This window comes from Eubalaena glacialis (genome assembly GCF_028564815.1).
Source record: "Eubalaena glacialis isolate mEubGla1 chromosome Y unlocalized genomic scaffold, mEubGla1.1.hap2.+ XY SUPER_Y_unloc_1, whole genome shotgun sequence".
NCBI classification, from domain to species: Eukaryota; Metazoa; Chordata; class Mammalia; order Artiodactyla; family Balaenidae; genus Eubalaena; species Eubalaena glacialis.
The window spans coordinates 615,058-757,156 of NW_026871142.1; the positions used below are offsets into that span (position 1 = coordinate 615,058).

Sequence of the window (142,099 nt, forward strand, 5' to 3'; positions counted from 1 at the left end):
CAAACTAGGCACAGAAGCAACCTACTTCAATATAACAAAAGTCAAGTATGACAAACCCACAGCCAACATAATTCTCAGGGCTGAAAATCTGAAAACATTACCTCTAAGATCAGGAACAAGACGAGGTTGCCCACTCTCACCATCATTATTCAAAACAGTTTTGGAACTTTTAGCCACAGTAATCAGAGAAGAAAAAGAAATGAAAGAAGAAGTAAAATCAAAAAAGAAGAAGTAAAACTGTCACTGTTGGCAGATGGCATGATACTATACGTAGAGAAACCAAAAGGGGCTATCAGAAAACTACGGAATCTAATCAATGAATTTTCTGAAGTAGCAGGATACAAAATGAATGAACAGAAATATCATGCATTCCTATACACTAATAATGAAAAACCTGACAGAGTAATTAAGGAAAGATTCCATTTACCATTGCAACAGAAAGAATAAATACTTAAGAAAATATCCTACCTATGGAGACAAAGACCTGTATGCAGAAAATTCTAAGACACTGATGAAAGAAATTAAGGATCAAACAGAGTGAGAGATATACATTGTTCTTGATTGGAAAAGTCAACATTGTGAAAAAGAGTATACAACCCAAAGCTATCTAAAAGTTCAATGCAATCCCTATCAAACTACCAGTGACATTTTTTCAGAGAACTAGAACAAATAGTTTCACAACTTGTATGCAATGGCAAAAGACCCTGAATAGCAAGAGCAAACTTGAGAAAGAAAAACGGGGCTGGAGGACTTAGGCTCCCTGACTCCAGAATATACTCCAAAGTTACAGTAATCAAGACATTATGGTACTGACACAAATACAGAAATATATCAATGGAACACGAGAGAAAGCCCAGAGGTAAGGCAATGCACATATGGTGACCTTACCTTGGATAAAGGAAGCAAGAATATACAATGGAGAAAAGAAAGCCTGTTCAATAGGTGGTGCTGGAACAAATGGACGACTACATGTTAAAGAGTGTAAACAGAACAATTCTTAACATTGTACAGAAAAATAGACTCAAAATGGATTGAACACATAAAAGGAGGACCAGACACTTTAAAACTCTTATAGGAAATCCTTGGCAGAACACTCTATGACATATATCACAGCAAGATCCTTTTGATCAACCTCCTAAAGAAATGGAAATAAAAACAAAAATAAACAAATGGGACTTAATGAAACTAAAAGCATTAGCCCAGCAAAGGAAACCATAAAGAAGACAAAAAGAAAAACCTCAAAATGGGAGTAAATATTTGCAAAAGAAGCCACTGACTAAGGATTACTCTCCAAAATATATAAGCAGCTCATGAAGCTCAGTATCCAAAAAATAAACAACCCAATCCAAACATGGGTAGAAGATCTAAATCGACATTTCGCTGAAGAAGATATACAGATTGCAGAGAAACACAGGAAAGGGTGCTCAGCATCATGGATCATAAGAGAAATGCAAATCAAAACTAAAATGTGGTATCACCTTACACTGCTCAGATTAACCATCCCCAAACAATGAATGAACCATAAAGGCTGGAGAGGGTGTGGAGAAAAGGGAATTCTCTTGAACTGTAGGTGAGAATGCAGATCGATACAGCCACTATGGAGAAAAAAGTATGGAGTTTCCTTAAAAAAAAAAAAAACACTCTAATACTATAGGACACAGCTTTCCCTCTAATGGATATATAACCTGAGAAACCCACAATTCAAAGAGGCAACTACCACAAGGTACTTTGCAGCACTGTTTAAAATAGACAAGACATGGAAGCAACCTAAGTGTCCATCACCAATGGAATAGATAAAGAAGATGTGCGACATATATACACAGGAATATTACTTAGCCATAATAGGAACCGAAATTAAGTTATTTGTACTGAGCTGGAGGGACCTAGATACTGTCGAACACAGTGAGGTAAGTCAGAAAGAGAAAAACAAATACTGAAAGCTAACATAAATATATGGAATCTAAAACTACAACCACCAGAAAAATCGTTGTGATGAAGCTAGGGACAGGAGAGTAATAAAGATGGTGACATAGAGAATGGACTTGAGAACACTAAGTGAAAGATTAACATCGACATATGTACACTCCCCAACGTAAAAAGATAGCTAGTGGGAAGCAGCTGCATAGAAGAGGGAGATCAGCTCAGTGCTTTGTGACCACCCAGAGAGCTGTAATATGGAGGGTGAGAGAGAGATGAAAAGTGGGAAGGGATATAGGTACACATATAGCTGATTCTTTTATTGTACAGCAGAAATTAACACAGAATTGTAAAACAGTTACACACAAATAAAGATGTTAATAAAATAATCATGCCAGAAAAGAATGAAATAGAAACTATAAAAACAATAATAAAGATCAATGAAACTAAAAGCTGGTTCTTTATGAAAATTAACAAAATCTATAAAGCTTTGGTTAAACTAATCAAGTTAAAAAGGAAGAGGACTCAAATCAATAAAATTAGAAGTAAAAAAAAAATGAGAAATTACAACAGACAATGCAGAATTACAAAGGATCATAAGAGCCTACCAGAAAAAGCTATATGCCAATACAATGGAAAATCTGGAAGATGGACAAATTCGTAGCACTATACTACCTTCCAGGACTGAACCAGAGAGAAAAAGAAAAGATAAACCGACCAATCACAAGAAATTAAAATGAAACTGACTAAAATCTTCCAAAAAGCAAAGTCCAGATTGATGGCTTAACAGGAAAGTGCTATCCAACCTTTAAGGAAGAGCTAACACCCATTTTTCTCAAACTCTTCCTGCAGATTGAGAAACACTCCTAAATTCGTTCTAATAGGCGACCATCACCCTGATACAAAAACCAGACAAAGATAATACAAAAAAGAAAATTACAGACCATTATCGCTGATGAACATAGACACAAATATCCTCAATCAGAAACAAGCAGAGAGAATCCAACAAAACTTTAAAATGATCATAAACCAAGATCAAAGGAGATATTGCCAGGGATGAAAGGATTCTTCAAAAAAACACCAGTCCATGTGATGGGTCTTCGTGGTTTTTTGATGTCCTCTTTGATTTCTTCAGTGATCCATTGGTTATTTAGTAGCATATTGTTTAGCTTCCCACTTTTGTGTTTTTACATTTTTTGTTTCCTGGTAATTGATTTCTAATCTCATAGAATTGTGGTCAGAAAAGATACTTAATACAATTTCAATTTTCTTAAATTTACTGAGGCTTGGTTTGTTACCAAAGATATGATCTATATTGGAGAATGTACCATGTACACTTGAAAAGAAAGAGTATTCAGCTACATTCAGATGGAATGCTCTATAAATATCAATTATGTCCATTGTGTCAAATGTTTCATTTAAGGTTTTGTGTTTCCTTATTAATATTCTGTCTGGATGATATGTCCATTAGTGGAAGTGGGATGTTAAAGTCCCCTACAATTATTGTGTTACTGTTGATTTGCCTTTTATGGCTGTTAGCATATGTCTTATGTATTGAGGTGCTCCTATGTTTGCTGCATAAATATTACAATTTTTATATCTTCTTGGATTGAAATATTTATTATTATGTTATGTCCATACTTGTCTCTTATGGAAGTCTTTATCTTAAAATCTATATTTTTCTGATATGAGTATTGCAATTTCAGTTTTCTTTTTAATTCTATTCACATGGAATAACTTTTTCCATCTCCTCACTTTCATTCTGTGTGTGTCTCTAGGTCTGACGTGGGTCTGTTGTAGACAGCATACATACAGGTCTGATTTTGTATCCATCAGCCAGTCTGTGTCTTTTGGTTGGAGCATTTAATCCATTTACATATAATGGAATTATGGATAGATATGGTCCTTTTTACCATTTTGTTAATAGTTTTGGGTTTGTTTTTGTATGTAATTTTCTCTCTTTTCTGGCCTAGAGAAATTGTTTTAGCATTTGTTGCACAGCTGGTTTGCTTGGACTGAATTCTATTTCCTTTGCTTGTCTGTAAACCTTTTCATTTTTCCATCAAATCTGAAAGAGATTCTTGCTGGGTAGAGTAATCTTGGTTGTAGCTTTTCCCCTTTTATCATTTTACGTATTATCATGTCACTCCCTTCTAGCCTGCAGAGTCTCTGTTGAAAACTTAGCTGTTAGCCTTATGGAGATCCCCTTGTTTGATATTTGTTACTTTTTCCTTGCTGCTTTTAATACTTTATCCTTGTATTTAATATTTGTTAGTTTTATTAATATGTGTCTTGTCATGTTTCCTTCGAGTTTATCCTGTATGGGACTCTCTGTGTTTCCTGAACTTGGGTGACTATTTCCTTTCCCATTTTAAGGAAGTTTTCAACCAAAAATCTCTCACATATTTTCTCAGATCCTTTCTCTTTGTCTTCTTCTTCTGGGACCCCTATAAGTTGAATATTGGTGCATTTACTATTGTCTCAGAAGTCTCTAAGACTGTCTTCATTTCTTTTCATTTTCATTTTCTTTATTGTGTTCCACAGCAGTTATTTCTACCATCTGTCTTCCAACTCACTTATCCGTTCTTCTGCCTCAGTTTTTGTTTTTTTGTTTTTCTATTGATTACTTCTAGGGTATTTTTTATTTCAGTTATTGTGTGGTTCACTACTTTTTCTCTTTTATTTCTTCTAAGTTTTTGTTAAACATTTCTTGTATCATCTCGATCTGTGCCTCCATTCATTTTCTGAGGTCTCTGAACATGTTTACTATCAGCATTCTGAATTCTTTTTCAGGTAGATTGCATATATCCTCTTCATTTTTTTTTTGATCTTATGGGTTTGTACCTTGCTCCTTTGTCTGAAACATATTTCATTGTCTTTTCATTTTGTTTAATTTACTGTGTTTGTACTCTCCTTTTCACAGGCTCCAGGATCATAGTTCTACTTGTTTCTGTTTTCTGCCCCCTCTTGGGTGAAAATTGTCCAAGGGCTTGTGTAGACTTCCTGGTGGGAGGGACTGGTGTCTTTGCTATGGGTGGTGGAGCTGAGTCTTGCCTCTCTGTTGGGCAGGATTGTATCAGGGGGTTTGTTTTCGGGTGTCTGTGAGCTTAGTCCAACTTTAGACAGCCTGTCTGCTGATGCATTGGTCTGCATGCCTGTCTTGCTGGTTGTTTGGCCTGAGTCATCCAGCATTGGAACCTGCAGGCAGTTGGCTGGAGCCAGGTATTGATGTTGAGATGGAGGTCTACAGGAGAGCACACAATGTTTAATATTCCATAGGTCCAGGAATTCTCTGGCTGTTCAGCATCCTAAATGCAGTGCTCCCACACTGGGGTCTCAGATCCAAAACCTGTGTAGAGAACCAAGACCCCACAAGCCACACACCACAGCCAAAAAAAAAAGGAAAAGAAAACAAACAAAACCTAAGACAAATAGCGAAAACAAAAGTAAACAACACCAATAAAAAGTAAAAGATAAAAAACTAAGAAAAAATAAAAACAAACAAAAAAGAAAACTGTGAATCAACAAAAGAACCCCAAAATGGAAACAAACAATAAAAAGAAACCAACAAAAACAGCAAGCAAAATAAAAAATACAAAGAAAACATAAAAGAAACACAGAAAAGATAATAAAAGAAAAAAAGGTAAAACATACTAAACAATAACAAAAAACCACACAAAACAACAAAATAGGAAAATAAAAACTGAAAAATAAGAACTATATTAAAAATGTTAGTAAAATAAAATAAATGAAAAAAATTTAAAGAAAAAAAACCTACAGAACAAAATGAAACAAGCACAATTTTTCTTGGAGCCTCTGCTGTCAGTCTCCTTGTCACCACATCGAGCCACAGCCAAATTTTGCCTCCCCAGTAGTTCCTCCAATACCTCTAGGTAGGTCTCTGGACCTACTGTGGGCTCTGTGGGGTCAGATCAGACTCTGACCTGGCCCAACTCCCACATATACCTGCCCACCAATTCCACAGATGCTAAAGCTACACTGGTCTCCGTGTGGGAACACTTATGGTCCATTCAGATATCCCACAGATGCTGGGTTTACCAATGACCAGGATTTAATCCATGGCTGATTCAGGTGTATGGAGAGATTTCTGTTTCTTTTCCTTAGTGGCATAGCCCTTGTAGCTCAGCTTTGGCTTTGGCCCCACCTCTGCATGTGAGCCACTCTCAGGCATCTGTTCCCTACCCAGGTGAGAAGGGGCAAAACCAGTGCTGACTGATGCACACGTGCTTGAGCGGACTGAGGAGGGTTAAGGTGACCACAACTCTGGTGCACATGCTTACTCCAATGGGATCCCCTTTTAGTGTCTGCTTTTTTATTGGGAATATTTCCTCTGCCTTTTCAAGTCACTTAACGATTTATGTGTCTGTAAATTAGGAGAAATATTTATCTACTGTGGTCGTTTTCTAAGATATATATATAGCTGATGTACAATATTACATGTTACGGTTGTACAACATAGAGATTCACAATTTTTAAAGATTATACTCCATGTATAGTTAATGGAAAATATTGACTCTATTCCCTGAGTTGTACAATATATTTTTATAACTGATTTCTTTGATAAATAATAGTTTGTACCTCTTAATACCCTACTCCTATCCTTCCTCTCCCCGCTCTCCTCTCTTCACTGGTAACAATTAATATTTTGTTTTTCTCTGTGACTTTGTTTCTTTTTTTCTCATATTAACTAGTTTCTTTATGTATTTTGATCTTAAAAATGTGTTTTTAATTTGGGAGCATTTCTGTGTAGACTGTATGTGTTCAGAGACTTTAGTTAAGTGTTGATTTTGATATGGAAGCCACTATGTTTTTTCTTGGGGCATATTGCCAGACATCATCATTCTAGGGAATATGGTTCATGCTGGATTATCTAAAGCCTGAACAGAATGTGATGCAGGGCCCTTTCTATGCTCCCTGTATGTTTCTCTACCACCAGGGCCGGGTCTGCTATGCAGCTGTTGGAGTAGAATCCCTGAGAGTGGAGATTAACCAAGTTCTGTTCCCCCTGAGTGTGTGCCCTGCCCCAAAGGAGAGGAATGTTGAAGTAAGGTGAAGGCCATGTGTTCCCAGAGCTCTGATGTGCTGCCTGGGGAGACATCTGAAGCTTGGCTCACATACAGCCCATGGTTGCTCCCTTCCCTTTTTGTGGTCATCCCAGATGTACCACACAGCTGTGGCATGGAATGGCAGAATTGGAGCATTAACTAGGCTGGATTTGGAGGTCAAGGTGTCGGGGGTGCAGGAATTGAGACAGCTGCACTGCCAACAGATATTTGGGCTGCCTCTGTGGCAGTTTTCTCCCAGAACCTGTCTGCTCCAGAGCCATAGCCAAGTCATGGTGTGGAGTGCAGTTGAAGGTGGATATGGTGAGGAGGCAGCGAGTAATCACTGAGCTGGGATACAGGCTACAGCATGCTGGTTGAGGTGTCTCCTGTGACACTGCCCAGGTAAGCACTATCAATGGCCACTGCTTTCTCACCTGGACTACCCCTCAGGCCCTTTTGTCATCTCTGCATCACAAGATCAAGTCTTCTCTCAGAGACTCTCTGCCCCAGATCCAGCACCCATTTGTGGTATTGAGGGTGGGGTCAGAACATTATACTTTGGTGGGAGCAGGGAATGAGACATGCTGGTTCCCCATGCCAATTGAGTAAGTGCTGACAATGGACACTGCCACCCCACTTGGACAAAAACCCATGCCCCTAGGTTCTCTCTGTGTATCTAGACTGAATCTTTTACCACAGCTAAGCTGGACCAGATCCTGCACCAAGCTCTGGTGTAGAATGTGAAGGGCTGTGATATTTATCATGTTTGTATTAGGGAGTGTAGCCAGGTGGCAGTCACCAGGGAAAAGCTCTCTTTGTACTGATTGCTGGCAGGCCAGCATCCACATGCTTTTCCTGAGTACAGTTTAGGATTTTCCAGCCCTTCAAGCTTTCACAGAAGTTCTCCCAGAAACCAAGAGAGCTTCTCTCCTCAATGCTGGACCCCAGGATGGGACACCCAATCTGTGGCTCTACCCACTCCACTCCGCAGGGCAAGGCTCCACTCATGTGGACCATCCCTTCCATTCAGAATCCTCCCAGGAGTGGAGGTATGGACACTATGCATTTTTTCTGTCCTACCTAGTTATGTGGAAGTCTTTTTCAGCTTTGGTGGTATAGGAGTTCTTCTGCGAGTTTCTACTTAGTTTTCCATGAAAAATTTTCCATATGTAGTTGTTTTTTCATTGTGTTTGGAAGGTAGGCTAGTTCCATGTCCTCCTACCACACCGTCTATTCTGAACCCCTCCACAAGATCATTTTATACAAACCTCAGAGTAACTACAAAAATGTAAACATAGAGCAGAGACACAAAACATTAAAAAAGAGAAGACTGAGTAACACTTTATCAAGATATAGTGTTACCATTTCAGTCTTCTTAGCTGACCCAGTCACAGGATTGGGATCAGAAGCCTCAGTCCCCCTAGCCTTACCAACAGTGTTAACAGCGTTCCAGACTGTTTACACTCTTACAGTGTTGCACATCTCATCATAAGTCAGTGGAGGATGCTCAAAGGATTCATGAATATTCTATATTTCTAATCTAATATGTATTTCCTCATATTCCATAAACACATATTTAGTATTGTTGTACATTTAACAAGTTTTTAATTCTATCACCCTCACCTTCTTCTCGTCTCCACATTTAAGTAAAGTAATTTGGTTACTAAATACAACTGTCCCAAATGAGGGGTTACTTCCAGTTATAGGTTGGAAGTGATATAATTTATGTGGGGTATATAATTCTATTTTGAAATCTTAAGAATCACACTAACATTTCTGGACAAAGTTCTGAGTGTGAGTAGAAAGATATTTGGAAAATAATAAAGTTATAAGTTATAGGAGTATTTATCATTGATTTGATGTGGGGGGTAGGTGATGAAGAGACAGTTAACAAGTCCAGCATATGACAAAAGAATACCTTAGACCTCTGGAGGTATGGGTTAAGGATAAATAATTAATACTTTGTTTCCTAGACCTAGCACCACCGCCTGACTCAGGAGAAATTAGCTCATAAGCTATTGAAACAGATTCTACATGGTGAAGTGTAAAGACCAGGAAGTAATAGTTTAAAAACCATGGGATTCTTTCCCCCTTTGGGCAAATACACTTTGCTTAGTTAAGTCAACATTTATTTATTGTTCATTAAATACTGAAAATATGTCATTTAGTAGGCACTCTGCTAAATCTCTGCTGATACCCAAGAAGGACAAGTAAAAGGAGGTAGAGAGAAAACATCTGGAAGAGGTAATATCTGTGCTGGGATCGGTAAAGCAGCAGTCTAAGTAAGCAAAGAGAGGACATTCTAACCCTCAGAAATAGCTGAGTGAAAACTTGTGAGATGGAAGTTGACAGGGCTGAAAATACCTATTCTGAATGTAGCTCCAGATGCAGTGAAACAGAAAGATGTGGTAAGGCAAATATACGCCAGATCTTTAAGGGACTGGTTAAACTATGCTGAGGTTCTATGCTTAGAATCTAAAAGGTATTAAATGCCTGCCAAGAAATTAAGCTTGCCTTTGGCTGGAACAAAAAAACAACATAAGAGAAGCAAATATAAAAGCGTACATTAGAAAATATAAAGGGTAGACTCATGAGGGGAGGAAATAAAGGCAAATACAGAAATACTTTGAGGACAAAAATCAAAAAGAACCATTAATAAACCATTTGTAAAATTCTACTACATTCTTACATGTCATATAAGACTATATCATGTAACCTATATTAATCCAGTGAGGATATAATAGAGACCACGTTTACTGAGCAGATCATTGTATTTCCTGCTGCACCCTGTGCTAATTACCACATTTGATTTTTCTTAGGCTGATTCAGAAATCACTAATTAACTTTCCCTATCTCCCTTTTTCTCTTTTTCCAATTGCTTCTATTTCCACTTCTTCCTTTTAAACAATTATTTAAATTTACTCACGAATGGTTACATAAAATATTCCTGTCAATCAACTCTATTTTTAAAAAATGTAAAGTAGGCTCCCATTTTACTCTTGACTCTATTTTTGAAAATAAAACAATAAAGTTACACATGTATATTTATTCTTCAAATAAGAGAATGTAGGTATTTTGTTATTTGCCCATGTCAGTTTTACTTTGTTATCTTGAATAATCTGATAGTCCTTTGGTAGTTCTGTTGTAATTAGGATAATTAGGGTAATGTTCACATAATGAAGATAGCTGATGAGTTTATCTAGGAAGAGAGGCAGAAAATGCATTAGTTATCATGGGCATTGGGAACAATAGGGTGCCTGCTGGTTGCACATTAGAAAAATGAAACTCACTGGCTGATAAATCAGTGTATTTAGGTGGAAAAGTAGAAGGCTCCACCTTCAGTCCAAAATTACTGCTCTGTAAGGGAGATCCAATGTGGTACTGAGAAGTTGAAGGTGTGGTTGTAACAAAATTCACAATGCGGCCATTTGCTTGCATGTAGCTGCTATGTGACTGCATATGAAAAGTGGTCAACTGATTTAAAATAGCATGTGTATCCATTACAATTTGTTCTGGTGGTCTAACTGACATTGATGATGGAGAATAAAAATCACTTCTAATTGGCATACTTGTATGAGCAATTATCTGACTCGTAGAAGGCTTCCTTATTAAAGGCATATTTGAATTTGTGTAGGGTGAAAATACACTTTCTCCACTAGTTTCAACAACAAAACCAGAATTATGATTATCCACATGACCCCCTTCTTTCAAGTGTTGCTTGTTGAAATCTTGAACTAATGAAGATACTGGAGAAGCATTTTTAATCCTGGCTCTTCTTTTAATCCTTACTAAAAGTTGGGGACAGCCTCATTTAAAATTTGGATTATGGTAGAACTGTAACTACAACGAAAGGTGAAAGTTATTTAGTAACATTTTAAACCAAGTTATGAGACTACAAAAAGCATAACCTGTAAAATCTCAGATTTCAAGTTTGTACAAAGATAATGTCATCAATATATGGACATTGCTCACTACTTTTTAATTACTTATTGGAAAATAGACATTTAAATATTATAGCCCTCAAGTTTAAAATTATACATACAGTAACAGTGAATATCACTTCTAAAGTGGTTTCAGCGCCTTTATTTAGAGTACTGATTAGATTCAAATTGCTAGCAAAATTTCTCAATAACTTGAAAGTTTAATATCCAAACTGTCTTCATTATTTTGAAAAAATTAAATAATTTTAGTCTTAGTAGTTTCATATAATTTTCAAAAGTCTATTTTTACATATATATTACTATATATTGCCTGATATAACTAATAAAATTATATGTATATAACATTCATAAGTGGTAATTTTTAAAAATACCTTGCTTAATATGGAGAATTGTTTTTCTTCTTTAAGAAAGTCAGCCAAAGCAGCAGATTTTTGAAAATTCTGTCACACTTTACTAAACCCATAAAGGTGAAGCTGTTGAAATAAACTTCATAGTCCCAGTATCAAATATTCTGAAAGGGGCGTTTCTACCCAAAACTTCTTTCTTGAAGAGTTCTTCATTAATCACTATAGAAGTTCCATGTTCATCCCACGAAATGGACATATATTGATCACTTCCAACTATTTTCCAAAGCTTTCTGGGAATTGTGAGAGAAAGAAAATCATTATCTTCATCGAGTTCAGAGACACAAAATATGTAATGTGGTCTTTTAATCAAGAATCCTTCATACAAAGCCTGAAATTCATATTCTTCAATCATAGATCTTAAGACCAAATACCCAGTGAATGTGTGATCAAACAATGGAGATCTAATGGAGGTTTCTGAACCAGCTGGTACATCTCTAGGAGACACATATTGAATTTCTGAAGAAATATGTGCCACCTCAAATAAAATTTTCTTCAGTTACTTTTCTCACCTGCATGGTTTTCAACCCCATGGGTTCAAAGGCTGCTTTGGCAGGCCTACACAGATAAACTGTCCAGACCATCACTATGGTTCTCAACCTGAGTAGCTGTGACACCACAAGATGACTTGTCTCCTAACAACTAAAATGTAACATTCAGCCAGGGTTTACTTCTCATTTATTCACTTAAAATATAAATTCTTCTTATTTTTATGGTGAAATATGCACAAGTTCATCCACAAAATCTTTTAAATAAAAGAATTTCTTGGGAAATTCAAGGAATTCTCAGGAAATAATGATTATTTCTCAGGAAATAATGATTTCTTCCCTTTTACAGAGATATTTATATCAATTTGGTGAACATAGAATAATACCTGGTAAGCAATGAATAAAATTTTTTCAAAAACATGTCATTTTGAAAATTTTGGAACTTGCAACTAAAATTTGTATAAAACCTGTACAAAAAAGGCAAAGGTTTGTCATCATTATTTATGAATAAAATAAAGCATAATTGAATCCTTAAAAATGTTTACCTGTGTATTTTACATAAGTAACTCTGCATTCAAAACATTTTTACAGTCATATTTGAGTGGAATAATATTATTTTATTTAGTATTTTTGTAAATAAATGGTAAATACTCATAAAGTAAAACTTGATTTTAAAAGAAAGCAGATCTACTTTAAGGAAATCCCAAAGATTGGGAAATTTAAAAATAACATTTATATCATGGTTTTATAAATAAAATAATGTGATAATGTCTTACTTTAAGTTTACACAAATAGAATATCTTCATTATATATTTATAAATAGATTTTTTGTCTTTCTTGTAATTATAGATTTGTCATTTTGAAGGAGGAATACATTTGGTAGGCATTTTTATAATCCAGATTCTTGTGGTGTTTGTTAAGTGTTCCAAGGCTGCGTTGGTAAATATTAAATTTTAGTAGGCAGACTCTTTCATTCCTGGAAATCAGTGACATTGTAAGTACAGTGTTTTTTTGTTTTGTTTTGTTTTGCTTTAACTTTGTATTTTGTACATAAACAGTAAATAATAGACATGTTCTGTATTAGTAAACTGTAGTAAATACAACTCTACCTAAAGCCTTCTTTTTTATTGAATGAAAGATGCTTTAAATTGTATAGTGGTTTACAATTTTCAAAAGTTTTACACACATGATTTCATACAATCACATGATAATCAGTTTTCCCCCATAACTACATTTACCCTCCTCCCTTTTTCTCTCCTCACTGGTTATCCTTGGTTTGTTCTTTATATCAATGATTCTGTTTCTTTTTTGATACATTCATTTGTTTGTTGTATTGTTTAGATTCTACTTATAAGTGATGTCAGTGTTTGTCTTTCTCTGTCTACCTTATATCATTTACCATAATGCCCTCCAAGTCTGTCCATGTTGCTGCAAATGACATTTCATTCTTTTTTATACTTGAGTAGTATTCAGTTTTAAACATACATATACATACCACATCTTCTATATCAATTAATCTATTGATGAGCAATTAGTTTGCCTTCAAACCTTGGCAATTGTAAATAGAGCTGCTACAAACATTAGGGTGCATGTATCTTTTCAAATTAGTGGGTTTGTGTTTTTTGTTTGTTTGTTTGTTTAAAGATATATACCAAGGAGTAGAATTGCTGGGCCATATGGTAGTTCTATTATTAGTTTTATATAAACCTCCATACTGTTTTCCATACTGGTTGCAACAATTTGAATCCCAACCAAGAGTGTACTAGGGTTCCCATTTCTCCACATCTTCTCTAATACTTATCTGTATTCTTTTGATAATAGCCATTTTGACTGGTATGAAGTGAAATCTCATTTGTAGTTTTGATGTGCATTTCCCTAATTATTAGTGATGTTGACTATCTTTTTATGTGCCTGTTGGTTATCTGCATGTCATCTTTGGAAAAAGTCTCTTCAGTACTTCTGCCCATTATTAATCTAGGTTATTTCTTTATGTTGAGTTGTATGAGCTATCTATAGATGTTGGATATTAACCATCTGCACATCGGTATCAGAACTACCATCTACAGATCTGAAGCAGACCTTGGTCTCAGGACCAGACTATAGAGCAAGGTCTTGAATTGACCAAGGTACATACCTGTCCAAGGTGCTGGTAACAGGTGTGCCAGCTAACCTCACTACAAGCCCAGCAGCAGCCAACCATTCTAGACTGCAATCCCAGCAGTAAAACCATTAAGCCAGGGACCCACAGGAGTTCCTTTCCTCCAAAATCAGTCAATAAAGGCTGAAAGAGGTGTCTGTTCCTTCAAATCCACCAACACTAACACAAGGTTACATGGATCATGAGGAGTCAGGCAGCCATGACACCACCAAAGAAAATTAACAAAATTCCATTAAACAATCCCAAAGCAATGAAGACCTATGTCCTAACTGACAATTTAATCAAAAGAAGCTTGATGAGATGGAAAAGAACACAGACAACTAAATGAATCCAGGAAAACAGTGCATGAAGAAAAATGAAAATTTTAATAAAGAAAAGCAAACCATAAAAAATCAAATGTAAATCATGAAGTCACAACATCATGGAGGCATAACACATCTCTCCCTATTATCCCCCTCTAACAACTAAATTTCAACATCTATTCATGAACAAAAATACTGTTCTGGAAGTTGAGAGATCAAGCACCATACACCAGAGAACTTACAAGGAGTTTCATCCATCTATGCATCATCAAATAAGGATACAGACATCACTAAGAGCTGGGAAACCATCAGGGGCCTGCCAATCAGCTTCTGTCCCTCTTTGCCATGATCTGAGAACACGGAACTTGGCAGACACTCAAGAATTAAAGAGCCTTGGTAGAGTCCAGATTTCCAAAACAACTCCACCACTCCCATGCAGCAAGAAAAAAAAAAAAAAAACAAAACTGACTTTGAATGCAATTAAGTGCAATTAACTTAACTAGCATCACCCTTACACACCAGGGCACAGCTAAGAGGTAGACGCAGACCACAATCTGTACCATAGGGGAAAGCGAGACTGGTGAGTGAGTGCCCACTTTCTCCAGGTTCATGGGACTCTGTTAAAGAAAACCATTTCTCTCCTACAGCAACCAATGTATTAAATCAGTACCACCATGATAGGAGAGGAATGAGATCAGAAAAGAGGCAGATAAGAGCACCATAGGGCAGTAAAAAGATTTGGTTCACTGCTGACTGCATTCTGGCCTCCCACTAGATGACCATTCACAAGGTACTAGGAAAACCTTACACAGGGAAATCATCCCAAGTGGACTACAGACACCCATAATGCACTGAATTCCAAACTTACACATCCCCAATTTCTTGTGCATGCTTCTGAGCATGGCATCAAAAAAGCGTGGGTAAAAAGTAAACATGTGGAGAAAATAAGCCACTTCTGTGGGAAAGGGACAAAGAACAATCTTGACCTATATCAACACCTCTAGGAAAACATAAATTGAGTTTCAGGCAGATGGCTTAGTGCATTGTAAAATGGAGAAAAGACATACCATTTTAAGAAATCTTCCACAAGAAGAAGCAAAAATCATGAGCACGTATATTTAAAAGGGCCAATAAAAGCATCAGAATATACAGCACAACCACAGAAATGTATCTCTCAACTGAAGGTCACTGGCAAAGTTTGGAGAAGGTGACTCCTACTTCAAATGTGGAACTGCAATATAAAACTCCAAGGACCATGAAGAATCAAGGACACATGACATCACCAGAGATCAGGATAATCACTCAGGAACCAAATACAAAGACTGAGAAAACTGTGATGGTTCAGATAAAGACACAAAACTGATGAAGAAACCCAATGAGCTACAAGAAAACACAAGGAAAATTCAGCAAAACCAGGAAAAGAATAAATGATGAAACTGAGAAAATTTTAAACAGGTAAAAATCATTATAATCAACCAGAACTAAAAATTCAATGAATGAAATGAAGAATACAATAGATAGCATCAACAACAGAATAGAGAAGACATGAGATAGAATCAGTGAATTAGAGGACAAAACCTTTGACATAAGCCAGTGAGAGGAAAAAACAAAAGAAAAAAAATAGAACAAAAAAGAAACAACAACAAAAAGAAAAAAAGAGAAGGCCTACTTAATCCATGGGATGCCATAAAGAGAAAAAAATATCAGAACCATGAGAGTACAGAGTGGAAGAGATGGCAGAAAAATTGTTTTAAAAATAATTTTTAAAAACTTCCCAAACCTTGGAAGTGATAAACAAAAACAATCCTCTACAAGACACAGTAGGATTAACTGTCAAAAATCAATTGCAAAGAGAGAATTCCAAAAGCATCAAGAGAAATAAAGAGAGAAATGGACACGGGAAACCTCATTAGGCTCTTAACAGACCTGTCAGGTGAAAACTTACAAGCTTGGAGAGTGTGGGATGATATATTCAAATTGCTGGAAAAACCTGAAACGCTTCTGACCAAGTTGTCCTTCAAAAAGATGAAGAGAAATTTCCCAAGCAAGCAAAAGTTAAGGATTTCATCACCATTCAGACTTGCATTACAAGAAATCCTGAAAGAAGTTCTCAAAGCTGAATTTTAATTAGTATCATGAAAACATATAAAATATACAACACACTGGTAAAGGTAAATACACAGGCAGATTGGGAAAGTGCTAAGTTTGTAATATGTTGTTGTCTTAAATTCTTGAACATAATACAAGCATTAAAGGGAAAGAATGCTAAAAATAATTATAGATACTATAATTTGATAATGAATATACAATTAGTAGGTAACTTGTGACAAAAAAATAGTAGAGTAGGAGGCAGAGTTTCAGCATGCAATCAGGCTTAAGTTACTATCAATGTAATATGCACTGTTACATGTATAAGATGCTATCTGTAAGTATCACAGTGATTGCAAAGCAAAATCCCATAATAGAATTACAAAAGAAAAAGAGAAGAGCATAAGCGTATATCAATGGAAAACCACAAAGCCATGAAAACAGACAAGAAGAGAGGAAAGTAACAATGAGACTACAAAAGAGTCAGAAGCAATAAATAATATGGCATTACTAAGGTATTACATAGCAATAAATCCAGACATAAAATTAATAAGGAAACCCAAGCCTTAAATGACACAGTAGACAAGACAGACTTAATTGATTTTTTATAGGACATTCCATTCAAAAGCAGCAGAATACCCCTTTTTTTCCCCCTCACATGCACAGGGAATATGTGATATACAGATTTCCAACAAACACTTGAAAAGATGTTCAACATCACTAATCATTAGAGAAATGCAACTCAAAACTACAATGAGGTATCCCCTCACACCGGTCAGAATGACCATCATCAAAAAATCTACAAACAGTAAATGCTAGAGAGGGTGTGGAGAAAAGGGAACCTTCTTGCACTATTGGTGGGAATGTAAATTCATACAGCCACTATGGAGAAGAGTATGGAGGTTCCTTAAAAAACTAAAAATAGAATTGCCATAAGACCCAGTAATCCCACTACTGTGCATATACCCTGGGAAAACCATAATACAAAAGGAGTCATGTAACACAATGTTCATTGCAGCTCTATTTAAAATAGCCAGGACATGGAAACAATCTAAGTGTCCATCGACAGATGAATGGATAAAGATGTCGCACATATATACAATGGAATATTAGGCATAAAACAAAAGAAATTGAGTTATTTGCAGTGAGGTTAATAGACCTAGAGAATGTCATACAGAGTGAAGTAAGTCAGAAAGAGAAAAACACATACCGTACGCTAACACATATATATGGAATCTAAAAAAAAAAAAAAAGTTGTGAAGAACCTAGTGGTAGGACAGGAATAAAGACACAGAAGTAGAAAATGGACTTGAGGACAAGTGGAGGGGGAAGGGTAATCTGGGAAAAAGTGAGAGAGTGTCATGGACGTTTATGGCACACATGGCATGGACTATTATATACCAAGAAGTTGGATAACCATGAAGAAGCAGATACATTTCTGGAAACATACAACCTAAAAATTAAATCATGGGCAAATAAAATATGAACAGAAAATAAGTAAGAAGATTGAATCAGTAATCAAATACTAAAAAAAATAAATAAAAGCCCAGAAAGAGATGGCTTTCCTAGCAAATTCTATGAAACATTTAAATAATTAACACCAGTCCTTCTCACACTTTTCCAAAAAACTGAAAAAGAACGATCATGCCCAAACTCAGTTTTGAGGCTATATTAATTTGATATTATCATCTGATAAGGATACTACAAAAAAAATGGAGGATCATATACTTGATGAATACATGTGCAAAAATTCAAAACACAATACCATCAAACCAAATTCAGTAGCATGTTAAAAAAATCATTTACTATGATCAAGGGGGATTGAGCCCTGAGATCAAAGATGTTGCTCAATGTACAAAGTAGTACATATGGTACTTTATATTAATGGAATGGGAGGGAAAAAATCATATGATCATTTCCTTAAGATGCAGGAAAAGACATTTGGTAAATTAAATATACATTCGTGATAAAAACTCTCAACAAATTACTGAAGAACATACTGTAACATTAAAATGCCATATATGACAAGCAAACAGCATTCACAATGGTTAAAGTTTGAAAGGTTTTCCTCCAAGATTAATAAAAACAAAGGTGCCAATCTCACCACCCTTATTCAAAACAGAATTGGAAGTCCTAGCTAGAGCAATCAAATAAAATTAAAAGTATCCAAGTTACAAAGAAAGAAGTAAAATCATCTTCATTTGCAGATGACATTATCTAGTATACAGAAAATACTAAATACCCAATAAAAAACTGCTAGAACTAATCTACAAATTAAGTAAAATTACAGTATATGTAGTCAGTACAGGTATACTTCATTTTATTGTGCTTTATTTTATTGCACTTCAGAGACGAGTTTTTTGTTTTGTTTTGTTTTGTTTTTTTACAAATGGAAGTTTTGTACATGAAGCTAGTCTACTGGAACCAATTTTTTCCAGTAGCACTTACTCACTTTGTGTCTCTATGTCACATTTTTGGTAATTCTCACAATAATTCACTTTTTTCATCTTATACTTGTTACAGTGATCTGTGATTAGTGATCTTTGCTGTTATTATTGCAAAAAGATTATGACTCACTGCAGGTTCAGATGATGGTTACCATTTTTTAGCTATAAATTATTTTTAAATTAAGGTACATACATTGGTTTATTTAAACATAATGTTATTGTGCACTACAGTATAGTGTAAATATAACTTTTATATGTCCTGGAAACGAAAAAGATATTGTGGTTTGCTTTATTTCAATATTCACTTTACTATGGTGGTCTACAATTAAAACTACAGTATCTCTGAGACTTGACTGTATATAGAGAAGAGTTGTATCATTCTACACTAACAATGAAATACCTAAAAATGAATTAAAGGAAACAGTCTCAATATTTGCACCAAAGACAATGAAAACCTTAGGAATAAATTTAACCAATTAAGTGAAAGATCTGTAAAAAATCCTATAAGATTTTAGTGAAATAAACTGAAGAAGACACAAACGGAAAGACCATGTTCATGAATCAGAAAAATTATATTGTTAAAACGTTCATATCACAGAAGCCATCTACACATTTAATGCAAACCCTACCAAAATCCTAAGGGCATATTTCAGAAATTAGGAAGAACAATTCCCAAATTCATTAGAGTCCCCAAAGACCCCAAATAACCAAAACAATTAAGAGAAAAAAGAAAAAAGCTACAGGCATCAGACATCCTGATCTCAGAGAATACTACAAAACTATGATAATGAAAGCATTGCGGTACTGGACTTAAAAGAGACAAAGTGGGCAGAATTAAGATCACAGATAAACATCCACATGTCTGGTCAACCAATATTTGATACGGGATCCAGGAACACTCATGGGAAAGAACACTTTCTCACAAGTAATATAGGGAAAATGGGATAACCTCGTAAGATGAATGAAATTAGAACCACTGTCTTAGAACACTCACAAAAGTGAACTTGAAATGGATTAAAGACTTAAATGTAAGACCTAAATCTGTAAAACTCCTAGACCAAAATAAAGGGAAAATACTCTTTTACATTGGACTTAGCAACGTTTTTTTATATGAAATCCAAAGAATATGAAACAGCAGGTATGGCCAAGATGTCAGAGTAAAAGACCATGAGCTCACCCCCTGCCACAGGAACAACAAAATTATTATTTACAAAGCGATTACCTCTGAAAATAACATGAAGATTAGCAGAAAAGCTCTTTTTCACATGAAGATGTAAAGAAGAAACCACAATGAGAAGGGTAGAAGAGGAGGGGACACAGTATAGTCAAGACCCATACCCCCATTGTATGACCCACAAACAGGAGAAAAATAACAATTGCAGAAGTTCTCCCCAATAAGAAAGGGATCTGATCCATTGATAGGGCTCCCCAATCCAAGGATCTGGAACCAGGAAGATGCCCCAACCCCAACGTCCAGAGTGGCTGGGCTTGAAGTCCACCTCTTGCATCTGGAGAGGTGGAAGGCTGAGAAAAAAAAAAAAGACTCAGTTCTTAAACAGCAGTACAAATTCACACATGCTCCAAGTCCCAGAACAAAGGCAGTAATTTGAAAGAACTCTGGCTCAGACCCACTTGCCGATCCTGGAGAAACTCCTGGAGAGGCAGGAGACAACTGGGACACCACCTAAGGACAGAGACAATGGCAGCAGCCATTTTTAGAAACACATATATAAGGACAGTGGTGTTGACAAACACCATTTTGGAGTCCTCCCTGTAGTCTATTAGCACTGGGGTTTACCTACCCTACAGTGGGACAGTAGCAGCCTAAGGCTACCCCAGGGAAAGTTGTTCACTTGCTTAGGAAATAGATTTACACCTGATGTCCAAGGTATACCACTTGATCACCTGGCTCTGGTGGTTACTGAGACTGACACTATTGGTCTTAGAAAACTATTTTGCATTCATTACAAGTTCTTGCCTAAGAGTCTGTCTTGCAATCTACATGAACTTGGTGCTGACTGAACTGCTCTTCTTTGAGAAACTGAGAGGTCTGAGCACTCTCTCAATTACTGGAAGCCATTAAAAATTAAATATGTTGCTGGGACAACTGCATAGGTGTGAGAGAAACCCAAGACTTTGTGCAGGACTTAAAAATAAGTTTCATATCCTAAAAGAATACTTAAATGTATTCAGGAATATTAACAGCCATAAAATAAGAAATAGAGAGCAATACAATACTATAGTGGCGAACTCTAGTACTCAACATTCATCAATGACATCTCCACAGAAAATCAATAAGGAAATGTAAGCCTCCTATGAATAATAATAATCCAGATGGCCTTAACAGATATATACAGAACATTCTATCCAAAAGCAACAGAATACACATCCTTATTAAGTGCACATGTAAGCGTCTGCAAGATACATCATATGTTAGGCCACAAAACAAAGTCTTAATACATTAAAACTCTAAAAACAATCAAGTATCTTTGCTGAGTAAAATGGTATAAAACCAGAAATCAACTGCAAGTAGAAAACTGGAAAATTCATAAATATGTGGATATTTTATATCATGCTATTGAACAACCAATAGGTCAAAGGAGAAACCAAAACAAATTAAAAAGTACATTGTGACATATAAAGATAGAAATACAACATACCAAAATTCATGGGGTGCAGTAAAAGAAGTCAAACGAACACAGTTATGGGGAAAAGAATACTTACATCAAAAAACACAAAAATTCTCAAATAAACAATATAACAACACCAAAGTAACTTTAAATAGCAGAACAAAAGAAGCCAGAAGTTTATAGACAATAATAGCCAATAATTAGAACTGAATTAAATGAAAGACAATAATAAGACAACACAAAGAAACAATGAAAATGAAAGCTGGTTCTTTGAAAAAACAATCTTACAAATTTTTATAAGCTCAACAAAAAAAGAGAGAAAGGACTAAGAAATAAAATCAGATGAAGTAGGAAGCATTCATTACATCCTATAAGATGAAACTTTCACAAGGGACTACTATCAACAATAAAACACCAATAAATTTGACAACTTAGAAGAAATGGATAAATTCTTAGAAACAAACTAACAAAAAATCTAAACAGACCAATAACTAGGAAGAACACTGAAGTAATCAAAAACTTCCCAAGAAACAAAAGTCCAGGAAAAGAAGGCTTCAGAAGGGAATTACAGCAAATACTTAAAGAAGTAATACCAATCCTTCTCAAATTCACCCAAAACACAGAAGAGAAAGGAGCACTCCCTTATCATTTTATGAGGCCAGTATTAGCCATATACCAAAACTAGATGACATTACAAAATATAAAATTGATAGGCCAACATCCCTGATGAATACAGACACAAAATCCTGAACAATATTAGCAAACTGAATTCAACAATATATTAAAAAGATAACAAACAATGCTCAAGTGGGACATATTCCAGTTAGGCAAGACTGGTTCAACAACTAGTTACCATCACTGTGGTATAGACGTTAACAAAATTGAAGGATAGAAACCATGTGATCATCTCACAGATGCAGAAAAATAAAAAATAGAAAACTGGGCAAAATTCAAAATTCATGTATGATTAAAACTCTCAATAAAGTGAGTACAGAAGAAATGTACCTCAACATAATAAAGGCAATATATATGAGTAACCCACATCTAACATTATAATTGTGAAAAGTTCAAAGCTTTTCTTCTAAAATCAGGAACAAGAGAAGAGACACCCACTTGCAGTACTTTATTCAACATGATATTGGAAGTCCTATCCAGGACAACTAGAGAAGTAACAGAAATAAACAGTATTCTAATTAAAAATGAAGAATTAAAACTGTCAGTATTTTTAGCTAACAAAATATCATAGAGATAAAACCCTAAAACTACGATCAAAAAACTATTAGTACTAGAAAACAAATCCATTAAAAAATTTTAAGGACACAGTATCAATGCACAAAAATCTGTTGCATGTATATACCCTAGTTACAAACAATCAGGAAAAGAAATTAAGAGAACAATCTCACTTACAATTGCATCAAAGATAATAAAATACCTATAAGTACATATAACTAAGGACGTCAAAGATACACTGAAAAGAAACATTAATGAAAGAAACTGAAAATACAAAGCAGATGGAAAGGTATTCCATGCTTATGGATTAGAAGAATATTATTAAAACATCCATACTATCCAAAGAAATCTATGGCTTCATTGGCATCAGCATATATTCCAAAGGCATTTTTCAGAAACACAAAAAAATCCTAAAATTTGCATGAAACCACAAAAGACCCCAAGTGACCAAATAAACAGTAAGAAAGAACAAAGTGGGATGCATTTTGTTCCCTGATCTAACTTAATTACAAGCTATAGTAATCTAAACAGTTTGGTATTGGCAACAAAAACATAGATAGATGTAACAGAATACCAAGCCCAGAAAAAAAAAATCCATGCATAAATGTTTAATTAATTTATGACAAAGCACCAAAAAAAATACACTAGGGAAAGACAGTCTTCAATAAATTGTGTTTGGCAACTAGACTGCCATTTGCCAAAAGTGAAACTGAACCACACTCTCACACTCTACGCAAATATTAATTCAAAATCAATAAAAGACTGAATGTAATATCTGATAAAATTACACTCCTAGAATACATAGGTCCTCAAAACCAAGAAACAGGTCTTGGTGGTGATTTTTTGGATTTAATACAAAAAGCAAAGACAACAAAAGAAAAAATAACTATATACCAAACTAAAAATTCAGCACTGCAAAGGAAATCATCAACAAAACGAAAAAGCAACATACTAAATGACAGAATATATATGCATATTATTAATCTCTTATCTAATAAAAGATTAATATCCAAACTATAAAGAACTCTATTCAATTTTTAAAATCTTTTTAAAAATGGAAGATTCAAACAGACATTTTTCCAAAGAGGCCATACAGATGGCCAATAGGTTCAAGAAAAGATGCTGAACATCCACTAATTATCAGGCAAAGACAAATCAAAATTATGAGATATACCCTCACATCTGTTAGAACAGTATTATCAAAAAGACAAGATACAACAAAAGTTGGCAAGGACATGGAGAAAAAGGAAGTTTTCTGCACTGCTGGTGAGAATGTAAATTCATGCAACTACCTGGGAAAACAATAAGAAGTGTGATGAATAAATTAAAAATAGAAGTACCAGCAATTTGCCTTCTGGGTATTCATCCAAAGAAAATGTTAAATACTCTCTTGAAAAAATACATTCACTCATGTTCACTCTGGAACTATCTACAATTTCCAAGGCCTGGAAATCATCTTAAGTGTCTATCAATGTCTATCAATTGACAATCATAAAGGCAGCCAGGAAAAAAAAAAAAAGAACAATCATTAGGCTATCAGTGGGAGTTCTCAACAAAAATGACAGGCCAGGAGGTAGTGGAATGACATATTCAAAATGTATAAAGATGAAAAATGCCAGCCAACAATACTTTATCCCACAAAGTTATTCTTCAGATAGGAAGTAGAAATAAAGACATCCTGAGATAAACAAAAGCTGAGGTGTGTGTGGTTTATTACCCTCAGAAATACTGAAAGTAATCCTTTAAGTTGAAATGAAAAACACTACTTAGTAGCACAAAAGCATAGGCAAGTACTTAGTACTCTGGTAAATGTAAAATTCAGAATTTAAAAACTATAACTCCGTATTAGAATTAATTATGGGATATAGCAAAAGCAGTTGTAAGAAAATCTTATAGTGATACATGCATACATTAAGAAATTAGAAAGATTAAAACCATAAAACCGTAAAACCATAAAACCATAAAACCGTAAAACCATAAAAGATTACTATGAACAATGATATGCCAACAAACTAGACAATAGAAGAAATAAATAAATAATTCTCTAGAAACATAAAACCTACGAGGACTGAATCAGGAAAAGATAGAAAATCTAAACAGAACAATACTGAGTAAAGACATTGAACTAATAATCAAAAACTTCCAAACACAGAAAACCCCAGGACCATATAGCTTCTCAGGGAAATTCTATCACATTTAAAAAATAACTCATATCAAACCTTCTCAACCCTTACAAAAAATGAGGATTAGGGAACATTTCCACCCTCAATTATGAGGGCAACATTACCCTGATACTAAGGCATATAAGAAAACAATAAGAAGAACAACAGACAATAACACTGATGAATAGAGATGAAATATTTAAAACAAAATATTATGAAACCACATTGAAAAACACACTAAAAGGATTATTAGGTTGACCAGGTTGTTTTTAACTCTGACATGCAAGGATGGTTCAACAGACACTAATCAATGAAAGTAATGCCTATATTAATAAAATGAAAGGTAAGAGGGAGGTCAAGAAGGCAGAGTAAAAGGACACAAAGCTCACTTCCCGCCAGGAACACATCAAAAATACATCCATATTTTGAACAATTCTCACTGAAATCTATTTGGAAACAGACAGAAGACTCCTATAAAACCAAGGCTAAAAGAACGATACACATGTAATAGAGTAGCACACAAAGAAAACTAATTAGGTTGGATTGTACCCCTAGGAGTGGACTCAGAGGAAAAGCATGACTGCACAGGTGGACACCCACCCTGGGGAGTGAACGGGCTGAGCCACAGACTACATGTCAAAACATGCACCCTTGGCTGGTTAGAAAACTACAGGAACAGACAGAAAGACAGGAGAAGCTTGGACTTGCTCATGAAGAACATGAAGGTGCTGGCTTGACCACAGGTAGGGCAGAGACCAGACTACCCTAGTGGCTGCCAAGTTTCCCATAACCACCTCAGCATACTTCCAGACCTGAGCCACACTCATACCACACCATAGGCTGGCACTGTATCTGAGGTAGTCAGGACCTGGAAAAAGATTCAACATTGAGAGGCAGAGGTGACCCAGTCTAAAGGCAAATCCCAGGTGGGGCTGCAGTGGCTATTATTGGCACTGACTCAAGAGACATCCAGAAGCAGCCCAGACTTCTGATGGCAGCATAGCAACCAGATTCCCACAACTACCTGGCCTTGCTCCCCAGCTCAAGTCAAGTGGATGTCCCAGCCCTGCTCTCTTCATGCCACAGCTCAGCACTGGATCTAGGGGTGGCAGAACCTGGGAGAAGTTTCAGCCTGGAAATGTGGCAGCAAGTCAGTCCCAGGGTGGAGCCCAGGTGGAGCAGAGACAGCCATTGTTGGTGCTTACTCAAGCAGCGCTCTGGAAGCAGACCACAGTTCTGATGGCAGCATGACTACCACGTTTCCTGTGACCACCTCACTGTGCACCCAAGCCCAAGTTGAGTAAACTCTCAGACCAGCTCACTCCATGTACAAACACAGCACTAGATTTAGGGCAAAACAGGAGAAAAGATGTAATCATCATCTTCATTGATTAAAACTACACATACACATAGGCAGAGCATCAGACATCTGTAGGCTCATGAGTCCCACTTGCCTCAGCACTCCTCTCCTTTGGAAAAAGTGAAAGGAGAAGAAACACACACACACACACACACACACACACACTTAAAGGGAACAGAGCCAGCACGCATCAAAACACAAGAGCTTCTCTTCCAGCAACTTGGGATCAGACTCCACCCATAAATGAGCAGTGATGGCCACAAAGCAGACAAGAAGCCCTGCCTACACCTGAGCAGGCTTGAGCCCCTCCATCTCCAGCCACAACCCTACAAAGTGAAAGCACACCCTGAGGAAAGATGTGACAGTCCTCCACCAAAGGCTTTCAGCACAAGCAGTCAACATAGGGACACTTCAACATAAGAATACCCGTTCAAGACCGTAATGCGTAATTGCTTCACCTAAATTCATACCATAGAGAAAATTAAGTAAATGAAAAGGCAGAGGAACTACCCCTAATTAAAGAGCAATTAAAAAAAAAACCTGAAGAAGTAAATAATGAAGCAGAAAATAAAACAATTTACCAGATAAATAATTGAAAATTGGTTATCAATTGGTTATCAAAACACTGACAACCAAGCGAACAGAATGAGGGAAAATAATAGATAGAAAGACAGAGCATTTTAACAAGGAACAAAAAAAATATTTTTAAAAACCCAAGTGAAAAATAAATACTTCAGTATCTGAAATCAAAAACACTTTAGAAGGAATGAATAGCAGACTAAGTGATACATAAGTACACATATGTGGTCTGGAAGACAGAATAACAAATCACCCAATTAGAACAGCAGAGAAAAATAAAAATGGAAAAAAAAAACAATAGCAATGTACAAGATCTCACAGATAACATTAAGCATTCCAATATTCACGTTATAGGGGTTCCAGAAGAAGAAGAGAGACAAAAGAGGATCAATGATATATTTGAAGAAATTATGGCTGAAAAATTCCCAAACTTGAAGAAGAAAACAGATATCCAAGTACAGGATACATGGAGGATAGCAAACAAACTGAATCCAGGGAGACCTACACCAAGACATATCATAATTAAAGAGACAAAGTTAAAAATAATGAGAAAATTCCAAAGGCAGCAAGAGGAAAACAAAGAGTCATATTCCAGTGAATCCCCACAAGGCCATCAGCTCATTTTTTGGCACAAACTTTGTAGGCTAGGAGAAAGTGGCATGATATATGCAAAGTGCTATAAGGCAAAAATCTGCAACCTATAATAATCTACCCAGCAAGATTATCATTTAGTGTAAGAGATTACTTCTCAAACAATCAAAAGTTTAAAGAATGCATCATTACTAAACCTACCACGAAAGAAATGTTGAAGAGTCTGCTCTAAATGGAAAACAAGAAGACATATGAAAGACAAAACTGCACTAGCAAAGGTAGATAGATAGTAAGAGTTAAAGGCTACTTAAGTAAAGCAGTATGTGGATTAAAAGACAAAATAGTGTAAAAGCTGTAATAAACAGTAAAGGAATAAGCATGAAGATGTAAAATATGACATCAAAAACACAAAATGTGGGGGGAGGGAGTAAAAAAGGCAGATCACTTAGAATGTTTTTAAAGTTAGCTATCTGTAGTTTAAAACAAATAGATAATTATAAGTAAACATATATGAAACCCCATGGTAACCACAAACCAAAAACCAGAAATAGATAGACAAAACATTAATAACAAAAGGAAAAGAATTCAAGCATATTATAAATAAAATCATAAAACCCCAACTGTACAAAGACAGAAGAAAAGCACAGAAAACTATGAAAACAACTGGAAAACATGTAACAGAAGAGCAATAAGTACAAACGTATCAATAATTACTTTAAATGTCAGTAATCTCACAAAGTATTTTGAAAAAGACTACTCTGATAAAGACAAAGGGTGGCTGAATTGGTAAACAGCAAGACCCTTCAATATGCTGCCTACAAGACACTCATTTCAGGCTTAAATACACTCATAGACTGAAAGTGAGGGGACAGAAAACACTTTTCAAGAAAATGGAAATGACAAGAAAGCAGGGGTAACATTATTCATAACAGGCAAAATAGTCTTTAAAACAAAGTTTATAATGAAGACAAGAGGGCATTATGTGATGATAAAGTAATTAATACAAGAAGAAAATACTGTAATCAAGAACATATATGTACCCAAACTGGAACACCTAAATATTCAAAGAAAATATAAACAGACATAAAGAGTGAAACTGACCATAATACTATAAGAGTAGGAGACTCTAACATCTATGAACTGACATCAATGGAGATATAATACACACAGGAAATCAATAAAGCAAGAGTCATCTCCAAAGACAAAATAGACCAGCAATTGAAACTAACACATATCTACAGAACATTAGAGCCCCAAACACAGAATAAATATTCTTTTTCTAGTGGGCATGTAATACTCTACAAGATAGATCACATACTTGTCCACAAAACAAGCCTCAAAATTTTAAGAGGATACATATTAAATCAAGCTTCTTTTCCTAACCTAAAAGGTATAAAATTAAAAATCAAGTAAAAAAATAAAATGGTTAAAGAACAAACATGTAAAGACTAAACAACATGTTACTAAATAGCCAACAGGTCAATGAACAAAAAAATCAAAGAGAAAATTAGAAAATACCTCAAGACAAATGAAATGCAACAGCAGTACTAATAAGGAAGTTTATAGCAATACAGGCCTTCCTCCTCAAGAAAGAAGAAAAATCTGTAATAATCAATCTAACTTATGACACAAAAGAACTAGACAAAATAAAAAATAAAGCACAATGTTATCAGCAGGAAAGAAAGATGAGATAAAAAACGGAAAATATAGAGGTAAAAAAATAATAATAAAGATCAATAAGCTGAACTTTTATTTTTTTATTCATTTTATTTTATTTTTATTACCATCTTTACTGGAGTATAACTGCTTTACAAAGCTGTTAGTTTCTGCTTTATAACAAAATGAATCACTTATACATATACACATATCCTCATATCCCTTCCATCTTGCATCTCCCTCCCTCCCACCCTCCATATCCCACCCCTCTAGGTGGTCACAAAGAACTGAGCTGATTTCCCTGTGCTATGAGGCTGCTTCCCACTAGCTATCTATTTCACATTTGGTAGTGTATATATGTCCATGCCACTCTCTCACTTTGTCCCAGCTTACCATTCCTCCTCCCCATATTCTCAAGTCCATGCTCTAGTAGGACTCCAATTTTATTCCTGTCTTGCTCCTAGGTTATTCATGACATTTTCTTTTTCTTTTCTTTTTTTAGATTCCATATATATCTGCTAGCATACGGTATTTGTTTTTCTCTTTCTGACTTACTTTATTACGTATGACAGACTCTACGTCCATCCACCTCACTACAAAAAAATCAATTTCGTTTCTTTTTATGGCTGAGTAATATTCCACTGTATATATGTGCCACATCTTCTTTATCCTTTCATCTGTTCATGGACACTTAGGTGGCTTCCATGTCCTGGCTATTGTAAATAGAGCTTCAATGCACACTGTGGTACATCACTCTTTTTGAATTATGGTTTTCTCAGGGTATATGCCCAGTAGAGGGATTGCTGGGTCTTATACTAGTTCCATTTTTAGTTTTTGAAGGAAACCCAATACTGTTCTCCATAGTGGCTGTATCAATTTACAATCCCAGCAACAGTGCAAGAGGATTCCACCTTCTCCACACCCTGTCCAGCATTCATTGATCCTAGATTTTTTGATTATGGTCATTCTAACCGGTGTGAGATGATTTCTCATTGTAGTTTTGATTTGCATTTCTCTAATGATTAAAGATATTGAGCATTGTTTTATGTTTTTGTTGGCAATCTCTATATATTCTTTGGAGAAATGTCTATTTAATTCTTCTGCCCATTTTTGGATTGAGTTGTTTGTTTTTTTGATATTGAGTTGCATGAGCTGCTTGTAAAATTTGGAAATTAATCCTTTGTCAGTTGCTTCATTTGCAAATATTTTCTCCCATTCTGAGGGTTGTCTTTTGGTCTTGTTTATTGTTTCCTTTGCTGTGCAAAAGCTTTTAGGTTTCATTAGGTCCCATTTGTTTATTTGTGTTTTTATTTCCATTTCTCTAAGAGGTGGGTCAAAAAGGATCTTGCTGTGAGTTATGTCACAGAGTGTTCTACCTATATTTTCCTCTGGGAGTTTGATAGTGTCTGGGCTTACATTTAGGTCTTAAATCAATTTTGAGTTTAGTTTTGTGTATGGTGTTTGGGAGTGTTCTAATTTCATTCTTTTACATATAGCTGTCCAGTTTTCCCAGCACCACTTATTGAAGAGGCTGTCTTTTCTCCACTGTATATTCTTGCCAACTTTATCAGAGATAAGGTGACCATATGTGCTTGGGTTTATATCTGGATTTTCTATCCTGTTCCACTGATCTATATTTCTGTTTTTGTGCCAGTACCATACTGTCTTGATTACTGTAGCTTTGTAGTAAAGGCTGATGTCTGGGAGCCTGATTCCTCCAGCTCCATTTCTCTTTATAAAGATTGCTTTGGCTATTCGGGGTCTTTTCTGTTCCATACAAATTATGAAATTTTTTGTTCTAGTTCTGTGAAAAATGACAGTGATAGTTTAATAGGGATTGCATTGAATATGCTGATTACTTTGGATAGTATATTCATTTTCACAATGTTGATTCTTCCAGTCCAAGAACATGGTATATCTCTGCATCTATTTGTATCATCTTTAATTTCTTTCATCAGTGTCTTATAATTTTCTGCATACAGGTCTTTTGATTCCTTAGGTAGGTTTATTCCTGGGTATTTTACTCTTTTTGTTGCAGTGGTAAATGGGAGTGTTTTCTTAATTTTACTTTCAGATTTTTCATCATTAGTGTATAGGTATGCAAGAGATTTCTGTGCATTAATTTTGTATCCTGCTACTTTACCAAATTCATCAATTAGATCTACTAGTTTTCTAGTAGCATCGTTAGGATTCTCTATGTATAGTATCATGTCATCTGCAAACAGTGACAGCTTTTATTCTTCTTTTCCAATTTGGATTCTCTTATTACTTTTTCTTCTCTGATTGCTGTGGCTAAAATTTCCAAAAGTATGTTGAATAATAGTGGTGAGAGTGGGCAACCTTGTCTTGTTCCTGATCTTAGTGGAAATGGTTTCAGTTTTTCACCTTTGAGTACGAAGTTGGCTGTGGGTTTGTCATATATGTCCTTTATTATGTTGAGGTAAGTTCCCTCTTTGCCTGCTCTCTGCAGGGCTTTTATCATAAATCGGTGTTGAATTTTGTCAAAAGCTTTCTCTGCATCTATTGAGATGATCATATGTTTTTTCTCCTTCAATTTGTTAATATGGTGTATCACATTGATTGATTTGCGTATATTGAAGAATCCTTGCATTCCTGGAATAAAACCCACTTGATCACAGTGTATGATCCTTTTAATGTGCTGTTGGATTCTGTTTGTTAGTATTTGGTTGAGGATTTTTGCATCTATGTTCATCAATGATATTTGCCTATAGTTTTCTTTCTTTGTGACATCTTTGTCTGCTTTTGGTATCAGGGTGATGGTGGCCTTGTAGAATGTGTTTGGGAGTATTCCTCCCACTGCTATATTTTGGAAGAGTTTGAGAAGGATAGGTGTTAGCTCTTCTCTAAATATTTGATAGAATCACCTGTGAAGCCATTTGGTCCTGGGATTTATTTTTTGGAAGATTGTCATTCACAGTTTCAATTTCAGTGCCTGTGTTTGGTCTGTTCATATTTTCTATTTCTTCTTGGTTCAGTCTCGGAACGTTGTGCATTTCTAAGAATTTGTTCATTTCTTTCAGGTTGTCTGTTTTATTGGCATATAGCTACTTGTAGTAATCTCTCATGATCCTTTGTATTTCTGCAGTGTCAGTTGTTACTTCTCTTTTTTCATTTCTAATTCTATGGATTTGAATCTTCTCCCTTTATATTTTTGATGAGTCTGGCTAATGGTTTATCAATTTTGTGTATCTTCTCAAAGAACCATCTTTCAGTTTTGTTGATCTTTGCTATCATTTCCTTCATTTCTTCTTCATTTATTTGTGATCTGGTCTTTATGATTACTTTCTTTCTGCTAACTTTGGGTTTTTTTTTCCCTTCTTTCTATAATTGCTTTAGGTGTAAGATTAAGTTGTTTATTTCAGATGTTTCTTGTTTCTTAAAGGAGGATTGTATTGCTGTAAACTTCCCTCTTAGAACTGCTTTTGCTGTATCCCATAGGTTTGGGTCATGTTTTCATTGTCATTTGTTTCCAGGTATATATTTTTTTAAATTTCCTCTTTGATTTCTTCAGAGATCTCTTGGTTATTAAGTAGTGTATTGTTTAGCCTACAGGTGTTTGGATTTTTCACAGATTTTTCCTGTAACTGATATGTAGTCTTATAGCGTTGTGGGTGGAAAACATACTTTATACGATTTCAATTTTCTTAAATTTACCAAGGCTTGATTTGTGAGCCACGATATGATCTATCCTGGTGAATGTTCCATGAGGACTTGAGAAGAAAGTTTTTTCTGTTGTTTTTGGATGGAATATCCTATAAATATCAATTAAGTCCTTCTGGTTAAATGTGTCAGTTAAAGCTTGTGTTTCCTTATTTATTTTCATTTTGGATGATGTGTCCATGGGTGAAAGTGGGATGTTAAGGTCCCCTACTATGATTGTGTTACTGTCGATTTCCCCTTTTATGGCTGTTAGTATTTGCCTTATGTACTGAGGTGCTCCTATGTTGGGTGCATAAATACTTACAATTGTTATATTTTCGTTTTGGATTGATCCCTCGATCATTATGTACGGTCCTTCTTTGTCTCTTGTAATAGTCTTTGTTTAAAGTCTATTTTTTCTGATATGAAAATTGTTACAGCAGCTTTCATTTGATTTTCATTTGCATGGAATTTCCATCCCCTCACTTTCAGTCTGTATGAGTCCCTAGGTCTGAAGTGGGTCTCTTGTAGACAGCATATATACGTGTCTTGTTTTTGTATCCATTCAGCCAGTCTAAGTCTTTTGGTTGAAGCATTTAATCCACTTACATTTAAGGTAATTATTGATATGTATGTTCCTATTACCATTTTCTTAATTGTTGTGGGATTGTTATGGTAGGTCTTTTCCTTCTCTTGTGTTTCCTGCCTAGAGAAGTTCCTTTAGCATTTGTTGTAAAGCTGGTTTGGTGGTGCTGAATTCTCTTAGCTTTTGCTTGTTTGTAAAGGTTTCAATTTCTCTGTCAAATCTGAATGAGATCCTTGCTGGGTAATTTTGGTTGTAGTTTTACCCCCTTAATCACTTTAAATATGTACTGTCGTTCCCTTCTGGCTTGTAGAGTTTCGGCTGCAAGATCAGCTGTTAACCTCATGGGGATTTCCTTGTGTGTTATTTGTTATTTTTCCCTTGCTGCTTTTAATATTTTTTCTTAGTATTTAAATTTTGATAGTTTGATTACTATGTGTCTTGGTGTGTTTCTCCTTGAATTTATCCTGTATGGGGCTCTGGACTTGATTAATTATTTCCTTTCCCATATTAGGGATATTTGGACTTGATTAATTATTTCCTTTCCCATATTAGGGATATTTTCAGATATAATCTCTTCAAATATTTTCTCAGTTCCTTTCTTTTTCTCTTCTTCTTCTGGGACCCCTATAATTCAAATGTTGGTGCATTTAATGTCGAGACTGTCCTCAATTCTCTTCATTCTTTTTTCTTTATTCTGTTCTGCAGTAGTTATTTCTATGCTTTTATCTTCCAGGTCACTTATCCGTTTTTCTGCTTCAGTTATTCTGCTATTGATCCCTTCTAGTTAATTTTTAATTTCATTTATTGTGTTGTTCTTCTAGGTTCTTGTTAAACTTTTGTATTTTCTCCATTCTCTTTCCAAGTGTTTGGATCATCTTTACTATCATTACTCTGAATTCCTTTTTAGGTAGACTGCCTATTTCCTCTTCATTTGTTTGATCTGGTGGGCTTTTGCCTTGCTCCTTCATCTGATGTGTGTTTCTTTGTTTTCTCATTTTGCTTATTGTACTGTGTTTGGGGTCTCCTTTTCACAGGCTGCAGGTTCATAGTTCCCATTGTTTTTCGTGTCTGTCCCCAGTGACTAAGTTTGGTTCAGTGGGTTATGTTGGTTTCCTTCTGGAGGGGACGATTGCCTGTGTTCTGGTGAATGAGGCTGGATCTGGTATTTCTTGTAGGCATGTTCATGTCTGGTGGTGTTTTTTTGGCTGTCTTTGGCCTTATTTTGATTTTAGGCAGCCTCTCTGCTAATGGGTGGGGTTGTGTTCCTGTCATACTGGTTGTTTGGCATATAGTGTCCAGCACTGTAGCTTGCTGGTCGTTGAGTAGATCTGGGTCTTGGCATTGAGGTGGAAATCTCTGGGAGATTTTCACCTTCTGATACTACGTGGAGCTGGGGGGGTCTCTTGTGGACCAGTGTTCTGAACCTGACTCTCCAACCTCATAGGCACAGCCCTGACCCATGGATGGAGCACCAAGAGCCTGTCATCCACGCTGCTGAGAATAAAAGGGAGAAAAAATAGAAAGAAGAATATAAAATAAAGTAAAATAAAATAATGTTATTAAAATAAAAAATAAATATTAAAAAAACTTTCTAAAAAGTAATTGAAAAGAAAGAAAGAACAGAGCAACAAAACCAAAAAACATATCTATGAATGATAACACGTGCTAACAACTATACTAAAAACAAACAAAAAATGAAAAAAAAGAAAAAATGGACAAAGAAGACCCTAGGAAAAATGGTAAAAGCAAAGCTATACAGACAAATCACACATAGAAGCATCCACATACACACTCACAAAAAGAGAATAGGGAAAAAAATATATATATAATTGCTGCCAAGTTCCACCTCCTCAATTTGGGATGATTTGTTGTCTATTCAGGTATTCCACAGATTCAGTGTACATCAAGTTGATTCTGGAGATTTAATCCACTGCTCCTGAGGCTGCTGAGAGAAATCTTCCTTTCTCTTCTTTGTTCACACAGCTGCTGTGTTTCAGCTTTGGATTTGGACCTTCCTCTGGGTGTAGGTCGCCTGAGGGTGTCTGTTCTTCCCTCAGACAGGATGGGGTTAAAGGAGCAGCAACTTCAGGGTCTCTGGCACAATCAGGCTGGGAGGTCGGAAGGTTATGGAGTGCGGAGCGAGCCTCCAGCAGCAGAGGCCGGCATGACCTTGCAACAGCCTGAGGTTGGCCATGTGTTCTCCAGGGGAACTTGTCCCTGGATCACAGGACAATGGTAGTGGTGGGCTGCATATGCCTTCAGGTGGGGAGGTGTGGATAGTGACCTGTATTTGCACACAGGCTTCTTGGTTCCTGAGCAGCAGCCTGGGCATCTTGTGCCCATCTCTAGGGTCCATGCTGGTAGCCACGGCTCTCGCCCATCTCTGGAGCTCCTTTAAGCTGCACTCTTAATCTCCTCTCTTTGTGCACCAGGAAGCAAAGAGGCATGAAAAAGCCTCTTGCATCTTTATCAGCTCCAGACTTTTTCCTGGACTCCCTCCTGGCTAGCCATGGTGCACTAGCTCCCTTCATGCTGTGTTCATGCAGCAAATACCAGTCCTTTCCCTGGGATCCAACCGAAGCTGGAACCTCAGTTCCCAGTCCCCACCCACCCCATTGGGTGAGCAGACAAGCCTCTCGGGCTGGTGACTGCTGGTCGGCACTGATCCTCTGTGCAGGAATCTCTCCACTTTGCCCTCTGTACCCTTGTTGTTGCACTCTCTTCCATGGCACCGAAGTTTCCCCCTCCACCACCAGCAGTCTCCGCCCATGAAGGGGCTTCTAGTGTGTGGAGACCTTTCCTCCTTCACAGCTCCCTCTTACTTGTGCAGGTCCCATCCCTATTCTTTTGTCTCTATTTTTTATTTTTTCTTTTGCCCTCCCCAGGTACATAGGGGGGTTTCTTGCCTTTTGGGAAGTCTGATGTCTTCTGCCAGTGTTCAGTAGGTGTTCTTCCACATGTAGATGTTTTTCTGATATGTTTGTGGGGAGGAAGCTGATCTCTATGTCTTACTCTTCCACCATCTTGAAGCTCCTCTCAAGAGCTGGTTTTTTAGAAGATAAAATAAACAACACTGATAAACCTCTACCCATGATCACCGTGAAGAGAAGTGATAGGACCTAAATAAACAAAATAAGAAAAAATAGGAAGAAATAACAAGATACCACAAAGATGCAAAATATCATGAGAATACCATGAACACTTATATGCCAACAAACTGGAAAACCTAGAAGAAATGGACAAATTTCTGGAAAGTTACAACTTCCTAAGGCTGAATAAACCAAAAACATATAATTTCAACAGACCTATCACTAGAAGAGGAAGTAAATTTGTTAAAAACAAACTCAAGACCTTTTCCAGATGGCTTTACAGGATAATTCAACTAAACATATAAAGAAGAATTGCTACCTATTCTTAAACTATATCAAAATTTGAAGAGGATGAAACACTCCCAAATTCAGTCTTTGGGGTCACAATTACCCTGATAGCAAATGTGGACAAAGACACAACCAAAAAAGAAAATTATAAACCAGTATCTTTCATAAATATATATGTAAATATCCTCAAAAAATATCAGCCAACCAAATCCAACAATATATTAAAAGGTCACAAACTATGATGATTTGGGATTTATTCCATGGGTCACAAGAGAGGTTGAACATTCACAAATCAATCAATGAGACACACCACAATTAAAGAGAAAGAATGAATATCACATGACCATCTCAGTAGACACAGAAAAGCACTTGACAAAATCCACCATCCATTTGTAATAAACTCTCATCAAAATGGGTAGATAGGAAAGATATCTCAACATAATTAAAGCTGTTTATGACAAATGCACAGATAAACATCATACTCAACTGTGAAAAATGAAATCCTTTCCTCTTAATTTAGGTACAAGACAAGGATGTCCACTTTGTTACTTATATTTAACACAGTTTGGGAAGTCCTAGCTACAGCAGCCAGACACCCCCCCCCCACACACACATACACACAACAATAAACAAAAACAAAACAGAACAAAATACAACAAGAAATAAAAGGTATCCAAATTGGAAAAGGAATAGTAAAACTGTCACCATTTTCAGATGATGTGCTACTTTATATAACAAATCCTGGGGAGGAGCTTCAAGATGGTGGAAGTGTAAGATGTGGAGATCACCTTCCTCTCCACAAATACATCAGAAATACATCTACACACGAAACAACTCCTATAGAACACCTACTGAATGCTGGCAGAAGACCTCAGACCTCCCAAAAGGCAAGAAACTCCCCACGTACCTGGGTAGAGAAAAAGAAAAAGAAAAAGAAAACAGAGACAAAAGAATAGGGATGGGACCTGCACGACTGGGAAGGAGCTATGAAGGAGGAAATGTTTCCACACAATAGGAAGCCCCTTCACGGGTGGAGACTGAGGGTGGCGGAGGGGGAACCTTCAGAGCCACGGAGGAGAGCACAGCAATAAGGGTGGAGAGGGCAAGGCAGAGAGTTTCCTGCACAGAGGATTGGTGCCAACCAGCACTCACCAGCCCGAGAGGCTTGTCTGCTCAACCGCCAGGACAGGTGGTGGCTGGGAGCTGGTCGGATCCCAGGGAGAGGACTGGGGTTGGCTCTGTGAACACAGCCTGAAGGGGGCTAGTGGGCCATGGCTAGTCAGGAGGGAGTCCAGGAAAAGTTCTGGAACTGACAAAGAGGCAAGAGACTTTTTATTGCCTCTTTATTTCCCAGTGCATGAGGAGAGGAGATGAAGAATGCTACTTAAAGGAGATCCAGAGATGGGAGTGAGCCACGGGAATCATTGTGGACCCCAGAGCTGGGCATGAGACGCTAAGGCCGCTGCTGCAATCACCAAGAAGCCTGTGTGCAAGCACAGGTCACTATCTACACCTCCCTTCCAGGGAGGTTGTGCAGACCGCCACTGCCAGGGTCTGGTGATCCAGGGACAACGTCTCCTGGAGAACACATGGCGTGCCTCAGGCTGGTGCAACATCACGCTGGACTCTGCCACCACAGGGTCTCCCCACATTCTGTACCCCTCCCTCCCCCTGGAGTGAGTGAGCCAGAGACCCTGAAGTTGCTGCTCCTTTAACCCCATCCTGTCTGAGTGAAGAACAGACACCCTCAGGAGACAAACACCCAGAGGCAGGGCAAAATCCAAACCTGAATTCCAGAAGCTTTGTGAACAAAGAAGAGAAAGGGAAATCTCTCACAGCAGCCTCAGAAGCAGTGGATTAAATTTCCACAGTAAATTTGATGTACCCTGCATCTGTGGAATACTCGAGTAGACAACGAGTCATCCCAAATTGAGGAGGTGGACTTCGGGAGAAACGACATATATTTTTTTCCTTTTTTCACTTTTTGTGAGTGTGTATGCGTATGCTTCTCTTTGTGATTTTGCCTGTATAATTTTGCTTTTACCATTTGTCCTAAGGTTCTGTCTGTCTGTTTTTTTGTTTCTGTTTTTGTTTTGTTTTATTTTTTAGTATAGTTTATAGAGATTGTTATCATTGGTGGATTTGTTTTCTGGTTTAGTGAGCTCTTCTTTCTATTTTATTGTTAATTACTTGAAAAAAATTTTTTTTAAATTTTATTTTAATAACCATATTATTTTATTTTATTTTAGCTCTTTCTTTCTTTCTTTCTCTCTCTCTTTCTTTCTTTCTTTCTTTCTTTCTTTCTTTCTTTCTTTCTTTCTTTCTTTCTTTCTTTCTTTCTTTCTTTCTTTCTTTCTTTCTTTCTTTCTTTCTCCCTTTTCTTCTGAGTCGTGTGATAACAGGTTCTTGGTGCTCCACCAAGGGCTGTACATCTGAGGTGGGAGAGCCAAGTTCAGGACATTGGTCCACCAGAGACCTACAGCTCCATGTAATATCAAACAGTGAAAATCTCTCAGAGATCTCCATCTCAACGCCAATACCAGGCTCCACTCATAGACCACAAAGTTACAGTGCTGTACACCTTATTGCAAACAACTACCAAGACACAAACACAACCTCACCCATTAGCAGAGAGGCTCTCTAAAATCATTATAAGTCAGAGATACCCAGAAAATGCCACCAGACTTGGGCCTTCTCATCAGAAAGACAAGATCCAGCCTCATCCACCAGAACACGGACACTACTCCCCTCAACTAGGAATCCTACACAACCCACTGAACCAACATTAACCACTAGGGGCAGACACCAAAAACAACGGGAACTATGAACCTGCAGCCTGTGAAAAGGAGATCCCAAACCCAGTAAGTTAACTAAAATGAGAAGACAAAGAAACACACAGCAGAAGAAAGAGCAAGGTAAAAACCCACCAAACCTAACAAATGAAGAGGTTATAGGCAGTGTACCCAAAAAAGAATTTAGAATAATGAAAGTAAAGATGATCCAAAATCTTGGAAATGGAATAGAGAAAATACAAGATATATCTAACAAGGACCTAAAAGAAATAAAGAGCAAACAAACAACCATGAACAACACAAAATGAAATTAAAAGTTCTCTAGAAGGGATCAATAACAGAATAACTGAGACAGAATAATGGTTAAGTAACCTGGAAGATAAAATAGGGGAAATAACTACTGCAGAGCAGAATAAAGAAAAAAATTATGAAGAGAATTGAAAACAGTCTCAGATATTTCTGGGACAATATTTAATGCACCAACATTCGAATTACAGGGGTCCCAGAAGAGGAAGAGAAAAAGAAAGGGACTGAGAAAATATTTGAAGAGATTACAGATGGAAACATCCCTAATATGGGAAAGGAAATAGTTAATCAAGTCCAGGAAGCACAGAGAGCCCCATTAAGGATAAATTCAAGGAGAAACACACCAAGACACATATTAATCAAACTATAAAAATTTAAATACTAAGAAAAAATATTAAAAGCAGCAAGGGAAAGACAACAAATAACACACAAGGTAATCCCCATAAGGTTAACAGCCGAACTTTCAGCAGAAACTCTGCAAGCCAGAAGGGAGTGGCAGGACATATTTAAAGTGATGAAAGGGAAAAACCTACAACAAAGATTACTATACACAGCAAGGATATCATGCAAATTTGATGGAGAAATTAAAAACTTTACAGACAAGCAACAGCTAAGAGAATTCAGCACCACCAAAACAGCTTTACAACATATGCTAAAGGAACTACTCTGGCAGGAAACACAAAAGAAGGAAAAGACCTACCATAACAATCCCACAACAATTTAGAAAATGGTAATAGGAACATACATATCAATAATTACCTTAAATGTAAATGGATTAAATGCTTCAACCAAAAGATATAGACTGGTTGAATGGATACAAAAACAAGACCCATATATATGCTGTCTACAAGAGACCCACTTCAGACCTAAGGACTCATACAAACAGAAAGTGAGAGGAAGGAAAAAGATATTCCATGCAAATGGAAATCAAAAGAAAGCTGTAGTAGCAATTCTCATATCAAAAAAATAGACTTTAAACAAAGACTATTACAAGAGACAAAGGAGGACACTACATCATGATCAAGGGGTCAATCCAAGAAGAAGATATAACAATTGTAAATATTTATGCACCCAACATAGGAGCACCTTAATATATGAGACAAATGCTAACAGCCATAAGAGGGGAAATTGACAGTAACACAATCATAGTAGGGGACATTAACACCTCACTTTCATTTCAAATAGATCATCCAAAATGAAAATAAATAAGGAAACAGAAGCTTTAAATGATATTTTTACAAAGGTGAACTTAATTGATATTTATAGGACATTCCATCCAAAAAAACAGAATACCCTTTCCTCTCAAATGCTCATGAAACATTCTCCAGTATAGACAATGTAGTAGGTCACAAATCAAGCCTTGGTAAATTGAAGAAAATTGAAACCGTATCAAGTATATTTTCCGACAACAATGTTATCAGATTAGATATCAATTACAGTAAAAAATCTGTAAAAAATACAACACATGGAGGTTAAAAAATACACTACTTAATAACCAAGAGATCACTGAAGAAATCAAAGAGGAAATCAAAAAATACCTAGAAACAAATGACAATCAAACACGATGATCCAAAACCTATCGGATGCAGCAAAAGAAGTTCTAAGAGGGAAGTTTACAACAATACAATCCTACATTAAGAAACAAGAAATATCACATATAAGCAATCTAACCTTAAACCTAAAGCAATTAGAGAAAGAAGAACAAAAAATCCCCAAAATTAGCAGAATGAAAGAAATCATAAAGATCAGATCAGAAATCAATGAAAAAGAAATAAACAAAATGCTAACAAAGATCCATAAAACTAAAGTCTGGTTCTTTGAGAAGATAAACAAAATTGATAAACCATTAGCCAGACTTATCAGTAAAAGAAGGGAGAAGACTCAAATCAGTAGAATTAGAAATGAAAAAAGAGAAGTTACAACTGACACTGCAGAAATACAAAGGATCATGAGAGATTACTACAAGCAACTCTATGCCAATAAAATGGACAACCCGGAAGAAATGGAAAAATTCTTAGAAAAACACAACCTTCCGAGACTGAACCAGGAACATTTGGAAAATATGAACAGAACAATCACAAGCACTGAAATTGAAACTGTGATTAAAAATCATCCACCAACAAAATCCCAGGGCCGGAAGCATTCACAGGCGAATTCTATCAAACATTTAGAGAAGAGCTGACACCTAACTTTCTCAAACTCTTCCAAAGTATAGCAGAAAGAGGAACACTCCCAAACTCATTCTACGAGGCCACCATCATCCTGATACCAAAACCAGACCAAGATGTCACAAAGAAGCAAAACTATAGACAAATATCACTGATGAACAAAGATGCAAAAATCCTCAACAAAATACTAGCAAACAGAATCCAACAGCACATTAAAAGGATCATATACAATGATTAAGTGGGGTTTATCCCAGGAATGCAAGGATTATTCAATATAACAAATCAACCAATGTTACACAACATATTAACAAACTGAAGGAGAAAAAACATATGATCATATCAATAGATACAGAGAAAGCTGTCGACAAAATTCAACACCCATTTATGATAAAAACTCTGCAGAAAGTAGGCAAAGAGGGAACTTACCTCAACATAATAAAGGCCTTATATGACAAACCCACAGCCAACATCGTTCTCAATAGTGAAAAAGTGAAACCATTTCCATTAAGATCGGGAACAAGACAAGGTTGCCCACTCTCACCTTATTATTCAACATAGTTTTGGAACTTTTAGCCACAGCAATCAGAGAAGAAAAAGAAATAAACGGATTCCAAATCTGAAAAGAAGAAGTAAAGCTGTCACTGTTTGCAGATGACATGATACTATACATAGAGAATCCTAAAGATGCTACCAAAAGCTACTAGAGCTAATCAATGAATTTGTAAAGTAGCAGGATACAAAATTAATGCACAGAAATCTCTTGCATTCCTATACACTAATGATGAAAAATCAGAAAGTGAAATAAAGAAACACTCCCATGAACCATTGCAAAAAAGAATAAAATACCTAGGAATAAACCTATCTAAGGAGAAAAAAGACCTGTATGCAGAAAATTATAAGACACTGATGAAAGAAATTAAAGATGATATGAACAGATGGAGAGATGTACCATGTTCTTGGATTGGAAGAATCAAAATTGTTAGAATGACTATACTCCCCAAAGCAATCTACAGATTCAATACAACCTCTATCAAACTACCATGGGCTGTTTTCACAGAAGTAGAACAAAAAAAAATTCACAATTTGTATGGCAACGCAAGAGACCCCGAACAGTCAAAGCACTCTTGAGAGAAAAACGGAGCTGGAAGAATCAGACTCCCTGACTCTAGACTATATTACAAAGCTACAGTAATCAAGACAGTAAGGTACTGGCAAAAAAACAGAAATAGAGATCAATGGAACAGGATAGAAAACCCAGAGATAAACCCACACACATATGGTCACCTTATCTTTGATAAAAGAGGCAAGAATATACAGTGGAGAAAAGACAGCCTCTTCAATAAACGGTCCTGGGAAAACCAGACAGCTACAAATAAAAGAATGAATTTAGAACACTCTCTAACCCCATACACAAAAATAAACTCAAAATTGATTTAAGACCTAAATGTAAGGCCAGACACTATCAAACTCTTAGAGGAAAATATAGACGGACACTTCATGACATAAATCACAGCAAGATGCTTTTTGACCCACCTCATAGTGAAATGGAAATAAAAACAAAAATAAACAAATGAGACGTAATGAAACTTGGAAGCTTTTGTACAACTAAGTAAACCATAAACAAGACCAAAAGACAACCCTCAGAATGGGAGAAAATATTTGCCAATGAAGCAACTGACAAAGGATTAATCTCCAAATTTACAAGCACCTCATGCAGCTCAATATCAAAAAACAAACAAACAAACAAACAAACAGACAACCTAATCCAAAAATGAGCAAAATAAATAAATAGACATTTTTCAGAAGAAGATATACAGATTGCCAACAAACACATGTAAGACTGTTCATAATCATTAATCAGTAGAGAAATGCAAATCAAAACTACAATGAGATATCATCTCACACTGGTCACAATGGCCATCATCAAAAAATCTACAAACATTAAATTCTGGAGAGGGTGTGGAAAAAAGGGAACACTCTTGCACTGTTGGTGGGGATGTAAACTGATACAGCCACTATGGGTAACAGTATGGAGGTTCCCTAAAAAACTAAAAATAGAGGTACCATATGATTCAGCAATCCCACTGCTGGGCATATACCCTGAGAAAACCATAATTCAAAAAGAGTCCTGTACCAAAATGTTCATTGCAGCTCTATTTACAATAGCTAGGACATGTAAACAACCTAAGTGTCCATCAGAAGATGAATTGATAAAGAAGATATGGCACATATATACAATGGAATATTACTCAGCCATAAAAAGAAACGAAACTGAGTTGTTTGTAGTGAGGTGGTTGGACATAGAGTCTGTCATACAGAGTGAAGTAAGTCAGAAAGAGGAAAACAAATAATGTATGCTAACACATATATATGGAATCTAAAAAAAAAAAGTCATAAAGAAACTAGGGTCAAGATGGGACTAAAGATGCAGACCTACTTGAGAATGGAGTTGAGGACATGAGGAGGGGGAATGGTAAGCTGTGACAAAGTGAGAGAGCAGTAGTGTATATATGGACATATATACACTACCAAATGTAAAATAGATAGCTAGTGGGAAGCAGTCACACAGCACAGGGAGATCAGCTCAGTGATTTGTGACCAGCTAGGAGGGTGGTATATGGAGGGTTGGAGGGAGGGAGTTGCAACAGAAAAAAGATATGGGGATATATGTATATGTATAACTCATCCAGTTTTTTATAAAGCAGAAACTAACACACCACTGTAAAGCAATTATACTCCAATAAATATGTTTAAAAAAAATCCTAGAGCCTCCACCCAAAAACTATTAGAATAAATGAATTCAGTGAGGATGCAATGGGAAACAAGATTAATATAGAAAAATCCATTGTAGTTCTATACATTATAAAGAAATATTGAAAGGATAAAGTATTTCAAATATTTCTTTTAAAATTGCATAAAAAATAAAATAACCAGGAATAAAGTTAACCAGTGAAGTGATAGAACTAAACTCTGAAATCTATAAATCACTGATGAAAAAGATAATAACAAAGAAATGGAGAGTTATCCCATGTTCTTGAAATGGAAGAATTAATACTGTTAATATAGCCAAACTACACAAAGCAATCTACAGATTTATCCTACAGATTATCCCTATCAATATACTTATGACATTTTTCAGAGAACTAGAACAAATAATCCTAAAATTTGTATGAAACCACAAAAGACCCCAAATAGCCACAGCAATCTCGAGAAAAGAGAATAAAACTTAATATGTCAAACTCACAGACACCATACTATACTACCATATTTGTAATCAAAATGGCATGGTACTGGCACAATAAAAGACACATAGATCAACGGAAAGAATACAAAGCTCAGAAATAAACCTACACACATTGTCAATAAATCTGTGGCAATGAAGGAGGAATATACAAAGGAGAAAAGATTATCTTTCCAACAAACGGCAATGGAAAAACTGAACAAATACGTGTGAAACAATGAGATTACAATATTTCCTCAAACCGTATAAAAAAATAAACTCCAAAGTGATTAAAGTCCTGAATGTAAGAACTGAAACCCCAAAATTCATAGAAAAGAACATAGGCTGAACACAGTTGGACATAAATCATAGGAATAGTTTTTTGGATCTGTCTCCTAAGGCAAAAGAAATAAAACAATAATCAACAGATGGGACCTAATTAAATTTAAAAGATTTGCACAGCAAAGGAAATCACTGACAAAATGAGAAGACAACCTACTGAATCCAAGAAATATTTGCAAATGATGTGACTTACTGGCAAGTGGTTAATATAGAAAATAAACAAACAGCACATGCAGATCATCATTAAAAAAAAGCCCAACAAACCCATCAACAAATGGCTAGAAAGCCTGAAAGGACATTTTTCCAAAAAAGACATACAGATGACTAACAGGCACTGATAACTATGCTCAACACCACTAATTATTAGAGAAATACAAATCAAAACCGCAATGAGATATTATCTTGCACCTGTCAGAATGACTTTCATCAAAAAATCTACAGATAACTATTACTGGTGAGGATGTGGAGAAATGGGAACCATTGTACGCTGTTGGTGGGAATGTAAATTGGTGCAGTCACTATGGAAAGGAGTATGTAGAGGTTCCCCAAAGAACTGAAAATAGAACTACCATATGATCTAGCAATTCCATTCCTGCATATATAGATAGAACAAACGAAAACACTAATTTGAAAAGATAAGCACACCCAGTGTTCATAGCAGCACCATTTTCAAGCACCAAAAAATGGAAGCAACCCAAGTACCAAACAACAAAAGAGTGAAGAAAGATGTGGAAGATAGACAGATAGATAGATATCTACATCTAGATGTATAATGGAATATTACTCGGCTTTCCAAAAGAGTGAAATTCTGCCATTTGCAGCAACATGGATGGACCTAATGAATTTTATGCTTAGGGGAATAAATCAGACAAATATTTATGTTATCACTTAGTTACATAATCTAAAATCAATACAAAAAATTTTATAGGCAAAACAGAAACAGACTCACAGATACTGAAAATAAACTTGTGGTTCCCAAAGGGGAGAAATAAATTAGGGGTTTGAAATTAACAGATACAAAATACTATGTATAAAATATATAAGAAACAAGGCTATATTGTAAAGCACCAGGAATTATGCCATAATATTGTAATAATTTAGAGTGAGGTATAATCTGCAAAATAATGAATCACTATCTCTATTCCTGAAACTAATATTGTATCTACTCTACCTCAATAAAAAATGAAATTAAATAAAATTAAAATTTAGTTTTTCTTAGGAAAAAGTAAAATAAAAATCACACGAGTATCTCAATAGATGCAGAAAAAAGCATTTGACAAAATACAATATCCATCAATGATAAAAACCCCCTAAAAAGTAGGGGTAGAAGGGACATTTTCAACACAGGGAAGCATACAACAAATCCACAGATAACATTACCCATGAGGCAGAAAAAATGGAAAGCTTTTTCTTCAAGATCAGGAGCAAAACAAGGATAGCAACTTTCATCTCTCTTATTCAATATAATGTTGAAAGTCCTAGTTAAAACTTAATTATAATTATTACAGCTCCTGATGTCAAACTACATTATAAAGCTACAGTAACAGCAGTATGGGACTGCTGCCAAAATAGATTCATACCAATGAAACAGAATTGAAAGCTCAGATTTAAACCACTACATATAAAAATATTATATGACAAGGGAGCCAAGAATACCCAATGGGGAAAGAACAGTCTTGTCACCAAATGATGTGAAAAAACTGTATTAATACATGCAGAATAATTAAAATCAGTTATCATACAACTCACAAAAATTAGAAATGAATCAAAGATTTAAACTTAAGACTAGGTGGCATAGAACTCCTAAAAGAAAATGTAAGATTGAAGCTCCTTACTGTTGGTCTTTGCAATGACTTTTTAGATTTGACAACAAAATCATAGAGAGCAAAACCAAAAATCAACAAATGTTACTGCATCTAACTTAAAAGCTTCTTTACAACAAACAACAACGTCTTTACATGAAAAAACAAACTGTAAGACAACACACAGAACATAATTTTTTTGCAAATCATACATTGGATAAGGAGTTCGTATCTAAAATATATAAAGAAATGCTTCAAACGAAGGACAAAATACCCAAACAATCCAATTTAATAATGGGCAGAACAACTGAATAGACATTTCTCCAGAGAGGACATGCAGATGGCCGACAGGCCCATGAAAAGATGCTCAACATTGCTAACCATCAGGGAAAAGCAAATCAAAAACACAATGAGGTATCACCTCACGCCTGTTAGGATGGCTATCATTAAAACGACAAGAGATAACAAGTTGCAGTGAGTATGTTGAGAAAACGGAAACTTGTGCATTGTTTGTGGTATGCAAAAGGGTTCAACTACTATAGAAAACAGTATGGAGGATCCCTTCCAGAATTAAAAATAGAGATGGTGTGAATTGGCAAATGAATCAAGGAATTCAGTACAGCTGGAGTAGGAAACTGGAGAAATTGGAACTGACAAATTAGCTCTTCTTGGGTCTTGAGCTTGCCAGCTTTTGGACTAAAACTTACACCATCAGCTCTTCTTGTTCTCACAGTCTTCAGACTTAAACTGGGACTGTACCACCTGTTCTTCTAGGTCTCCATTCAGCTTGCAGACTTAGATCTTGAGACTTCTCAACCTCTGTAATCATTTGGGGTCCACCAGCGAGCAGACAGCTGCAGCGAGAAGAACTACAATCCTATAGCCTGTGTAAAATAACGTCATTCGCAGAAAGATAGACAAAATGAAAAGACAGAGGACTATGTACCAGATGAAGGAACAAGATAAAACCCCAGAAAAACAACTGAATGAAATGGAGATAGGCAACTTTCCCAGAAAAGAATTCAAAATAATGATAGTGAAGACGATCCAGTACCTTGGAAAAAGAATGGAGGCAAAGAGATTGAGAAGATGAAAGAAATGTTTAACAATGACCTAGAAGAAATAAAGAACAAACAACAATGAACAATACAATAACTGAAATGAAAACTACACTAGAAGGAATCAATAGCAGAATAACTAAGGCTGAAGAACGAATTAGTGACCTGGAAGACACAATGGTGGAATTCACTGCCATGGAACAGAATACAGAAAAAAACATGAAAAGAAATGAAGACAGCCTATGAGACCTCTGGGACAACATTCGCATTATAGGGGTCCCAGAAGGAGAAGAGAGAAAGAAAGGACCCGAGAAAATATTTGAAGAGATTATAGTCGAAAAGTTCCCTATCATGGGAAAGGAAATAGCCACCAAGGTTCAGTAAGTGCAGAGAGTCTCATACAGGATAAACCCAAGAAGAAACACGCTGAGACACATAGTAATCAAATTGGCAAAAAATTAAAGACAAAGGAAAATTATTCAAAGCAGCAAGAGAACAATGACAAATAACATACAAGGGAACTCCCATAAGGTTAACAACTGATTTCTCAGCAGAAACTCTACAAGCCAGAGGGAAGTGGCATGATATATATAAAGTGATGAAAGGGAAGAAACTACAACCAAGATTACTTTACCCAGCAAGGGTCTCATTCAGATTTGATGAAGAAATCAAAAGCTTTACAGACAAGCAAAAGCTAAGAGAATTCAGCACCACCAAACCAGCTATACAACAAATGCTAAAGGAACTTCTCTAAGTGGGAAACACAAGAGAGGAAAATGACCTACAAAAACAAAGCCAAAACAATTAAGAAAATGGTCATAGGAACGTACATATCGATAATTACCTTAAACGTGAATGGATTAAATGCTCCAACCAAAAGACACAAGCTTTCTGAATGGATACAAAAACAAGACCCATATATATGCTGTCTACAAGAGACCCACTTCAGACCTAGGGACACATACAGACTGAAAGTGAGGGGATGGAAAAAGATATTCCATGCAAATGGAAATCAAAAGAAAGCTGCTGTAACAATACTCATATCATATAAAATAGACTTTAAAATAAGAATGTTACAAGAAACAAGGAAGGACACTACATAATGATCAAGGGATCAATCCAAGAAGAAGACATAACAATTATAAATGTATATGCACCCAACATTGGAACACCTCAATACTCAAGGCAACTGCTAACAGCTATAAAAGAGGAAATTGACAGTAACACAAAAATAGCAGGGGACTTTAACACCTCACTTACACCATTGGACAGATAATCCAAACAGAATATTAATAAGGAAACGCAAGCATTATATAAAGCAATAGACAACATAGATTTAATTGATATTTATAGGACATTCCATCCAAAAAGAGCAGATTACACTTTCTTCTCAAGTGTGCATGGAACATTCTCCAGGATACATCACATCTGAGGTCACAAATCAAGCCTCAGTAAATTTAAGAAAATTGAAATCATATCAGCATCATTTCTGACCACAACACTGTGAGATTAGAAATCAATTACAGGGGAAAAAAACGTAAAAAACACAAACATAAGGAGGCTAAACAATAGGTTCTAAATAACCAAGAGATCAACGAAGAAATCAAGGAGGAAATCAAAAAATACCTAGAGAAATATGACAATGAAAAAACTATGATCCAAAACATATGCGAGGCAGCAAAAGTAGTTCTAAGAAGGAAGATTATAGCTAAAAACTATAACTATAAACTTTATATAACTATAAACTTTATATGACTATAAAGTTTATAGCTATAAATTATAACAATACACTATAGTTCTAAGAGGGAAGTTTATACCTCAACAAACAAGAAAAATCTCAAATAAAAAAATCTAACCTTACACTTAAAGGAACTAGAGAAAGAAAAACCAACAAAACCTAAAGTTAGCAGAAGGAAAGAAATCATAAAGATCAGATCAGAAATAAATGAAATAGAACCAAAGAAAACAATAGTAAAGATCAATAAAACTAAAAGCTGGTTCTTTGAGAAGATAAACAAAAATGATAAACCATTACCCAGACTCATCAAGAAAAAGAAGGAGAGGACTCAAATCAATAAAATTAGAAATGAAAAAGGAAAAGTTACACCAGACACTGCAGCAATACAAAGCATCCTAAGAGACTACTACAGGCAAATCTCTGCCAATGAAATGGACAACCTGGAAGAAATGGACAAATTCATACAAAGGTATAACCTTCCAAGACTGAACCAGGAAGAAATAGAATATACGAACAGAAAAATCACAAGTAACGAAATTGAAACTGTGATTAAAAATATTCCAACAAACAAAAGTCCAGTAGCAGATAGCTTCACAGGTGAATTCTATCAAACATTTAGAGAAAAACTAACACCCATCCTTCTCAAACTCTTCCAAAAAATTGCAGAGGAAGGAACACTCCCAAACGCATTTTATGAGGTCACCATCACCCTGATACCAAAACCAGACAAAGATACTACAAAAAAAGAAAATTTCAGACCAATATCACTGATGAATATAGATGCAACAATCCTCAACAAAATACTAGCAAACAGAATCCAACAACACATTAAAAGGATCATACACCATGATCAAGTGGGATTTATCCCAGGGATGCAAGCATTCTTCAATATATGCAAATCAATCAATGTGATACACCATATTAACAAATTGAAGAATAAAAACCATATGATCATCTCAATAGAGGCAGAAAATCTTTTGACAAAATTCAATACGCATTTATAATAAAAACGCTCCAGAAAGTGGGCATAGAAGGAATCTCCCTCAACATAATAAAGGCCATATACAACAAGCCAACAGCAAACATCATTCTCAATAGTGAAAAACTGAAAGCATTTCCTCTTAGATCAAGAACAAGACAAGGATGTCCACTCTCACCAGTATTATGCAACATAGTTTTGGAAGTCCCAGCCACGACAATCAGAGAAGAAAAAGAAATAAAAGAATACAAATTAGAAAAGAAGAAGTAAAACTGTCACTGTTTGCAGATGACATGATACTATACATTGAGAATCCTAAAGATGCCAGCAGAAAACTACTAGAGCTAATCAATGGATTTGGTAAAGTTGCAGGGTACAAAATTAATGCAGTGAAATCTTTTGCATTCCTATATACTAATGATGAAAAATCGGAAAGAGAAATTAAGGAAACACTCTCATTTACCACTGCAACAAAAAGAATATAATACCTAGGAATAAACCTACCTAGGGAAAAGACCTGTATGCAAAACCTACCTATAAAAGACCTGTATGCAAAAACTATAAGACACTGATGAAAGAGAATAAAGAGGATACCAACAGATGGAGAGATATATCATGTTCTTGGATTGGAAGAAACAATATTGTGAAAATGACTGTACTACCCAAAGTAATCTACAGATTCAATGCAATCCCTATCCAATTATGAAAGGTGTTTTTTACAGAACTAGAACAGAAATTCTTAAAATTTGTATGGAGACACAAAAGACACCAAATAACCAAAGCAGTCTTGAGGAAAAAAAGCAGAGCTGGAGGAATCAGACTTCCTGACTTCAGGCTATACTACAATGCTACAGTAATTAAGACAATATGGTTCTGGCACAAAAACAGAAATGTAGATCAATGGAACAAGATAGAAAGCCCAAAGATAAACCCACTCACCTATGGTCAACTAAACTATGACAAATGAGACAAGGATATACAATGGAGAAAAGACAGTCTCTTCAATAACTGGTACTGGGAAAACTGGACAGCTACATGTGAAAGAATGAAATTAGAACACTCCCTAACACCATATACAAACATAAACTCAAAATGTATTAGAGCCCTAAATATAAGACCAGACACAGTAAAACTCTTAGGGGAAAACACAGGAAGAACACTCTTTGACATAAATCACAGCAAGATCTTTTTTGATCCACCTCCTAAAGTAATGGAAATAAAAAGAAACAAATGAAACTTAATGAAACTTAAAAGTTTTCCACAGCAAAGGAAAACATAAACAAGATGAAAAGACACCCCTCAGATGGGAGAAAATATCTGCAAATGAAATCAACAATGTATTAATTTCCAAAATATATAAACAACTCATGCAGCTCAATAGTAAAAAAGCAAACAACCCAATCCAAAAATGGGCAGAAGACTTAAATAGACATTTGTCTACAGAAGATATAAAAATGTCTAATAAACACATGAAAAGCTGCTCAACATCACTAATTATTAGAGAAATGCAAATCAAATCTACAATGAGGTATCACCTCACACCAGTTAGAATGGCAACATCAGAAAATCTACAAACAACAAATGCTGGAGAGGGTGTGGAGAAAAGGGAACATTCTTGCACTGCTGGTGGGAATGTTAATTGATAGAGCCACTATGGAGAACAGTATGGAGGTTCCTTAAAAAACTAAGAATAGAATTACCATATGACCCAGCAATCCCACTATTGGGCATATACCTAGAGAAAACCATAATTCAAAATGACACATGCATCCAATGTTCATTGCAGCACTATTTACAATAGCCAGGTCATGGAAGCAACCTAAATGCCCATCGACAGATGAATGGATAAAGAAGATGTGGTACATATATACAATGGAATATTACTCAGCCATAAAATGGAATGAAATTGGATCATTTGTAAAGACGTGGATGGAGCTAAAAACTGTCATACAGAGTGAAGTAAGTCAGAAAGAGAAAAACAAATATCGTATATTAATGCATATAAGTGGAACCTAGAAATATGGTACAGATGAACCAGTTTGCAGGGCAAAAATTGAGACACAGATGTAGAGACAAATGTATGGACACCAAGGGGGAAAAGTGGAGGGTGTGGGTGGTGATGTGATGATTTTGGAGATTGGATTGACCATCAGTATACACTGATGTGTATAAAATGGATGACTAATGAGATTAATAAATAAATAAAATCATCTTAAAAACAAAAAAACAAAGAACAAAATTAAAAATAGAACTACCATCTGATTCAGCAATTTTACATCTAGGTTTCTAAAGATGAAATCAATAATTAAATAAATAAATGCACTCTATATTTATCATAGCGTTATCCTCAATAACCGAACATTGGACAACCTATTTATTCATTGAAAGATAAATATACAAGGAAAATATGAAGTATATAAATAAAATGTAATTGTATTCAGCCAAAAAACAACAACAAAAAAAGGAAATCCAGCGATATGTGACATGGACCTTGAAGGCATATTCTAAGTCACAATCATAAGTCAGACAGGGAAAGGCAAATATCATATGATCTCCCTTACAGGCAGAATCTGTAAACATTAAACTGAGAGAAAGAGTAGAATGGTGGTTTACAGGAGCTGAGGGGTAGGGAAGATGGGGAGATGTTGGACAATGGCACAAACTTTCTGCTATTAGATGCACAATGGGAAAGTACAGCATAGTGACTATAGTTAGCAAAACTGTACTGTGGTTTACTTGTGCATTGCTATGTAGAGAGTAGAGGTTTATGTTCTTACCCTAACAACAAAAACAAAATGAATTATGAGATGTTAGATGTGTTATCTAACTTTATCATCTTATTGTGGTAAATATTTCACAATATGTATATGTATCAAAACATCACATTGTACATCTTAAATTTATATGTTGTTACATGTCAATTATATGTCAAACTGGAGAAATATTTTTTTTTAATTATGGACAAAAACACAGGATCATCTCAATTAAAAAAGAAAGAGCTTTGACAGAAATCAACACTCTTTAATGATCAAAACCAAAAACAAAACAAAAAAGGATATGGGCGATGTACCACAACATAATGAAAGTCTCATTTGGAAAGCCCATGCTCAATGGTGAAAGACTCAAAACGTTTTGTTGTAAGATCCAGAAAAAGGCACAACTCCACCCCTCACACCACTTCTTTTTTTTTTTTCTTTTCAGTGTTCTTTATTATTTAGAATAATAACAAATCCCATATTTTTTAAACATCTTTATTGGAGTATAATTGCTTTACAATCGTGTGTTAGTTTCTGCTTTATAACAAAGTGAATCAGTTATACATATACATATGTTCCCATATCTCTTCCCTCTTGCATCTCCCTCCCTATCTCACCCCTCTAGGTGGTCACAAAGCACAGAGCTGATCTTCCCACTAGCTATCTATTTTACGTTTGGTAGTGTATATATGTCCATGCCAGTCCTAGCCAGAGAAATTAGGTAGCAAAAAAAAGGCACTCAAATCATAAAGGAATTAAAAATAAACTTTGTTCACAATGACATTGCATTTAATGTGAAAATTATACAAAAATATGGTTAAAATTAATACGTGAATTAAGGAAAACTGCTGTATCTAAAATTGACACACAAGAAAATCAGTTGCACTGTCCTACACTAACAATGAACAATTTGAAAAGATATTTACAATCATTCCCACCCTTAAAAAAAATTAAATGGCCCATTAAAAATATTGCATGCCACGACCAGGTAGAAATTTATCCCTGGGATGCAAGGATGGTTCACCATAAACAATTCAATCAATGTGATACACCACATTAACATAATCAAGGAAAAATACACATGATCATCTCAGGAGATGCAAAAACAGCAATTGTCAGAACTCAATATATTTTTGTGACCAAAAAAAACAACTTAAAAATAAAAAACAACCTATAGAACAAAATTACCCTACACAATAAAATCCCATAGCTAACATCATTCCAAATAGTGAAAAGTTGAAAGCTTTTCCTCTAGTAACTGGAACAAGGCATGTATGCCATTCTCACCTCTGCTGTTCAACATACTAGAAGTCCTAGTCTGGACAATTAGGAAAAAAGAAATAAAAGGCATACAAAACCAGTAAGAAGAAACAAACTATATCTGTTTAGAGATGGTTGGTATCTTATATTCAGAAAATCCTAAAAAGTACACAAAAAAGCTGTTAACCTACGAAAGTCAATCTACAAAACAATGGTAGCATTTCTATACCTTATAACAATATCCTAAACAAACCTACAACAAAAACCTAACAAAATGGAAATTAAGAAATCAATTCTATTTATCATGGCATCAAGGAGAATAAAATACTTAAGACTAAACAATAGGTTATGAAAGACTTGTGTACTGAAAACTGTTGACAAAACATATTAAAAAAAAATACAAATGGAAGTACATCCCATGGTCATGGATTGTAAGGTGTAATATTTTTAAGACATCCATTTGATGCAAAGCGATCTTCAGATTCATATTTTGCAATCTCTAGCAAAATAAAAATGGAATTCTTTACAGAAATGTTAAAAAAATCCTAAAAATTATTTGGTAGCAGGAAAGACATTGAGTAGGCAAATCCTATTAAGAAGAATAAGATAAAAGTATGATTCTCCATGACTTCAGAATACCTTACAAAACTAGAGTAATCAAAATAACATGGTACTGGAGTAAAAAGAGACATACAGACTAGTGAAACAAAACAGAGAGTCCAGGATTAAATCAGTGCACTGACAGTCAACTGATCTATGGCAAGGGTGTCAAGAATACACTAATGAGGAAGAGGTAGTCTCTACAATAAATTATATTAGGAAAACAATATTTGCATGCAAAGGAATGAAACTGGACCCTTATCTCACACCATATATACAAATCAACACAACATGTATTATACACTTAAACTTAAAACTTGAAACAATAAAACACTTAAAAGAAAACATAGGAATAAATCTTCTAGGCACTAGACTGGGCAATGATTCTTTGGCTATGACACCAAAACTAGGTAACACAAGCAAATATAATCCTTGCACTTGTAAGGCTTTCATCAAACTAAAAAGGTGTAAGGATTGCGTCAAAATAAAAAACTTCCACACAGAAAAACAAACAATAAGACAAAAACGCAATCCATAAAATTAGATAAAATATTTGCAGATAATATATTTGATAAGGGGTTAACATTCTACAACTCAAGTTTAAAAAATTTAACCCAATTAAAAGATGAGTAAAGAACCTGTATAGACATTTTCCAAACAAGATATAAAATGTTACCAAAACTTCTTTGAATGTGCTCAACATCACGAATTATTGGAAAATACAAACAAAGACATACCTGTTAAAATGGCTATTACAAAAAAAAGGACAAGTATTGGTGAGGATGTTGAGAAAAGAAAACACTTGTACACTGTCGTTGGCAGCCCCTTTGGAAAGCTGAAATCTGGTTAAAAGATTTGTCTGTACTCCCATGTTTATTGCACCATCATTCTTAATATCCAAGATATAGAAAAACATAAGTGTCCATTGGTAGGTGAATGGATAAACAAAATGTGGTATATATACAGTGAAATACCATTTAGGCTTAAAAAAGAAGAAAAAAATAAAAGAAAATCCCGCCACTTATGAAAACGTGGATGGACCTGGAGCATAGTGTAATAAGTAAAATAAGCCAGATACAGGAAGATAAATACTGAATGATCTCACTTACATTTGTAGTAAAGCACATAGAACAAAATGGGTCAAAGGGAGGGGGAAAGAGAGAGTTGTTAGAAAAAGGATTAAAAGTTTCAATAATGCAAGATGAATAAGTTCTAGATATTGAATACAGAGCAATGTGAACATATTTAACAATAGAATATTGTACACTTGAAATATAGTAAGTGAAATTTTAAATGTTCTCACCAAGTTGTACTCCTTAAACCATACAGTTTTTAATTGTCAACTATACCTCAGTAAAAATGGAGGAAAAATAAAATAAATGAATCCTTTTTACAATAGCTTAAAAAAAGTTTTTATATACTTAGAAATTAAATAAAGTAGGTGAAAGACATACACTGAAAACTAAAAAAAAAAAAAAATTAAAAAGTACAGAAGGAAATTTTAAAAGACAAATATATGGAAAACCATCTATGTTCATGGACTGAAAGACATAATGTTGTTAGGATACCCACTATATATACAGGATACTAAAAATACTGAAAACAATCTACAGATAGTAAGAAATCCATATAAAAATCCCATGGTGAATTATTTGAAGAAATACAAAATCACTGTCAAATCCATATGTATCTCAAAAGACCATGAAAAGTCAAATTAATATTGATAAAGAAAAAAAATAACTCACACTGTAATTTCAAAATATATTACAAAGCTGTGATAAACAAACGAGTGTGCTTTGGTAAGAGGCAGAGAACTATAGACCACAGGGATAGAATTTGAAGGCGCAGGAAAACACCCTTGCATATATGGTCAAATGATATTCCACCAGGAAAGGACAGGTTTCTGCATCCAGGGAAGCTCCCTCACTGATGGGGAGATCATTTGGGGATGAAGGGGAGTGTCTGAGGCTGTCAGAGGAGAGTGAAACAGCCGTTCTGTGGCAGAGAGGAAAGACTGACACCTATACAGACAATCTGTGCCACAGCCGTGAACAGCCCAGACTGGGACATACTTGCCACAGTGCACACGGGGGCTGGGTGCTGGAACGTCGTTTGGAGAGTAAATCCACGGGGAGGACTGATGTTAGCCATGAGAAGACAGCCTGAGAGGATGGGAGTGAGGAAATACGCAAATAGGAATGCTTCTGGAGTAAACCCAGACTGCCACAGAAACAAGGTGTCATTGTTGAGTGACAACCTGGTGGTGAAGCTGTCACTGAAAACTCTCCTCCCTTTGCTACCCCTTCCCCACCAGGCAAGAGGAAAAACCCTCACTGGGGTTAACCCATGTGAGCTTCCTGTCAGGTGCTAAAAAATGCACTCTCCAAGGCTGGTCATCTTGTGTCAGTAGCCAGGAGTTAGGAAAGGCTCCCACCAGGGGTAGTTCTCTCACAGTCACTGACTCCCCAAAGAACGTGTTGCCACCAGGCCTCCCAATACCCTGGCAGCCATGCCAATTCTTCAGCCTGTCCTCATTGGGACAGACCCGAGTGCTCCAGGGCAACTTCAGTAGCAGAACCCCATGGGTGGCTCACATGCAGAGGTGGGGTTAAAACAAGCTGAGCTCCAGAGGCCATGCAACTAAGGAAGAAAAGATAGAATCTCCCTTGCAGCTGCACAAATCATGAATTGACAGCCCCGTGACTGGCTTGGTAAAAACTCAGTCCCTAAAAAACAACTGAACAGACGAGTGCTCCTGAACCCAAGACAGCTTGTAGCTGTAGACTTTGTGGGCACATACATGTGAGGGATCGGTGAGGCTAGAGTCTGAGCTGTCCCCATAACACACAGCAGGTCCAGATGCATGATTACTGCAGTGCCAGCACCTGACTTCTGTGGATGTACTCTGGTGGCCTGGTGAAGGCAATGTCAAAGAGACACCAGGACCAATTGCTGGCATACCCATAGTTAAGGTGGGGCTGAGAAAACTTCGAACATCAGCATAATCTGAGAGCTTGCAAAAAGGTTTAAAGGTGACACAAGAGAGCAGACACAGAGGAAACAGCTCCAGAAGAGGAATACTCAGTGGCTTCCCTCCCAGTGGGAGTGCTGTAACCAAGCCTACCTCACACCACAGATCAGAAACACAGCTAAGAAGCAGATCTGGGGGCCTCTACTCCAGCAACTAGGGAGCAGACACCACCTCTGAGACAGCAGTGACAACCACAGACAAAGGGGTGCCCTGCTCAATATACAGTGCAGGCTCTGGTCACCACAACACCAGTCAAACCCCCTATCATGGGTCTGCCTTTAGCAGCTGTGGGCTCTGTGAACACGTACATGCAGCGGTTGGGCCAGACCAGAGTTTGAGCTGCCTCCATAGCCCCTTAAGCAGCTCCAGCTGCACAACTACTGTAATTCTGGGACCTGACCTTGGTGGCTTTCTGCCAGTGGCCTGGTGAAAACAATGACTGAGTGTCAACAGGGCCACGTGCACGCACACTCACTGTTAAGGTGGGACCAAGATGAGTGCTGGGAAAACTGGATGGCTCCATTTAAAACAATGAAATTAGAACATTCTCTAACACCATACACAAAAATAAACTCAACATTGATTAAAGACCTAAATGTAAGGCCAAAGACTATAAAACTCTTACAGGAAAACATAGGAACAATGCTCTATGACATAAATCACAGCAAGATCCTTTTTGACCCACCTTCTAGAGAAATGGGAATAAAAACAAAAATGAACAAATGGGAGATAATGAAACTTAAAGGCTTTTGCACAGCAAAAGAAACCATCAAGAAGATGAAAAGACATCCCTCAGAATGGGAGAAAATATGTGCAAATGAAGCAACTGACAAAGGATTAATCTCCAAAATATACAAACAGCTCGTGCAGCTCAGTATCAAAACAACAAACAACCTAATCAAAAAATGCTGGAGAGGGTGTGGAGAAAAGGAAACCCTCTTGCACTACCGGTGGGAATGTAAATTGATACAACTACTATGGAGAACAGTATGAAACTTCCCAAAAAACTAAAAATAGATCTACAATGTGACCCAGCAATCCCACTCCTGAGCACAAACCCAGAGAAAACCATAATTCAAAAAGACACGTGCACCCCAGTGTTCTTTTCAGCACTGTTTACAATAGCCACGACATGGAAGCAATGTAAATGTCCTTCCACAGAGGAACGAATGAAGAAGATGCAGTACCTATATACAATGGAATATTACTCGCAATAAAAAGGAAAAAAATAGTACCATTTGCAGAGAAGTGGGTAGATCTATAGACTCCATACAGAGTGAAGTTAAGTCAGAACGAGAAAAAGAAATCTCATATAAAATCACTTACATGTGGAATCTAGATAAATGTTACAGATGAACTTATTTACAAAGCAGAAAGAGAGAGACAAATGTAGTGAACAAAATTATGGATACCAATGGAGGAAGATGGGGTTGGGTAAATTGGGAGATTGTGATTGACATACATATACAAAACTATGTATAAAACAGATTACTAATGAGAACCTAATGTACAACACAGGGAACTCTACTCAGTGCTCTGTGGTGACCTAATTGGGAAGGAAGTATAAATTAAAAAGAGAGGATATATGTATACATATAACTGATTCACTTTGCTGTACAGCAGAAACCAACAAAAAGTTGTAAAGCAACTAAACTCCAAAAAATATTTTTTTATATGGTTGGAAAAACGAGATATTCACCTTCAAAAGAATAATAGCAAACCTTACCTTAACCCATACACAAATACTAACTCAAAATGTTTAAGGACGAAAACAACAGCCTGTAAAACTTCTAGAAGAAAACACAGGGCAAAGCTTCACGACACTGCATTTGGCAACAATTTCTTGGAATAGACACCAAAAGCACAGGTAAAAACAAAATAGACTACTGGGACTACATTAAACTTAAAAGTTTGTGCACCAAAGGATACAATTAACAGAGTGAAAGGGCAACCTATGGAATGGGATATATGGGAAATATTTGCTGATCACATACATGTAAGAAATTAATTTTCCAGAATTTATAAAAATTTCTACAATCCAACAACCAAAAATTCAAATAACCCAAATTTTAAACTGAGTAAAATACGTGAATAGACATTTTTTCAACAGTGATATGTAAATAGACATTAAGCATTTAAGAGATGCTCAACATCGCTAATAATCACAGAAATGCAAATCAAAATACCAGTGAGATAACACTTTTACTCATAGTATGGCTACTATCAAAAAAATAAAACAGAAGCAGAAAATAATAAGTTTTGTCAAGAGTACAGAGAAATGGGAATACTTGTGTAATAATGATGGATATGTAAAGTAGTACAGCTGCTATGGAAAACAGTATGATGGTTCCTTAAAAAAATTAAAAATTTCAATAAGATCCAGCACACGCACTCTGGATATACACAGAAAAGAACTGAAATAAGGTTCTCAAATAAATATTGCATGTAGGTTCAGTAATCAAATGGTGGAAACAAGGCAATGTCCATTAATGGATGAATTGGTAAACAAAATAATATTTATATATGAGATATTTATTCAGTGGTAAATAGAAAGATATCCCATTACATGCTATCACATGTATGAAATTTGGGTTAAGCTAAGTTGGAAATAGGTCAGTCACAAAAAGAAAACTTCATTACAGTTGCAATTATGTGAGGTATCTAAATTAGTCAAATTCATAGAAACAAAAAGCAGAAATACTGTTTACCAGGGGTAGGGGTAAAAGGAAAAGAGATATTGTTGTTAAAGGATACTGATATTCTGAAAAATTCTGAACATCTATCTGTTGCACTACAATGTGGATATATTTAACACTACTGAACTATAACTTCAAAATAGAATGATAAATTTTATGACTTTCTATAAAAAGTACACCACTCCAATTATTGTCAATTCCCCAAAAAATAACTTGCAATGGATGTCAGAAAAGTATAAAAGAGATATTAGGAAGAAGGAAAAAACAAATATGGATTCTTTCATCTGGATTTGATTGATCTTTATCTTGAAAAGTTTGTGTTCAAGTCCTCATTACAAAAAAATTTGTCACCGTTTTCCACATTTCTTCCCTTTGGATTTTTGATGAGAACTCTAGATCTGCCACAAGCTAATGACTGTAAGGTTCTTCTTAGTTGTCTATCCTCTGAATGGGGGAAAAATGTTTAGAATTTTTATATTATCACAGATTTAAACAATACTCACAAACTATACTCACCTATTCCAGTAGTCATCTTAATTTCTTCTAAACTGAACTGATCTCCATTATTAAACATCAACAGCACCAATGCTTGGAAAAGAGACACCTGAAGTTCTTTTCTGCCCTTTTAAAACAGTATTATATTAATGTCTTATTAAACATAATTTATTGATAACTCAAATATGATGTTAGCCACATAAGAATAATCTACTTCTATTTAAAATACTAATTTAATTTGAAACACTGAGTTCAATGGAGTTTAAAATAGACCTAAAAGTGCCTGGAGATCACTAGAAAATAACAGAATATAATGTTACCATATATAAATAAGATGCAAAATCTACTTTAAACCTCAAATCACATTAGATATAAAAGCAAATAAAACTTAAGTTTTTGTGTAATTATCTACTCATTATCAAGGTACTCCCAGTAGCTCTAGGTAAACAACTGTCCCAAATGCTTTTTCTCACTAACATTCACAGATAGTAATTTTGAAGCAATAACTATTCCAAAATCATACCTCTATTTCACAACATTCACAAAGATTAACTTGGCAGTGAGTAAAGACTGAAATGGAAAACTTGAAAGGTTTAAACTGTAACAGAAAAAATCCTGTTTAGTCTTGGTAACATCTTTTTGGATATGACATAAAAAGCAAAGGCGACAAGAGCAAAATTAAAGAAGTGGGACTATATCAAACTAAAACTTTTCTGCATATCAAAAGAAATGTTCAGGGCTTCCCTGGTGGTGCAGTGGTTGAGAATCTGCCTGCCAAGGCAGGGAACATGGGTTCGTGCCCTGGTCTGGGAAGATCCTACACGCCGTGGAGCAACTAGACCCATGAGCCACAACTACTGAGCCTGCATGTCTGGAGCTTGTGCTCCTCAACAAGAGAGGCCGCAACAGTGAGAGGCCTGCGCACCACGATGAAGAGTGGCCCTCGCTCACCACAACTAGAGAAAGCCCTCGCACAGAAATGAAGACCCAACACAGCCAAAAATAATAAATAAATTAATAATAAAAAAAAGAATTGTTCAACACAATAAAAGGCAACCTATAGAATGGGAGAAAATATTTATAAACTACCTAACTGTTAAGGGGTTAATACCCAACATATATAAAGAGCTTATACAACTCATCATCAAAAGACAAAAACAATAAAACAAAAATATTCAATTAAAATTGTAAAAGACCAGAATAGACATTTTTCCAAAGAAGATGGCCAACACTACATAAAAATGTTCTCAACATCACTAATCATTAGGAAAATGGAAATCAAAGCCACAATGAATATACTCATAAAATTAAAACTGTAATATAAAATTAAAACAACCATGTAATCCAACAATTCCATTTTTGGGTATACATCCAAAAGGAACGAAATCACTCTATTGAAGAAATATCTGCACTTCCACATTCACTGCAGCACTTTTACAATAACTAAGACGTGGAAACAACATAAATGTCTATCAACAGACGAATAAAGAAAATGTGATATAAAGTTATGGATATACACAATGTTATTATATATAATAAATATATACACACAGAAAAAGTAAACACTCATGATGGAATACATCCATCTATGAAAAGAGTAAAATTCTGCTACCAGAAAAAAGAAAGACAAATACTGTAAGATCTCATAATGTGTTCCATAGTGTTGTGATAATTTACATTCCCACCAACCTTACAGCAAAATCAGTGACCTCACTCAACTTACCCCAAGACCAAGTCTACCTGACCACAGATGCTAACAATGTACACAATGAGTACCCTAAGCTGAGATGACTGGGGAAGGTCTTTCCCTGACAAAGCAAACCCCTAATATCTGAAAGAGTAAACTGCTTATTCAAATGTGCAGATAACTCAAGGAATGAAGGAACATAAAGAATCAGGCAAACATACACCACCCAAAGACACTAATAAAGCTCCCCTAAAGAAAAAAAGACCTATAAACAATCTAACAAAGAATTCATAATTATCCTTTTAAAGAAGTTCAGTGAATTAGAAGAATATACAGAAGGACAGCTAAAGGAAATTAGGAAAATACAGTATGAACAAAATGAAATCAAGAAATTCAATACATAAAAAATAATTCTAGAGCTGAAGAATATGACTGCACTGAATAATTCAATACAGAGTTTCAACAGTCATCTCAATCAAATAGATGAAAGAATTCATGAACTGTAAGATGGGTCATATATGAGATTATACAGCCAGAGAAACAAAAAGAAAAATAAGACTGAAAAGGAGTGAAAGAGGCATATGGGAGTTATGGTATAGGATCAAGATGAAAAAGAACCATTATGAGAACACATATGGAAAAGAAAAAGGAAACCAGACAGAAAGAAATGAAGTCTGAAAACTACCCAAAAGGGAAGAGAAATGGACATCCAGATTTATGACTGAACTGAAATACTGATTCTGAAAAGGAATGCATTAACACCATTATAATTAAATTCTCAAAAGTCAAATTAAATTTTCAAAAGTCAAAGACAAAAATAATTTTGAAGCACCAAAAGAAAGGAACTCATCATATACAAGTGAGATGCCATAAGAATATCAGTGAAAATATCACCAAAACTTTGGAAACCAGGTGATCGTGGACTAATATATTTAAAACATACAATGAAAACAACTGTCAACAAAGAATGTTGTCACCAATAAAGTTTTTCTTTAGAAATAAAGGAGACATATTATCCCAAACAAAATAAAAAACAGATGAATTTGTCAACACTAGACCTCCCACAGGAGAAACGCTACAGGGTGTTCTTCAAGCTAAAATAAAATGATGTTTTTTGATCCACCTCCTAGAGTAATAAAAATAAAAATAAACAAATGAGACCTAAAGAAACTTAAAACCTTTTGCACAACAAAGGAAACCATCAACAAAACGAAAAGACAACCCTCAAAAGGGGAGAAAATATTTGTAAATGAAGCAAGTGACAAGGGATTAATCTCCAAAATATGCAAACAGCTCATGCAGCTCAATATCAAAAAAACAAACAACCCAATCAAAAAATGGGCAGGAGATCTAAACAGACATTTCTCCAAAGAAGACATACAGACAGCTAACAAGTACATTAAAAGATACTCAACATCACTAATTATTAGAGAAATGCAAACCAAAACTACAATGAAGTATCAGCTCACACCACTCAGGTGGTTATCATTGAAAAGTCTACAAATAATAAACGCTGGGGAGGGTGTGGAGAAAAAGGAACCCTCTTGCACTGGTGGTGGGAATGTAAATTGATACAGCCACTGAGGAGAACATTATGGATGTTCCTTAAGAAACTAAAAATAGAACTACCATGTGACCCAATCCCACTCCTACGCATATACCATGTGACCCAATCCCACTCCAGCAATCCCACTCCTGGACATATACCTGGAGAAAATCATAATTCAAACAGATACCTGCACCCCAATGTTCAGTGCAGCACTATTTACAATAGCCAGGACATGGAAACAACCTAAATGTCCATCCACAGAAGAATGGATAAAGAAAGTGTTGTACATATATACAATGGAATATTACTCAGCCATAAAAAAAGAATGAAATAATGCCATTGGCAGCAACATGGATGGACCCAGAAATTGTCATACTGAGTGAAGTAAGTCAGACAGAGAAAGACAAATATCATATTATATCTCTTATATGTGCAATCTAAAAACAAGGTACAAATGAACCTACCTACAAAACAGAAATAGAGTCACAGATGCAGAAAGCAATAGTTACCAGGGAGAAAGTTGAGGGGAGGGATGAACTGGGAGATTGGGATTGACATATACACACACCACTATATATAAAATAGATAACTAATAATAATAATCCCTACTGAATAGCAATGGGAACTCTACTCAATACTCTAATGACCTATGTGGGAAAAGAATCCAAAATGAGTGGAGGTATATAGATGTAGATATAAATGATTCACTTTCCTGTACACCTAAAACTAAAACATTAAATCAACTACACTCCAATAAAAATCAAATGAATAAATAAATAAAGGATGCAAATTTACACTGTAGAAACATACAAATTTATAAAACACACTGGTAATTAAAAGTCCTTAGCCATAGAAGATTTTCTTACATTGTAATGACTTGACAAATTTAAACACTAAAGTTTTGAAACTAAGTGTTAAAATTAACCATAAGTACATTAACTAGTTATTTGATACACAATTTTATGACATCTTAGATCATCTTTACTATCATTACTCTGAATTCTTTTTTGGGTAGATTGCCATTCTCCACTTCACTTAGTTGTTCTTCTGGGGTTTCACCTTGTTCCTTCATCTAGGACATATTTTTCTATGATCTCATTTGGTCTAACTTTCTGTTATTGCAGTTTCTGTTCCACAGGCTGCAGGGCTGACTTCTTCTTGCTTCTGCTGTCTGCCCCCTGGTGGATGAGGTGGTCCAAGAGGCGTGTGCAGGCTCCCTGGTGGGAGGTAGATTTTTCCTGCCCATTGGTGGCTGGAGCTGGGCCTTGTCCCTCTGGTGGGCGGGGCCATATCAAGGGGTGTGCTTAGTGGGCAGCAGTGTGCTCAGGGAGACTTTATGCAACCTACCTGCTGATGGATGGTGCTGTGTCCCCATCCTGTTTGTTGTCTGGCCTGAGGCATTCAGCACTGGAGCCTACAGTTCTGGGTAGGCTACTGGATGGGGCCAGGTCTTGGTGGGAAAATGGCGGCCTTCTGTAAAGCTCATGCCAATGAGAAGTCCCGAGAACAATCACCACCATTGTTGTTGTCCCTGTAGTGTGTCAGAGCTGCCTCCCACCTCTGCAGTAGACCCTCTTATACCAGCTGGTAGTTCTGGTGCAGTCTCTCATTAGCTCACTGCTTTTTTCCTGGGTCCTCATGCACATGAGACCTGTTGTGTGCCCTCCGAGAGTGGAGTGTCTCTTTCCCCTAGCCCTGTGGAAATCTTATGATCAAACCACACTGGCCTTCAAAACCAGATTCTCTGGGGCTTCTCCTCCTGTTGCCAAACTCCCAGGCTGGGGAGCCTGAAGTGGGGCTCAGAACTTTCACTCCAGTTTGAGAACCTCTGTGGTATAATTATTTTCCAGTTTGTGTGTTGTGCACCCAGGGTGTATGGGATTTGATTTTATCGTGATTGTGCCCCTCCTACCATCTCGTTGTAGCTCCTTCTTTGTCTTTGGGTGTAGGATATCTTTTTTTGGTAGGTTCTGCATTATTTTATCAATGGTTGTTCAGGAGTTAGTTCTTGTTTTGGAGTTTTCATAAGAAGAGGTGAGTTCATGTCCTTCTACACTTCCATGATGTCTCCATTAATACAGAGTTTTAAAACAGTAACTTGGGGCTTCCCTAGTGGTGCAGTGGTTGAAAATCTGCTTGCCAATGCAGGGGACATGGGTTCAAGCCCTGGTCTGGGAAGATCCCACGTGGCGTGGAGCAGCTGGGCCCGTGAGCCACAACTACTGAGCCTGCGCGTCTGGAGCCTGTGCTCCGCAACAAGAGATGCCGCGATAGTGAGAGGCCCGCGCACCGCGATGAAGAGTGGCCCCCGCTCGCCGCAACTAGAGAAAGCCCTCGCACAGAAACGAAGACCCAACACAGCCAAAAAAAAAAAAAAACAGAACAAAACAGTAACTTGTACCAATAATCTAAGAGTGAGAGGGAAGAACTCAAAGTATAATATTTCTGTATGCTATTGAAGTTGATATTTATCAGCTTAAAATTAAAATGTTATAAATGTGAAATATTTATATATGCCTCAGAGTAACAACAAAGGAAAAATCTGCAGTAGATACACAAAAGATTATGTTAAGGGAATCAAAGCATACCACAAGAAGTATTCATCAAATCACCAAGGACCATGACAAGAATGGAAGCACGGCTCAGAAGGAGCTAGAAAATTGTCACAAAACAACAAAATGGCAGTAATAAGTCTATATCAATATTTATACCTAAAGGGATTAAATTCTCCAATCAAAGGACTTATAATGACTGAGAAAAAATAAGATCCAACATTATACTGCCTATAAAAGACTCATTTTAGCTTTAAAAGCACATTTGAAATGTGATTGAAAAGACAGAAAATATATATCAAGCAAATTGTAACCAAAAGAAAGCAGGGAGAGCTGTATTTATATTCAGACAAAATAAACTTTAGGCCAAAACTGTTAAAGGAAACAAGGTGATTATATAACAACAAAGGGGCTGATCCACCAAGAATATAACAATTCTAAATATATATATATATATATATATATATATATATATATATATATATATATATATATTCAGTCAGCTAAAAAACACCTAGTGATATAAAGCAAATACCAACAGAACTAAAATTAAAACAGTAATATAATGATAGGAACTTTCACACACCACCCTTAAAAGAGAGAGATAATCTAGAGAAAAAAAAAATCAGTAAGGAAGCAGTGGATTTGAACAATACTATAGACCAAACAGACTTACATACACAGACACATTATTTCATTTAACAGTGTGAGTACACATTCTACTTAAACACACACTTAATCTTTTCTAGAACACATCATGCGTTATGTCACAAAAAAGAATTAGGGGTGAGATGTGACAGGGTGAGAGAGTGTCATGGACATATATACACTACCAAATGTAAAATAGATAGCTAGTGGGAAGCAGCCGCATAGCACAGGGAGATCAGCTCGGTGCTTTGTGACCACCTAGAGGGGTGGGATAGGGAGGGTGGGAGGGAGGGAGATGCAAGAGGGAAGAGATATGGGAACATATGTATATGTATAACTGATTCACTTTGTTATAAAGCAGAAGCTAACACACCATTGTAAAGCAATTATACTTCAATAAAGATGTTTAAAAAATAAAAATAAAAATAAAAATCTAATGATACAGAAATCATATCATCTCTTTTTGAGCACAATGGTAAAATACTAGAAATCAATAACAAGAGAAAAGCTGGAAAATTGGCAAGTACATGGAAACTGAACAACACAATCCTGAACAAGTAACAAAACAAAGAAAATAGCAAAAGGATGTTTGAAACATTACTTGAGACGAACAAAGTGGAAATAAACTCAACAAAACAATGGATATAGCAAAGGCAGCGTTTAGAGGGAACTTGTAGCATTAAGAAAAATAATTAGTTCAAATGGACAACCTAATTATACAACACAAGGAAATAGCAAAACAAAAACAAACTAAGCCCAAGTTACCAGAGTCAGTGATAACTGATATCAGAGCAGAAATAAATAAAATAAAGAATAGAAAAAAATAGGTAACATTACCAAAAAAGGAAACAGAAAATATAGAGACAAACTAAGCACAAAATTCGCAAAGTTGGATTAAATATTAGTGCAGAAATAAATAAAATAGTAAAAAGGAAGCCAATAGAAAAGACAGACAAAATTAAGAGTTGATTCTTTGAAATAAATTTCCCCCACCCACATTCTTGGATCCTCGAATTCTATCTGCAGAGTCTGTTAAGAACACTTGCTGGAGAGTGTCCACTCTGGGGTCTGGAACTAAGCCATCACTCTGGACCAAGCTACTTGCCAGTCGTAGTAGCCTGTGATTTGGCATGATCTCCTTGCTCTGCAGCAAGCGGTCCTTGTCCTTGGTCTAAGAAATGGAGGATGGGAAGGAGGCCCAGCACTAGGAGAAAGTGGAGGAGGGTGACTTGGAAGGAGCACATGACACACTGCAGCACCTCTTCCAAGGGGGGAAAGCAGGTATTGTCACCATGGAGTGGTGACCACAGGTTTCTTTTAAATATGGAGACATTTGCTATGCATGAGTTGGCACAGGAGATTTATGAGAGATTTCTGAACCTTCTGTTCAATTTTGCTGTGAAACAAACTGCTGGATCAAAGAGAATGCACATGTTATTTACTTTAGAATTTTTAATGTAAAAAGTGCTTCTTTTGAAAATATAATGCATCTTTAAGATTGAAAATTAAAATATATGTATCCAGTGAACAAGAATACAGTTCCCGTCCAACCCAATCTCATATTATCAGCATGTAAAATAATAAGGAATATAAAACAGTTCTTCATGGTTCTCTTTTCAACTGTATTATAAACAACACTTACTATTGCCTAATACTTAGGCTTTTAAATGAGGAACATTTGAAATATTAGGGAAAAATTAAAATAAGGAATAATTTTAAATGGTATCTCCATATTTTAATTTTTACTGGTATGCATAATGAATCCATTAGGGGATAAAAGAAGAAGTAAGTGTGATATGCACACTGCAGATCTCTAATACTATCAGTCCAACACACAACCCTAGTTAAGTATGGTATGTTTGTACTATGACAAAACAACGCATTTGGATACAAAGCTGTTTACTTACTGCAAACTTCTGAAGTGAAAGGGATGAGATTAAATTTGTCACTGTCATTTTTTAACAGGTTTCTGTACTGTTTGACTTGTTATCTATCAAATGTACAGAATGAGATTTTCATGCATATAAGAGCCCGGCAAACTAAGGTATCCATACCCATACTTGCAAAAATTAGTTTTCGTTACCAATCCTCTTAAGTTCCTTCAATAATATGAAATTTTCCTGTGAAGCCTGAGGATTTGCATCACCTGGGCCCAACTTTTCCTTAGGAAATTTCATTTAATCCTAGAGAAGTAGAAGCAACTGATTGTTATCACTCTTTCAGAATACAAACATGCCTTCTCCTCTCCTCAAGTCAAATATTAGTTATTACCTTTTAGTGAGACCTTCTCCAAAGCTGCTGAAAAAAACTAAAAACAGAAACTCTATTCTCATCCTTTAATGTTATCATCACTAAAACACCCTACTGAGTTGCTAAACTTCTGGAACAGGTGTCAATCTCTTTTTCACAGACAGATAGAAACAATGCCAAACATATTTATCTACAGATTGTCAGAGCCATTACTCTATGAAAAGACGAGAAGACAACTCTCAGAATGGGATAAAATATTTGCAAATGAAGCAACGGACAAAGGATTAATCTCCAAAATGTACAAGCAGCTCATGCAGCTCAGTATCAAAAACAAACAGCCCAATTCAAAAAGTAGCAGAATGCCTAGATAGACATTTCTCCAACGAAGATATACAGATCACCAACAAACACATGAAAGAATGCTCAACATCATTAATCATTAGAGAAATGCAAATCATAACTACCACGCAATATCATCTCACACCATCAGACTGGCCAACATCAAAAATCTACAAACAATAAATTCAGGAGAGAGTGTGGAGAAAAGGGAACCCTCTTGCACAGTTGGTGGGAATGTAAATTGATACAGCCTCTATGAAGGACAGTATGGAGGTTCCTTAAAAAACTAAAAATAAAACTACAATACGACCCAGCAATCCCACTATTGGGCATATACCTTGAGAAAACCATAATTCAAGAACAGTCATGTACCACAACGTTCATTGCAGCTCTATTTACAATAGCCAGGACATGGAAACAACCTAAGTGTCCATAGACAGATGAATGGATAAAGAAGATGTGGCACATAGATACAATGGAATATTACTCAGCCATAAAAAGAAACGAAATGGAGTTATTTGTAGTGAGGTGGATGGACCTAGAGTCTATCATACAGAGTGAAGTAAGTCAGAAAGAAAAAAAAATATCATATGCTAACACATATATATGTAATATATTAAAAAAAAGTTTATGAAGAACCTAGGGGCAGGACAGGAATAAAGACGCAGATATAGAGAATGGACTTGAGGACACGGGGTGAGATGGGGGAAGGGTAAGCTGGGATGAAGTGTGAGAGTGGGATGGACTTATATATATTACAAATTGTAAAATAAATAGCTAGAGGGAAGCAGCTGCCTAGCACAGGGAGATCAGCTCGGTGTTTTGTGACCACATAGATTGATGGGAGAGGGAAGGTGGGAGGGAGACTCAAGAGGGAGGAGATATGGGGAAATATGTATATGTATAGCTGACTCACTTTGTTATAAAGCAGAAGCTAACACAGCATTGTAAAGCAATTATACTCCAATAAAGATATTTTTAAAAATTAAAATATATTCTCTTAAAAAGATAGTCCTTTAAAACTTTAAAAATTCAATATTTCTAGAATTATCTTTTGCATCTGACTCCATATGATATCTAACATACTACTGTACCTTAGAACAGCTGTGAAAGACTTATTATGTACCAGAAGCCACTTAATGTAGCGTATTTAACAACCCAAAAACCACATAAGTAGAAGTATATCAACTCTGTTTGCTAAGTTTCATCCTCTGTCATCTGAGAAGCTGAGGCAACTTCTTAGTCTCACCTCCATATCGCCAACTTTCTTAGGAAAGATGCCAGTGTTTATTATCCCATTTCCTCTTCACTTCCTACTGATACCTGAAAAAAAATGCAGTAGGGCTCTGCACCCACTAATTCACTGAAAAGGTACGGTCAACCATACCTTGGATTTGAAAAGTTGTGATATACCACTAGATATATGAAAAGCTTGAGACACAGACATTGCTCTTAAAAGTTCACGCTTGCATACCCTTCCTCACTTCCTTTTTTAAAATTATTATTATTATTAAAGATTTTTGGACAATTTTTATAAGTATTGAATTTGTTACAATATTGCTTCTGTTTTAAGTTTTGTTTTTTTGGCAGCTAGGCGCGTAAGATCTTAGATCTCCATCCAAGGGTAAAACCTGCACCCCCTGCACTGGAAAGCAAAGTCTAACCATTGGACCACCAGGGAAGTCCCTCTCTTGTTGTTTTTAATCTGCCACACATCAGTAACTAAAACACTATGTAATGCAAGCTGACAGCATTTTTCATATTTCCTCTCCTTCCCTATCCACTTTCACAATTTCAGTAAGTATGATAGATCTTACCTTATAAATATCTGAAGCACTGTCATTCTCCTGAAATAATGATGTCTTCTAGCAGCACTGCTTTTATTACCATCTAAGGAGTCTCTCTGCATGAAAACTATTATTCATTCTAGAGCCAAATTTATCACGTAGAAAACAAATGAGCACCTCTAACATTACTTAATATTCTTTAAATATTACCACAGATTTTAGATAATAAAACAGTATCATAGAAAAGGTATTCAAAGTCAAGCAAAATCTGATTTGTATCTACTTCTTTTTCTTTTTTAACATCTTCATTGGACTATAATTGCTTTACAATGGCACGTTAGTTTCTGCTGTATAACAAAGTGTATCAGCTATACATATACATATATCCCCATATCCCCTCCCTCTTGCTTCTTCCTCCCACCCTCCCTATCCCACCCCTCTAGGTGGTCACAAAGCACTGAGCTGATCTCCCTGTGCTATGTGGCTGTTTCCGACTAGGTACTGATTTTACATTTGATAGTACATATATGACCATACCACTCTCTCACTTCGTCCCAGCTTCCCCTTCTCCATGTCAAGTCCATTCTCTATATTTGTGTCTTTATTCCTGTCCTGCCCTTAGGTTCTTCATAAACTTTTTTTTTTTTTTAGATTCCATACATATCTGTTAGCATAAGGTATTTGTTTTTCTCTTTCTGACTTACTGCACTCTGTATGACACACCCTAGGCCCATCCACATCAGTGTAAATAACTCAATTTTATTTCTTTTTATGGTTGAATAATATTCCACTGTGTATATGTACAACCTTCTTTATCCATTCATCTGTCAATGGACACTTAGGTCGCTTTCATGTCCTGGCTATTGTAAATAGAGCTGCAATGAACACTGTGGTACATGACTTTTTTTGAATTATGGTTTTCCCAGGATATATTCCCAGTAGTGGGATTCCTGGATTGTACAGTAGTTCTATTTTTAGTTGTTTAAGGAACCTCCATACTGTTCTCCATAATGGCAGTGTCAATTTACATTCCCAACAACAGTGCAAGAGGGGTCGTTTTCTCCACACCTTCTCCAGCCTTTATTGTTTGTAGATTGTTTGGTGAAGGTCTTTGTGCCTGGTGTGTGGGGTTTATCCTAGGAATATTATTCAATATATTCAAATCAATCCATGTGACACACCATATTATCAAACTGTAGGATAAAAATCATAAGGTCATCTCAATAGATGCAGAAAAATCTTTCAACAAAATTCAACATCATTTATGATAAAAATCCTCCAGAAGATAGGCATAGAGGGAACTTACCTCAACATAATAAAGGCCATATATGACAAATCCACAGTCAACATTGTTCTCAATGGTGAAAAACTGAAAATATTTCCTCTAAGATCAGGAACAAGACAAGGTTGTCCACTCTCACCACTATTATTCAACACAGTTTTGGAAGTTTTCACCACAGCCATCAGAGAAGAAAAAGAAATAAAAGGAATCCAAATCAGAAAAGAAGACATAAACTGTCACTGTTTGCAGATGACATGATACTATGCATAGAGAATACTAAAGATGCTACCAGAACACTACTAGAGCTAATCGATAAATTTGGTAGAGTATCAGAATACAAAATGAATGCACATAAATGTCTTCCATTCTTATACACTAATGATGAAATACTGAAACAAAAATTAAGGGAACACTCCCATTTACCACTGCAACTAAAATAATAAAATACCTAGGAATAAACCTACCTAAGGAGACAAAAACCTGTATGCAGAAAACTATAAGACACTGATAAAAGAAATTAAAGATAATACAAACAGATTGAGAAATATACCTATCTACTTCTTGACTCATCTTTTACCACAGTCCCTGAATGTTCATCCCTTCTAGACCTTTCAACTTTTCAAATTGCCGAACTCTTTCTTGCATGGACTATACTTCTGCTATCATGAGAATTTCTTTGTATCTTCACATGTCATTTTAATCATGTTTTCTTCTAGATATCTTCCTCTATTTCTTAATTGGGTTTAATTGCCATTTCAATAAGCCTTCATATTTCCCCTTCAACGCACTATCCAGAGAGACAATTTTATGTTTTTGACATTACTATTATATTGTAACCTATAATAGGCAGAGAGCTACTTAGATCTGCTGATCATCCTGCCTTACGTATTCTGAGTTTAGCCAAATTATTGTCAATATACATTGATTTATTCTAAATTTATAAAACATACCAGTAAGATGACAGTGCTGCAAGACAAGTGCTGCATATATTTTGGGATGATCATATTAAATAAGTACATCTGAAAGAACTAAGTAAACTCATATGTAAAACAAGTTGATGAGCATATGAGAGGAAAACTTTGAAATGAAATCATGAAGTCGTTGTTCTACACCAAGATTCATAAAGGACACCACAAAATGATTGAACCAAATAATATACAGGTCAAGATACACATCTTGTTTCAGTTAGGACAGCATAGCCTTTTCTGCATCAATTCAAGTGCTCTTACCAAGCAACAGACGTTTCACTACATATTTTTTGTAGAAGCCTTCAAAAACATCTTTCCCTGTAATATACTTTATAAAATTTAACGTCAGATTTGAAAAAAAACAATAGTTGCTAACACCATATGCTAATAACTAAGTGAAGATAATTACATCCAATAATATTTAAAAATCATGTAAACAGCAGCACCATTTACAATAGCAAAAAAGAAAAGAACCAAAATATGAAGGGATGTACAAAAGGTAATACTGCTCAGTCATAAAACGAAAGTTCTGATACATGGAAAATCCTTGAAAACATTTTGCTAAGTGAAACAAGGAAAACACAAAATATCACATATTATCTCACTGTCTTTATAATAGGCAAATCCGTAGGGGGAATAATCATATTGTTGGTGTCAGAAACTTAAGAAAAGAAGGGAATGGGGACAACTAGTTAATTTGTATGGGGTTCATGTCTGGGGTGATGAAAAAATTCTAAAAGTTGATAATGATGATGGTTGCCCAACAATGTGAATGTACTTAATGCCACTTAATTAAAAACTTTAAAATTGTAAATTTTAAGTTATCAGTATTTTACTACAACAAAAATTATTTGAATTCAATTTACATTGGGATGTGCACATAAATTTTCTAGATTTCTTCCACAAACTTTATTTTTTACCTTTTAAATGGATATTAAAGTAAATATTAGAAAAGTTACTCACCATAAATGAACCTAAACAAAATTATTATTTTATCTAACTACTATTCAAGTTCTTCATCTGTAGCATCTTTGTTACCTACACGAAGTTTTGAATCCACGTACTTTGTTAAAATGTTAAAAAGAATTAGATAAGTAATGCTATATTTTCAAATATATACCACGAGCAAAACCCCTTTCCTAAAACAACTACTTTCCCCCAATAGTAGGTGCATTGATTTTCATAAAACAGAAAATGAATGAAAGAGTTTGTAGACAGATGGATGAAAGGGTAAATAAAAGACTAAATATTTCTTTTAATTGGTTTTAATATTTTCATAAGCTCAATGTCCAAATTTTAGAAAAGAATCATTTCTTCACTACCAGTGCCCCTAATCTGCTTAGAAAAAGAAAAACTGAAAAGATATTATGCAAAATTTGGGGTTTACTATATAAATCCCAAAACCTGAAGGATTTATTAAATGTACATACTAGTTACATTCATTTTATATTAAAAAAATGTCAATTTGATAGAAGTTTTGTTTAAATTTTCTAAAAGCATGTCAGTAAAAGAGAACATTTAAAATCATTATTTTTTTAACATCTTTATCGGAATATAATTGCTTTACAATGCTGTGTTAGTTTCTGCTTCATAACAAAGTGAATCAGCTATACATATACATATATCCCCATATCTCCCCCTCTTGTGTCTCCCTTCCACCCTCCCTATTCCACCCCTCTAGGTTGTCACAAAGAACCGAGCTGATCTCCCCGTGTTATGTGGCTGCTTCCCACTAGCTATTTATTTTACAATTGGTAGTGTATATATGAGAGAGTGGCAGGGACATATATAAACTATTATATCATTCAGTTTTGTGAGAATAAGAAAATCTTTCACTTGTCTTTAAAATATGAACTAGAAAAAGAAATGAGACTATCTATAAAAGTATATGTCTTGTGTACTGATTAAAGAAATTGCTAATTTGATAATAACCTAAATGACCAGAAGTTACCAAAGTCCTGTGTTACTACTAGTTAAACAACAGGATAATGTCTTGTGAAAAACGACTCTCATATAAATACTTCCTTACAATCAATGATAATCAATCTTCCAATATTATGATAAATTAGGAGGTTGAATCTCATTCTTGTCACATAACTTAAAATGAATCAGAAAAAATTTTTTTAATAGTTTGTGTTCCACAAAACTGGAAACCATACGTAGAAACTCAGCTGGCTTGTTAGGTCTTTTAGTAATAAATGTTTCAAAAGCTTCTTTCATAGCAACAATAAACTTCTCATTATTCAGAAAAGAATTTTCAAGAATAAAATCAATTTTATCTTTAAAATCCAGAAGTTTTTGCACCATTGTCTTATCCTTCACTGGCTTAATAACTATGTTGCTCCCAAATTTCTGAAAAGTAAAATTACCTGAGGTTATTATTATTATACAGCAAGTAAAATCATAGTAAGTTTAATGGAGAATTTAATTTCAATTATAAGAAAATGTCAGAATATCAATTATACACTAAGCCTCAAAACAAAAAGTTATTGTCAGATCAAAACAAAGTACACTGGAATCGAAACCAACAGAAATAAATGTAAACCAATTGAGTTTCTGTGTGGAGAATTATTTAGAAACCAACAACCAAGACTATCATGATATCCAGTGCAAAAATTCGGGATAAATAAGCAAAAAAGACTGCAAGTAGAAAAAGGAGTTAATTACTAATATCAGGAAAGATTTCAAAAGAAAAAATTAATTATGTTGTTACATGGTACTGCAATGACTATTCATTGCATATACATAACAAATAATATTACTTCATTCAAGAATTAAGATGAGAAAAGTAGAACAAAAGGAAGACTAGAGAATCAGAAATGGAAGTCTATGATGTCTAAAGAATAAATCAGAAAAGGAGCATAAGCATATTACATCCATAGAGATAAATACTAGAAGAAAGTATCTGAAAAAGAAGAAACGTGAAAGGCTCAGCAAAAGTGGCAAGAAGGGAAACATAAAACTCCATTTCCTTGCATTAAAACAATGATTAAGCTACCAAAAACTGTCAGTATCAATTTTTTGGAATTCTAGAATTCAATCAGAAAGTTACAAAAACCAGGTTAATGGTGAACGAAACTGAAATTAAAATATGAGAACATCCTGACATTTCTTAACTACCATCTCCCTTTCAACAGCTCAAATAGTATTAAAAGCAGTAAGGGAGAAGGAATTCACATACAATGGATCCTCACTAATGTTAAAAGTCATCAAAAAATATGGAAGTGAAAAATTTTGTAGAAAAAACTGTATCCAAAATTCTATATCCAGCAAAACCATTCTTCAAAAAGAAGGAAAATTAAGAAATCACCAGATAAACAAACTCTGAGAGAATTCTTTGCCAGTACACCTGCCCTGCAAGAAATACTCAAGGGGTCTTTGGGGTTTAAATAAAAGGAAAAGGACATTATGAAATTTGAAGCTATATTCAAAAAAACAAACCACTAGTAAATATATTTACATAGGTAAATATAAAGGTGAATATACTTTGCAGTTTATAGCTCCTTTAATCATATATGATTTAAGAAATGAAGCATTAAACAATAAATATAAATCTATATTATTGGACACATATGGATAAAGATGTTAATGTGTGACTAAAACATAAAAGAAGAAAAATGGAATTAAACAGAAGCAGAACTTCTATATACGTTGTACCTAGCTTGTTATTAATTCATACTGTATTTTTATAAACTGACACTTCAGTTGCAATCTCAAAGTTAATGACTAATAAAATAATTTTTAAATTACAGAAAACAAGATGAGGCGGAAACACAAGGACTACACTATAAAACAAACAAAAAAATTAACTACAAATGATGACAGGAATGAAAAAGAAATGGAGGAAAAATAAACATATAAGACATATAAAAAATAAAGTGTAAAATGGCAGAAGTCTCGTCAATCATTACTTTAATTTTACATGGAATAAACTATCCAACTGAAAAGCAGAGATTGGCAGAATAAATTTAAAAAAACACGATCCACCTCTTTGGACTCACATTTGATCCAGTGACACAAATAATTATAACCAAAAATAACTGCAGTGGCTAAACCATCAGACAAACCAACCTTTGTTACAAGAGAAAAAGAAAAGCACTATATATTTAAAAGAGACAACTCACCAAGAAGATTTAGCAATTATAAACATGGACACCTAAAAACAGAACCTTTAAAGATACGAGGCAAAAAGTAACAAAAATGAGGGGAGAATGAGACAGTTCTGTACTAACAGTTGGATATTTAAATAGCCCATTTTAAATTATCAATATAACAAAGAGACCAAGATAAAAAAGAAAAGAGAAAACCTGAACAACATTATCAACTATAATATATATAAACTTTCCACTCAACAATATCAGAATACATATTTTCCTTAAATGTCCGTGAAACATTCCCAGGATGGACTATATTTTAGGTCACAAAACTAATCTCAATAAACTTCAAACGTCAGAAATCATATAAAGTACATTACCTGAGCAAAATGGAAAGAAACAAGAAGTATTTTCAGAAAAAAATACCTAGAAAATCACAAACATGTAAAAATTAACACACTCAGGCAATGGGTCAAAGAAAAAAAAATCACGTGGGAAATCTGAATCTACTTAGATACAAATGAAAATGAAAACAATACACAAAAACATAAAATGACACAAGAGTAGGCTCAAAGGGAATTTACAGTTGTACAAAAGAGGATCTTAAATACAAAATCTAACTTCACAACACAAGACATAGAAAAGAATAAACTAAAGAAGAACTAGTACATAAAGGAATTAAAAAAGATCAGAGAGGAAACACAGAAAATACAGACAACAGAAAAATCCAAAGACTCAATGAAACCAAATGTGTCATAAACCAACAAAACTGACAAAAAAAGTGACATCAGAAAGAATGAAATATGTGATCCAGGGCTCTAGTACCCATTTTCAAAAATATGGATTAGCAACCATCCATAGATATAACACTGCCTTTGTGAAAACCCCAAAACCCCTGATATGGGGCTGAAGATCCCCTTGGGGCACAAAAACTGAAAAATGACCCATTAGAATGATAAAACCAGCAATCTCACCTGATTGCATCACCTGTTCCCCAGACCCACAAGGCACAAACTGAGAGGGTTACCTGGGACTACAACTTCTCCAGTGGAAAAAAAAGAGAGACTAAAGACAGACATCTAGCTTTCCAAAAGTTCCAAGGTATCCCCAGGAAGACATTTCTTTCTGTCACCTCACTGTTGTGATGTCAGTGACACTGCATCCCTGCCAGCAATGTTGTCCAGTCAGAAACCCAACCAGCACTTCCACCCAAGTACAGTAACTAGTCGGTGGCTCCACCGGACCAGAAACCAGGATTGGCAGTTCTGCTCAGCTCAGGTCACCAACCGGTAGTACAGCCCGGGTGGGGAAGCCCAGCCTGTAGCCCACCTGGGCAAAATTTTGCCAGCAGTCCCACACAACCAGGACACCTGACCACACAGCACAGCCTCTGCCTTTATGCAATTACAAACCCCAGCCAGCAACCCCAGCCTGACCCCCTGGTTAGGGAGTCAGGCTAGCAACTTTGCCCAAGAACAGTCAGCAGTCCCAGCTCAGAGCATCCAAGCGCAAGGCACAGCCTGCAGTGGTACCACCAAGCCAGGCAACATAGCTTGAGGTCCCAACAAATCAAAGGCAGTTGTAAGTCCCATCTGACTATAGATCTCACCCAGTGGTCTTCCTATTCACAGAGCCCAGTATGCAGTCCCATCCAAACACACAATCCAGTCAGTAGCATGTTCTAACAAAAGACCCCACACTATGTTCTGCCCAGGAAGCCTACCCAGCAGGTCAGCTAGAACACACAGTCAGTGGTCCTGCCCTGCTTTATATCCATGCTGCAACCTCACTTGAATTCAGAGTGTGGCAAATGACCTTGCCCAATCAGTGACCCCAGCAGCAAGCCCTTCCCACCCATGGACACTACCAGCTAGTCTGTCCAGAAACCCAGCCTGGGCTGACTGGTGATGTTCTTCCTCTGCAAAATTGTAAACTCTGGAAGACATAACCACATATTCAAATATGCAGGCATCATGCAAGGATAAAAGGATCAAAAGAAATCAAGGGCACACAACAGCACAAAAGAAAATTAATAAAGCTACAATAGTCACTGTAAAGAAAGGGAGAACTATGAACTGACTGTAGAAGAATTCAGAATAATATTCCTGGAGTGTTCAGTGAACAAGAAGAAAACATAGTAAACAAATATTGGAAAAATTACATGAGCAACATGAGAAGTTCAACACAGATACAGAAACACTAAAAAAACAAAACAAAAAAACAAACAAAAAACAAACAGAATTCCTGAAACTGAAGAATATAGTATCTGATGTGAAAAATTCATTAGAGAGCTTCACTACAGAGTCAATCAAGCATAAGAAAGAATCACTGAACTCAAGACAAGTCATTTGAAATCAATTCAAAAGAGTAAAAAAATAAAAGTTGTATGATACAAATCAACATACAAAAGTCAGTTGCATTTCTATACACAAAAAATGAATTATCTGAAAAGGATATGAGGAAAACCATCCCATTTACAGTAGCATCAAAAACAAATACTTTGGAATAAATGTAACCTAGGAGGTAAAAATCTACACATTGGAAATTATGACATTGGTGAAATAAATTGAAGACACAAAAACTGGAAAAATATCTTGTGTTCATCGTATGGAAGAATTAATATTATTAACATGTTCATACTACCCAGCCATACATAGATTTAATTGACTCCTTATTGAAATTAAAATGGCATTTTTCACAGAAACAACATTAATGTTCATATGGAATTACAAAAGACCCTGAGAGTCCACACAATCCTGATGAAGAACAAAAGTGCAGGTATTACACTTTCTGATTTCAAACCATATTACAAAGATAAAGTAATCAAAACAGTGTACTACTGACATAAAAAAACACCCATACATCAATGGAGCAGAAATAAGATCCCATAAATAAAACCACCCATACACAATCAACTAACAGAAGACAGGAAACCATAAAAATCCTAGTTGGGTTTAGGGTTAGTGGGAAGATGATAGTCAAACAGTAAAAAATTTCACACCAGCAGTGAGACAATCCAGACAATAAGGACTCATTGCAAGAAACACAACATCTAGCAAACTAAAAAAAAAAAAAAAAGAGAGAGTGAGAGATGAAAATACCTGTAACAAGTAAAAAGACCAAATCGGTTATGAAAAACCTCCAAGCAAAGAAAAGTACAGAACCAGATGGCTTTACCAACAAAATCCACTGAAGATTTAAAGAAAACTTAATACCAATGCTTTAAGCTCTTTCAACAAATAGAAGAAAAGGGAACATAGTGCTGGTGGCAATAAAATACAGTGCAGCTCTTTGGAAAATTTGATAAATGCTCAACTACACTATGAGGCAACAATTCACCTACCTAGAGTATGACACCATTCAATTTCTGAGTGTTACTAAAAAGAATTAAAAACAGGCATTCAAAAAAAACAACGGACTTCCCTGGTGGCGCAGTGGTTGGGAATCTGCCTGCCAATGCAGGGGACACGGGTTCAAGCCCTGGTCTGGGAAGATCCCACATGCCGCGGAGCAACAAGGCCCGTGAGCCACAACTGCTGAGCCTGCGCGTCTGGAGCCTGTGCTCTGCAACGGGAGAGGCCGCGACAGTGAGAGGCCCGCGCACCGCGATGAAGAGTGGCCCCGCTTGCCACAACTGGAGAAAGCCCTCGCACAGAAACGAAGACCCAACACAGCCATAAGTAAATAAATAAATAATAATTAAAAAAAACAACAACAACAAAAAAAACAACTTACATGTAATTTTCATAGCAGAACTATTAACAATACCTCAAAGAAAAGGTGAAAACCAAAAGGTGCGAACAATCCAAGCATGCATCTACTGACAAATGGGTTGACAAAATGTGGTAGACTCACAGAATGGAGTATTGTTCAACCAGTAAAAAGAATGAAAGATCTGGCTAAGTGAAACAATTAAGGAACAAAGGACCATGTATTTTATGACTCTATTTGTAGTAAATTTCCACAAGAGACAAACCAATATACAAAAAAAGTAGAGTAGTAGTTGCCAGGCGCTCCAGGGAGAAAATAAAGGGAATGAGTAATTACTGGGTACCGTGTTTACTGGGTGGGGTGAGGGGGGCGGTGATGAATATATTCAGAGAAAAGTAGTGATGATGGCTGTGCAACTCAGTACCCATTAAGTAATTCTTTTTGTCTTCTCTTCTCAGCCCCTAGCATTCACTAATCTATTGTTGATCTGTCTACCTGTTGGTTTGTTTGCATGTACGTATATAATGAGTGCCACTGAATTGCACACTTTGAAATAGTTAAAATGATAAATTTTATGTGCTTTGTATTTGCCACTTAGAAATGAATTAATTGGCTTATTATTGATTAAAAAACACTGAACTGAAAGCTGGTGGAGACACCCTCTCCTCTTCTTCAGAATAAGAAATTGTCTCCTCCTCTCTGCTTCTTTGAGACAATTTGTCTTTGACAGTGTCTATCAATGACAAATTGTTATTGTTAATCAAATAATAAAATGGTGAGGGGGGAAATGAAATGTGAGGTGGGAAAAAAATAAAATGTTACACAAATAAATAGTGTCCTCAGCCTTCCTACCCAAAAAAGCAGGTATTACTTGGATTGAAAAGATTCTAGACACATAGAAGACAAATTAGTTGAAAAAAGGTTTGGAATTTAGATACCTCATGAATTTCAAGTTAATAAACAGTTCTTAAATGAGAAAACAGAAAGTTTTAAATAGAAAATATGCTATATATTATTAAATGGAAAAATAAAGGATAAATTATCTAAATTGATTTTAATTACCTCTTCTCTAAATTAATGCCTTTATATAATTAATCCAGTGTTGGAGAACAACTTGAACTCCACATTCTACCCTACTAAACAGTTGGTAGAGCAGAGACAAATCCTCAATTTGGTTTTCATCAGGAAGACAGCTGAAGTCTGAATATTAGAAACATGAGTGCAAAATTAGCAATACAAATATCTAATAAAAGATATATGTGAAATAATTCACTAAACTGAAATTATTACATTAAGAAATTTACTCGGGACTAAAAGTAGTAAATGCCTGAAGTTTACAAATGATAGTAATAAAAATAAGTTTTTTAAAAAAATAATTACATAATTTGAAAAAGGGTAATTTATACTTCTGGATTATTTGTTTTTACAAACCATAGCTATTATCTTTGTATACCACTGCATATATCAAATTATTGCTTCCAAATATATATATAATATAATAATTATAATATAGTAACGAAGTTTGTAGTACAGATACTAGTGTGAAGAAAAAATGTCTGTATTAGAAATATTAAAGATCAGATATTTCTTTCTATATGAGAGCAAAACTGAGAAAGATAATCAAGCCCAAAAAGGATACTCTACAATATATCCAAATCTATGTACAAGTTTAATCATTCAATAAATAAACATAAAAACATCTGTATGCAAAAGGATATACAGTAATACATTTTTAGGTGTTCAGTATCAGATTACATGGGGAAAAGGTTCTGCCTCTAAATCTCATTTTTTAAAAAAGAAGAAAGTCTGAAGACTTTCTAGTTGAAAGTTTAAAAAATTCTGCTTTTATTGCTTTGACATATACAGAGAAGGGAAATGAAAAAAAAAACTTTTTTATATATAAAAATGACCAACAGTGAAACATAAAAATTTTGATTCCAACTGCACCTTATCTAAAGGGGAAGACTTAAACACTGAAGTAAAAAAACACAAATCATAGAACTTTCACTAACCTCATTTCTAAATCCTTTTAACAAAGTTGAGTATAAACATAAGCACTAGTACTCATGCTGTTAGGAAAAAATTTACTGACAGGATCAAGCAATTTTATTCCTGCTCTGCAGAAGATTATGATGAAAACAGAATTTTCAATCCAAATAATTCCTCTACTTTTTAAATACTATTATAGACAATAATAATCAATCAATATTCTTTAAAATATTTAAACCTTATGAACTGTTTTTATAAAAAGAAACAGTGACACCAAAAAAGGGTGAATAAACAGTGTTTAAAATAAATTGTTCAGGTAATAACAATATACAAAAACATATATATACACACACACACACACACACACATACAAAAGCACGAGCTCCATTAAATTTCTAAATCATACCATTTTCTTAGCAGCTTCAATTCTGTTAAAGATGTTTATATGTATTTTCTAAGGCTGTTTAACAAATTATCACAAATCTAGTGGATTAAAAAACAATTAAATCTTTTATTGTACAGTTCTGGAAATCGGAAGTCCTGAAATCAAGGTTTCAGTAGAGCTGCATTCCTCTGGAAGGTCTAAGAAATATTTTGTTTCATTACCTCTTCCAGTTTCAAGACGTAATCTGTGTGCTCTGCATTCACATGGTCCCATCTCCATATCTAAGGCTAACAGAAAATAATTTTCAGATCTCAATCTATCTCTTTGACTTCTGCTTCCAATATCACATCTCCTCTGACTCACCTTCTTTACTTTCTCTTATTATAAGAACCATGGTGATTATTTTGAGCCAATCTAGCTCTTCAGAATAATCTTCAGGAGAGAATATTCCATGGTTTAAGGCTCTGCCTCCTGCACCTCTGTCCACATCCTCTTTACCCATACCATTGTCTTCTGCCTAATTTTAATTCACCTCTCACCTCTTAACTGTACTGTTAATAAAGTCACACGTTTTTATTCAAGCCACACTACTGGTTAGTATTTTAAAATAGCTTGAGTTAATTATAATTTTTGAGTTTTAAATTTAAATTGATTACAAAGACTTAAGATGAAAATAGAGAAAACAGATAATGTGTTAGATTATGGATTTTGCTGACTTTTCTAAACATCAAAATCAGCAGTAATGGCCACTTGAAACTTTTTATTCATTAAAAAGTCATTTATTAAGGAGAGAGAAGAAGATGGCTGAAGAGTAAGACACGGAGATCACCTTCCTCCCCACAGATACATCAGAAATACATCTACACGTGGAACTGCTCTTATAGAACACCCACTGAACGCTGGCAGAAGATCTCAGACCTCCCAAAAGGCAAGAAACTCCCCACATACCTGGGTTGGGCAAAAGAAAAAAGAAACAACAGAGACAAAAGAATAGGGACAGGACCTGCACCAGTGGGAAGCAGCTGTGAAGGAGGAAAGGTTTCCACACACTAGGAAGCCCCTGCGCAGGCAGAGACTGCGGGTGGTAGAGGGGGGAAGCTTCAGAGCCACGGAGGAGAGCGCAGCCACAGGGGTGTGGAAGGCAAAGTGGAGAGATTCCCGCACAGAAGATGGGTGCCGACCAGAACTCACCAGCCCAAGAGGCTTGTCTGCACACCCGCCCAGGCGGGCGGGGGCTGGGAACTGAGGCTCGGGCTTCGGTCGGATCGCAGGGAGAGGACTGGGGTTGGCAACGTGAACACAGCCTGAATGGGTTAGTGCACAACAGCGAGCCAGGAGGGAGTCCGGGAAAAGGTCTGCAGCTGCAGAACAGACAAGAGACTTTTTCTTGCCTCTTTGTTTCCTGCTGCATGAGGAGAGGGGATTCAGAGAACCCCCTAAACGAGCTCCCTAGAAGGACATGAGCTGGGACTATCAGCGCGAACCCCAGAGACGGGCATGAAACGCTAAGGCTGCTGCTGCTGCCACCAAGAAGCCTGTGTGCAAGCACAGATCACTATCCACACTGCCCCTCCCAGGAGCCTGTGGGGCCCGCCACTGCCAGGGTCCCGTGATCCACGGACAACTTCCCCAGGAGAACGCACGGCACACCTCTGGCTGGTGTAACATCATGCCAACCTCTGCTGCTGCAGGCTCACCCTGCAACCATACCCTTCCCTTCTCCCAGTCTGAGTGAGCCAGAGCCCCCGAAGCACCTGCTCCTTTAACCCCGTCCTGTGTGAGCAAAGAACAGACACCCTCAGGAGACCTACACTCAGAGGCAGATTCAAATCCAAAGCTGAAACCCGGGAGCTGTGCGAACAAAGAAGAGAAAGGGAAATTTCTCTCAGCAGCCTCAGAAGCAGTGGATAAAACTCCACAAACAACTTGATGTACCTGCATCTTTGGAATACTGAATAGACAATGAATCATCCCAAATTAAGGAGGTGGACTTTGGGAGCAAGATATATTATTTTTTCCCCTTTTCCTCTTTTTGTGAGTGTGTATGTGTATGCTTCTCTGTGAGATTTTGTCTGTATAGCTTTGCTTTCACCATTTGTCCTAGGGTTCTGTCAGTCCATTTTTTGTTTTTGTTTTTTGTTCATTTTTTACTTTAAAACTTTCTTTTCTTAATAATTATTTTTTATTTTAATAACACTATTTTATTTTATCTTACGTTATTTTATTTTATCTTCTTTCTTTTTTTCTTTCTATTTTTTCTAACTTTTATTCTGAGCTGTTTGAATGAGAGGCTCTTGGTGCTCCAGACGGGCATCAGGGCTGTGCCTCTGAGGTGGGAGAGCCAACTTCAGGACACTGGTCCACAAGAGACCTCCCAGCTCCACATCATACCAAATGATGAAAATCTCCCAGAGTTCTCCATCTCAACACCAAGACCCAGCTTCACTCAATGACCAGCCAGCTACAGTGCTGGACACCCTATGCCAAACAACTAGCAAGACAGGAACACAGCCCCATCCATTAGTAGACAGGCTGCCTAAAATCAAAATAAGGCCACAGACACCCCAAAACACACCACCGGATGTAGTCCTGCCCACCAGAAAGACAAGATTCAACCTCATGCCCCAGAACACAGGCACTAGACCCCTCCACCAGGAAACCTACACAACCCACTGAACCAACGTTAGCCACTGGGGAAAGATACCAAAAACAACAGGAACTACAAACCTGCAGCCTGCAAAAAGGAGACCCCAAATACAGTAAGATAAGCAAAATGAGAAGACAGAAAAACACACAGATGAAGGAGCAAGGTAAAAACACACCAGACCTAACAAATGAAAAGGTAATAGGCAGTCTACCTGAAAAAGAATTCAGAATAATGACAGTAAAGATGATCAAAAATCTTGGAAATAGAATAGACAAAATGCAAGAAACATTTAACAAGGAGGTAGAAGAACTAAAAGGAACCAAGCAACGATGAACAACACAATAAATGAAATTAAAAATACTAAAGAAGAGATCAATAGCAGAATAACTGAGACAGAACAACGGATAAGTGACCTGGAAGATAAAATAATGGAAATAACTACTGCAGAGCACAGTAAAGAAAAAAGAATGAAAAGAACTGAGGACAGTCTCAGAGACCTCTGGGACAACATTAAACGTAGCAACATTCGAATTATAGGGGTCCCAAAAGAAAAAGAGAAAAAGAAAGGAACTGAGAAAATATTTGAAGACTTTATAGTTGAAAACTTCCCTAATATGGGAAAGGAAATAGTTAGTCAAGTCCAGGAAGCACAGAGAATCCCATACAAGATAAATCCAAGGAGAAACACGCCAAGACACATATTAATCAAACTATCAAAAATTAAATATAAAGAAAACATATTAAAAGAAACAAGGGAAAAACAACAAATAACACAAAAGGGAATCCCCATAAGGTTAACAGTTGATCTTTTAGCAGAAACTCTGCAAGCCAGAAAGGAGTAGCAGGACATATTTAAAGTGATGAAGGAGAAAAACCTACAACCAAGGTTACTGTACCCAGCAAAGATCTCATTTAGATTTGATGGAGAAATTAAAACCTTTACAGACAAGCAAAAGCTGAGAGAGTTCAGCACCACCAAACCAGCTTTACAAGAAATGCTAAAGGAACTTCTCTAGGCAGGAAACACAAGAGAAGGAAAACACCTACAATAACAAAACCAAAATATTTAAGAAAATGAGAATAGGAACATACATATTGATAATTACCTTAAATGTAAATGGATTAAATGCTCCCACTAAAAGACACAGACTGGCTGAATGTATATAAAAACAAGTCCCATATATATGCTTTCTACAAGAGACCCACTCAAACCTAGGGACACATACAGACTGAAAGTGAGGAGATGGAAAAAGATATTCCATGCAAATGGAAATCGAAAGAAAGCTGGAGTAGCAAGTCTCATATCAGACACAATAGACTTTAAAATAAAGACTATTACAAGAGACAAAGAAGGGCACTATATAATGATCAAAGGATCAATCCAAGAAGAAGATATAAAAGTTGTAAATATTTATGCACCCAACATAGGAGCACCTCAATACATAAGGCAAATACTAACAGCCATAAAAGGGGAATTCAACAGTAACACAATCATAGTAGGGAACTTTAACTCCCCACTTTCACCAATGGACAGATCATCCAAAATGAAAATAAATAAGGAAACACAGCTTTAAATGATACATTAAACAAGATGGACTTAATTGATATTTATAGGGCATTCCACCCAAAAACAACAGAATACACATTTTTCTCAAGTGCTCATGGAACATTCTCCAGGATAGATCATATCTTGGGTCACAAATCAAGCCTTGGTAAATTTAAGGAAAATGAAATCATATCAAGTATCTTTTCCGACCACAATGCTATGAGACTAGATATCAATTACAGGAAAAGATCTGTAAAAAATACAAACACGTGGAGGCTAAACAATACGCTACTTAATAACGAAGTGATCACTGAAGAAATCTAAGGGGAAATCAAAAAATACCTAGAAACAAATGACAATGGAGACACGATGACCCAAAACCTATGGGAAGCAGCAAAAGAAGTTCTAAGAGGGAAGTTTATAGCAATACAGGCCTACCTCAAGAAACAGGAAACATCTCGAATAAACAACCTAACCTTGCACCTAAAGCAATTAGGGAAAGAAAAACAAAAACTCCCAAAGTTAGCAGAAGGAAAGAAATCATAAAGATCAGATCAGAAATAAATGAAAAAGAAATGAAGGAAACAATAGGAAAGATCAATAAAACTAAAAGCTGGTTCTTTGAGAAGATAAACAAAATTGATCAACCATTAACCAGACTGATCAAGAAAAAAAGGGAGAAGACTCAAGTCAATAGAATTAGAAATGAAAAAGGAGAAGTAACCACTGACACTGCAGAAATACAAAGGATCATGAGAGATTACTACAAGCAACTCTATGCCAATAAAATGGAAAACCTGGAAGAAATGGAAAAAGTCTTAGAAATGCACAACCTGCCAATACTGAACCAGGAAGAAATAGAAAATATGAACAGACATATCACAAGCACTGAAATTCAAACTGTGATTAAAAATCTTGACAAACAAAATCCCAGGACCAGATGGCTTCACAGGCGAATTCTATCAAACATTTAGAGAAGAGATAACACCTATCCTTCTCAAACTCTTCCAAAATATTGCAGAGGGAGGAACACTCCCCAACTCATTCTATGAGGCCACGATCACCCTGATACCAAAACCAGACAAAGATGTCACAAAGAAAGAAAACTACAGGCCAATATCACTGATGAACATAGATGCAAAAATCCTCAACGAAATACTAGCAAACAGAATCCAACAGCACATTAAAAGGATCATACACCATGATAAAGTGGGGTTTTCTCCAGGAATGCAAGGATTCTTCAATATACACAAATCAATCAACGTGATACACCATATTCACAAATTGAAGGAGAAAAACCATATGATCATCTCAATAGATGCAGAGAAAGCTTTCAACAAAATTCAACACCGATTTATGATAAAAGCCCTGCAGAAAGTAGGCATAGAGGGAAATTTCTTCAACATAATAAAGGCCATATATGAGAAACCCACAGCCAAAATCGTCCTCAATGGTGAAAAACTGAAACCATTTCCACTAAGATCAGGAACAAGAAAAGGTTGCCCACACTCACCACTATTATTCAACATAGTTTTGAAAGTTTTAGCCACAGCAATCAGAGAAGAAAAAGAAATAAAAGGAATCCAAATCGGAAAAGAAGAAGTAAAGCTGTCACTGTTTGCAGATGACATGATACTATATATAGAGAATCCTAAAGATGCTACCAGAAAAATACTAGAGCTAATTAATGAATTTGGTAAAGTAGCAGGATACAAAATTAATGTACAGAAATCTCTTGCATTCCTATACACTAATGATGAAAAATCTGAAAGTGAAATTATGAAAACACTCCCATTTACCATTGCAACAAAAAGAATAAAATATCTAGGAATAAACCTAACTAAGGAGACAAAAGACCTGTATGCAGAAAATTACAAGACACTGATGAAAGAAATTAAAGATGATACAAATAGATGGAGAGGTATACCATGTTCTTGGTTTGGAAGAATCAACATTGTGAAAATGACTCTACTACCCAAAGCAATCTACACATTCAATGCAATCTCTATCAAACTACTACTGGCATTTTTCCCAGAACTAGAACAAAAATTTCACAGTTTGTATGGAAACACAAAAGACCCTGAATAGCCAAAGCAATCTTGAGAACGAAACATGGAGCTGGACGAAGCAGGCTCCCTAACTTCAGACTATACTACAAAGCTACAATAATGAAGACAGTATGGTACTGGCACAAAAACAGAAACATAGATCAATGTAACAGGATAGAAAGCCCAGAGATAAACCCACGCACATATGGTCAACTTATCTTTGATAAAGGAGGCAAGCGTATACAGTGGAGAAAAGACAGCCTCTTCAATAAGTGGTGCTGGGAAAACTGGACAGGTACATGTAAAAGTATGAAATTAGAACACTTCCTAACAACATACACAAAAGTATACTCAAAATGGATTAAAGACCTGAATGTAAGGCGAGACACTATCAAACTCTTCGAGGAAAACATAGGCAGAACACTCTATGACATAAATCACAGCAAGATCCTTTTTGACCCAGCTCCTAGAGAAATGGAAATCAAAACAAAAATAAACAAATGGGACTTAATGAAACTTAAAAGCTTTTGCACAACAAAGGAAACCATAAACAAGACCAAAAGACAACCCTCAGAATGGGAGAAAATATTTGCAAATGAAGCAACTGACAAAGGATTAATCTCCAAGATTTACAAGCAGCTCATGCAGCTCAATAACAAAAACACAAAAAACCCAATCCAAAAATGGTCAGAAGACCCAAATAGACATTTCTCCAAAGACGATATACAGATTGCCAACAAACACATGAAAGAATGCTCAACATCATTAATCATTAGAGAAATACAAATCAAAACTACAATGAGATATCATCTCACAATGGTCAGAATGGCCATCATCAAAATATTTAGAAACAATAAATGCTGGAGAGGGTGTGGAGAAAAGGGAACACTCTTGCACTGTTGGTGGAAATGTAAATTGATACAGCCACTGTGGAGAACAGTATGGAGGTTCCTTAAAAAACTAAAAATAGAACTACCATATGACCCAGCAATCCCACTACTGGGCATATACCCTGAGAAAACCATAATTCAAAAAGAGTCATGAACCAAAATGTTCATTGTAGCTCTATTTACAATAGCCAGGACATGGAAACAACCTAAGTGTCCATCGACAGATGAATGGATAAAGGAGATTTTGCACATATATACATTGGAATATTACTTAGCTATAATAAGAAACGAAATTGAGTTATTTGTAGAGATGTGGATGGGTCTAGACTCTGTCATACTGAGTGAAGTAAGACAGAAAGAGGAAAACAAATATCATATGCTAACACATATATGGAATCTAAAAAAAAAAAAAGTTCTTATGAACCGAGAGCCAGGAGAGGAATAAAGATGCAGTCACAGATAATGGACTTGAAGACATGAGGAGGGGACGGGTAAGCTGGGACGAAGTGAGAGAGTGGCATGGACATATACACACTACCAAATGTAAAATACATAGCTAGTGGCAAGCAGCTGCATAGCACAGGGAGATCAGCTGCGTGCTTTGTGACCACCTAGAGGGGTGGGAAAGTGAGGCTGGGAAGGAGACGCAAGAGGGATGGGATACAGGGATGTACATAGACGTATAACTGATTCACTTTGTGCTACAACAGAAGCTAACACACAATTGTAAAGCAATTATACAGCAATAAAGCTGTTAAAAAAAAAAACTGAGCTGGTCTTGTAGACTATTGGTTTGGAAAACAAATTTCCCTGTAATGTGAAAAGACTTTTATCTTTTGATTTTGCCATCATTTTGATCTCTCCATAGATATATATTTTTTTAATCTATGGGGTATTTTTTCCTGAATCCAACGATGTCTCTGAAACTTCAGTGCATTGTAAATTTCACACTACCAATCTTCATTCAGTCCAATATGTTTAGTACACATATCCTCAAGTGGAAAATATTGGAACTTATTTCAAGCTAGGGAAAGTCCAAAAGAATAAATTTATTGAATAGTAATGTGAAATCTGGCTAAGAGCACACATGTTCTATATACAAATTCATTACCCAAATCTCGTAATTACAATGGACCTGTAACAATTTTTAGAGCAAATAAATTTTTCTTGAGAAATTTACTTTTAGTTAAGGAAATCCTGTAGTAAGTCAAGATTATAAGAAGTTTTGGATTGAGATGATCAAGAGATCGCTTATATTTCACAACTGATTTAGGAATACCTATTATTTTAATGAGAATTTTGTCTTCTGAAATGTATGCTTAAGACAAATATTAAAATCTTCATTCCCTTACCATCAGCTAACTGAATGTGAAGAGGGCAAGACCGAAGAGATTTAGATGTTTGAGGACACAGATAACTTAAAGGTTGTTTAATGCACAAATAGAAATCCACTAGGCTGATTCCAAAGTTAACAGGGATCTTAATTAAGTTTAAGAAATGTTATTCCCACAGATAAATAATTCACTAGTATAATTCAATGTATGTTTACCTAGTCTCCAATAAAAACACACACTAAGATTTCCTTATTCTTACTAATTGAGAATCTTCTCCTTAATTCAGATTAAAAGGGTTGCTACAATTTTGATATTAAAATATTTTCCAGTTGTTTCACAAAGTACATGTGAAAACCTTTAGTTGATACGCATATTTTACTATTTAGAATGTATGTTGCAACAGATACGACAGTTTAACAGTCTATTTGTTTTAATAGAATAACAAAAAAATGTGTGCATTGGATAAGCTGGTTCTCAAAAACAAATGCATCTTACATCTATAAACACCATCACAAAGACGGTTCAATGAAGACTTAAAATGTCCTAAAGCAAATGTGGAGCTTAAAGTATATTAAGGTATACCACTATCAAGGTTAGAAAATCAATCATCTTAATTTTATCGAATTGTATTCTATTGTTATGCAGTAAAGGGTTAATCCTGTCTAAAGAAAGTTTGGCCCTTGCACAGCTACTGGGAGATAGCGTGTAAGCCCTTATAATATCATGCAGGATAAAAGTTTGTTCACCTGGGAACCATCCATATGTCATACTAGATAGTTTATGCTAACAAACTTAAGTTAAAAAATTTATATTGGGGACACTGGGCCAGGAAATACCAGCTTGATCTCTGGAATCAGTCCCTGGGAAATCATCTCTGTGTATGCAACCAACTCCTCAATAAAGCACGCCTCACCAAGACTTATTGCACATCCCTGAATGAAAATAGTATGTGCATGTTATCACTCATCATTTATGGGAGGGTTAAGCTCTGTCCACACAACTCTACTGGGAGAATAAGTCTGGGAGCTCAGGCCTCATTCTCCTGGACTCTGTCCTCTGTTTCTCTTCCCTTTGCTGACTTTGGTCTACATTGTTCATTGCAATAAGTAATTAACATGAGAATAACAACTTTTCTCAATTCTTTGATTTCTTATGAAACTCAGGGGTGATCTTAGGGATGTCTCAAACTGAAGTCATGTTCCAGCAAAAAATGTTTAAAAATGTGATAGGAAATTTAAAACAATGTTTTGTTTCCTTCTGAATTTATTTCATTTTAGTTGTGAAGATTTGAAATTCTTTTTAGATGACATGTGATGAATGTCCCTTTAACCCAGAAAAAAATTCATTATTTTTACTGTCCCTACTCTATTTTATAACTCTTGTCCAAAAAGTAGTTGTACTTTAGTCTGTGCATTTACATTACACATCACTTGAAATGAGTAAATAAGGCAGAAAAATAACAAGCAAATATATACTGTAGATAGGAGTAAAATGTAAAATTATAACAACATTTTGAATTAACAGATGAATAAAGTCCTTTCCCAACAGTAAAATTACCTTAATTAGGTAATTACTTCCCCAAAGGCAAGGCTAGGGCTCTATCCCTCACAAAAATTACAATGTTCTCCTACAAGATTTTTTTTTTCTTCAACATTTTTCTTCTCAGATCTCAATGATACATAAAATATAATCTAATTTTTCAAAAGCCCAACATGATTAACTACGTCTACTCTCTCAATTTAAAATAATCCAAAATCTTAGTATATTTCAGGAACACCAGCTCGTCCTTTTTCCTTTAAGTATGCCATAATTTTTTGTTGTTTCTAGGAGAACACTAGACCCAGACTCTCCTCTCAATGATTTGCCTCTCTTCAACTTTAGGTTTTTGTTCACATTCTACCCTTAATCAGGTTGTCTAAAGTAGCATTCACCTTTGTCTAAGTACCAAACACACTTGCTGTTTGCCTCAAAGAAAAAAACTCAATACATATTAATTAAACAATTGTTGACACTATGTGAAGAAAACGCAAAAAATGGAAAGAAAAGTAACATCTGTGCTCAAGAGCCCTTAGCTACAATCTAAGATTTTAAAACACCAGAGAAATGCACTACTACTACTTTGTAAGCAGCTACCAAAAAACACTCTTTTCCACATTACTATTTTTAGATGAACTCCTTTTGCTACACTTAACTTTGAGAAACATTGAAGGATTAATGTTTTTACATGACACAAACTATTTTTGCAAATGAAACAATATATATATTTCATTTTATGTTTCAATTTAAAAGAAGACCTATGGCACAAAATATACTATTTTATTATTAATTTTTCCCTTATAATCTTCTTTCTTAAAGCACATCTTTTCTGGTTTACCTTTCTGAAGAACTCCTGATAAATGTTCACCAAGAAACTGCTTTTTTACAATAGCCATGAATAGCTTCCTATTTAAAAAAAAAGTTTTAAATTACAAAAATTTCTCAAACTACAGAGTTAAAACTACTTTTAAAAATTTTGGCATCAAGCTTGCCCTCTTGTTTTACATTCTTTCTCATGTATCACTGCCATAAAATTGCTATTTTTGTCATCAGAACTATCAACAATTATTGCATGAACTTCTCTGGTTTCAATGATAGATTTTAATTGTCATTTCTTAGCTGAAGGTAATTTGGTAATCATAGACATATGCTGTATGTTAAAAATATTCTTTTATCTTTAATTAAACATAGATCAATAATATATTTTCTAAATATAATATCCCACTTGGGTTCATCAAAAAACATTCTGAAAAATAAACTTAGGAAGAAATCTCTATTCACTAAGCATTTGTTTGATGAAAATGAAAAAAAAAAGACAGAGGGAGAGAAAAAAAAAACAAACGAGGGAAAGAAATTTATCATTCCATCCTATAAAACGAACAAGTATTCACCTATTTAAATAACAAGAGAATTGAAAGTATAAATAAATATCTAATTCTTACTGCGTGTTCAGGCATAGGTAAGTTCTAACTCTGTCTACCTCTTCTTCTAGGAACTTCTTGATATGCTAAAGACACCCAGGAATCTGAAAAGAAAAATTTAACCTTCCTGTTTTCTAAGAATCAGAAAATGCAAAGGTTATAAGCAAAACAGCGAAGCAAACCAAACACTCCTCTCTTAAACTGGTTTAGTTACATATCCTTGAAAGATACACATACTATGATCAGCTCACTTTTGTTTGGAGTGGCAAAATTATAAAACTGAGTAAACTTTGTAAATATTCTGTCATTTGAGAATGTAATATAACTAAAACAAAACTGTTAAATACATGAATTGAAGGCTATCAGAAAAAGATGAGAAATTTATAATTCAACAAAAATAGCTGTGACTTCAAAAACCCTATGGATGTATACCTATGATATACATATACATGATACATAGAAGATTATATATTACATATATTTAATACATGATTATATTACATATAAAGGATAGAACACCCACACGAAAATCAGCAAAGGAATAGAACTGAGCAACACTAAAATTTGCAAAAGCTAACTTATTTATATAGAACACTCTATCCAACAATGACAAAATACACATTCTTTTCAAGTGAACACTGAATATTCTGCAGGATAGACCACATCAGGCCACAAAACAAGTCAATACATTTTAAAGGATTGAAATCAAACAAAACGTGCTCTCTAATCAAAAGTGAGTTAAAATGAAAACAAAAAAGGAAATTTATGAAATTCACAGTTCGTAAATATGTTCACAAAACAACACACTTCTAACTATCTATGTGTCAAACACAAATCGTGAAGAAAAGTAAAAAGTACTTTGATGTGAATGAAAACGAAGACATAACATATCAAAACTTAAGAAATGCAGCTAAAATAGTATTTAGTGGGAAATGTACAGTTGTAAAAACCTATATTAAAAAAAGAAAGATTTCAAAACAATAACCTAACCTTCCACCTGAAGACACAGGAAAAATAACAGACTAAACCTCAAACAGATGAAGGAAATAATGTTTACCATAGAATTTAATGAAACAGAAATGAGAAAGACAATGGAAAAATCAACAATATCAAACGTTGGTTCTTCAAACAGTTCAACAAATTGACAAAACTTTAACAAAAGTGACCAAAAAATAAATAAATTTAGTATAAGTTACAGCATGTGAATTATGTCAATATGTATACAGGAAATATAAATAATGATCTGTTCTATGGATCACAAAAGGATATATAACTGTATTTTCGTTTCAAGTACCTCTCTTTTTTTGCACTACCTTTCTTCCCTCTGCTGTATAGAACCTGCTTGCTTCTTCTAGGAATTTATTCTCAAAATATTCTTGTTAAATCTAAGAGATAATATATAAAAGACACTCCGTTAAAATTTATATTTAAAATATCAGATTAGAAATTAGTTTTAACTTGTTAAAAGTTAAGAAATTACTAACCTGCAAGTCAGAAAGCATTCTTAAAAGCCTTTGAATCAAACACCGATTGACTATTTCACCATTTCTTTCATTTTCAATTAATAGAAAAATTCCATCTATAGTCTTGCTCTGGATATTCTGATCACAAATTATATATGATTTAAATAATTCAAGCCCCATGTCCCTAAAACAATCAAAAAAAAAACCACCGCCTAAATAAATGTTATTTTAAAAGTCTTAAAACTTTAGCTATTTTATGTCATTTTATACTTTTATGTGTATAATGCATAACCCACAGTTTAAAAAAAAACTCATTCTATTGAAGTTTGGCTACATGTTTTTACTTTCTTTTTTTGATTTTCTATAGTCAGTCAAAACAAATAAAGATTCATACTAAATAAAGTATACTGGCAGAAACATTATGGAGTTCAGCAATTTTACAAAAATCATTTAGAATAAATTTAAAGCCTCTAAACTTGCCTTCTTTGAGGTTTCACAGATCTTTAGCCTTAATAAGCATAACTGATTATCAATTTAGTGACTTTCTCACTTTTTTTATGATAAACCATGTGAAATGTGATTCATTATGCTAGAATGTATCATAGAACTAGTATATTTCTTAAATAAGATAGTTAACACTAAAGTAAAAAAATAAATTAACACCTAGAGTTGAGTTACCATGTGCTCAAACATAATTTTAAAACATATTTTAAAATTTTATGATAGATACAGAGAAATATAGATTTTGAAAATATTTTTATCTTGCTATAATTTATTTCATCTTGGAGAGATAAAAGACATAATTATAGAGCTTCAACACGGTGGAAGAGTAAGACATGGAGATCACCTTCCTCCCCACAAATACATCAGAAATACATCTACATGTGGAACAACTCCTACAGAACACCTACTGAATGCTGGCAGAAGGCCTCAGACCTCCCAGAAGGCAAAAAACTCCCTACATACCTGGGTAGGGCTAAAGAAAAAAGAAAAACCAGACACAAAAGAATAAGGATAGCACCTGCATCAGTGGGAGGGATCTGTGAAGGAGAAAATGTTTCCACACAGTAGGAAGCTGCTTCACAGGTGGAGACTGCGTGTAGCAGAGGGGGGAGGCTTCAGAACAATGGAGGAGAGCACAGCAACGTGGGTACAGAGGGCAAAGGAGAGAGATTCCCACACAGAGGATCAGTGCCAACCAACACTCACCACCCTGAGAGGAGTGTCTGCTCTCCTGCTGGGGTGAGTGGGGCCTGGGAGACTCCAGTTGAATCCCAGGTAGAGGACTGGGCTTGGTTGTGTGAACACAGCCTGAGGGGACTAGTGCACCAAGGCTAGCCGGGAAGGAGTCTGGGAAAACGTCTGGAACTGCCAAAGAGGCAACAGACTTTTTCTTGCCTCTTTGTTTCCTGGTGCACGAGGAGAGCACTGCCTAAATGAGCTCCAGAGACAGGTGTGAGCCTTGGCTATCAGCACGGACACCAGAGACGGGCATGAGACTCTAAGGCTGCTACTGCAACCATCAAGAAGTCTGTGTGCAAGCACACGTCACTATCCACAACATCCCTCCCAGGAGCCTGTGCAGCCCACCACTGCCAGGGTTCTGTGATCCAGAGACAACTTCCCTGGGAGAACACACGGCATGCTTCAGGCTGGTGCAACGTCACACCGGCCTCTGCTGCCGCAGGGTCACCCCGCACTCTGTGGCCCTCCCTCTCCCCGGCCTGAGTGAGCCAGAGCACCTGAAGAAGATGCTTCTTTAACCCTGTCCTGTCTGAGCAAAAAACACATGTCCACAGGTGACCTACACACAGAGGCAGGATCAAATCCAAAGCTGAATCCCAGGAGCTGTGTGAAAAAAGAAGTGAAAGTGAAATTTATCCCAGCAGCCTCAGGAGTAGCGGATTAAATCTCCACAGTCAACTGATGCACTCTGTATCTGTGGAAAACTTGAATAGACAAAGAATCATCCCAAATTGAGGAGGTGGAATTTCAGAACAACAATATATAAATATTTTCCCTTTTTCTCTTTTTGTGAGTGTGTATGCGTATGCTTCTTTGTGTGATATTGTCGGTATAGCTTTGCTTTTACCATTTGTCCTAGGGTTCTGTCTGTCCGGTTTTTTGTTTGTTTGTTTGTTTTAGTATAGTTTTCAGTGCTTGTTATCATTGGTGGATTTGGTTTGGTTGTTCTTTCTTTCTATTTTTTTTTTCAATTACTTAAAAAATATTTTTAATAATTATTTTTTAATAACATTTATATTTTATTTTGTTTATTTTATTTTATCTTTTTCTTTCTTTCTTTCTTTTTAACTCCCTTTTATTCTGAGCTGTGTGGCTGACAGGCTCTTGGTGCTCCAGCCATGAATCAAGGCTGTGCCTCTGAGGTGGAGAGCCAACTTCAGGACACTGGCCCACAAGAGACCTCCGAGCTCCACATAATATCAAATGGCAAAAGTCTCCCAGGGGTCTCCATCTCAATGCCAAGACCCATCTCCACTCAACGACCAGCAAGCTACAGTGCCAGACACCCTATGCCAAACAACTAGCAAGACAGGAACACAATACCATCCATTAGCAGAGAGGCTGCCTACAATCATAATAAGGTCACAGACACCCCAAAACACACCACCAGATGTGGACTTCCCCACCAGAAAGACAAGACACAGCCTCATCCACCAGAACACAGGCACTAGTCCCCTCCAGTAGGAAGCCTACAGAACCCGCTGAACCAACGTTAGCCACTGAGGGCAGACACAAAAAGCAACAGGAACTACGAACCTGCAGTCTGTGAAAAGGAGACACTTAACACGCTAAGTTAAGCGGAATGAGAAGACAAAGAAACACACAGCAGATGAAGGAGCAAGGTAAAAACCCACCAGACCTAAAAAATGAAGGGGAAATATGTAGTCTACCTGAAAAAGATTTCAGAATAATGATACTAAAGATGATACAAAATGTTGAAAATAGAATGGAGAAAATACCAGAAACGTTTAACAAGGACCTAGAAGAATTAAAGAGCAAACAAACAATAATGAACACAACAATAAATGAAATTAAATATTCTCTAGAAGGGATCAATAGCAGAATAACTGAGGCAGAAGAACAGATAAGTGAACTGGAAGATAAAGTAGTGGAAATAACTACTGCAGAGCAGAATAAAGAAAAAAGAATGAAAAGAATTGAGAACAGTCTTAGACACCTCTGAGACAATATTAAGTTCACCAATATTTGAAATATAGGGGTCCCAGAAGAAGAAGAGAAAAAGAATGGGAATGAGAAAATATTTGAAGACATTATAGTTGGAAACATCCCTAATATAGGAAAAGAAATAGTTAATCAAGTCCAGGAAGCACAGAGAGTCCCATACAGGATAAACCCAAGGATAAACACGCCAAGACATATATTAATCAAACTATCAAAAATTAAATACAAAGAAAAATATTAAAAGCATCAAAGGAAAAATAACAAATAGAAAACAAGGGAATCGCCATAAGATTAGAGCTGATCTTTCAGCAGAAATTCTGCAAGCCAGAAGGGAGTGGCAGGACATATTTAAAGTGACAAAAGGGAAAAAACCTACAACCAAGATTACGCTATCCAGCAAAGATCTCATTGAGATTTGATGGAGAAATTAAAACTTTTAAAGACAAGCAAAAGCTAAGAGAATTCAGTACTACCAAACCAGCTTTACAAAAAATGCTAAAGGAACTTCTCTAGGCAGGAAACACAGGAGAAGGGAAAGATATACAACAACAAACCCCAAATAATTAACAAAATGGTAATAGGAACACACATATCTATAATTACCTTAAATGTAAATGGATGAAATTCTCCAACCAAAAGACATAAACTGGTTGAATGGATACAAAAACAAGACCCATATATATACTGTCTACAAGAGATGCATTTCAGACCTAGGGACACATAAAGACTGAAAGTGAGGGGATGGAAAAAGATATTCCATGCAAATGGTAATCAAAAGAAAGCTGGAGTAGCAATTCTCATAGAAGGAAAAAGAGACTTTACACAAAGACTATTACAAGAGACAAAGAAGGACACTACTAAATGATCAAGGGATCAATACAAGAAGAAGATATACCAATTGTAAATATTTATGCACCCAACATAGGAGCACCTCAATACATAAGGCAAATATTAAAAGCCATAAAAGGGGAAATCAACAGTAACACAATAAAAGTAGGGGACTTTAACATCCCACATTCACCAATGGACAGATCATCCAAAATGAAAATAAGGAAGGAAACACAAGCTTTAAATGATACATTAAACAAGATGGACTTAATTGATATTTATAGGACATTCCATCCAAAAACAACAGAATACACTTTCTTCTCTAGTGCTCATGGAACATTCTTCAGTATAGGTTATATTTTGGGTTACAAGTCAAGTCTTTGTACATTTAAGAAGATTGAAATCATATCAAATATCTTTTCCGACCACAAAGATATGAGACTAGATATCAATTACAGGAAAAATCTGTAAAAAATACAAACACATGGAGGCTAAACAATAAACTGCATAATAATAAAGAGGTCACTGAAGAAATCAAAGAGGAAATGAAAAAATACCTAGAAATGACTGATAATGAAAACACGACAATCCAAAACCTGTGGGATGCAGCAAAAGCAGTTCTAAGAGGGAAGTTTACAGCAACATAATCCTACCATAAGAAACAAGAAACATCTGAAATAAACAACCTGACCTTACACCTAAAGCAATTTGAGAAAGAAGAGCAAAAAAAACCCAAAGTTAGCTGAAGGAAAGATATCATAAATATCAGATCAGACATAAATGAAAAAGAAATGATAGCAAAGGTCAATAAAATGAAAACCTGGTTCTTTGAGAAGATAAACAAAATTCATAAACTATTAGCAAGACTCATCAAGAAAAAGAGGGAGAAGACTCAAATCAATAGAATTAGAAATGAAAAAGGGGAAGGAACAACTGACACTGCAGAAATACAAATAAGCATGAGAGATTACTACAAGCATCTATATGCCCAAAAAATGGACAAATTCTTAGAAATGCACAACTTTCCAAGACTGAACTAGGAAGAAATAGAAAATATGAACAGACTAACCATAAGCACTGAAATTGAAACTGTGATTAAAAATATTCCAACAAACAAAAGCCCTGGACTAGATGGCTTCACAAGCAAATTCTATCAAACATGTAGAGAAGAACTAACAACTATCCTTCTCAAACTCTTCCAAAATATAGCAGAGTGAGGAACATTTCCAAACTCATTCTACAAGGCCACAAACACCCTGATACCAAAACCAGACAAAGATGTCACAAAGAAAGAAAACTACAGACCAATATCACTGAAGAACATAGATGCACAAATCCTCAACAAAATACTAGCAAACAGAATCCAACAACACATTAAAAGGATCACACACCATGATCAAGTGGGGTTTATCCCAGGAATGCAAGGATTCTTCAATATACGCCAATCAATCAGTGTGATACACCATATTAACAAATTGAAGGAAAAAAACCATACGATCATCTCAATAGATGCAGAGAAAGCTTTGAACAAAATTCAAAACCCATTTATGAGAAAAATCCTCCAGAAAGTAGGCATGGAGGGAACTTACCTCAACAAAATAAAGGCCACATATGAAAAACCCATGGCCAACATCATCCTCAATGGTGAAAAATTGAAACCATTTCACTAAGATAAGGAAAAAGACAAGGTTGCCCACTCTCACCACAATTATTCAATATAGCTTTAGAAGTTTTAGCCACAGCAATCAGAGAAGAAAAAGAAATATAAGGAATCGAAATCCGAAAAGAAGAAGTAAAATATTCACTGTTTGCAGATGACATGATATTATACATAGAGAATCCTAAAGATGCTACCAGAAAACTACTAGATCCAATCAATGAATTCGGGAAAGTATCAGGATACAAAATTAATGCACAGAAATCTCTTGCATTCCTACACACTAATGATGAAAAATCTTTATGTGAAATTAAGAAAACACTCCCGTTTACCATTGCAACAAAAAGAATAAAATATCTGGGAATAAACCTACCTAAGGAATAAAAAGACCTGTATGCAGAAACTTATGAGACACTGATGAAAGAAACTAAGATGATACAAGTAAATGGAGAGATATACCATGTTCTTGGATTGGAAGAATCAATATTGTGAAAATGACTATACAACCCAAAGTGATCTGCAGATTCAATGCAATCCCTGTCAAACTACCACTGGCATTTTTCACAGTACTAGAACAAAAAATTTCACAATTGGTATTGAAACACAAAAGACCTCGAATAGCCAAAGCAATCTTGAGAAAGAAAAATGGAGCTTGAGCAATCAGGCTCCCTGACTTCAGACTATACTACAAAGTTACAGTAATCAAGACAGTATGGCACTGGCACAAAAACAGAAATATAGATCAATGAACAGGATAGAAAACCCAGAGATAAACCCACACACATATGGTCACCTTATCTTTGATAAAGGAGACAAGAATATACAATGGAGAAAAGACAGCCTCTTCAATAAGTGGTGCTGGGAAAACTGGAAAGCCACATGTAAAAGAAGGAAATTAGAACACTCCCTAACACCATACAAAAAAATAAACTAAAAATGGATTAAAGACATAAATGTAAGTCTAGACATTAAGAAACTCTTTGTGGAAAACATAGGCACTCTTTGACATAAATCACAGCAAGATCCTTTTTGACCCAGCTCCTAGAGAAATGCAAATAAAAACAAAAATAAACAAATGGGACCTAATGAAACTTAAAAACTTTTGCCCAGCTAAGGAAACCATAAAAAAGACCAAAAGACAACCCTCAGAATGGCAGAAAACATTTGCAAATGAAGCAACTGACAAAGGATTAATCTCCAAAATTTACAAGCAGCTCATGCAGCTCAATATCAAAAAAACAAACAACCCAATCCACAAATGGGCAGTAGACCTAAATAGACATTTCTCCAAAGAAGGTATACAGATTATCAACAAATGCATGAAAGAATGCTCAACATCATTAATCATTACAGAAATGCAAATCATAACTACCATGCAATATCATCTCACACCAGTCAGACTGGACAACATCAAAAATCTACAAACAACAAATGTTGGAGAGGGTGTGAAGAAAAGGGAACTCTCATACACTTTTGGTGGGAATGTACATTGATACAGCCGCTATGGAGAACAGTATGGAGGTTCCTTAAAAATCTAAAAATACAACTACCATACAACCCAGCAATCCCACTACTGGGCATACACCCTGAGAAAACCATAATTCAAAAGAGAGTCATGTACCACAATGTGCATTGCAGCTCTGTTTACAATAGCCAGGACATGGAAATAACCTAAGTGTCCATGGACAGATGAATGGTTAAAGAAGATGTGGCACATATATACCATCGAATATTACTCAGCCAGAAAAAGGAACGAAATTGAGTTGTTTGTAGTGAGGTGGATGGACCTAGAGTCTGTCATACAGAGTGAAGTAACTCGGAAATAGAAAAAAAAGTACCATATCGTAACACATATATATGGGGGAAAAAAAAAGTCATGAAGAACTTGGGGGCAAGATGGGAATAAAGACCCAGACCTACTAGAGAATGGACTTGACGACCGAGGAGGGGGAAGGGTTAGCTGGGACACAGTTTGAGGTGGTAGTGTAAATATGGACATATATACATTACTAAATATAAAATAGATAGCTAGTAGGAAGCAGTCGAATATCCCAGGGAGATCAGCTCAGTGCTTTGAAACCAGCTAGAAAGGTGGGATAGGGAGCGTGGGAGGAGGGAGATGCAAGAGGGAAGAGATATGGGGATATATGTATATGTATAACTGATTCAGCTTGTTATAAAGCAGAAACTAACACACCATTGTAAAGCAATTATACTCCAATGAAAACGTTAAAAAAAAGACATAATTATAACTTACATGTAACAATTCTTTTAAAGTAATTACTGGCATCCTTACCAAATGAAAGACAAGATCAAACTTTGAAACACATAAATCCTAAGTAAGAACAAAAAAAATTCCTAATCATGATCTGTCAGAAATAAAACAAAGAGAAAACATCATGCATGACAATTGTTTTCTGATTAAATTATTATCCACCTACTGATATCTAAATTCTAAGGAAAGCAAATTAGCTTTGGGGTTTATGAATATGACTAACAGTCTGCTAAATCAAACTTAGGTCATAAAATTTTTATTTGTCTTGGGAAGATCACACTTCAAATTTTTAATCATTTCATATTAGTTCTAACTAAAATTCTCTTTAAATAATAAAATTACTGGAGATATATGAAGAAGGTTTAATCATAAAAATATTATTATCTAAATAAAAACTGCTGATATGCTAGAAGAGCAATTTTCAAACACTCTTGCCTCAAGTCTGTTTTACACCTTTAAAAATTGATGAAATCAAAAAACTTTCATTTTATGTGTTCTATCTACTGATGTTTTCTGTATTAGAAAATTAAGCAGAAAAAAACTTTATTCAAGTTATATTAATTCATTAAGAAAAATATTTTTAATGATTTTAATTTTTAAATAAACAGTAACATTGGTCAAAGAATACAAACTTTGAGTTATAAAATGAATAAATTGTGGAGAGCCAACATACAACACGGTGTTTTTAATTAATAATACTGAATTATATACTTAAGACTTGCTAGGAGAGTAAATCTTAAATGTTCTCACAAAAAAAGAGACTGTACTTATGTGATGTCACAATGTTACTATGGGTAAGGATTTTGCAATTTATAAGTGTATCAAATCACAACACATCTTACATTTACACAATGCTATTTCTCAATTATATCTTGAAATGCACTCTAAGTAATTCATAATATTAAAAAGGATATAGAGAAATAATAATTAAACACACTTTTTAAGTGTTACAATAGAAACACGCTCAAACAGATGGGGGAAACCAAAAGAGAGACAAACCAGTGTGGAATGCAGAGATGATTAGAACCTAGACATCCAGACAGAAGTGCTGATCTGTGAACTGTAACTTAAAGAATGAGTAATAATTTTCCATGGTGGTTGGTTAAATAATGCATGGAGGAATGAACATGTATTTCATGCTTGTTTCCCTCTGACACACTTTCCTTTTAAACTGGAGAAAGCACCCATAGAGATAATCTATATATGGTCTCCTAAACTTTTAATTTTGTGTTGTTTACCTTCATTATAAATGTTATTAAATGTATAAGATTTGAAAATGTGTTTTACAGTCTAAACATTTGTCAATCATTTTATTCATTAATATCTGCTTTTAGAAAATGTGCACTTTTTTTGCTTCTCACATAAAAAGTTTATGGCACTGGTGATGATTCCCCTAGAAACTCTGCACAGAGCAGTTTCCAAATGGAAATATATGGGAAGGAATAATAAATTCTGTCCAAGGAATTTTGCAAGGAAACACAGTGGTGGGAGACTAAAGATGTGGTGGGAGACTAAAGATGTGGTGGTCGCAGGATTCACAGTCTTGATTTTGAGCCAAGATTCACTGACACTTTTTTAAATGAATCTGAAAACTAGAAAGCTGTGGTTTGGTAGCCGTCTATTACCAGGGAGCATACCTCGCATTGGAAATGAGTGAGGACGGGGCTTAACAACTTCAAACACCAAGAACTAAATCAACCAATACAAATGACAATTCATTAAACTAAATAATAAGATAAATACTTTCCTATTATAATTGAGGTAGTGTCCTACCTTTTGTATTTTAAAAATATAAACTCAATATCATTATTTCACAGACTATGAATAGTTTACTGTCTATTCTAACTTTAGTCTTTATGTAAGAAACTGAGAAAAACACTTTCCATTAGTGGCAAAGTTTTAAACTCAGAGTATTTTTCTTTTTATAAAGTTTTAAAACTTATATTAATACTATTGATGCATCATATTCTTTTTATGCTTTCTTACACCAAAATAAAAAAACAGGTACATTTGCACCATTGCCCCAACAGCTGGGACATTTAAAACACCTTATTTACCTAATATAGTATGATTTCCTTTGTTATGGATCAAATTCCTGTTTAGCACATTCCATTATATAATCAAACCTCAGATCATAAATTACTAATTTCAGATACTATTTAAGAAGACTAAGTTTTATCATTGCAGAATTATAAGGCAATCTGATATTTGTGTCTTCTTGTTACAATTAAATTAATATTAAACACAACTATATCTAAAATATAATTATATGTTTTTTTTTAAAAACACCGTTTCCGATTTGTAAGTGAAGAATAAATTAAATTTTGAATTAAAAAAACTGAGAATAAACTTTTACCATAAAAGCACTTCGAAATATGGTTTTTTTTTTAAGTATGAGTTAACTGCATTTTGGATTTTTCTAACATAAACTGTTTAACACATTCTATATTAATACTTTCAACTAAAAATAATTTTTAACCCTACAAGTTGTCAGCCATGATTTTGCCAACAATTATCCATTTTCTTTAGGAAAGTGTCAGTGTCCAGAGAATCCCTGCGGTTATGTTAAGAAAAAGATTATATTTATAAAAAGTTTATAAAACTAACACATTTTGCAAACAAAAACTATGACTTCTAAAAGACAACAATTAGTAAAACTACTTAGTGATATACAGAAGTCCAAGCATCTCTAAGTCTTAGTTGAACATTAAGTAAAATTCAACAAGTATATACAGTCAAATGAATTACTCCACTCAACAGAATCTGACATGGAAATTTTGACCGAAAAGGAAAAACAACTAAACAGGGGAAAAAAGACAATTTTATATTAATCCCATTGAGAAACTATAGATACCCAAAATGAAAATAAAAGATTTCTCCTCTTTTTTCTACCATACATGGAAACTATGAAATATGAAATGTTAAAGATGAACTAAAGGAAAGCAAAAGGATTTAAAGGCTCTTGTTTCAAAAAAGGATACTCTCTGAATTGATGAATTTTGCATTGATGGGATCTTCTCAAAGGTGCTGCAATAGTTTATATAAGTTTGCAGATAAATTGTAGGAGCAAAGATTTTCAACACTGAAAAATCATAACATAGGTGCTTACTAAAAAATAAAGTTGAGAAATAAATTATAATTCAAATTATTTTCCACATTTATTCATAATATTGAATACTGATTATGAACTTGTTTCATATGGTTTAGTAAATCACCAGAAATGCCATTAATATGAGTATTAAATGCTAAAAATGCATTTCAAAATGGGCAACATTTGAAAGCCTGAGAAAATGTATTTAAGATTCTTCCATCCAAACCAGTGTATAGAAGCATATACTTAAGAAGTAATTCTAATTAGTTTTAGAATTACTTAAGTATTTAGAATCCAAGGAAATTCACTGCCATCAAAATTTCGATTAAAAAATAATTCCCTGAAATTACACATAAACTCATGAGTTGCTTTTCAAAATGTTTTTAAAAGTTTATAATCTTTCTTTAAAATTTAAAAAAATAAAAAGAATTAAAGAGAAAGGGTAAAATTATAGCTGTACACCATTTTATTGAATGCGACTTAAAATGTTTGTACTGAATAACAAAACAAAACATTTAGTTTACATTAACATATCCCTCATTCAGTGGGGTACTTCAAAATAATATCTCTCCACTACATGGATATTTAGGTTGGCAAAAACTGTCAAAACCAACTTTTTCAGAGCTCTAGAATCTAAGCAAAAATCCATAAAAAATATTTAATGAAGAGGCTGCTACATTTCTAATAAAGCCCATGACATTAATTTACCCACTTACTATGGTGGCAACACACCTAATAAATGTGCACCTTTCTGGTAACACTGGAGGAAATAGAAACCGTCCTCTCAAAGAATGCGTATTTTGATTCTGGGGCTTGTCTCTATGCCTCCTGCCTTGGGGTTTCCTACAAACAGAAGGAGGCTTTGTCAAAAAATTTAAAGGCAAATACACTAGACTTAGCCACCGGGGGCAAAAAGTAACAAAGAGGACAAGCAGTACACAGACAGAAAATCTCTAAATGTACAGAGGTTGGAAAGATATATGTAAAAAAATAGGTACTTTGAAAAGCTCCTGTGTATAACAGGAAATCAAAAAGGCCACACACATGCCTAGTGCTAGACACCTTCTCAGAAAAAAACCTGAAGAGACTCTAATTTCACCTCAGGTTTAACTTCAGGCTATGCTCAAGCAGAGTGAGAAAAAGCACAGACAGTGCTGAAAACAGCATGGCTAAACAATGAACAAATGCCCCAACACAAAACTAATCTTCAAAATCAGGGAACATTGTTTTGTTTTGTCTGGTTTGGCTGTTGTTTAAGCAAATTTCAGAAGCTGACCACTAAGCTAATGGAAGAGGGATATCCAATGACCACACACGAAGTGAGATTATCTAGTCTGAGGAGAATAGAATAACAACAACAACAAAAAAGAGTCTAGGAAAAAGAACAAAGGCTAGGCTATGGCAAACCAAACAGTATGGTTTTGGAATAAGGTTAGATATATAGACCAGTGGAACAAAATTTGAAGCCCAGAAATATAAACTTATGATTCCACTGACATTTAACTGAGGTGCCAGTGACATTCAATACAGAAATAGCAATCTCTTAAACATATTGAAACACACATACAAAGCTGAATCCTTCCTTATACAACATACAAAATTAACTCAAAGAGCTAAATGTAAGAACTAAAATTATAAAAGTCTTAGAAGAAAGCATAAGGCAAAATATGCATGACCATGGATATGGCAATAGTTTCTTACATATAATGCCCAAAGCAGAGTCAACAAAAGGAAAACAGATAAACTGGAAAAGTACTTGAGGAAAAGTACAAACTTTTGTGCAACTAACACACTATGAAGAGAACGAAAGCACAGTGCACAGTGTAGGAGAAAATATGTGCAAGTTACATATTTGATAAGATTTTAATGTCCAGCATAAATAAGGAATTTGTATATTTCAACAAAAAGCAAACAACCCAATTTTAAAATGATACAAAGATTTAAACAGACATTTTCAAGAGATTTAAATAGACAGTTTTTCCAAGAAGACATATAAAAGACCAACAAGCACATGATAACTGTTCAATATTAGTGAAATTAGCCACTAGGGAAATGCAAATCTACACCTCAATGAGGAGGGAGATCAAGATGGCACAGTAAGAGGACATGGAAACTACCTCTCACAAGGAACACATCAAAAATACATCTACATGTGGAATAAACTGTCACAAAAAACTAACTGAAAACTAGCAGGACTCCTGTACAGCCAAGGCTGTAAGAAAGATACACATAACTGGGTAAGACAGGAAGAAAATAAATCAGGTCAGGACATGTGCCCCTGGGAAAGGACTCAGAGAAAAAGGATGACATAAAGGTGAACAAGTGCCCTGAGGAGTAAGCAGTGAGAGCCACAGATTGAGTGTCCCATTCTGGGATCCTATGCTGGGCAAACAAGCCTCCTTGGCTGGCTGGAGAGCCACTGGGACTAACAGGAGGACAGCAGAAAGCCTGAACTCCACTCATGAGGAACATGCATGTGCATGCGGCCTGCCTCCCAGGCAGGGTGGATAGTGGTCTGCTCTAGCGACTTCCAGGTGTCCCGTGGCCACTTTGATGTGCTTCTCAGGCTGAGGTTAAGTGAACACTAGAGCTCTATTCATACTACATCACAGCATGGCACTAAATCTGCGGCAGTCAAGACAATGGGCTGCATCTGAGCAGAGCCACAAGTGCCTATAAAGGCAGAGCATCAGACCTCTGTAGGCTCATGAGCTCCACTTGCCTCACACTCCTCTCCTTTGGAAAAGGTGCCAGTGTGGGGCGAAGGAAAAACACAACTTAAGGGCAACAAAACCAGCCCAAGATTGACCCTCGTGGTTTCTGTTCCAGCAACTTGGGATCAGAGCCCACCCGTAAAATGACAGTGAGGGGCACAAAGCAGAGAAGAAGTTCTACCTTACACCCTGAGCAGGCTCGAGCTCCTCTATCTCCAGCTACACACCTACAAGGTGATACTTGCCAGCACACTATGTGGAAAGATTCTGAAGCAGGAAAGACAGGGCCAGGCCCAGGGACAGATTCCTCATGTGGACTGAATTAGGCAGAAGGCAATGCTACCTCCTTGTTTTGCACTTAATGGGGTTATGACTCATCTGAGAAAGAAACTCAAGACCATGGAAACTAAAAACGCACATGTGGTTGATGACCCTGTACGACCTTCTATGTGTGACACTCAAGCAGTAAGGGAAAACAGCTCTTACAGTGCATGTTTGGGTGAGTTTAAGAGATAAATGCACAAGACTGGGGACTGATGCAAGCTGGTGCAATCCAGGCCACACCTCAACCCTATAATCATTGAATGTTCCACCACAATCAAAAAGACCCCACCCATTCAAAGGCCTAAAAATAACATAAAAGGGGATCCAAAAACACTGTGGGGTGCCCCCCACTCCCAAGGACACTCAGATTCTTTTCTGTTTCCTTTTACTGCTGCCCTGAATAAACTGCATCTCTGTTCTCTGCTCCTCAGCCTCAGTGTGTGTGTGTGTGTGTGTGTGTGTGTGTGTGTGTTTCCCTCTGTGTTCCTCACCAAATTATTTTTCCACTAGTTGAATGAGGGCCTGGGTTTTTGATGAAGCTTTCTGGTATCAATCTGACTGGCATCTAGATAAAATCAGCCCTCCAACCAAAGGCCTTGAGCACAAGCAGTCAACATTGGGACACTCCAACATAAGAACACCCCTTCAAGACCAAAACAGATAACTGTTTCCCTTAAATTAATAGAGACAGAGAAAGTTAAGAAAAATGAAAAGGCAGAGGAACAACTCACAATTGAAAGAGAAGGAGAAAATCCCTGAAAAAAATAAATAATGAAACAAACAATTTACCAGATAAAGAATTCAAAACACTGGTAATAAAAATGATAACTGAATATAGGAAAAAATAATTGATCTAAACACAGATCATTTTAACAAGAAGCTAGACAATATAAACAACCAAAATCACAAGTACATAATTCAAAACTTAAAGAAAAAATTGCTCTAGAAGCAAGGAAGAGCAGACTAAATGAGCCAGAAGAACACCTAAGTGATCTGGCAGATGAACTAATGGAATTCACCCAATCAGGAGAGCAGACAGAAAGACAAAAGGAAAAAAAACGAAAAAAGAAAGAAAGAAAGGAAAGAAATCAACATACAAGACCTGTACTATAACGTTAAACATTCCAACATTCGCACTATAGAAGTTTCAGAGGAGAAGACAGAGAGAAAGCTATCAAATATTTCTTAAAATTATGCCTGAAACTTTCCCAAACCTAATGAAGGAAACAGATATCCAAACAGGAAGCAAAGAGGGTCCAAACAAGATGAACCCAAAGAAACTCACATCAAAATATAGCATACTTAAAATGGTAAAAGCTAAAGAGAGAATTCTAAGGGAACAAGAGAAAAATAGAGTGACATACAAGGGATTCCCATAAGGTTGTCAGCTGATTTCTCAGCAGAAAGTTTGCAGGTCAGAAGGAAGTGGCAAGATATATTCAAAATGATCAAAGGGAAAACTGTAGCCTAGCATACTGTACCCAGCAAGGTGATCATTTACAGAAGAAGGAAATATATTTTATGTAACATAGATTATAGAAGTTTAGATAATATAAACAACTTCTCAGACAAGAAAAAAGATTTCAGCAATACTAAACCTGACCTTAAAGGTTGAAGGGTCATCATTCCATGCAAGAAGGTAAGAATCTACAGAGAAGAGAAAATACCACTAAAAAGGCAAGTATATAGTAAGATTTCAGGATCACTTAAATAAGCCAGGACACAGATTAAAAGAAAAAATTGTAAAAAAAAAAAAAAAAAGAAAAAGAAAAAGGATAACTACAATAAATAGTAAACGGTTAAGCTTGAGGATGTAAAATATGACATCAAAAATACAAAAGGTGGGGGAGGGGGATAAAAAAGGTAGATCTCTTAGAACGTGTTTGGACTTAAATGACTATTAGTTTAAATCAAGTAGATATAATTGAGGATCAACATATATGGACCCCATGGTAACCACAAATCAAAAACATACCACTGATACACAAAATAACAAAAAGCAATAAAGGCATACTACTAAAGAAAATCATCACATCAAGAGTAGAAACAAAAAATAAAATAAAAAATAAAAAATGACCATAGAAGAACCCAAAACCACCATAAACTAATGATAAAATGATAATACATACATCCTTAATTATTAATTACTTTAAAAGTCAATGGAGGAAATACTCTGATTGAAAGACTTAGGGTGGCTGATTAGATAAAAAAGTAAGAACTTTCAATATGCTACCTACAAGACACTCACTTTAGGGCAAAAGGCTTATAGATTGAAAGTGAGGGCATGGGAAAAAGTATTTCATGCAAACACGAATAACAAGAAAGTAGGTGTAGCAATCCTCATATCAGACAAAATAGACTTTAAAACAAATGCTATAACAAGAGACAAAGAAAGGCATTATATAATGATAAAGGGATCAATAAAGAGGATATTATACTGGTTAACACATACACACCCAACAGAGGTGCACCTAAATATATAAAGCAAACACTAATTGATGTAAAGGGAGAGATTGGAAACAACTTCTCCAATTTATTTTATTGTAAAGGGAACAACTATACAACAAAAGTACAAAGTTTAACACTCCACTGACATCAATGGACAGATCACCTAGACAGAAAAATCAGTAAGGCAACAGTGGTCTTAAATAACACAATAGACTAGTTGTATTGTAGTTAATTCAAATCTATAGGACATTATATCTGAGAGCAGCAGAATACACATTTTGTCAAGTGCACAAGGAACATTCAGCAGGATATGCCACATAATAGGAAACCAAACAAGCCTCAACAAACTTAAGATAAAAATTATATCAATCATTTTTACCAAACACAGCAGTGTGAAACTAGTATTCAACTACAGAAAGAAAAACGGGAAAATAACAATCATGTGGAGACTGGAAACATGCTACTAAAATACCACTGGGTCAGTGAGAAATCAAAGAGGAAATCAGAAAACACCTTAAAACGTATGGAAATGGAAACACAACTTTCAAAAATCTATGGGACAAAGCAAAAGAAGTTCTAAAAGGGAAGTTTATAGTGATAGACAATACAAATCTCCAAAAAAAACCTAATCGTCACATAAAGGACTGAGAAAATGATCAAAACAAAATTCACAGTCAGCAGGAGGAATGACACAATAAAGAACAGAAAGCAAATTAATAAAATAGAGATTGAAAGACAGCAGACAATATCAATTAAATTAAAAGATTTTTTTAAATAAAAGAACTAGTAAACATTTAGTCAGATACAACAACAAGAAGAGAGAACCCAAACAAATTTTTAAAAAATGAAAGAGGACAAATGACAACTGATGCAACACAGGAAAAAACAAATAAATAAGGGAATGCTATGAACAAATATACCTCAACAAACTAGGCAAACTATAAATAATGGACAAATTTCTAGAAGCCTGCCAAGACTGAAGCAAGAAGAAACAATCTGAAAAAAACAATCAATAGAAGTGAATATGAATTTGTAATTTTAAAGCTCCCAGCAAACAAAAGTCCAGGATCTGATGCCTTTACAGGGGAATTCCACCAGACATACAAAGGGAACTACTATCCTCTCAAATTATTCCAAAATATTGAAGAGGCAGGAACACTACCAAATTCATTCCATGAAGCCACCACCACCCTGATACCAAAACCAGACACAGACACCACAAAAAAAGGAAATTACAGGCCATATCTGTGATCAGTATAGATGCAAAAATCTTCAACAACATATTAATAAACTGAGCCCAACAATATATAAAAAGGATCATACACCATAACAATGAGGTTTTATTCCAAGGTCACACAGATGGTTCAACATTCACAAACAAGTAAATGTGATACATCACATTAACAAAAACGAAAAAAGGATAAAAATCACATGATCACCTCAATAGATGCGGAAAAGCATTTGACAAAATTTAACATCCATTCATGATAAAAAAAATCTCATTAATGTGGGAATATATCTCAACATAATAAAGGCATTTACTAAAAATATACAGCCAGCATCAGACTCAAGGCGAGAAACTGAAAACCTTCCTGGTAAATTCAGGAGCAAGAAAACAATACCCACTCTCACGTTTTCTATTTAACTCACTATTGGAAGTCCTAGCCACACCAATCAGAAAAGAAAAAGATATAAAATGTATCCAGATTGGAAGGGAAGTGGTAAAACTGTCACTGTTTGAAGAAGACATGACATTTTATAAAGAGAACTTTAAAATCTTCCCCCCAAAACTATTAGAACTAATAAACGAAGTTCAGTTACGTTGTTGCAGAATACAAGATTAAGATACAGAATTTCGTTGCATATCTCTACATTATTAATGAAATATCAGAAAGAGAAACCAATTTTAAAATCCCTTTTTTTTTTTTTTTTTTTTTTTTTTTTTTTTGAATGTTGGAATAAATTTTATTGGGTTTTAAAAGCATTACAAGTCAAAACGAGTATGTTTCCAGTTTACTGGATGCTTCTTTTCACTAATAATTATTAATAATTATTATTTATTCTCTTTTTTTTTTTTTTTTTTTTTTTTTTTTAATTCTTAAACATCTTTATTGAAGTATAATTGCTTTACAATGGTGTGCTAGCTTCTGCTTTACAACAAAGTGAATCAGTTACACATATACATATGTTGCCCAACAAAGGGTTAATACCCCAAAACACAAAATAGCTCATACAACTCAATATCAAAAAAACACAAAGAACCCAATAAAAAATGTGCAGAAGACCTGAATAGATATCTTTCCAGAGAAGATATACAGATGGCAAACAGGCATATGAAAAGTGCTCAACATCACTAATTATTAGAGAAATTCAAATCAAAACTTCATTGAGGTACCTCTTCACACGTGCTAGAATGTTATCATGAAAAAGTCTACAAATAACAAATTTCAGAGAGGACGTGGAGAAAGGGAACCCTTTTACACTGTTGGTGAGAATGAAAATTAGTGCAGCTACCGTGGAAAACAGCATTAAGGGTCCTAAAATACTAAAGTAGAACTATTTTGCTATTCCACTCCTGGGTATAAATCCAAAAAAAATTAAAACACTGATTTAAAAAATACAAACACCCCTATGTTCACAGCAGCACTATATACCACGCACTGATAGCCAAGACATGCAAGCAACCCAAGGGGCCATCATCAGATGAGTAGATTAAGATGATATGATGTGTGTATATATATGTAATAGTCACACACATATACACACACATATATACACAATGGGATATCAGCCATAAAAAGAATGAAATTCTGCCATTTGCAGCCATATGGATGAGCATAGAAACAATCCTGCTTAGTGAATTAGTCAGACAGAGAAAGACAAATTCTGTATGATATCACTTATACATAGAATCTAAAACGTATACAACTTAATGTATATGCAAAACAGAAACAGAATCACAGACACAGAAAAAAACTTGAGGTTACCCAAGGGGAGGGTGAAGGGAGAGGTACAAATTACGGGAATAGGGTTAACATATTAACATCTCCTATGCATAAAAGAGATAAGGAGCAATGATATTATGTACACTATAGGTAATTACAACAATTATCTTACAGTAATCTATAATGGACTATAATCTGCAAAAATACTGAATCACTATGCTGTACACCTAAAAGTAATATAACACTGTAAATCGACTCTTCATCAATAAAGAAACTCAATGAGATACCACCTCACAGCAACTAGGTTAGATAGAATTTTATAAATAGAGAATAATAATAATAAATGTTTGACAGAATGAGGAAAAACTGGAATCCTCATATATTACTTAACAGGAATATAAAATAGTGCCGCCTCTGTGGAGCACAGCTTGTTTCCTCAAAGACTTAAACAGATTACCACATGACCTACAGTTCCACTATCAGGTTCCTAAACGACTGAAAAAAAAGACTCAGGTATTTCTCAACAATGTTCACAGAAATATTATTCCCAATAAGCAATAAGTGAAAACTTCAATATTCCATTTTCAGACAAATGGATAAAGACACTGTAGTATAAAATACAGTGGAATATTATTTAGCCATTTAATTCATGCTACAACATATATGAATCGTGAAAACATTATACTTGGTGAAAGAAAACTGACACAAAAGGCAGCATACTGGATACAGGATACAGCATACAGGATACTGTCTATATGAAATATTCATGAGTGGTAAATCCATAAAGACAAAAGACAATGAATGTTGGCGAAAGGCTGAAGAATGACGGAATGGAGAGCAGAGCTTTAACAGATACAATTTGGCTGATAAAAATGTTTGGATCTTGATAGAGATGCTGGTTAAAGAACATAATGAATTGTACCTTTTTTAATGGTGGATTTTATTTTATGTGAATAACATTACTTTAATAAAAAGCAGACAAGGGCTCTTCGAGGAAGACACAGTAACTGCTTCAGCAGAGGCCCAGGCTGCCTGCTCCTGCTCCTGACTCATTGAGTTTCACTTTCTCTGAGGAATAAGTCAATCAGGGACCTGTGCGCCACAGCCATGGTTTTTAAAGATACTGGAAAGACTCCTAGAGGTAGAGCCAGAGGTAGTGATTCACTGGGTTGGAATCACTCTCACCAGCCACAATGTGAAGGCTTTGGATAAGGTGTGTGCTAACTTGATCAGAGGGGCAAAGGAAAAGAATCTCAAAATGAAAGTAGAGGTTCAGTTGTCTACCAAGACTCCTGAGAATAACTACAAGGAGAACTTGTGGTGAAGGTTCTAAGACTTGGGATTTTATCCAGATGAGGATCCACAATCTACACTAACCTGTACAGTCTTCTGAGATTGTTAGGCAGATCACTTCCATCAGTATTGAGCTGAAGTTGAAGTTACCATTACAGATGCCTAATCAACATTTCAAATAAAGTGATAATCAGTCGTTAAACAAAAAGACAAGGATTTTAATAGACGTTTCTCAAAAAAATATACAAACGTCCAAAAAGCACATGTACACATACTCAACATCAGTAGTTATTTCAAAAATGCAAATCAAAAACTCCATGCTGTACAAATTCACACCCACTATGATCACTATAATAAAAAAAAACCTAAAAGTAATAAGTGTTTTTGAGTGTGGAGAAACTAGAAACTTATACACTGACTATGGCAATGTAAAATAGTGCAGCCACTGAGAAAAACAATATGGCAGTTCCTGAATAAGATAAACATGAAATTAATGCATGATACCTCAATTCCCTTCTAAGAATACACTCAAAAGAACTGAAAACAGGGACTCAAACAAGTACATATTCAGTAATATTATGAGCAGTTCACAATAATCACAAGATGGAACAAAGATATGTCTATCAAGTGACAGATGGAAAACAAATTGTGGTATATCCATGTAATGAAATATTATTCAGCCATAAGAAAACATGAAGTACATTAGATAAATCTACACAGATGAATCTTAAAAACTATGCTAACTAAAGAAAAAAATACCATGAACCAACATATAAGTCCATTTACATTAAGTATCCAAAATGGTATAAGTCCATTTACATTATATATCTAAAACGAACTAATCCTTAAAGATGAAAAGCAAAGCAGTGCTGGTTGAGGGTCATAGAGCAGTAAATGGGAACTGTTTAATGGGTAAGGAATTTCTGTTTGTGTGATAAAAAAAATAGAGATTGATAAAGACAGTGATTACACAACACTGTATATATACTAACACCACTAAATTTGTCACTTTCATACAGTTAATTTTATATGAAAAATTTCATCTCAGAAACCATTTTCATGCAAAGTGAAAGGGGAACCCATTGAATGGGAGAAAATATTTGCAAATCATATATGTTAAAAGTCTAATGTTCAGAATATGTAAAGAACCCATACAATTTAACAAGAAAGTAAACAAATGATTTGAATAAACATTTTCAAAGGAAATATACAAAAGGCAAACAAGCTCATGAAAAGATACTTCACACCATTAGTCATTCAGTAAATGCAAATCAAAATCACAGTAAGAACCACTTCGTATCTACTAGGATGTCTATAAACAAAAAAAAAAAAAAATGGAAAATACCAAGTGTTGGCCAGGATATGGAACAATTGAACCCTCACCTGTGCCTTGTATGGAATGTACGGAAAGTAATATGAATAGCCACTGTGGAAAATAATAAATCAGTTATTCAAAAAGCTAACTATACAGACTACATGAGTCAAAATGTCCACCCTTCATGTAAATCAAAATACTTAAAAGCAGGTGTTCAATGAAACACTTATACATAAATGTTCATAACAGCATTATACACATCAGCTAACCCAAAAACCCATCAAATTAAATGTTTTAGTAAAACATGGTGTATCAAAAAATGGCATATTATTTACCTATAAAAAATGAAGTACTGAAAGTGCTACATGAAAAATCTTGAAAATATGCTAAGTGAAAAAAGCCAGACACAAAAGGTCACATATCATATGATTCCATTTATACGAAATGTCCAGATTAGGTAAATCCATAGACACAGAAAGCAGATTAGCAATAGTCAGGGGTGGAGGTCAAAAAAGGGAATGGAGGATGACTCCTTAATGGGTAGAGGGATTCATTTGGATGTAATGAAAAAAGTCCTTGAACTAGTAGTGTTAGTGGTTGCACAAAATTGTGAATGTACCTGATAGCACTGAAATATAAAACTAAAATGGTAATATTTTATGTGATGCTTTACTACAATAAAGAAGATCAGACAACATATATGCTTCAGAGAATTAATATTCGAGAGTATGTAAAAACGATTAAATGTACAAGGTTAAAACTGCCACCTCCTATTTAGAAGCGAATGTACACATTTATTTTTAAGAAAATAATTTTCTGACTGCATCTATAAACTTAGGGCATATAAATGTGAAACTATCCTGCTTATTTGAAGGAGGATAATCTAGATGAGGACAAAGAATGATTTTTCAATGTACTAAGCCCTAACTATTAGTCAGAATGTTCCAAATGATTCATAAAAATCATACATCATTTCATCCTAACAAAATTACATTGCAGTATAATATTATACTTTTATTACTAGCACTTTAGAGATGAGAAAACAGGCTCAGAAAGGTGGAGTGACTTGCCACACGTGTTAACCTGGCCTGCCAAGAGATTTCATCTGAAAGCTGATAAATGGCAGGCTCTAAAAGAAATATATGGTGGAGGAGAATATGGCAGAAGAGTAAGATGAAGAGATCCACTTCCTCCCCCCAGATACATCAGAAATACATCTACACGCGGAACTGCTCCTATAGAACACCCACTGAATGGTGACAGAAGACGTCAGACCTCCCAAAAGGCAAGAAACTCCCCACGTACCTGAGTAGGGCAAAAGAAAAAAGAAATAACAGAGACAAAAAATTAGGGACGAGACCTGCACCAGTGGGAGGGAGCTGTGAAGGAGGAAAGGTTTCCACACACTAGGAAGCCCCTTCATGGGCGGAGACTGCGGGTGGCAGAGGGGGGAAGCTTCAAAGTCACGGAGGAGAGTGCAGCCACAGGGGTGCAGAGGGCAAAGCGAACAGATTCTTGCCCAGAAGATCGGTGCCCACCAGCACTCACCAGCCCGAGAGTTTTGTCTGCTCGCCCACTGGGGCGGGCGGGGGCTAGGAGCTGAGGCTCGGTCTTCAGTCAGATTTCAGGGAGAGGACTTGGGTTGGCTGCATGCACAGCCTGAATGGGCTAGTGCGCCACAGCTAGCTGGGAGGGAGTCCAGGAAAAGGTCTGGAGCTGCCGAACAGGCAAGAGACATTTTCTTGCATCTCTTTCCTGGTGTGCGGGGAGAGGGGATTCAGAGCGCCACCTAAACGAGCTCCAGAGACAGACGCGAGCCGTGGCGATCAGCGCGGACCCCAGAGACTGGCATGAGATGCTAAGGATGCTGCTGCCACCACCAAGAAGCCTGTGTGAAAGCACAGGTCACTATCCACACCTCCCCTCCCGGGAGCCTGTGCAGCCCGCCACTGCCAGGGTCCCGTGATCCAGGGACAAATTCCCTGGGAGAACTCATGGTGCCCCTCAGGCTGCTACAACATATGCCGGTGTCTGCCACTGCAGGCTCGCCCCACATCTGTACAACTCCCTCTCCCTGGCCAGAGTGAGCCAGAGCCCCCGAAGCAGCTTCTACTTTAACCCCGTCCTGTGTGAGCAAAGAACAGACGCCCTCAGGCGACCTACATGCAGAGGTGGGTCCAAAGCCAAAGCTGAACCCTGGGAGCTCTGCAAACAAAGAAGAGAGAGGGAAATTTCTCCCAGCAGCCTCAGAAGCAGCGGATTAAAGCTCCACAAACCACGTGAGGTACCTGCATCTGTGGAATACCTGAATAGACAATGAATCATCCCAAATTGAGGAGGTGGACTTTGGGAGCAAGATATATTATTTTTTCCCCTTTCCATCTTTTTGTGAGTGTGTATGTGTATGCTTCAGTGTGAGATTTTGTCTGTATAGCTTTGCTTTCACCATCTGTCCTAGGGTTCTGTCTGTCCGTTTTTCTTTTTTTTCTTTTTTCTTTTTTTACTTTAGAAATTTCTTTTCTAAATATTTTTTTTTATTTTAATAACTTTACATTATTTTATCTTTATTTTATTTTATTTTACCCTCTTTTTTTCTTTCTTTCTATTTTTTCTCCCTTTTATTCTGAGCCATGTAGATGACAGGCTCTTGGTGCTCTAGCCAGGTATCAGGGTTGTGCCTCTGAGGTGGGAGAGCCAACTTCAGGACACTGGTCCACATGAGACCTCCCAGATCCACGTAATACCAAACGATGAAAATCTCCCAGAGATCTCTGTCTCAACACCAAGAACCAGCTTCATTCAATGACCAGCCAGCTACAGTGCTGGACACCCTATGTCAAACAACTATCAAGACAGGAACACAGGCTCATCCATTAACAGAGAGGCTGCCTAAAATCATAACAAGGACACAGACATCCCAAAACACACCACCAGACATGGACCTGCCCTTCAGAAAGACAAGATCCAGCCTCATCCACCAGCACACAGGCACTAGTCCTCTCCACCAGGAAGCCTACACAACCCACTGAAACAACCTTAGCCACTGGGGACAGATACCAAAAACAACAGGAACTACGAACCAGCAGTCTGAGAAAAGGAGACCCCAAACACAGTAAGATAAGCAAAATGAGAAGACAGAAAAACACACAGCAGATAAAGGAGCAAGGTAAAAACAAACCAGACCTAACAAATGAAGAGGAAATAGGCAGTCTACCTGAAAAAGAATTCAGAATAATGATAGTAAAGATGATCCAAAATCTTGGAAATAGAATAGACAAAATGCAAGAAACATTTAACAAGGATGTAGAAGAACTAAAGAGGAACGAGGCAATGATGAACAACACAATAAATGAAATTAAAAATACTCTAGAAGGGATCAATAGCAGAATAAGTGAGGCAGAAGAACGTTAAGTGACCTGGAAGATAGAATAGTGAAAGTAACTACTGCAGAGCACAATAAAGAAAAAAGAATGAAAAGAACTGAGGACAGTCTCAGAGACCTCTGGGACAACATTAAATGTAGCAACATTCGAATTATAAGGGTCCCAAAAGAAGAAGAGAAAAAGAAAGGGACTGAGAAAACATTTGAAGAGATTATAGTTGAAGACTTCCCTAATATGGGAACGGAAATAGTTAATCAAGTCCTGGAAGCACAGAGAGTCCCATACAGGATAAATCCAAGAAGAAACACGGCAGACACATATTAATCAAACTATAAAAAATTAAATATAAAGAAAACATACTAAAAGCAGCAAGGGAAAAAGAACAAATAACACACAAGGGAATCCCCATAAAGTTAACAACTGACCTTTCAGCAGAAACTCTGCAAGCCAGAAGGGAGTGGCAAGACATATTTAAAGTGATGAAGGAGAAAAACCTAACACCAAGATTACTCTACCCAGGAAGAATCTCATTCAGATTTGATGGAGAAATTAAAACCTTTACAGACAAGCAAAAGCTGAGAGAGTTCAGCACCACCAAACCAGCTTTACAACAAATGCTAAAGGAACTTCTCTAGGCAAGAAACACAAGAGAAGGAAAACACCTACAATAACAAACCCAAAACATTTAAGAAAATGGGAATAGGAACATACATATCAATAATTACCTTAAATGTAAATGGATTAAATGATCCCACTAAAAGACACAGAGTGGCTAAATGGATACAAAAAAAGACCTGTATATATGCTGTCTACAAGAAACTCAATTCAGACCTAGGGACACATACAGACTGAAAGTGAGGGGATGGAAAAAGATATTCTATGCAAATGGAAATCAAAAGAAAGTTGGAGTAGCAATTCTCATATCAGACCAAATAGACTTTAAAATAAAGACTATTACCAGAGACAAAGAAGGACACTATATAATGATCAAGTGATCAATCCAAGAAGAAGATATAACAATTGTAAATATTTATGCACCCAACATAGGATCACTTCAATGCATAAGGCAAATACTAGCAGCCATAAAGGGGATATCAACAGTAACACAATCATAGTAGGGAATTTTAACACCCCCCTTTCACCAATGAAGAGATCATCCAAAATGAAAATAAATAAGGAAACACAAGCTTTAAATGATACATTAAACAAGGTGGACTTAATTGATATTTATAGGACATTCCACCCAAAAACAACAGAATACACATTTTTCTCAAGTGCTCATGGAACAGTCTCCAGGATAGATCATATCTTGGGTCACAAATCAAGCCTTGGTAAATTTAAGAAAATTGAAATCATATCAAGTATCTTTTCCGACCACAACGCTATGAGACTAGATATCAATTACAGGAAAAATCTGTAAAAAATACAAACACATGGAGGCTACACAATACACTACTTAATAACGAAGTGATCACTGAAGAAATCTAAGGGGAAATCAAAAAATACCTAGAAACAAATGACAATGGAGACACGACGACCCAAAACCTATGGGATGCAGCAAAAGCAGTTCTAAGAGGGAAGTTTATAGCAATACAATCCTACCATCACAAACAGGAAACAACTCAAATAAACAGTCTAAACTTGCACCTAAAGCAATTAGAGAAAGAAGAACAAAATAACCCCAAATTTAGCAGAAGGAAAGAAATCATAAAGATCAGATTAGAAATAAATGAAAAAGAAAGGAAGGAAATGATAGCAAAGATCATTAAAACTAAAAGCTGGTTCTTTGAGAAGATAAACAAAATTCATAAACCATTAGAGAGACTCTTCAAGAAAAAAAAGGGAGAAGACTCAAATCAATAGAATTAGAAATGAAAAAGGAGAAGTAACAACTGACACTGCAGAAATACAAAGGATCATGAGAGATTACTACAAGCAACTCTATGCCAGTAAAATGGACAATCTGGAAGAAATGGACAAATTCTTAGAAATGCACAACCTGTGGAGACTGAAACAGGAAGAAATAGAAAATATGAACAGACCAATCACAAGCACTGAAATTGAAACTGTGATTTAAAATTTTCCAACAAACAAAAGCCCAAGACCAGATGGCTTCACAGGCGAATTCTATCAAACATTTAGAGAAGAGCTAACACCTATCCTTCTAAAACTCTTCCAAAGTATTGCAGAAGGAGGAACACTCCCCAACTCACTCTACGAGGCCACGATCACCCTGATCCCAAAACCATACAAAGATGTCACAAAGAAAGAAAATACAGGCCAATATCTTTGATAAACATAGATGCAAAAATCCTCAACAAAATACTAGCAAACAGAATCCAACAGTACATTAAAAGGATCATACACCATGATCAAGTGGGGTTTATCCCAGGAATACAAGGATTCTTCAATATATGCAAATCAATCAACGTGATACACCATATTAACAAATTGAAGGAGAAAAACCATATGATCATCTCAATAGATGCTGAGAAAGCTTTCGACAAAATGCAACACCCATTTATGAGAAAATCCCTGCATAATGTAGGCATAGAGGGAACTTTCCTCAACATAATAAAAGCCATATATGACAAGCCCACAGCCAACATCGTCCTCAATGATAAAAAACTGAAACAATTTCCACTAAGATCAGGAACAAGAAAAGGTTGCCCACTCTCACCATTTGTATTCAATACAGTTTTGGAAGTTTTAGCCACAGCAATCAGAGAAGATAAAGAAATAAAAGGAATCCAAATCAGAAAAGAAGAAGTAAAGCTGTCACAGTTTGAAGAAAACTTTATACATTACATAGAGAATCCTAAAGATGCTACCAGAAAACTACTAGAGCTAATCAATGAATTTGGTAAAGTAGCAGGACACAAAATTAATGCACAGAAATCTCTTGCATTCCCATGCACTAATGATGAAAAATCTGAAAGTGAAATTAAGAAAACACTCCCATTTACCATTGCAACACAAAAAATAAAATACCTAGGAATAAACCCACCTAAGGAGACAAAAGACCTGTAGGGAGAAAATTATAAGACACTGATGAAAGAAATTAAAGATGATACAAATAGATGGAGAGATATACCATGTTCTTGGATTGGAAGAATCAACATTGTGAAAATGACTCTACTACCCAAAACAATCTACAGATTCAATGCAATCCCTCTCAAACTACCACTGGCATTTTTCACTAAACTAGAACAAAAAATTTTACAATTTGTACAGAAACACAAGAGACCCCGAATAGCCAAATCAATCTTGAGAAAGAAAAATGGAGCTGAAGGAGTCAGGCTCCCTGACTTCAGACTATACTTCAAAGCTACAGTAATCAAGACAGTATGGTACTGGCACGAAAACAGAAATAGAGATCAATGGAACAGGATAGAAAGCCCAGAGTTAAACCCCCACACATATGGTCACCTTATCTTTGATCAAGGAGGCAAGCATAAACAGTGGAGAAATGACAGCCTTTTCAATAAGTGGTGCTGGGAAAATTGGACAGGTACATGTAAAGGTATGAAGTTAGAACACTGCTTTACACCATATGCAAAAATAAACTCAAAATGGATTAAAGACCTAAATGTAAAGCCAGACACTATCAAACTCTTAGAGGAAAACATAGGCAGAACACTCTATGACATAAATCACAGCAAGATCCTTTTTGACCCAGCTCCTAGAGAAATGGAAATCAAAAGAAAAATTAACAAATGGGAACTAATGAAACTTAAAAGCTTTTGCACAGCAAAGGAAACCATAAACAAGACCAAAAGACAACCCTCAGAATGGGAGAAAATATTTGCAAATGAGGCAACTGACAAAGGATTAATCTCCAAGATTTACAAGCAGCTCATGCAGCTCAATAACAAAAACACAAACAACCCAATCCAAAAATGGGCAGAAGACGTAAATAGATATTTCTCCAAAGAAGATAATACAGCTTGCCAACAAACACATGAAAGAATGCTCAACATCACTAATCATTAGAGAAATGCAAATGAAAACTACAATGAGATATCAGCTCACACCAGTCAGACGGCCATCATCAAAAAATCTAGAAACAACAAATACTGGAGAGGGTGTGGAGAAAAGGGAACACTCTTGCACTGTTGGTGGGAATGTAAATTGATACAGCCACTATGGAGAACTGTTTGGAGCTTCCTTAAAAAACTAAAAATAGAACTACCATATGACCCAGCAATCCCACTACTGGGCATATACCCTGAGAAAACCATAATTCAAAAAGAGTCATGTACCAAAATATTCATTGCAGGTCTATTTACAATATCCAGAACATGTAAGAAACCTAAGTGTCCATCATTGGATGAATGGATACAGAAGATGTGGCACATATATAAATGGAATATTACTCGACCATAAAAAGAAACGAAATTGAGTTATTTGTAATGAGGTGGATGGAGTCAGAGTCTGTCATACAGAGTGAAGTAAGTCAGAAAGAGAAAAAAAAAATACAGTATGCTAACACATATGTATGGAATCTAAGGGGGAAAAAAAAGGTCATGAAGAACCTAGTGGAAAGATGGGAATGGAATTGAGAATATGGGGACAGTGCAGTGTAAGCTGGGACAATGTTAGAGAGTGGCATGGACATATATACACTACTAAACATAAAATAGATAGCTAGTGGGAAACAACCACATTGTACAGGGAGATCAACTTGGTGCTTTGTGACCCCCTAGAGGGGTGGGATAGGGAGGGTGGGAGGGAGAGAGATGCAAGAGGGAAGAGATATGGGTACATATGTATATGTATAACTGATTCACTTTGTTATAAAGCAGAAAGTAACACACCATTAAAGATGTTAAAAAAATTTTTTTCAGTTTAGAAAGGTGAAAAATTGGGGCCATAAAAGATGGTGAGAGTTGCACAACAACATGAATGGACTTAGTGCCACTGAGCTGTATAGTAAAATATGGTTAAAATATATGTTTTATATTATGTGACTTTTACCACAAAAAAAAATCAAAAGAAATCATTTAAATAAGCAACTACATAGATTAAAAGGTCAAAAAAGTGTAAAAGCAGCTATAATTACAATAAACAATTCAGGGATAGACATGAAGTTGTAAAATGTGATATCAAAACACAAAATGGGAGAAGGGAATAAAAAATGTAGATCTTGTAGAATGTGTTTGAGCTTAAATGACAAGTAAATATATTATATCTACTTTAGAGAAGTAGATATAGGTATGGATCAACATATACCAATCCCATGATAACCACAAATCAAAATTCTCTAATAGATATAAAAAAAAGAAAAAGAAAGGAACACAAACATACTACTGAAGAAAATCATCAAACCACATGAGTAAAAAGAAAAAGAAATGAACAGAGAAGGAAAATAAAACAACCATAAAACAGTAATAAAATGACAATAAGTACATATATATCAATAATTTAAAAGTGAAAGGATTTTTTTTCAGATCTGTCTCCCAAAGTGAAGGGAAAAAAAGCAAAAATAAACAAATGTGACCTAATTAAACTTAAAAGAATTTGCACAGAAAAGGAAACCAGCAACAAAATGAAAAGACATCCTACAGAAAGTGAGAAATATTAACAAATAATATGACCTGTAACAGGTTAACATCTTACATATATAAACAGCTCATACAACTCAAAACAAACCCCCCCCAAAAAAAAACCCTCAATCATAAACCTGGGCAGAAGAACTAAGCAGACATTTTTCCAAAGAGGAAATGCAGATGACTAAAAGGCAAAGTAAAGATTTCAACATCTCTAATTCAGGTAAATGCAAATCAAAACCACAATAAGATATTCTCTCACACTTGTCAGAAAGGCTGTCAAAAAGAGCAAAAATAACAAATATTGGTGAGAATGGGGAAAAAGGGAACCCTCATATACTGTTAGAGGGAATGTAATTTGGTGCAGACACCATGGAAAACAATATGGAATTTTCTCAAAACATTAAAAATACAACTGCCATATAACGCAGCAACCCCACTCCTGGGTATATACCTGAGAAAAACAAAACAAAACACAACACCATTTCAAAAAAATAAATGAACCCCAATATTCATAGCAGCAATTTTTTACAATTGCATATATATATATATATATATATATATATATATATATATATATATATATATATATATATATATATATATATGTATACATGACTCAGAAATACAAAAGAATGAAATTTTGCCATTTGCAGCAACATGGATGGACTTGGGAGAACATTATGCTGAATGAACTATACAAGGCAGAGTAAGACAAATACTAAGTAATGTAATTTACATGTGGAATCTAAAAAAAATACAACAAACTAGGGTAAACCACAAAAAGAAGCAAGCTCACAGAGGTAGAGAAAAAATTTTTTCTATCAGTGAGAGGGAGTGAAAATATAAAGGTGTGGTAATGGGAGATAGAAACTACTAGGTATAAGACAGGCTACTAGGATATATTGCACAGCACAGGAAATATAGCCAATATTTTGTGATAACTGCAAATGTAATGTATCATTTAAAATTGTTTAAAGGAGAAGAAAAAGTCAATGGACTAAATGTTTCAACCAAAAGACATAAAGTGTCTGATTGGATTAAAAATATTTTTCAATATGTTGCCTACAAGAAACTACAAATGGAAATGATAAGAAAGGAGGCATAGCAATATCAGAAAAAATAGACTTTGAAACAAAGGCCATCACGAAAGGCAAAAATGATCATTATATAATGATTAAAGGACCAATAAAAGAAAAGGATGTTACACTTGTTAAGATATATACACCCAATACAGGAGCACCAAAATATATAAAGCAAATACTAATGATCATAAACAGAGGAATTCACAATAATACAATAAGAGTAAGGTATTTTAACACCCCTCTGACATTAATGGACAGATCATCCAGACAGAATATTAATAAGGTAACTGTGGTCTTAAATGACACAATAGGCCAGTTGGACTGTATAGATATCTATAGGAAATTACATCCAAAATGGCAGAATGGACACGCTTTTCAAGTGCACATGGAACATTCTCCAGGATTATATCCTAGGCCACAAAACAAGCCTCAAAAATTTAATATGTTAGTAATTATATCAAACATTGTTTTCTGACCACAATGATATGAAACTAGAAATCAAATACAGAAGGAAAAAAGGGAAAAAAACCCAAACACCTGGGGACTAAACAACATGCTACTAAGAAATCAATGGGTCAATGAAGAAATCAAAGAAGAAATAAGAAAATACATCAAGACAAATGAAAATTGAAAATAAAACACTCCAAAATCTGTGGGATGCAGCAAAAGCAATTTTAAGAAAGGTTGTCGCAATGTAAGTCTACCTCAAGACGCAAAAAAATTCTCAAAAAGCAACATATGCTGTAAGTAAAATATTTAGGAACAGAAGAACAACAACAATAAGAAAACAAACAGCAGGGGAAAGGAAATAATAAAAATTAAAGGAAATAAGTAAAATTGAGATAAAAAATACAGTAAAGTGATCAATGAAACCAGAACAGTTTCTTGTTGAAGATAAACAAAATTGATAAAACTTTACCAAGCCTCACTAAGAGGAAAAGAGAGAGGACCTAAATAAACAAAATGAGAATGAAAGAGGGGAAATAACAATGGATATCACTAGCACAAAAGCAGGTGGAATAGACTAGAGAGCCCAGAAATAAAGCCACATAAACCAAGAATACACATTGGAGAAAAAAAAAAGTATATTCAAGAGTGGTGCTGGGAAAACTGGACAGCTACATGTAAAAGAATGAAATTACAACACTTCCTAACACCATACACACACACACACATGCACACACACATATACATACACACACTCTCAAACTAAAGACCATAATGTAAAACCTGACATTTTAAAACTCCTAGAAGAAAAAGTAAACATAAATTTGTCATAAATCATATTATTTCCTAAAAATCTGTCTCCTAAGGGAAAAGAAAAAAGCAAAAATAAACAAATGAGACCTAATTAAATTCAAAAGCCTTTGGCCAGCACAGAAAACCATTGACAAAACAAAAAGACACCCTACAAAATAAGAAAAATATTTGCAAATGAAATGACAGATAAGTTGTTAAAAACAAACAGCTCCAAAATAGAAAAACATCTCAGCCAACTCAATATCAAAAAAAATAAATAAACAACCCAATCAAAAATGGGCAGAACACCTGAATATATATTTTTCCAAAGAATAACATACCAGTGGATAACAAAGATATGAAAAGATGTTCATCGTTACTGAGTATTAGAGAAATGCAAATCAAAATGAGGTATCACCTCACACCTGTCAGAATGGCTATCATCAAAAAGTCTACAGATAACCAATATTGGAGAGGCTATGGAGAAAAGGGAACCATTTTACACTCATAATGTAAAGGTAAATTGGTGCATTCACTATGGAAATAGTATGGAGTTTCCTCAAAAAATTAAAAATGGAATTTACATCTGTAAAAACCAAAAACACTAGTTTGAAAAAATACTTGTACCCCAGTGAACTACCATAGCAGCACTGTTTATGGTAGCCAAGATATGGAAGTAACCTGAAAGCTCATCAATGGATAAATGGATGAAGAAGATATGATACATATACATAAACATGTAATGGAAAATTTGTCATAAAAAAATAAAATTTTTCCATTTGCAGCAATGTGGGTGGACCTAGAGAACATTATGATTAGTAAAACCAATCAAGGCATAGACTGTATGATATCACTTATAGGTGTAATCAAAAAAAAAAAAACAACTGCACATCCAAAACAGAACATACACAGAGGTATACAAAACAGACTGGTGGTTGTCAAAGGGGGAGAGGAAAGGGGATGGACAAATAGTGATATGTGAGTAAGAGATACAAACTACTACATATAAAAGGAGTAGTCAACCAGGGCATATTTTATAGCACAGGGAATTGTAACCATTACCTTTAACAACTTTTAATGGAAAATAATCTATAAAAATATTGAATCACTATGCTGTACACCCGCAACTAATTGTAAATCAACTATATTTCAGTTTTTTAATTCTAAAAGTGTTTTCAGATAAAGAAAATGGAAAAAGAACTAAAGTAAACCATGAGAACAATGTGTTACCAAACAGAGAATATCAATAAAGACATCAATGTTATAGAAAAAAATCAAATAGAATTAAGAAGGAAATAAACAGTTCTATAAAAATATTGAATCACTATGCCATAAACCAGCAACTAATTGTAAATCAACTATATTTCAGGTATTTTTCAATTCTAAAAGTGTTTTCAGATAAATAAATAAAGTGGAAAAAGAACTAAAGTAAATCATGAGAACAATGTTTTACCGAACAGAATATCAGTAAAGATATCTGTGTTATAAAAAAAAATCAAATAGAACTGAAGAAGTAAATATACACTTCTACAATAATAGCTGGAATTCACAACATTCGTTTCAGTAATGGATTGAGTATCTAGACAACAGATCAGTAAGGAAATAGAAGACACGAACCAGCAGTCCTCAACTTTTTCACACCAGGGACCAGTTTTGTGGACAATTTTTCCACGGAGGGGTGGGGGATGGTTTCGGGATGACTCAAGTGCATTACATTTATTGTGCACTTTACTTCTTTTATTATTACATTGTAATATATAATGAAATAATTATACAACTCACCATAATGCAGAATCAGTGGGAGCCCTGAACTTATTTTCCTGCAAATAGATGGTCCCATCTGGGGGAGATGGGAGAGAGTGACACCAAAACTGTGTTGTTTATGTCAAGTCTACTCCATAATCTCATTTTGGTTGCTGTCACTGCAGAAAACCCTGTTTCACAAAGAAAGCATGTTGGAAATTTAAGCAAGTTTCTAGTGCTTTTGTGGCAATCTCAGTATATTCTCCCTTGACTTTAATCCAAAATGGATGGAGATCTGAAACTGTCTCAAACATAATTTTAAGGCCACAATCATTTGCGGTCTCAAGCAGTTGATCCTCTTGTAGCATGGACAAAGTTGATTCACCTGGCTTGTTCACAAATGTATCACAGATCCATTGTTTCCAGTTCAGGGGTCATTTATGTTTGGGAAGTAATGCTCAAGCTCTTCTGAAAGCTGAGATAGGTGGTCATTCTCCAGCTGGGAAAAAGAAGGCACTGGCTCAGTCTCTTTCAAAATTTATGCTAATGCTTGAAACACATCAAAAATCTCTGTGTTCACTCATCACCCTCATAATTCCAGTTTGGCTTTCAACACAGGCATTTTATCCACAGACTTGAACACAGTTGTCCTTCTCCCCTGAAGTGACAAATTGAGTTCATTGATCAGGTTGAATATGTCACACAAGTAAGCAAGATTTTTGACCCATTGTGTGTCACAGAAATGTGCTGCTAGTGGTGATTGTTTTTCTAAGAATAATCTCTGGAGTGGCTCTCATAACTCAAAAAGTCTGGTCAGTGATCTACCTTTAGAAAGCCATCTCACTTCTGAGTATAAGAGAAGACGTGTGTGCTCTGTGTCCATGTCCTCACAGAGCTGCACATAACATGAGTTACGGGCATGTAATTTAATATGGTTGATAATTTTAATCACATCCTGAAAAATGTTATTAAGTTCAGGTGGTGTTTTTCTGCCAGCCAGCCTTTCTCTATGGATGACAGAGTGCATAGACTCACATTCAGAAGTGACCCCTTTGACCTGAGTAGTGAAACCAGAAAGCCGTCTAGTCATGTCAGCCACTCTCTCCAGGCATATACTGACACAGAATGACCAAATCAGTTTTCTTGATATGTAATCATTCAAAATCTTGAATAGTTCTGCAGCTGTAGTGTTGGTTGGCAACAAAAGTGCACATAATATATCCTCATGCACATCTTCCTGAAAAATATATCACACAAAAACAAACATTGTTACCTTGTTGTCAACATCAATAGACTTGTCAACCTGGATTGTGTACCACAGTGACTCATTAATGCTCTCTAACAATTGTGCCTGAGTATCCTCTGCTATTTCATCAATTCGTGTAGTTATGGTGCTAATTGAAAGAAGAACACGTGTCACAATTTGAACTGCAGCCTCTCCTAAAAGTTCGTGACAAATGTTCTTAGCAGCAGGCAGGATCCACTCTTCACCAATAGTAAAAGGTTTCTTAGCTTTAGCAATGCAGTTAGCCACTAAGAATGTTGCTCTCAGTGCAGACACATTTGATGAAGTGGTGGCTTTCAATAATTGCTTCTGTTCTTTGTGTTCACTTTTTTTTTTGTTTTGAAGAACTCCAGAGCTTCCCTGGTGGCACAGTGGTTGAGAATCTGCCTGCCAATGCAGGGGACACGGGTTCGAGCTCTGTTCTGGGAAAATCCCACATGCTGCGGAGCGACTAGGCCCGTGAGCCACAATTGCTGAGCCTGAGCATCTGGAGCCTGTGCTCAGCAAAAAGAGAGGCCGCAATAGTGAGAGGCCCACGCACCGCGATGAAGAGTGGCCCCCACTTGCTGCAACTAGAGAAAGCCCTCGCACAGAAAAGAAGACCCAACACAGCCATAAATAAATAAATAAATAAATAAATAAATAAATAAATAAATAAATAAATAAATAAATAAATGAAATTTAAGAATAAAACAAAAAACTCCACAAGCTTGCCTTTTGATGCTGGGTGATTTTTCTCTGTGTAGCAAAGCAGTTTTGAAGGTTTCATGGCTTTGTTGGATACTGGAATGTTGCCTATCCCCACTTCATTTAGTTATTTTTCTCTGGTTTTATCTTTTTCCTTCATTTGGTACATAGTCCTCTGCATTTTCATCTTGTCTATATTTCTCTGAATGTGCTTTTTGTTACACAGGCTGCAGGATTGTAGTTGGTCTTGCTTCTGCTGTCTGCTCTCTGGTGGATGAGGCTATCTAAGAGGCTTGTGCAAGCTTCCTGATGGGAGGGACTGGTGTTGGGTAGAGCTGGCTGTTGCTCTGGTGGGCAGAGCTCAATAAAACTTCAATCCTCTTGTCTGCTGATGGGAGGGGCTGGGTTCCCTCCCTGTTAGGTGTTTGGCCTGAGGCGATCCAACACTGGCGCCTACCTGACTCTTCAGTGGGACTAATGGCGGACTCTGGGAGGGCTCACACCAAGGAATACTTCCCAGAACTTCTGCTGCCAGTGTCCTTGTCATCACGGTGAGACACAGCCACCCCTTGTCTCTGCAGGAGATGATGTAACACTAGAAGGTAGGTATGGTTCAGTCTCCTATGGGGTCACTGCTCCTTCCCTTGGGTCCCGATATGCACACTACTTTGTGTGTGTCCTCCAACAGTGGAGTCCCTGTTTCCCCCAGTCCTGTTGAAGTCCTGCTATCAAATCCCACTAACCTTCAAAGTCTGAATCTCTAGGATTCCACCTCCTGTTGTCAGACCCCCAGGTTGGGAAGACTGACGTGGGGCTCACAACCTTCACTACAGTGGGTGGATTTCTGTCATATAAGTGTTCTCCAGTTTGTGAGTGACCCCCCCATCAGTTATGGGATTTGATTTTATTGTGATTACGCCCCTCCTACCGTCTCATTGTGGCTTCTCCTTTGTCTTTGGATGTGGGTTATCTTTTATGGTGAATTCCAGTGTCTTCCTGTCAATGACTGTTCAGCAGTAGTTGTGATTCAGGTTCTCTCGCAAGAGGGAGTGAGCACATGTCCTTCTACTCTGCAATCTTGAGCCCTGCTTCTCCGTGTTTGAGGTGGTTTCCCCACTGTTCCAGTCAGTCTGGAGGCCAGACTGCCAAGATCCTCTGACCATCCGGCTCCTGCTCTGCTGCGGGGGCTGCTCCAGGGTCAACAGGGCTCGCTTGGGAAGCTGAGGCAGTGGAGGATGGAGTAGGTGGAGAGCTCATAAATATTTTCAATTGTTATACCTTCTTCTTGGATTGATCCCTTGATCATCATGTAGTGTCCTGCTTTGTCTCTTGTAATAGTCTTTATTTTAAAGTTTATTTTTTCTGATATGAGGATTGCTACTACAGCTTTCTTTTGATTTCCTTTTGCATAACATCTTTTCCATCCCCTCACTTTCAGTCTGTATGTGTCCCTAGGTTTAAAGTAGGTCTCTTGTAGACAGCATATATACGGATCTTGTTTTTATATCCATTCAGCCAGTCTATGTCTTTTGGTTGGAGCATTTGATCCAATTACATTTAAGGTTATTATCAATATGTATGTTTCTATTACCATTTTCTTAATTGTTTTGGGTTTGTTATTGTAGCACTTTTCCTTCTCTTTTGTTTCCTGCCTAGAGAAGTTCCTTTAGCATTTGTTGTAAAGCTGGTTTAGTGGTGCTGAATTCTCTTAGCTTTTGCTCGGCTTTCAAATTTTAATTTCTCCATCGGATCTGAATGAGATCCTTGCTGGTTAAAACGGTCTTGGTTGTATTTTCTTCCCTTTCATCACTTTAAATATATCCTGCCACTGCCTTCTGGCTTGCAGTGTTTCTACTGAAAGATCATCTGTTGTCCTTATGGGGATTTCCTTGTAGTTTTTTTTTTGTTGTTTTCCCCTTGCTGCTTTTAATATTTTTTTCTTTGTTTTTAATTTTTGATAGTTTGATTTAATATGTTTCTTGGCTTGTTTCTCCTTGGATTTATCCTGTATGGACTCTCTGTGCTCCTGATCTTGATTAAATATTTCCTTTCCCATATTAGGGAAGTTTTCAACTCTAATCTCTTCAAATATTTTCTCAGTCCCTTTCTTTTTCTCTTCTTCTTCTGGGACCCCTATATTTCAAATTTTGGTGTATTTAATATTGTCCCAGAGATCTCTGAGACTGTCCTCAATTCTTTTCATTCCTTTTTCTTTATTCTGCTCTGCAGTAGTTATTTCCATTATTTTATCTCCCAGGTCACTTATATGTTCATTTGCCTCAGTTATTCTGCTATTGATTCCCTCTAGAGAATTTTATTTTAATTTATGTTGTTGTCTATCGTTGTTTCTTTGCTCTTTATTTCTTCTAGGTCCTTGTTAAACTTTTCTTGTATTTTCTTCATTCTATTTCCAACTGTTTGGATCATATTTACTCTCATTACTCTGAATTCTTTTTCAGGTAGATTGCCTAATTCGCCTTCATTTGTTTGGACTGGTGGGGTTTTTTTCCTTGCTACCTCATCTGCTTTTTTTTTCTGTATGTTCTCATTTTTCTTAGCTTACTGTGTTTGGGGTTTCTTTTTGCAGGCTGCAGTTTCATAGTTAACATTGTTTTTAGTGTTTTCCTCCAAGGGATAAGGATGGTTAAGTGGGTATGTAGGCTTCCTGGTGGAGAGGACTGGTGCCAGTGTTCTGATGGATGAGGCTGGTTCTTGCCTTTCTGGTGGGCAGGACTGCATCTGGTGGTGTGTATTGGGGTGTCTGTGACCTTATTATGATTTTAGGAAGTCTCACTGGTAATGGGTTGGTTTTTGTTCCTGTCTTGCTAGTTGTTTGTCATAGAGTGTTCAGCACAGTGTATTCCTGGTCATGAGTGGAGCTGGATGTTAACATTGAGTTGGAGATCTCTGTGATAGCTCTCGCCATTTAATATTATGTGGAGCTGGGAGGCCTCTGGGGGACCAATGTCCTGAACTCAGCTCTCCAACCTCAGAGGCACAGGCCTGACACCTGGCCAGAACACTAAGATACTGTCAGTCACACAACCCATAAGAAAGGGAGAAAAAAAAAAAGAAAAAATGAAATAAAATAAAATAATTACAATAAATATATATAAATAATTATTAAAAATAAAAAATTAAAAAGTAATTTAAAAAAAGAAAGACGAGAACAACCCAACCCAGAAACAAATCCACGAATGATAAGAAATGCTAAAATCTATATTAAAAAATAATAAATAAATAAATAAATAAATAAATAAATGAATAAAACAGAACCCTATGACCAATGGTAAAAGCAAATCTTTACAGACAAATCACATAAAGAAGCATACACATATATACTCACAAAAATAGAAAAAGGAAAAAAATATATATATCTTTGCTCCCAAGTCCACCACCTCAATTTTAGGATAATTCATTGTCTATTCAGGTTTTCCACAGGTGTAGGGTACATCAATTTGACTGAAGAGATTTAATCCATGGCTCTTGTGGCTGCTGAGATTTCCCTTTCTCTTCTTTGTTCACACAGCTCCTGAGGTTCAGCTTTGGACTTGGCTCCGCCTCTGCATGTAGGTCCCCTGAGGGTGTCTGTTATTCTCTCAGACAGGATGGGGTAAAAGAGAGCTGATTAGGGGGCTCTGGCTCACTGAGGCCGGGCAGTGGGAATGGTATGAAATGCGGGTTTAGCCTGCAACAGCAGAGGCTGGCATGATGTTATAAAAGCCTGAGGTGAGCCGTTTGTTCTCTCAGGGAAATTGTCCCTGTATCACAGGACCCTGGCAGTGGTGGGCTGCACAGACCCCTGGGAGGGGAAGTGTGGATAGTGACCTGTGCTTCCATGCTGTCTTCTTGGTGGCTGCAGCAGCAGCCTTAGAGTCTCATACCCATCGCTGGTGTTCAGTGTGATAGTTGCAGCTCGTGTCCTTATGTGGAGCTTGTTTAGTCGGTGTTCTGAATCCCCTCTCCTCATGCACATGAGAAAATGGTCTCTTGCCTCTTAGGCTCTTCCAGTATTTTGCCTGGACTCCCTTACAGTTAGCTGTGGCACACTAGCCTCCTCAAGCTTTGGTCACACAGCCAAACCAAGTCCTATCCCTGGGATCTGACATCTGGAGCCCGAGTCTGAGCTCACAGCCCACAACTGGCCTGGCCATTGGGTGAGCAGACAAGCCTCTCAGGCTTGTGAGTGCTGGTCGGCACCGAACTTCTGTGAGAGAATCTCTCCACTTTGCCCTCTGAAACCCTGTTGCTGTGCTCTCTTCTGAGGCTCCGAAGCTTCCCCACTGCCATGCCCGTCTCCACCAGTGAAGGGGTTTCCTAGTGTGTGGAAATTTTCCTCCTTCACAGCTCCCTCCGCATGGTGCAGGTCCTGTCCCTATTCTTTGGCTCTGTTTTTTATTTTACCCTACTCAGTTACGTGGGGAGTTTCTAGCCTTTTGGGAAGTCTGAGGTCTTCTGCCAGCATTCAGTAGGTGGTCTGTAGGAATTGTTCCACATTTAGATGTAATTGTGATGTAGTTGTGGAGAGGAGGGTGAGCTCCATGTCTCACTCCTATGTCACCTTGAAGATTTCCCCCTCCAGCTCTGTTTATCTATCTCAGATTGATTTGGCTATTCAGGGTCTTTTGTGTTTCCATGCAAATTGTAAAATATTTTGTTCTAGTTCTGTGCAAACTGTCATTTGTAGATTCATAAGGATTGCATTGACTTTGTAGATTGCTTTGGCTAGCATAGTCATTTTCACAATATTGATTCTTCCAATCCTAGAACATGGTATATCTCTCCATCTGCTTCTATGATCTTTAATTTCTTTCATCACTCTCTTATAGTTTTCTGCATACAGTTTTCTGTCTCCTTAGGTTTGTTTATTCCTAGGTATTTTATTCTTTTTTTGCCATGGTTAATGGGGGGTGTTTTGTTAATTTCACTTTCAGAGATTTCATCATTAGTGTATTAGGTATCCAAAGATTTCTGTACATTAAGTTTGTATCCTACTGCTATACCAAACTCATTGATTACCTCTAGTAGTTTTCTGGTAGCATCTTCATGATTCTCTATGAATAGTATCATGTTATCTGCAAACAGTGACTATTTTACTTCTTCTTTTCTGATTTGGATTATTTTATTTCTTTTTCTTCTCTGATTGCTGCAGCTAAAACTTTGAAAACTCTGCTGAATAATAGTGGTGAGAGTGGGCACATTTTCTTGTTCCTGATCTTAGTGGAAATGGTTTCAGTTTTTCACCATTGAGAATGGTGTTGGCTGTGGCTTTGTCATATACGGCCTTAACTATGTTGAGGTATGTTCCCTCTATGCCTAATTTCTGGAGAGTATTTTTCATAAATTTGTGTTGAATTATGTCAAAAGCTTTTTCTGCATCTATTGAGATGATCACATGCTTTTTATCTTTCAATTTGTTAATATGGTGTGTCATATTAATTGATTTGTGTGTATTGAAGAAGCCTTGCATTTCTGTGATAAACACTACTTGATCATGGGGTATGATGCTTTTAATGTTCTGTTGCATTCTTTTTGCTAGTATTTCATTGAGGATTTTTGCATCTATGTCCATCAGTGATATTGGTCTGTAGTTTTCTTTCTTTGTGAAATCGTTGTCTGGTTTTGCTATCAGAGTGTTGATGGTCTTGTAGAATGAGTTTGGGAATGTCCCTCCCTCTACTATATTTTGGAAGAGTTTGAGAAGTATAGGTGTTAGCTCTTCTCTAAATGTTTGATAGAATTCGCCTGTGAAGCCATCTGGTCCTTGGCTTCTGTTTGTTGGATGATCTTTAATCACAGCCACAATTTCAGTGCTTGTAGTCAGTGTGTTTATATATTCTATTTCTTCCTGGTTCAGTCTCAAGAGGTTGTGCTTTTCTATGAATTTGTCCGTTTCTTTGAGGATGTCCATTTTATTGACATATAGCTTCTGGTGGTAATTGCTCATGATCTTTTGTATTTCTGCAGTGCCAGTTGTAACTTCTCCTTTTTCATTTGTAATTCTATTGATTTGAGCTTTCTCCTTTTTTTCTTGATGAATCTGGCTAATGGTTTATCCATTTTGTTTATCTTTTCAGAGAAGCAGCTTTATGTTTCATTGATCTTTGCTATTGTTTTCTTCATTTCTTTTTCATTTATTTATGATCTGACTTTATGATTTTTTTCATTCTGCTAACATTGGGATATTTTTGTTTTTCTTTCTCTAAATGCTTTAAGTGTAATGTTAGGTTGTTTATTTGAGATGTTTCTTGTTTCTTGAGTTAGGATTGTATTGCTATATTTTTCCCTCTTAGAACTACTTTTGCTGCATCCTCTAGGCTTTGGGTCATCATTTTCATTGTCATTTGTTTCTAGGTATATTTTGATTTCCTTTTTGATTTCTTCAGAGATCTCTTGGTTATTAAGTAGTGCATTGTTTAGTGTACATGGATTTGTATTTGTTTTCAGATTTTTTCCTGTAATTGAAAACTAGTCTCATAGCGTTGTGGTTGGAAAGGATACTTGATACCATTTCAATTTTCTTAAATTTACCAAGCCTTGTTTTGTGACCCAAGATATGATCTATGCTGGAGAATGTTCCATGAGCACATGAGAAGAAATTGTATTCTGTTGTTTTGGGATGGAATGTCCTATAAACACAATTAAGTATATTTTGTTTAATGTGTCATTTAAACCTTGTGTTTCCTTCTTTATTTTCAATTGGATGATCTGTCCATTGGTGAAAATGTGGTGTTAAAGTCCCTTATTATGAATTTGTTACTGTCAATTTCCCATTTTATGGCTGTTAGCATTTGTCTTATGTATTGAGGTGCTCCTATGTTGGGTGCATAAATATTTACAATTGTTACGTTTTAATTTGGATTCATCCCTTGGTCGTTATGTAGTGTCATTCTTTGTCTCTTGTAATAATGTTTATTTTAAAGTCTATTTTTCCTGACATGAGAATTGTTACTCCAGCTTTCTTTTTTTTTTATTTTTTTTATTTTTTAAACATCTTTATTGAAGTATAATTGCTTTACA

General features: G+C 35.7%; 3 pseudogenes; 1 reads left to right on the plus strand and 2 right to left on the minus strand.

Moving 5' to 3' along the window:
- Positions 1-10,088: 10,088 nt before the first annotated feature.
- Positions 10,089-14,016, minus strand: LOC133082948 (heat shock transcription factor, Y-linked-like; annotated as a pseudogene).
- A 44,366-nt stretch (positions 14,017-58,382) lies between these two features.
- On the minus strand, positions 58,383-118,553 carry LOC133082949 (cullin-4B-like; annotated as a pseudogene).
- Positions 118,554-118,607: 54 nt separating this feature from the next.
- On the plus strand, positions 118,608-118,959 carry LOC133082955 (small ribosomal subunit protein uS10-like; annotated as a pseudogene).
- The last annotated feature ends 23,140 nt before the right edge of the window (positions 118,960-142,099 follow it).